This window comes from Cnephaeus nilssonii (assembly GCF_951640355.1).
Source record: "Cnephaeus nilssonii genome assembly, chromosome: 8".
Taxonomy (NCBI): domain Eukaryota; kingdom Metazoa; phylum Chordata; class Mammalia; order Chiroptera; family Vespertilionidae; genus Cnephaeus; species Cnephaeus nilssonii.
Genome location: NC_137079.1, coordinates 68,932,517 through 69,076,695, shown reverse-complemented (window position 1 = coordinate 69,076,695; position 144,179 = coordinate 68,932,517). Strand labels below are relative to the sequence as shown.

The window sequence follows — 144,179 nt, the reverse complement described above, 5'->3', positions numbered from 1 at the left end:
TGAGAACTTTAGCATCTACGTTCATCAAGGATATTGGCCTCTAGTTCTCTCTCTCTCTTTTTTTTTTTTTTTTTTTTTTTTTGTGGTGTCTTTATCTGGTTTTGGCATTAGGGTAATGCTGGCTTCATAGAAAGAGCTTGGAAGTGTGCCTTCCTCTTGAATTTTTTGGAATAGTCTGAGGAGGATAGGTTTTAGTTCTTCTTTGAATGCTTGGTAAAACTCCCCTGTAAAGCCGTCCGGACCAGGGCTTTTGTTTGCTGGAAGCAACATATGTTTCTTAAATGGTGAATACTTTGTATTATTATTTCTTTTTACATTTTCCCATAATTCTGTCTCACTCACTCTCACATTCACTCTCTCTCTCTAACTCTATAACTATCCTATAAGATATTAGGTATTAGAGATTTTTTAGATGTTTCATTATACTGACACTTGCTATCTTCAGGCGCCTCACATGTATTAGGTCTGTGTTAGCTATTTAAATTTAAATGAATGCATTCAATGAATAATAAAAGTCATTTCTTTATCTTAATGGATAGTAATATATGAAATTGTTTAAATACCACCAAGAATTCACACTGAATTCTTGAATACCTGGGCTGTATGTTTTTCTTATGACCTTATTTAAGATTACTCAGCTTAGTTTCTTTGGTCTTTTCTTTAGTAATAAATTACCCATATATTTCTGTCAGATATACTTGGTAAAAGAAGACAGCACTTATGAAGTGATATCCAGGGACCAAAGATACAGTGGTTAATGTGAAAGATAATTATAATTACATTCTATTATAGCATTGATTAGAGTGCTTCTGTGAATTAAAAGTTTCATCATTCATTGGGGCTTATCATTATGGAAATATATTAGATGAATCTCTAGCACGATGTCTTACTGAAGTGATTTTAAAGAAAAGGTCAAATATGCTTGTAGTTAAAATTACTTATATCTAAAGGAAACAATTAAGATTTTTATATACACATCCAGGTACACATTTATTCAATTATTTAAATATCATATTCAAACATTATATAAGGCCTAATTTATCATTTTTTAAAATTCTCAATTCTCTAGAGAGACTACTAATTAATTTCTTTAGGAACTTTTCTTTATAGACTTGGTATTATAATTCCAAATCAAAGTAAACTTGAGGTCATCTTATTTACAGGTAACATATTTACCAATATTTTATTTACAAATACTAGTATTATTTTTTTCTTCAAGCTATTGCTGACTTTTTTTTTTCATTAAAGACTACTTGCAACCAATAGGAAAAAGAGAATGACTTTTTATACATATGCTTGGAAAATTTCTAAGATACATTTAATTTTATAATCCTATAAAAAAGTTTCATTAATACAAAAACACTGAAGACAGTAGATGTAAAAATCTACTAAGTAGTAAATTGACATATTTGGTATGCATGTATATATGTTTTATTAATGAATGACATATTAAGCATTAGAGAAAACAATAACATCCTTAATTAAATGACTTTGTAGATGGCTGCTGAGAGCCTAAACCATTGAAACATGAAATGTTACTTCAAATCTTCTAAGCATTCCACAATCTGACAGGCATTGCTGAAGCAATGCTCATTTCATAAAATTTATCCTATTTCTTACAATTTTATCACACTGTTGTGAATAATGAAATCCATCTTTGTGAAGAGTATCAGTTTAACACTTGAAAAACCTATGTTTTTTCTCTGGAAGCAACTATGTCAGCATGTTTGGGGAATTATTTTCCCCATATAAATTAATTGCAAGTTTATTTATTTTAATAAAATAGGTTGTTTTCCTTTGGTAGGATTGACTGCACCTAATCACAATTATATCTGATTCTCAGTTTATGTGGTGAGATATGATTAAACAACAACAACAACATAAAACCTAGACTCTACACTTGATTATATTAATGTTTCCTCCTATGAATAGGAGCAACCATCAGAGCTGTTTATATTTTACTAGAGGCCCAGTATATGAAATTTATGCATTGAGCAAGCGGGTGTGTGTGTGGGGGGGGGTCCCTCAGCCCGGCCTGCACCCTCTCACAGTCTGGGAACCCTCAGGGGATGTCCATTGCAGGGAGCGGGCCTAAGCCAGCAGTCGGACATCCTTAGAACTGTGGTGGAGGTGGGAGAGTCTCCTGCCACCACTGCTGTGCTCACCAGCTGTGAGCCTGGCTTCTGGCTGAGCAGCGCTCCCCCTGTGGGAGCATACTGACCACCAGCGGGCAACTCCTGCATTAAGCATCTGCATCCTGGTAGTCAGTGTGTGTCATAGCAACCAGTCATTCTGCCATTTGGTCAATTTGCATATTAGCCTTTTATTACATAGGATGATTTCCATTGTTATAGATTCAGGACCAATATTTCAGTTATCTAATTTCCTTTCTTTGTAAAGTTGCTAAAATGATGCCATTACTAAATTCTAAGGATATAGGGGTTCATTTATAAATACAATAAAGAATAAATTAAGAGTATTATACTGGCACGTTGTCTTTTTTATTGCAACAGGTTTATCTACCAATCTTAATCAAATCTTATTATTAGATAAACAATACAGCTTTGCAACTTATGCATTGACTTAATTCAATAAAAATGAACTGAACTGATATGTATTAATAACCTATCTGTAATTATATTAAAAAGCATATGAAGATATAAAAAAATCACCCATGTCTTATATTTATTATTAAAATACTGTGTTGGTGTCATTTTTTTAATAATGAAAATTAATTGGGTATCTTGAATGTAACTATATACTGGACATAGTTATTCAATTTTAGTTAATCACTATGAACACAAGCTCCAGAATGCATTGTGAACAAAAGACAATGTATGAAATGATCCCAGTCTCAGTTACAAAATAAAGAAATAGGCATCTTGTATCAGGTAACTTTCTAGGGAGAGTAAAGACACCTAAAATAACCCATGCTTCTTTAAGTAGTGTTCATTCATTCACAGGTAAACATGGAAAAATCTTTCAATAGGCAAAGAAGAACCTGAAGATCTGGAACATGAATGAGAAAGATACTTCAAGATTAAATGATTTCAGGGTTTCTAATAAAGACTGACAAAAGTTTGACCAATAGATATTATTCCCTAATTTAAAGTATTGTGAACAAGGCAAATGTTTCTACATATTTCATATCAAAAACTAAGTTCAGGAGCAAAAATTCTCCAGATATGTTGAATGCACTAAAGTCAATGTCTCTCAAATGTTTAAAAAATAGGTAGCTTGTCTCAATTGGTTCTTGGTAACTGTCAAGATTCTGTTCAGAACCTAGTATTTACTATCATTTACTTTTGTTTGTTTGTTTTGCATCAAGAGATATCTAAGTTTTCTTAGGTTTAATATATAAAGGTAACAGCTGTTTAGGAAAAGTTGTTGCATTAACCAGGACTCTGGATTAATTCCAGAACCAAACCATAGAGACAAAAGAAAAGAAAGAAGTAGAGAGTATGCTTCATAAAACAACTATGACCACAACAATAAATTGATGATAAACTTCAATTAAGACAACAGTAACAGCAACAATAATAATAAATTGATGATGTCTTTAGGAGAATGGAATTGAATAATTCTGGATTGTACAAGGTGGGAAGTGGGAGCTTTAGCTAACAACAGGTGTGGCCAGGAAAATAAAAAATGTGGGGACATTTATGAAGAAGATAGATAATCTGAAGATAAGTTGTTAGAAGATTCATAATAAAGAAAAACAAAGAAACTGGCCAATGGCTATGACTAAAATCTCTGGAGCCAAAACAAATGAAACAAGGAATAGAGACTAGCTCTGTTAACCTGATAAAAGTTATTTATCAAAACATATCACAATGATATTTAATGTTTGGAACAAAATAAGGATGTTCATAATCACTACTATATTCATAAATGATGCTATGAAACCATTAAAATGCCCTAACTGGTTTGGCTCAGTGGATGGAGCATCAGTTTGTGGACTGAAGGGTTCCAAGTTCAATTCCAGTCAAGGGCATGTACCTTGGTTGCGGGCACATTCCCAGTATGGGGTGTGCAGAAAGCAGCTGATCGATGTTTCTCTCTTATTGATGTTTCTAGCTCTCTATCCCTCTCCCTTCCTCTCTGCAAAAAATCAATAAAATATATATTTTTAAATAAAATTAAAAAGACATAAATAAATTTACTGATCATGTCAATAAAATTAACGAAACAATGTAATTAGTATAACATTTGAAAGTGAGAGGTCAAAATTTTGTTGTTTGGAGTCATTATACTGCTTAACAGGAAAACTCTAGAGAATCAACACAACAGTAACAACATTAAAATATATATAAATATTATAATTAAATCTTTATAGAAAGCATTTAAAAATTCCACCATTATATGTAAAGAACATTTGAACACCAGAGGAGACATATATTGTTCTAGGATGATTAAATATTATAAATGTACAAATTTCCCTAAATCAATCAGCAAGTATAATTAAATTAATATCAGAAATCCAGAAAAAATTTTGAATAATCTAGACAAGCTTGTTCTAAAATTTATACCAAGTCAAAAAGGAGAATAAATAACTGATACAGTTTTGAACAAAAATAACAAATGACATAAGTCTCACCATGTCATAGATGACTCAGAATCAGTTGAACAAATAACATATATAGTCAAGAATTACAAGCATATTTGGGAACTTTAATGTAATCAACATGGTATTACAAAATCATAAGTGTTCACAGAACTGTGAATCAAAATAGCATCAAAGACATCACTTTATAACTTCTTTACATTAGCAAAAAAAATTAGCATAAGATTAAGATTTAGAGAGGATGTTTAGAAACTATCTCAAAAGTACAAATGGGTAATATAATATTAAAGAGTGATATAACCCCATTTTGTAAAATTATGGACTCAAATATTCCACATACCAGCAACTCCCTTCTCGGGTATTAGCCAGAGAGAAACTAGCAGAGATTTTAAAGATGACTCATCACAGCATTGTTTGTGAGTATAAAGAGTTGAACATAATGTACGTTTTCATTAGTAAGCGATAAGCATACTACATATCTATGTGTGATGGGTGTCTATTCAGCAGATAGAAGGACTGAGTTAGGGCTACATACAACAGCATTAACTGATCTCAAAAATAAAATGTTGGGAGCACAATTTATAACAGAGCACAACTTGTGCAAATTAAATAACACATATACAAACAAACCAAAAAAAAAAAAAAACACCCTAATTTTTAGAATACTCCACCAGGTGTCTTTGTATATTTTATTGCATATATACATGCATATATTGATCTCCGTGTGAATATATGCTTATAGATATTTGTATTCATACATATGTACTTTATAATATGTACATAGTATAAAAGCTTTATAAGAATACAATTACACATGTACTCTCTATGTGTTAAATGGAATCAATTACAATGTCTCTGACAGTGATATGTATCACTCCAACTCAAGATTGAACAACGCATCTCCAAGTTAAGCATTTCCCATGCTTTTCAAATATAGTGGTTTGCTATTTATTCATAAATATGCACATGTAAAAAGAACAATTTTTCCAAAGATGACTCTGCCTTCCATTTGAGTCAGAATAACTGAAATACTTATTAATTGCTTATCCAAAGTCCTGACCTCAAACCTATCCTATATAATAAAGAGGTAATATGCAAATTGACCCTCACGCCGCAACACCATCACAAGATGGCAGCGCGCACAGTGGGTCAGGGCTGGCTGCTTTGCGGGCCTGCTGCCGCAGTTCCCGCGGCCCTACGGGGGTGGGCAGGAGGCCTGGTGGCCACTCCGCACACCTGCCGCTGGAGTTCTTTCAGCCATGCCTTGGGACGGGTCTTGGCTGCTGCTCTGCATGGCTTCCACCAGGGTGACCAGGCTGGCAGGGGAGGGCAGTTCAAGGTGATCGGGTCAGCAGGGGAGGGCAATTGTGGGTGATCAGGCCAGCATAGGAGCAGTTAGGCATCAATCAGGCCAGCAGGGGAGTGGTTAGGGGGTGATCAGATGGGTAGGCAGAAGAGGTTAGGAGCTAGTAGTCCCAGATTGTGAGAGGGATGTCTGACTGCAGGGTTAGGACTGATCCCAGGAGGATCTGGGCCTAAACCTGCAGTCGAACATACTCCGAGAGGTCCCAGATTGGAGAAGGTGCAGGCTGGGCTGAGGGACAACCCCCTCCTCCAGTGCATGAATTTCATGCACCAGGCCTCTAGTCTATACTAATAAAAGGGTAATATGTTAATTAGACCAGGAGACCTTCTGGACATCCTTCCAGACAAAGCCATGGTGGCGGGGCCAACACAGAGGCGGTTAGGGGCGATCAGGCCAGGAGGGGAGGGCAGTTGGGTGTGATCAGGCCAGCAGGGAGGGCAGTTGGGAGCGAGCAGGCTGGCGGGGGGCAGATGAAGGTGATCAGGCTGCTAGGGGGTCATTGGAGGCATGCAGGCCAGCAGGGGGGACAGTTGGGGCAATCAGGCCAGCAAGGGGGGGAAATTGGGGATGAGAAGGCTGGCAGGGGGGGCAGTTGGAGGCAAGCAGGATGGCAGGCAGAGTGGTTAGGGGTGATCAGGCAGGCAGGCAGGTGAGTGGTTAGGAGCCAGCAGTCCCAGACTGTGAGAAAGATTGGGCCTAAACCGGCAGTTGGACATCCTCCAAAGGGTCCCAGATTAGAGAGGGTGCAGGCTGGGCTGAGGGATACACCCCCAGGCATGAATTTCATGCAGCAGGCCACTAGTTGAATTATAATTTCTAAAATCAGGCCCAAAAGCCACTAGAGTTTTGAAGCATCCTTGGTGACTGGTAAGCAGCCAAGTTTGGAGAACAGGTGTTTACAAATATTTACTTTAAAGATTTAAAACTATGACAAAATAGAAAAAAATATTCTTTACATTATGAAAGTATTACATGTCATTTGTTTTATTATTACTGTCATAATTTGTATTGAAGTTAAGTGTACCTTAATTAAATATTAAGAACATTTAGGCAGTGATATTCAAATATGTATTTAAATTCACTCATATCTAAAATATATATTTCTTTCTAATTTTACTTATATAGGTATTTTGTATTATCTAAGAATGAAACATTCTTTTTTGAGGAGGGTTATGTTTAAGGGAAAGAAATATTGGCAATTTTACTAAGTGAAGTTGAAGTAGCCTTGGGGAGAGAAAGATTTCTCCTGAAGTTAGGTAATTTTGCTTTTCGTGACAAATTTTCAAGAATGAATAATTGCCAATTATTTTTCCTCTAGTCTTCAGAACAACTTCTTGCTTAAGCACACACACACACACACACACACACACATCTTTCAGAGAAGAAGAGAGCTCAAGGTCAAGTGATAATTTGTCTGTAGAAAAAGCATACATGTGTTTTAAAAGCTGATCTAAAGTGGTTGTAAATGAGGAAAATTTTTGGCTAAAAATTTAAAATAATATAATAAAGAGGTGAAGTTTTAAGTCATTTTTTGAGTAAATGGTAGCTGAATAAGATAAATATACATTAAAATACATAATTTTGCAAATATTTTGAAATTTTAATAATACAGAAGTTGGATGAGAGGCACAAACTGAATTGAAAATACAAAGACAAATTTAAAAAGAGAATATTGAATAGGTTTTATAAGTAAATAAATACTGAGATATGATCAATTTAAAATAATGCATTTTTGCCTTGCCATTGTGGCTGAGTGTTTGGGTGTCAACCCATGAACCAATAGGTCATAGGTTCAATTCTAGGTCAGGGCACATGCCCAGCAGGGGGCATGCAGGAGGCAGCCAATTCATCCATGTTCTCTCTCATTTATGTTTCTATCTCTCCCTCTCCCTTCTTCTTTCTATAAAGTAATTTTTAAAAATATGTTTTAAAAATGCATTTTTGTTTACTAAATAATTAACAGAATTGATTATAATCTTAAAATCACTATACTAGTAAAAAAACATGATTTCAAGTAGGCCCTTAAAAATGTTTCCTTGCAAGAGTAGAAAAACTACAGTGTGATTTGATAAATAACTTGTTTTACTAATATATGTTGTGGATATATTAGGCTCTAATCACTGTATGATATTTAGAAACTACAAAGAAGAAAATATAGGAATCCTGCCATTAAGCTCCTCACAGACTAATGTAGAAGATTTACTAAAGAACAAGCCATATGTAATAATAATTGCATTAATTAATACTTGTAATGAAAACAAGTAATTACATCTGGTACAATTACACCTGGTGCAATATCTATATATATATAAAAGCCTAAGCAACCATTACAACCGGTCGACCAAACGACCGGGAGACCGGTCACTATGACAACGCACTGACCACCAGGGGGCAGACGTTCAATGCACCCCTGGTGGTTAGTGCGCTCCCACAGTCAAGCTCCCACAGCCAACCTCCTATGGTTGACCAATCTCCCTCCCCCAGGCCAGCAGGCGCCAATTGGGACTGGGCAAGACAGCCCCCATAGGTCCTGATTCCCAGCCAGGCCGAGGGACCCCACCTGTGCATGAATTCGTGCACCAGGCCTCTAGTATAAGAATAAACCTCAAAGGACACTTTACTCTGGGTGTGAAGGTTGCCAGTGATATAAGGGAAGGATTTATAAAAGAGGTAATATTTGATTCATGTCATGAAAACTAAGTAGAGTTTTGTTACAAAACCAAAGAAATAAGCATATTTCAAATAATAAAGAGCATGTATTTACAAAAAGAAGTAAGAAACACCTTGAAAATTTTGAGGAACTGCATGGAACCAATTACAGATATAAGCAATGTATTCATGTCCAAAAAACCTGACTTGTTCTTCTATCTCCAACACTTAGTAGTGTTGCCAAATATATCATTAGTAATGGGAAAATAAGTTAAGCAACTCAGAAGAATATAGTGTTCAAGTGCATTGAAACCATGAAGAAGCAAAAGATTAAAGTCTGCAAAACTATAGAGGAGTCCTTCAAAGGGAATAGAAAATTAATGTTTCCCCCTCAAAAGAAAGTCAATAAGCTCCGTTTATTGATAGCATGAAGTGAATGAGATATAATCACTGACATAGAGTTTTCTTTCACCCTGATTAAGCCATGGCCACAATTTCCCTAGCACCCTACATATGCTGCTCTTCTTTGCAGGCATTTATTGGTGTTTATGTACATTATTGCTAACTCTTGTTTTTGAGATTACCTGAGTAAATCTGTTTCTTACTGCCATAAAACATAACTAAGCAAGCAGATATGGTATCTATAATAATAAAAGCTTAATAAGCTAATTAGATTGAACAGCCAAACAACCTTCCGGGGGTCATTCCAGACATTCTTCTGACAAAGCCGCGGTGGTGGGGGCCGAGGCAGAGGTGGTTAGGGGTGATCAGGCAGGCAGGTGAGTGGTTAGGGGTGATCAGGCAGACAGGTGAGCAGTTAGGGGTGATCAGGCAGGCAGGCAGAGTGGTTAGGGGTGATCAGGCAGGCAGGCAGAGTGGTTAGGGGTGATCAGGCAGGCAGGCAAGCCGTTAGGGGTATCAGGCAGGCAGGCAGAGGGTTAGCAACGATCAGGAAGGCAGGTAGAGTGGTTAGGGGCGGTCAGGCAAAAGTGGTTATGAGCCAATGGTCCCATATTATGAGAGGGATGTCCGACCAGCAGTTGGACATCCCCTGAGGGATCCTGGATTGTGAGAGGGTGCAGGCTTGGCTGAGGGATCCCCACACACACAAATTTCATGCACCAGGCCTCTAGTAGAAAATAAGAGTGAAGGTTTTCCAACCAGACCAACATGAATTCACATCTCAGCTCTTGCAAATACTAGGTATTTGGCTTTGGCAATATAATCTTTTGGACCCTTAGTTTTCTACTCAGTAAAAATGGTGATTCCCTAACCAGTTTGGCTCAGCGGATAGAGTGTTGGCCTGCGGACTGAAGGGTCCCGGGTTCAATTCCAGTCAAGGGCATGTACCTTGGTTGCAGGCACATCCCCAGTAAGGAGTGTGCAGGAGGCAGCTGATCTATGATTCTCTCTCATCAATGTTTCTAACTCTCTATCCTTCTCCCTTCCTCTCTGTAAAAAATCAATAAAATATATTTTAAAAAAGAATAGTGATAATAATATATTTTTCATATTAGTTATTATATTTTATGCTTGATATCTGATTTAAAACAAGCTAATAATAAATGTTATTCAGTGCCATTCAATTAACAATGTTTATTTATTGAAGAAATAAATAAGCTGATGTAGAAAGAATATTTATTTTCAAGCCCCAGAGTAAAGTCACTAATCCTATCTTTCTTATTCCAAGTATTTGTGAATGTTTTAATAGAGATTTAGATGGCATGCTTATCAAATTGGCCAATCACATAAAGTCAGTAACAACAGTTAATTCTGGGTATTGATTACATTTTCAGAATGATCTTGAAACAAACTAACAATAAAAAAACTAAAGTCATGTGTTTGGAATATTTTTAAGTGAAGGAAAAATTTCAGCGCTGATAAGATTTTAGATGTGACTACTCTTTAGACCAGTATTTGCTAGAAAACTATCTTACAAAAATAACACAGGTATGCAAGACTATCCTATATAATAAAAGGCTAATATGCAAATAGACTGAATGGTGGAACAACCGAACAACTGGTCACTATGATGTGCGCTGACCACCAGGGAGAGTGTGTAGAACATGGCAGTTGTTGGCTGCAGCAGGATGGTGGAGCAGGTGAGTGGAGGCACCAGACCAAGGCGAGGCACTGGTCACAGTCATCGGGACGAGCCTCTGGTGGTTACTGAAAATTCTTTGCTTCCACGTGCATTATCCCCCTGGTGCTCACACCTGCTGCTGGCGCTGGTGCCACTGCTCTCACCCACTGCCAGTGCTGGCCCAGCCTGCCCCTGCAGCTGGTGCCAGAGCCGCCACTCACACATGCTGCTTGTGCTCAGTGCCAGTCCTGATTAATCGGCGCCATCAGCAGGTGCAAGCGGCAGCTGCCAGCCCTGATCACCCCTGAGGGCTTCTCCACCTCCCCCTGCTCCTGTGGGGCAACTGGGGCAGCAGTTACCCCTCACACCCACTGACGGCACTGGCCCTGCTCGCACCCACTGCTGGTGCCGGCCCCAATCGCTTCATGCTATTAGCAGGTGCCAGCAGGGCCAGAGCCATCAGCATGTGGGAGTAACGGTGGTGGGAACAGGGCTGCCAACAGACAGGGGACCGGGGTCATGGTGGGAGGGGCCAGGTGGGGGCCTGGAGGATGGGCCAAGACCTGCCCCTGTGCCTACCACAGCCTCACAGCCCACAGTTTCTTTCAAAGTGCATGAATTCGTGCACTGGGCCCCTAGTATGTACATAAATGTGTCTGTTTTTTCCCCCCAGTATTATTTATAATGCTGAAAAACTGAAGACAACTAAAAATCCATCAATTAGGAAAGTTTTAAATTTATTATGATGCATCTATATTATGTAATGGCAGACAGTTATTAAAAGAATAAGGATGAGTTCTTTGTAGAAATGAAATATAAGGTAGTATCTAAAAGCAAGTTCTCTGGAGCCAGATGGTCTGCAACAGAATTTCAGCTAGGCTTCATGGACTACTTACTTAATCTCCCTCTGCTTGTTTCCTCCTCTATAAAATGGGAATGACAGACTACCCCATTTAGAACAATATTGGAATATAGCAGATTACATATGACCATTCTCCTTTCTTAATAGTGTTAGTATGGAAAATGTTCACAGCATATTTAAAAATAAAAGTGGTAAATAATATCTATATGTGATTGTGACTGTATATAGAAATAAGTAAATATAGAATTAGGTAAGGGTAGAGAAGAGAATGAGAATAAAATGTAAATAAAATTTAGGTATAGACATCAAGTTACAATTAGAGGGAGAAATTAATGGTCAGAAGCCTTTTGTATTAGAGTCCCATGGAAAGCTCTCAACCTAGGGAGACACTGATTTGGGAGTGACTTTATTTACATGTTTAAAAAGAAGATAAAGGTGAAAAGATTTGGTGACAATTAAGCAAACAAGAAAGTGGCAAGGAAAAAAGAAGCATTACATGAGTGCTATAGTTTACACAGGGAAACTAATACATACAGGCAAAGAATGTCATATTCTATTTTTTACAAAAAGCTACTTATGGTAGCTGGGAATATGCAATGCTATTACTCATTAATTTACTTTTATTTACTTTAAAGAAATCTTTACAGGAAATCTAGTTTTTCTCCTTAGTTTTTCCTTTTTCTTTATTTCCTATTAGCAGCATTTTCTAGAATTAAAATAAACTTGGCAAAACATATCAATTTTCACACGAATAGCTAAGGTACTCTATTTCATTTTGTAATGAAGTGAAACATGGTTAATATGTTTTGGTTCTTTCTATTAACATGGAGGTGATCCTGAGACTTCATAGGAAAGGTGGCTATGTCAAAAGACTGAAGAAAAACAGGTAAATGATTATTACAGAGCACTTGGAAGATAATTAGCATTAATGCCACTCACAGACTAGAGACCTCTGGCAGTTACCTATGTTCAATCAAAACCTATTTTGTCTGTTTGACACAGGAGCAATAAGAAATCTTCTGAAAGTTTGGCCCTCAGAGAGGAAACCCATTTCTCCTTGGTCAATACACATTACTGGACTCAGTGGGACTTGAGAAATGGCACTGACACCCTCCATAATCAGCTATTTGTGTGCTTACCCAGATGCATATTGTGCAACTGATGACCTGCCTTTCGGCTTTTCTGCTAGAAGAATATTTATTCCACTGTGTAAATCAGATAAGTCAAATATGGTATGGCACAAGGGCAGATTATGGCTCATAGTTTACTTATTGAAAAGAAAAAGGCTTTCCTTTTATTTTTTTTTGTAAAAATAAATTTGAGTTTACCTTAACCTCAATGTAGTGGTGTGCATTAAATACAAGCTAGCTAATAGGGGCCAAGGCAAGGATGTTCATGTTGTGGAGGGGATTAAACACTAAAACTCACAGAGCAAAGCATTAAGTTTATAAACATAGTAAAAATAGTCATGATTCTTAATTATAATTATCTCATTGGCCAGGTGAAATATGCTAAATTAATAAAAATGCAAATTTCATATTTGATCTTCCATTAAAATAGAAGAAATTGACTATGTAAAATATTGCAAATTTAATAACCTAAAATGTTCTATGGGAAATAGCATACATTAAACCCTCTATTTTGTGGTCTTTGATTTAATGGACTTGGGATTTAATGAACAAAATTTCCAGTCCATACGTCATATGCGATAATTAACACCCTGTTAATTTTAAAATGCTTTTAACCAAGGTTTGTTTATATTTAAAATAAAAGGTTATTTTTTGTTATTAATTCACTTATTTTTAACAAATTTTAGTGGATAGGCCATATGTTAGAAAAAATACTATAGTAATTTAACTGACACAAATAAATATTACATATCTACAACCAGAGTATACATATTTAAATCCAAGAGTCACCACTCATAAACGATGCTGGGAAATGATTAGCACATGATCACACTGGATCTCTCCAGGAAATTGCTTCTGTTGTCCCATGGCTTCACTTTCTGTAGCAGTTTTAACGTGTGCCGATGGATGTTCTGATATGGGCTTAGTCACCCCCCAGCTGTGTGCTTTGGTTTACTCTTGGTGGCTGGTGAATGCACATGTTTACTAGACTTATTCAGTATAAATTTATTTATTTTTATTTTTGTAAAGTCTCACCTGGGGACATTTTTTCCACTGATTTTAGATCGAGTGGATGGGAGGAGAGGGACAAGGAGGAGAGGAGAATGAGAGAGAGAGAGAGAGAGAGAGAGAGAGAGAGAGAGAGAGAGAGAAACATTAATGTGAGAAGGACACATCAATTGGTTGCTTCCCTCCCTCATGCACCCCAACCTGGGCCAGGGATGAAACCTGAAACCCTTTGGTACACCTGCTGACACTCTAATCACTGAGAAACACCAGCCAGGGCACATATTCAGTATAAAAATAAAATTATAGTTATATATATAAAACTTTTTTGTGAAATTAAAATTTTCATAAATACAAAATTTTAATTACACAAACATGTTCATATAAGTAAAAGAGGTTAACTAATTTGTCAATTATTTAACATACACATTTGGAAAAACTTTTTTATTATATAATGAACTTTTGGCTTTAAAAGACACCCTCTCGCCCAGATTAACCCGTTATATCAAGATTTTACTGTATTCTATTTTAAAAATACTAATTTCAGGTCACTGGTTAAGTCATTTAATATTCTGACACTTTCAATGCTATTAATTGGTTAATGTGAAATATTGCCCACACTCAATGTTGAAAAACACTATTTAGAGTGCCAAGTAGAGAAATGACTGTATATTATATTTCACCCCTTTTGAGTATCATTGGGTAATATTTTTCACCTAGCTATTCAACCAGTCTTTACAATGGATTTTTTCATGTAAAGTTATCTTTAAAATTTCTAATATGCATGCTTAATAAAATCAAGTCTTTCAATTCTTCAGCTTAAATAATTCCACTATATTATTATGGGTAATGTAAATCTTTCTCCTAATTTTATTAATATAGGTTAAACAACTGATAACTTACAAGGAATAGTTACTTTTACAGGCTTAAAAATCATTAACACAACCAGGAACATTTGCTGATTTTTTTTCTGACTAAAAGACACAATTTAAGTAATCAATGCCTCATTACTAGAATTTCAGAAGAGGAAACGGTATATTGACTTTTGGACTTGGAAACTTTGATAAACATTATGTTTGTATTTTTCACTTATAAGTTTCACAGAATCCACTTAGACACAGCAAAGGAAAATGCAACATTCTCAGAATGCTACCATGAAATAGACTCCAACTCCTAGAGAACTCTCAATTTATTTAGTTATTATATTTATTCTTTCTAAAAATTATTTATTTTTTCATTTAGTGAACACTTAGAAATCCTTACTTACTACAACCCAAACAATAGACCTGGCTCTGGACACACAAATATTACCAGCAAGGACTCTCACATCAATTTGCAATTTATACCCACAGTTCCTAAGCATGGGAAATGAACATTTTCATTCATTCATTTGTTTGTTCAACTATATGTTATTCTTTTTATTTTTTGGAAAATAAAAAAAAATTATTTCTATTAATTTATGTGCTAAGCATTTAATAAGTATAAAATTTTTTAAGTTTGAAACTATATAAGGTCCTAACTATATATGAAAAAATTAGCTTTGAAATTTTTAGATTTATTTAACATAGTTAATGGATAACAAGGAAACCGTATACATCTCTGACTTAAGAAATCCTATAAAATGAACACTACAAATCTGGTCACAAGATAACAAGACCGTGGTTCATAGATATGTTCCATAGGGGAAAAATGTGTTCATGGTCAAATAATTTATGAAAATACATACTTTCCCTCTTCATACACAATTTAAAGTCATACCTGTAGAAATATTGCACTGAAAATGCCTGCTCAACTCCTTTAAATCCACCATGAACCCATTTTTACTTCAAGCACATATTAATATTCTCTGCCACTTGTAATACACAGAAAACACTTAGATAAACATTGATCTAGATCAAGAGTTATGATTATGAAGTCTCATTGTGGAAAAATGAGAACTGAAGAACAGAGAAAACCAATAAGAAACCCATAAATTCATTGGGCAAACAATGAATATTTATCCTGATCCTTCCAGTTTAAAATGTCTTGGGGAATTTTGTGACAGGTTAGAAAAACTACTTTGATCATCATTATTTGCTGTGTTCCATTTAACTGTACTGTAGCATAATCTTACACTCTCCTCTGATACCAGGATGTCTTGAAAAGGTGAGTTTTTAATTACTAGAAGCAATAGAGGAAAGTAAACCCTTGCCTTATTAAGAATCTATCACCACTACCAAAAGCAAAGTTAAATTACTTGTACTTCTAATAGAGACCAGTGGATTTATCATCTTTGTGTAAAAGATACTGAACCTTTTTGTACTATTATACTTTTATTATTGTAAGCAAGATTATTGATCTGGTAGATAGTGCTCAGTAAATTCTATATAGCCACATGTTACTTTAACATTGTACTAAGTAGTAAGTAAGGATCAAGCATAGGATTCTTTCTTATAGGAGTCTTTTAGGACTGAAGAGTCTTGTGAAATAATGGCAATGAATGTGAACTATTATTCCCATATCAAAAGGTAAGATTTATCAAGTCCAAAATGATGATAATGCCTCACTAAGAAATCTATCCTAAGTAACTCAATATCTTTTTGCTCAATCACTCCCAGAATTTGGTGGGATTAGAACCATTCTTTATTCCTTGAAGGGTCAGTTTTCTAAGTTTATATCCCATTACTTTCTTTTTTTCTGAAGAGTCCTAATAGCAGCACTTTTCTTTCTAAATTTGTGTAGCTTGTCCTCTCTCTCTCTCTCTCTCTCTCTCTCTCTCTCTCTCTCTGTCTCCTCCTCCTCCTCCTCCTCCTCCTCCTCCTCCTCCTCCTCCTCCTCCTCCTCCTCCTCTTCCTCCTCCTCCTCCTCCTCCTCCTCCTCCTCCTCCTCCTCCTCTCTGGCTAAAATGTATGGTTATGCAATTTCCTGCTCCTGTGCAATCATGTGCTTCTCCTTAATCTGCACTAAAACAAATGGGAGACAATGCCTATGAAATTATTCTGCAGTGTCTTAAACATCCTTGCTTTAAAACTGAAGAGAGGGCTATAATGAGGTTCCCACTGTCATGCAAGACAGGTGAATCTGTAATTTCATGACACATTCAGGAATTATTTTCCATTTCAGTGGACTAAGAGAAGTGTTTCTCATTTCTGTGAACCAAGGGACTATTTGCTGGCTTCTTACAAAATGTGTTATGAGTAAATTTAGCTCAATGAGCTGAAGGGGGGAAAAAATGTGGAAGTCACACTGATAGACAAAATGGAACTGAGTCCTTTTTTGTAGTGCATTAGGAAGTACTCTTTTTACTCATTACCCATATTTTCTTTCACTATATTCAGAAAAACCTAAATAATGAATGTGTTAGAAGCTTTTAGCAAAGAACTGATTTTTATAAGGTAAAAGAAATTCAGAAGGAAAAGTGGTATAGTTTTTATTAGTTTGGGGAGTGGGAGAAGTTAATCAGCGAATTAACCAGATTCATTAATCCTTTCCACATTAGTTGCAATTTTTAAACATATTTTATGAAAACTCTAATGTAAGTCTGTCTTAGTCTATTCAGGTTGCTATAACAAACCCTCATGGACTGAGTGGCTTATAAACCACAACAACATTTTTTCTAACAGTTCCGGAGGCTGGGAGCCTGAGACCAGGTGCCCGTGTGGTAAGGCTCTGATGAGGGTCCTCTTCTGGGTTAAAGACTGAAAACTTCTCACCGTGGGTTCCAATGAAGGAAGGGGCAAGGGAGCTCTCTGGGGTCTCTTTTATCGGGGCACTAATTCCACTCATGAGAGCTTTGTCTTATTACCTCCCAATGGCCGCACCTTTAAATACAATTACGTTGTGGATTAGGTTTAAACATATACAATTTGGGGGGCGGGGAGGGGTGGGCACAAAGATTCAGTTCACAGTAATGTGTTTCTAGAGATAACTCCTCAAGAAAAGAAATACAAATATATCAACATGTTGCTTTCCTACTTGGCGATTAGCATTGTTCTTTATTTATATCGTGGAAAACTCTTAAATATCTAATGTCATTCATCAATTATCTCAGCATATTATCAAAGTATTATATACTAAGTGACAAAAACTTCCAACTGGGTTTTCTGTAAGCCATTAACATAAATATTTTAAAAAGTTGAATATTTATCAATTACCAATATATGAAATGGAGAGTTGGAAGAAAGAGGTAAAATACAGCCACTAAATAGAAGAATTTTGGTGTGTAGCTAATTCAGGTGGAAAAGTTATGATTATTTTAGATTTTACTTTATTAAAATTTCTACAACAGGTCTGAAACAAAAGCAAGGGATTTTCATAAAATATAAAGAATAAGATATAAAAGTGTATTTTCTATATTTCAAAGCAGATTTTTTTCCCTTTGGATGTGGCATTTAATATTTATGTAAAGCATCAAAATGTGTTCACCTTTACCAAATTTCACAACGTATATGTTTCTTTGCCCAGTTATTTATAGTTAAGATTTCCTCTAAATACTAAGTGAGGATTTGGATAGAAGATATGCTGTGTATCACAAAGCAACCAAATGTGATTTTTTATAACATTCAGTGCCATATTTATTCTATTCATTATTCTATCATTGTATTCTACAATTGTCTTTTCATGTCCCTTTTCTGTCTGAGTTCCTAAAAATCAAAGCAAGATTTTATGTATCCACAAAATGTTTCTGGACCTGAAAATGATGCCTTATTTATCTAGCATTAGAAAGAATTAAAATCAGGTAAAATCCCCAAGGACTTAAAGCTAACATATATTTTGATCTAAAACATTTTTATCTTTTGTTTCCTAGGGAGAAATGTCTAAGAGATTAATGTCTTACTAGTGTAAAATGGCATTTTTCTCTACTTTCATTGCCAACAAAGACTGAATAGTAAAATAATGGTATTGTTTTTAAGACTGAAAATTCCTATGGGAAACTCCTTCAAAAATTATTTTGGACATTAAAGAAATAATATTTGTACAAATGGTTTAGAAAAGCTTCTGAACTAACATCCTAATTACAGAGGGTAAGTTATTTTGATGTTGAAGTTAGTTTAATGGTTTTTCTCTACAAAGTATCCAATTATGCCTCAACCCCATAGTTTATTTTATTGAGTTCTATTCTAAATTTTATAATCCAGACTAGTGTACTATATACTAACTACTCATTTCTTGTATGACCTAAGAAAAGCAAATGGCTCATTCTCGTCTTTGAGTTTCTTCATTTGTAAAATTGGTGGTTTTATTTAATAATTAATAATTTCCTCCATTTTGTCTACATGATGATTCTAAGGAGTTATATGAATTTTGGTTTATTTTAATTAATGTGAGGGTGGCTAGTGAATTCAATAGATAATGTTGAGATGGTGTAATTTTTTAAATATTTACAGTTCCCCAAATCTTCAAGTTAAAGTAATATATATATATATAATACTAGGGGCCCGGTTTACGAAATTCATGCACTGGGGAGGGGTCCCTCAACCCAGCCTGCCCCCTCTCACATACTGGGAGCCCTCAGGGGATGTCCTACTGATGGCTTAGGCCTGCTCCCCGTTGGGAGTGGACCTAAGCCACAGTCTGGCCTCCCTTTGCAGTGATCAGGGGAAGGCGCCAGCCCCATCACCCTGCTGCTGCAGCCACTGCCAGTCACCGCAGCCGCCAAATTATTTTCATCAACACGGACCCCAGTCCCTTCACCATGAAAAAATGACAACTTTCTTTAAGCATTTTCAAGATGTGTCTTTCATAGGATATGACATTTCTTTCTTTATTTTTCTTTTTATCCTCACCTGAGGATATGTTTCCATTGATTTTTTCCCCTTCCCTCTGATTGCAGGCTTGGCCCCTTCCCAAGCCTAAAGCCTCTGCCCCAGGTTTAGGCTTGGGAAGGGGTTCCCCCACCCGCACCTCCGATCGCAGGCTCAGCCCCTTCCCAAGCCTAAAGCCTCCACCCCAGGCTTTAGGCTTGGGAAGGGTACTCCCCCCTTCAGCACCTCTGATCACAGTCTCGGCCCCTTCCCAAGCCTAAAGCCTCTGCCCAATTGCCGGCTGGGAGTGACCTGGGTGCCGAGGAGCTTACTGGGACTCAGGTATGTATGCAAATTAACTGCCATATTTGTTGGGTTAATTTGCATACTCACTCTGATTGGCTGTGGGTGTAGCGGAGGTACATCAATTTACATGTTTCTCTATTATTAGGTAAGATACATTTTTCTTCTGTCAGATGGCATTACTCTAGTTATGAAAACTCTCAGGATTTAGAAACCCATAATTCAGGTATTCAAAGAAAACACATTTTTTATGTGTTCACTTTTATAACATCTTTTATATCTATTTTTGAAGGTTGTAAGTGAATATATTTTTTAAAATGGTCAACACCCTAAAGACTCAAAGGTGAGTGTGAGTCTAATAAAAGAAAAGTTATCAGTTGCTAAAATTTGGACTTCTGCAGTTTGAATTATTCAAAGAACATTTCCTACTCATCTTTAAAGTCACTGGAATGGGACTACTTTTTTCTCACCTTCTCTTCCTAATTTATATTCTTTGACTTCCTTCTTAGAACTATCCATGAACAACTATGAAACATAGGGACTCAATAACAAAGTTACTTCACAAAGGACTTGTGGAGAAAAATGTTTAGTATTCAGATTGTGTTAAACAGAGTACAAGCAAAAGAAATACTTAAGAGTAACTGCAAATATTAGTAGACACATTGTGTGTTTCTGTGTAATCTTAATATGATAAAAGAAAAAACAGGGATACCCTAGTACAGGAATAGAAATATTTCTGCTTCTGTTCAGATGATCCTTAAGTGGTAAGCCATTTAATGATTTATTGGAAGGTAGGAGAGTGAAGTAATGAGAAAAAACTAATGGATGTGGATAACAGTGTAGTGATTTTGGAGGGAGGTGGGTGGAATGAGGTGGAGGAGGATATATGGGGGATAAGTGGTGATGGACGGAGACATGACTTGGGGTGATGAACACACAATACAATGTACAGATGATGTGCTGTGGAATTGTGCACCTGAAACCTGTATAATGTTGTTAACCACTGTCACTCAATAAAATCAATAAAAAGATAAATAAAAATTAAAATAAATACAGAAATCTGGACTGCATATGTGGTGAAAATATAAGCTATAATCTGTACATAAAACAATTACATAAAAAAATATAGACAGTTAAAGATGCTTGAATTTACAAAGGCAGAGCAAGAATACAAAGACTCCAAAGAAAAAGTTTCATTTATAGCTCTTATTTAATAGTTTATCTTTCTCTTGACATATTACTCTTTATCTCTTTTGTTTGGGCTTTTTTGTATTACCAGAAAGCAGTTCCAATTTTTGAGGTTGTTTACTTTTCAATTTCTGTTGAAAACAAAAAGAAATGAAGGACAAAAGAATGAAGCAGGAAAAAATCCCTTCAGGCAAATCTTGAACTCACCTTGTTATGTTATTAATGCATTAACCTCAAAGGAATCAATAGTCCTTTGAGGTTAACACATTAGCAAATCTAATTTCTTTTTTTTATGTGAAGCTGTTATAGAAATACTAGTTATGTGAACTATGGTGTTGGAATTTTAATTCTCCTGTATTTGTATAGTAACTTAAAGTTTATAAAATACTTTAATAAGGACCATTTAATTTTTATTTTTATCTATACAAGCACCGTGATAGGAAGGCAGGAATGGCATTATATCAGATTTTATAGAAAGAAGGGTAAAAATGATAGATTGGGAATTTCTTGCTCAAATTGGTGGAACAAGTAAGTGAACCCAGGTTCCATGGATCTAAGCCCAACCACCATACAACATGTCTTCCTCTAATAGGGACTTTTAAAATACACTATGGCCTCAAAGTCCATTTCCCACATATGCATTTATTTTTTTCCATGAAAACATTTTGTAAAAAGAAAGCGAGTATGTTTCATAGTTTGAAAGGTAAGAAACAAATATATTGGATGTCTTGCTAGAAAGTATTTTTCCGAATACTTGTTAATAGCAATTTCAAATTTTCCCATAGGTATTTTTATAGGTTATCTCTGTCACTATCACATTAGCACCTTGTTGAAACCCACAAATGTCTGTTGCAGTTTAATGAAAAACACTATGTGTAAACAAGGAAAGGTAAACCATTTTCAGTAATTGTGCCCTGTTAATTTTCCTTGGCTTAATTATATATTAACTCCTAGTTTAATACAAAGAGTAGGCCTGAAGTAATTAAAACTCAGAACAGTAATGTGCATATTTTAAATATTAAAAATGATTAAGTATCAATCCATATACTGATGCCTTTCTTTAATATCTCAGAAGTAAAAAAAAAATGAGAGGAGGAGCTATGCATTATTCAATAGCATTCTTAGTGGGTGAAGTTTCATGGGTGTTGATAAACTGACCTTGTGTAATTTGTGTTTCAATAGGTTAATAAATTTAGCCCCCTTCTCCCAAATTGAACTACATCAAAACATGTCCTATAATTGACATAATTAATTTATATTTAAACTATAAATGACTTACATTAAACAAGTATATCACAGTTTGAAAAAAAAAGTATAAAATGTATAAAATTAGTGTTATGTCTGGAAGCATAAGCATTTAATTTTATATAAGTTTCTTATTTTATTATTTAAATTTAGTTATAGTAGTTTTCAGTTACAACACATAGATATAATAAAAGTTTATTTTTTAAATATTTTTTTATTTTGATAGTATTACAGCTATCTCCAATATTTACTATTTTTCTCCCCCTCCTCCCAGCCCCTACCCACCCTCCCAGGTCTTCACCTCCTTATTTCCCATGAACATGGGCTATGACTATCTATATATATAAAAGCCTAAGTGACCCGCTGACCAGCCAACCATCCTACCGTCCTACTGGTAGCTATGATGCACACTGACCACTATGGGGAAGACGCTCAATGAAGGAGCAGAAACCACAGGCATGGAAACATGAAACAGACTGATGAATCTCAGAGGGAAGGGGCAGGGGAGAAGGTGGGAAGAGATTAACCAAAAATCTTATATGCATACTAGAGGCCTAGTGGATGGATTCATGCACTGGTGGGGTTCCTCGGCCTGGCCTGCACCCTCTAGCAATCCGGGACCACTTGGGGGATGTTGGAGAGTCAGTTTCAGCCCACTCCCTGCAGGTCAGGCTGAGGGACACCCAGTGCACGAATCCGTGCACTGGGCCTCTAGTAGGTATATAAGTTCTTTGGTTTCTCTTCTTGTTCCCCCAATCCCACATTGAGAAAACTTGAGGAAGAGATTGAATTTGTCAGTAGTATTGTAATGATGCACACTGAGGATTTATGTGACAAAGAAGAATCCAAAACACATATATTCATAATTTATAGGCATTCTACACAGAAAGTCTCCAGCTCTAGAAGATATGAAGCCATAAGCTGACATTTGGCTAAATAATCATCCAATTGACGACAGGTAGCACACAGCAGTGGTCCCACAATGGCTCTCTATAGTATATCTGAAACCCTATATTCTGGATGGATATGTATGTATGTATGTATGTATGTGTGCCTATAAATAAATTTCTCAAAATTGAGACTGGCAAATGTCAGCAAAATTAACCCAAATTTAATTTTGACTCAATGAAAAACATTCTCCTTGATCTGGATTAAATAGCATCTCATAATTTATTACTGCATAATTTGTTAAAATGAAATACTTAATTAAAAAATCCACATTAATACATATATACATATTTATTTCCATATTAATACATGCACTCATATGTACATTTCAATAGGTATAAAATTTAATTGTAATATTTAACTAAATATTAAGGTTAAAACTAAATTATTGGAAAAAATACTAAAAGTAAAAGCTTGGCATATCATCTATAAATTTGAACATTTAATTCACTAGGGTCTTTATGTTATTAAATTTTGATAGAATTAATAGATAGCATTTAATAATAAGGTCTCTCATTATCTCTTAATTCTGATTTCTATACAAATAAAATAGCATAATTTTATCATTGAAATGATTAGTGTCTTAAGGCTAACTGTACACTTCGTAAATAACTTTTTGAAGTTTATAAAATATTTTGACAAAACAGATCATAAAACCAAAATGTAAATGTTTCTCATTTATTTTTTTCTTAGCAATGGAAACTTACCCAAAGCAAGCAAGCTGGAACATAGATTAATTGAGTAATAGATAAGGTTTAATAGCTAAAACAGAAAATTAATTATTTTTAAAAATCCTTATTTATATATGGTTTTAATTCACATTGTTTAATAGGCAAGTCAACTACATTGCCATTAGCATAATCAACCTAGCAATAGTTATTCAACATCTATTACATGTCAGAGAATATATTCTAGAAGTTTGCTGCTGAGAATAAATAGAATACACAATAATTTCTGCTATCCCAGAATTTATATTCTAGTAGGGGAAGACAGACAATACACAAAATATATATATTTTTTAAATGGTCATGAGTTCTCTGGAGAAAATTAAGTGAAGGGCCTAGGATATGACAAGTGTTTGTGTGTTTGTGGATGGAGGAGGGGGTTTGAGATTCTATACAGCTATACAGAATGATGACTGAAGCCAAAGAGAAAATGTCATGTGAGCAGAAATGTGAAGATGATGGCAAGACAAAGAAAAAATAAGAACAGAGCATTCCATACACAGGAAATAGGAAACAGGAGTTGCTAAACTTTGAGCCTGAGGTTTTCCTGCTATATTCAAGAACGAATAAAGAGGTGTAGTTAGGAGGTGAGTATCAGAAATCAGATTGCACAGAGCATACTAGGACATTGTAAGTCCGTGGCATTTTCTCTGAGCAGCCTTGAAGAGCTTGAGCAGAGAGGTGTCTTGACCTAGCTTAACTTTGGTTAAGGGGTTCCCTATAACAGGCCAGAGTGGAACTGTCATAAAACAGCAGGATTCTGAATACATTTTTGATATTAAATTTGAATTCATTTGATTAAGCATAATATAAACAATGCATTTTTAACCCACGCTACTGCTACCAAAGCCATCCTTGTGGTTTGAAAACATGCAGAACTGTGTTACATTAAGTTTATTTCATTGCTAGGTATGCAAGTGACTACTTACTTTTTTAAGTTTGAATTGATTTGTATCATATAATATCATCAAACTATTTATGTACAACTAAATTGTCAAGATGAGTTAATGAAGGTTTTTTATATTTAAACTTTGTGTTTGTTTTTTTACTTGTTTTGGTACCAGTCGTTGATAAAAGTTACCTGGGACGAGTGAAGGCACAGGCACTGGTCCTATTCACCATAAACACACAACACTTACAAACAGGCTTACACATACCAACACGGAAATGTTCAAGAAGTCACTTATATAAATGCCATATATGTTTCTAAAGTTGTTAAAGATATATAATAAAACATGGGGAAAATTGATTAAAAATCCCTTTCATATTGCCACAGTTCTATACTGAATTATCTGTACGCATTCCAAAATCTACTTTGTACCAAACAGCAGGCCTCAGGAGAGTGCTTCTGAGCTTTGATTAGGAGCCAGGATATATGGTTGTTTCCATCTAATGCACCCCTATAGCTAAAAACCTAAAATGAGTGCACACTGTTATCTGCTCTGAAAACAACATACCATAATAACCAGAGGTCATCTTCCAGACAAGTCTATCAGCAGGAATGTTTGGGTCCAATGAGAATCCAACCGAGAGGCAGTTATGGCACGCAAGCTGCAAGCTGAGAACTTGTTCAGTTAAGGGGACTACAGTAGATTTGACCTTGCCTCTAGGTACCAAAAAATTCATACTTTTCATTAGCTATTTTATGTTAACCACAGACTCTGATTCTCACTGTTGGGTTTGTTGGTCTTAATGCTTTTTTTGGAGCATATTTTCTTTAAAAGACATGATTATACAGTAGTAGAAATCACTTAGAATATACACAAGAATGTACGAACTGAAACGTGGTTTCTTTTCACTGTGATAGTTCCCCTTACCTTTCCAATTTCATGTGAAGTTAAGCTCCCGTCTTTTCTACTACCGTGCAATTGTAAAGAAATGATGAATTTTTCATCAGTTGCTTTCTTATCATAGCATAGGTAATGGGTCACTGGAGTAGAAGTCAAAATAATAATTACTATATTTTGGTTTTGTGAATTGTTACCCACATAGCCTTGGAAAATCTCTTTGACCTACAATTTCTTAGTTTATAAAAAGGGGACAATAACATTTCTCATTTATCTCCCAGAAATATGGTGAAATATTTTTAATTGTAAAAATGCTAACATGTGCAAGGTGTTTTAAGTACAGGTTTTCCACCCCACTATGTATAGATTGGGATGTGCATAAATATAGATAACCCTTGAATAATAAAATGTGAAATTTTTCAAACATAAAATGTGTTTCACTTGTTTCAGATATTATCCAGTGTGTGTAGCCTAGGTAAATGTCTTCCACAGATGTTTGGCTTTGGATTGCTGTCTCAACTCTAACATTAGAGATCTGATTATGATTCGTTACTACATTACTAAGTCTTTTCAAAATGATTTGCTTGAATACATTAATAAATGAATCATAAATTAAGAAATTAGTGATTTATTTCTGCAGTATCTGTATTATTACCTATGTTTACACAAATTGTGTATAAACACTATTGAATTCATACATTGATAAAACAATTTTAAAATACTTATTTCCACAGAAAGTTTTTTTTTGGGGGGTTATGCATTGTTTATGTTTTAGACTAGGACCGTTTTGATCTATTTTCTGGGTTGCTTATGTAATGGTGCATACCCATGAAACTATCTATCAATTGATGACTAATTGAAATTTGTTGATCAAATTACACAATTGTGAATAAATAAATCTCAACAAGAAGTATGGAAAAAGTATACTAATATGTTATCCTGCAGGATTTATGCAAATGTGTCTTAAAATAGAGCATGGACAATATTTGTCAGGGTGACATTTGTTTGACAAAAGGCAGAATTTTAGCCTAGGACCGCCTGTCTTGATTGAATACATAATTCCATTTTAAATATACATAAAATATAACATTTAAGTATAATAAGAATATCATCTCAGATTTTATAATGCTTTATAGTTTCCAACTTTTCGCCCTTAAATGAATAAATTAATCTCATTTTAATTAAAATACATATTTTTATTGATTTCAAAGAGGAAGGGAGAGGGAGAGAGAGATAGAAACATCAATGATGAGAGAATCATTGATTGGCTGCCTGCATGCCCCCTACGGAGAATTGAGCCCACAACTGGGCATGTGCCCTTGACTGGAATCAAACCTGGGACCCTTCAGTTGGCAGGCCAATACTCTATCCACTGAGCCAAACCAATTAGGACTCTAGTTTTAATTAAATACAAATAGTAACCACTAACAAAATCCTGAGGAAATATAATTTAATACCTAATTGAGATGGTTAGATTTCTAGCAAACTGCAGTTTCCTTATAGACCATCCAGAAACTTTCACAAACAATATTGTTGTGTCTGAACATGCATGTGTGTACATATTGGCATATATAAATATGTACATATACATATATACTCTGTATACATACATACAAACATACACACATGATTTTTCTAGTAACATCTGCTTTCTCCTGTAAGTGTAATTGTAACATGTGCCGCATGTCACCTTCAGAGATTGTGTCCCAACAGTATTGAAAATTGAGAGAGCTGGAAGATGTCCATATGTTAACTGAAAGAGTGGAAGAGAGATTTGAGCTGTAATAAATAATTTGTCTAACCTTATTCAGCTATGAGGACAGCTGGTTCAGAAACTAAGCATATCTCTGAATTCGTTTTGGTGTACTCAAATAAATTAGCTTGAAAATAGCAGATAGAGCTGCCAAATTGATACCATTTAAGTCTCTTAATCATATGCTTGATCCTCTTTACTATTCGCTCTTCTCTACAGATTGATACCAATTCTTAAAAAAAAATCTTTGTGATTTTGTGTCTTTTGCCATTGATCTAACACTCTATATGTACATTGCTTCAAGTTATAACTACTTATTTTTGTTTGTACTTTACAAATTTATGCACTTGGATGCTGAAAAAGACAGAACTAAATTGTTTATTTTTGTTGTTGTTAATTCTCACCTGAAAATATTTTTCCATTGATTTTTAGGGAGAGTGGAAGAGAGAGGGAAAGACAGAGAGAAACATCAATGTGAGAAAAACACATCGATTGGTTGCCTCCTGCATGAGCCCTGACCAGGGCCTGGGCCAGGGAGGAGCCTGTATCAAGGTACATGCCCTTGACCAGAATCGAACCCGGGACTCTTCAGTCCGCAGGCTGACACTCTATCCACTGAGCCAAACCAGCCAGGGCAATTGTTTATTTATTTTTTTTTTAAAAAAGAACAACCTAGTTACTTGTATAATAAACATGCATATATATCCACATTCTTATGAAATTTTTATTATCCTATATAATAAAAGGTTAATATGCAAATTGACCAAACAGCGGAACGACCGGTCACTATGACACACCCTGACCACCAGGGGGCAGATGCTTAATGCAAGAGCTGCCCTTTGGTGGTCAGTGCGCTCTCACAGGGGGAGCGCCGCTCAGCCAGAAGCCGGGTTCATGGCTGGCAAGTGCAGCGGCGGTGGCAGGAGCCTCTCCTGCTTCCAAGGCAGTGCCACTCAGCCAGAAGCCGGGCTCATGGTGACGAGTGCAGTGGCAGTAGTGGGAGCCTCTCCCGCCTCTGTGGCAGCGCTAAGGACCTCTCGGGGGATGTCCGACTGCCAGCTTAGGCCTGCTCCCCAGCAGTCGGACATCCCCCGAGGGGTCCCGGAGTGCGAGAGGGCGCAGGCCGGGCTGAGGTACCCCCCTCCAGTGCACGGATGTCGTGCACCAGGCCTCTAGTGAAAATATAATCACTCCAGTTACTGTGTGTTTGTGTGTGGGGGGAGAGGGGGCATGTGTGTGTTTCTACTGAAGGTCCTGAAGATCCACATGTATCTAGACCAACAGTACTTTGTTGATCTGTATCTGAAAGGGCTGACCTGCCATTTAAATTCAAAGGGCAATAAGAAATGAAACACTCTTGGACTTGGCAATGAGCCCCAGTGCTATGAGTATAATTTAGAGAGAAGGAAAAATGGCAGCTCCTAATGCATTTGAAATCCTAGCTACCATTCCTTCCCCGTGATGGTTGATGTGATGTGTTAACATGACTGGGCCACTGGCTGCTCAGATATCTGGTTAAACATTATTACTGATTGTGTCTGTGAGGGTGTTTCTAGAAGAGATTGGTATTTGAATTATTGAACTGAGTAAAGCAGAGGGCCCTCCACAATTTAGGAAATAGGACACAAAGGTGGAGAAAGGTTGAATTCACTATTGGCCTGACTGCGTGAGCTGGAAGATAAATGTTTTTTTTTGTGGTTTTTTTTTTTTGTGTGTGTGTGTGTGTGTGTGTGTGTGTGTGTGTGTTTTTACCTATGCACTCCTGGTTCTCAGGCCTTCATATTGGATTCGAATCTACACCAACAGCTCTCTGTGTTGTCAGGCCTTCAAAGTACACCACCAGCTTTCCTGGGCATCCAGTTTGCACTTGGCAGATTGCGGGGTCTTCTCAGCCTCCATTATCTCAGCCAATGCCTTATAATACAGAGAGAGGGAGAGAGAGAGAGAGAGAGAGAGAGAGAGAGAGAGAGAGAGAGAGAGAGAGAAAGAAACTTATAGGCTCCATTTCTCTCTATTACCCTCCTAATACATTCCCTAAAATATCAAATCCTATGTATTGCTATTACAAGGAGTTCTGATTACTTTTCAATTATATAGAACCCTTCTACAGATTTCTCATATTATCATACTTATCACATAAATATAAGAAACATGTTGGTTAAAACAAGAAAAATGAATGCATATATAACGTTCATATGTTTGTGGGGCTGTGTAGATAATATATAAACACAGGAGTTAAGGCATTATAATAAGTTTACTTTCATTACTAAATGTAAAATATTTAGTCCTTTATATTCAATATCTCTATGTTACACTTATAACTACTCTTATGATCTCTGTTTAATATTTAAGAATGCTTACTCCTCCAGTTTTCAGTTAACATCCCCCAAGTTAAGCAGCTAGTAGAAGGGAGGTTCTAAAGTCTGAATTGTTTAACCAATGCTGCTTCAATAAACAATCATTATTAGTTCCTTAGCAATGTAACAAACAATCCAATATGTGGATCATTTTATATTTTTAAAGAAATTCATACAATATAAACATTTCATAAAATTAATGGGAGTGCAAAGTTATTTGTTAAGTAAAACTATTTTTTGAAACTTCAAAAGAATTTATGTCAGACTTTTAAAGAATTTTATCTGAATATAATTATTGACCTCTGCCTATTGGAACATATAAATTCCAACAGCATCTCCCTAGCTATGTTGACAAAAATATTTGTTGAGGAGCCAGGCAATTTTTTTTTTTTACATGATATAGCTTCAAACGCTTCTAATATGTTAAAAAGCATAACTACTTTCTCTTTATAAACTATTAGAGGCCCGATGCACAGATTCGTGTACCAATGGGGTCCCTTAGCCTGGCCTACGGGGATCAGTACAAAACTGGCTCTCTGACATCCCCTGAGGGGTCCCAGATTGCAAGAGGGCAGTACTTGGGTGATGCACCCCAGAATTGGGCTCCCTCCTTTCTGAGTCTGGGGTGTGGGTGAAGCAGATTCTGGACCGACAGTGTAACTAACCCACGGTCTATTCCATGAGGAATCAGGCTCCCTCCTCTACTGGTCATAGCGTCTGCCCCCGGTGGTCATTGCGCATCATAGCTACCAGGCGAATGGTGGAACAGTCAGATAGTTCATTAGGCTTTTATATGTGTAGATCTTTTGTTGATAAGCCTTTAACATAATGTTTGGAACATAAAGTTTTCAACATTAGTTTTTATGTGATCAGAGGAGTTATAAATTGTTTATTTTGATAAGATGATAATATTAACTTGAAAATAATTTTGGACTATTATGTTAAGAGTGAGTAAAAATTATTATGTGAAAAATTTGTTTTGTCTGTTTGATGAACAGAAATAATACCTCACTAACACTATATGCAAGTTTTTAATTAAATTAATTAAACATAACCTTCAACTAACTCATTTATTTTAGCATAAACACACACACACACACACACACACACACACACACACACACACAGGCATGCACCTTTCTTCTAACTTACTTTTCAATAGTTAAAAATTATTTCCAACAGTACATGAATCTTTAAAAATGTCCCATAAACCTAAATAAAAGTATTGCATTTAAAATATAACATTTAAAAAATATGCTTTGAGGAAAAATTTAACTATCCAATTTGTATTTTTTTTGCATATTTTTTCTTAAAACACCTTTATAATGATTGTTATTCTGCATTCTGTCATTCACATTTGTAGTGTAAAGTCTGGAACTTACTTTCCTTTATAGAGCCTCTCTAGAAATGTGCTTAGTTGTTAGTAATTTAAATAGATTATTAAAGTCATAGGGCCCAATTTTTTGCATAAGATTCATTCAAGAATGAATATCTTTTAAACAAACATCAAACCTTGTTAAAATGGCTGAGTGTTATCATAGTAAAACAACTGTGATACACTTCAATACATTTTATATATATATATATATATATATATATATATATATATATATATACACACACACACACAAGAGAGAGAGAGAGAGAGAGAGAGAGAGAGAGAGAGAGAGAGAGAGAGAGATTTCAGAGAGGAAAGATGGAGAGATGAAAACATCAATGATGAGAGACAATCATCCATCAGCCGCCTCCTGCATGACCCCTACGGAGATTAGGGATCTAGCCCAAAACCCAGACATATACCCTGACTAGGAATCAAACCTTGACCCCCTGGTTCATAGGTCAACTGACACTCAACCACCTAACAACAATGGTGGTTGAAAACCCCACTTAATCCATAATGTTGTATTTTCTTTGGCAAGATTGCAGTAAAACCTCTCTTGAAGTAAAAAATATATATACATACATGAGAATTGGCACATATCGCTGGAATGTCATCTTCTTTTGACTACTACATGTGGGCAATATATCTTTGTAGACATTTCTGAGGATGTCATTATTGATGGTATGCTATATAAAATAATCGCCAGAAATTTTGACTGAAAACATGGGCACATAGAGAAAATGGTTTCAAATACTACCACATCAAACTCTAATTATAAGGATTTAATTTTTAAGAATGTGTCTTAAATGTAAAATGAAAATCATTCTTACCTCACACAGATACTGTTTCTAAAGCACCAGAGAGATAATTCCATGTAGTTTTTCTTTTACTTTCCTTCTCAAGTACAACAAAATTTTCTTCTTATTTATTTCTTAAATACAGATTCTTCTTTAAATGCATAAATAAAATTCATTAAACTATATAATAAGATAAATACCACACTTACCCTTAGAGAGCCATGTAGAATGTGTTTTTGGTCTGTAAAATTCAGGAGACATCAACCTTATCCTATCATAGAGAAAATGAAAAATAGAATACTTCTGAGTAATATGGTTTAGTTAATTAAACTAGTATGTATCTCAACAATTAAGGCTTAAAAAACAAAATCAGATATAAAACAAATGTTTTTGAGGTGTGAAAATTGCGGTAAGAGAAAGATGTGGCAAAGAGGTAAACCTGTACACTACTAACTGAAAAGCCTTAAGAAATAATCCTTACTTTGTGAAATGTTAATTTTTTAATGGTGGAGCTGAATGCTTAGGTATTATACTGGCTACTGAGAAAATGTTCATGATGGATGGGAAGCTAAAACAAGTATGTGTACAGTGAGGAAAGAACCTTTTTAAAGAAACTAAAAATTTTTAAAATAAATTCAAATTTACCTAAAATTGTGAACATATCACTGAATTTCCATATATTACATTCCCAATTTCTTCTATTATTAACATCTACAGTATGGATCATTTGTCACTATTAATAAACCAATGGTGTCTTGTTATTAACTAACTAGAAGCCCGGTGCACAAAATTCGTGCATGGGGGTGGGGGCGGTGTCCCTCAGCCCAGCCTGTACCCTCTCCAATCTGGGACCCCTCAAGGGATGTCCGACTGCCTGTTTAGGCCCAATCCCACTGGAATTGGGCCTAAACAGGCATTCGGACATCCCTCTCACAATCCAGGAATGCTGGCTCCCAACTGCTCATCTGCCTGCCTTCCTGATTGCCCCTAACCGCTTCTGCCTGCCAGCCTGATCACCCCCTAACCACTCCCCTGCCAGCCTGTTTGCCCCTAACTGCCCTCCCCTTCAGGCCTGGTCCCCCCCAAGTGCCTTCCCCTGCAGGAATGGGTCCTGCCCAAGTGCCCTTCCCTGCAGGCCAGGTCACCCCCAACTTCCTTCCTCTGCCAGCCTGTTCACTGCTAACTGCCCTTCCCTGCAGACTTGATTGCCCCCAACTGCCCTCCCTTGCAGGCCTGGTGCCTCCCAACTGCCCTCTCCTACATGGAGGCAGGATCTTTGACCACATGGGGGCAGCCATCTTGTGTGTTGGAGTGATGATCAATCTGCATATTACTCTTTTATTAGATAGGATAGAGGCCTGGTGCATGGGTGAGGGCCAGCCGGTTTGTCCTGAAGGGTGTCCCGGATCAGGGTGGGGGTTCCCTTGGGGCGTGGGGCGGCCTGGGTGAAGGGGCCTGTGGTGGTTTGCAGGCCAGCCACATCCCCTGGCAACCCAAGCAGAGGCCCTGGTATCTGTGATTTATGTATCTTCTACAATTGAAACTTTGTAGCCTGGAGTGGAGCCAAGCCTCCTGCTTGTTTTGTGGTGGCAGCCATTTCTATTGGCATTTATTTATCTTCTATAATTGAAACTTTGTAGCCTGGAGCGGAGGCCTAGTCCAGCCAGGGCTGCAGAAACTTTGTAGCCTGGAGTGGAGGCCTAGGCCAGCCAGGGCTGTACATATTATCAGTATGACTTCTCACTGTTAACATTAAATTTAATCACTTGGCCTGTGGTAGTATTTATAGAATTTCTACACCATATAGTTAGACCTTCCTCCCCCCACCTTTAGCTCAGAGGCATATTGCTAGTACAGCCCACACTTAAAAAGTGGGGTGTTACATTTAACCTTCTCAAGGGTGAAGTATCAACATAAATTACTTGGAATATTTAGCACTGAAGATTTATTCCTCTCAATATTGACTCACGGATATTTATTTAAAATTCAATATTATTGATCTCATCACATGATTTTTCTTCTATAGCCTATGGATATAGTGGATTAAACTAATTGATTTTTAAATGTTCAACCAGCCTTGCATGAGTGAGATAAATCCCACTTGGTCATGGTGCATAATTTTAATACAATGTTAGATTAAATTTTCTAATAATTTATTGAGCATTTTGGCATTTGTGTTCATAATGTATATTTGTAGGGTTTTTAAAAATATATGTCAATTTTGATAATAGGGTAATACTGGATTAATAGAATGAGTTGGGAAGTATTTTCTCTTCTTCTATCTTCTGGAATAAAATTGGTATAAATCTTGCTTAAAATATTGATATAATTCACCAGTGGACCCAGCTCTGCCTAGCTCCTTATATTGAAAGGTTATTCATTATTGATTTAATTTATTGAATAGTATAGACCTATTCAGATTATTTCTTCTTGTGTGAATTTTGGCAAATTGTGTCTTTCAAGGTATTGGTCCATTTATCTCAGTAATCAAATCTGTGGGCATAAAGTAGTTCATAACATTATTTTATTATATTTTTAATTCAATGGGAGTTGTAATGTCCCCTTTTCATTTCTGGTATTATTAATTTGTATTCTCTCTCTCTCTCTCTCTCTCTCTCTCTCTCTCTCTCTCTCTTTTTATTATTTAGCCAGGCCAGAGGCTTAACAATTTTAGTCATAATTTTAAAGAATCAGCTTTTGGTTTTGATTTTTCTCTATTGATTTCTGATAAAATTCAATATCACTAATTTATGTTCTAATTTTTATTACTCCTTTCTTCTATTTACTTGGGATTTAATTTGCATTTTCCCCCTAGTTTCTAAAGGTGAAACCTTATACTATTAACTTTAGGCCCTTTTTTATTTCTAATATATGCATTCAATGCTATAGATTTTTCTCTAAGCACTGCTTTCATTGAATCCTACACTTTTTGATAAGTTGTATTTATTTTCATTTGCATTTTGTTCAAAAATTTTTAAACGTTTTTATATTTCTTATTTGACCTACATATTATTTAGAAGTGTGTTTTCCATTGTAAGTATTTGGGATTTCTTCTTTTTCTTCTTCTTCTTCTTCCTCCTCCTCCTCCTCCTCCTCCTCCTCCTCCTCCTCCTCCTCCTCCTCCTCCTCCTCCTCCTTCTTCTCTCTCTCTCTTCTAGGAGAGAATTAAGAAGCTTTAACTTGACGAGCTCCAGGTTGCCAGCACCTGCCAGCAGCACAGCACAGGTGCTGAGTGACAGGCTATCAACCATCCAGACATCCCCAACCAGGATGCTGGACATAGGGAGCCCCTCTCCTCTCTGCCACCGAAAGGCAGACAGGACACGGCAGCCACACCTGCAATGCCTCTAGGCGCAGTAGTATTTGGGATTTCTAATCTATTTTTCTGTTATTGATTTCTAGTTTAATTCCATTGTATATTTTAATTTTTTTAATTAGTTAAGGTTTCTTTTATAACCCAGAATGGGGTCTACTTAGTGAATGTTTCAGGGGAGTCTGAGAAAAATGTGTAATTTTTTCTTTTGTTGAATGAAGTAATCCATAGAAGTCAATTATGTTCAATTACCTGATAGTGTTGTTGAATTCAACTATGTTCTTACTGATTTTCTGGCTACTTGGATCTGTCCATTTTTGCTAGAGGAATACAAATCTACATCACTCATATTTCTTGGATTTTGCACAAATCATTTGAAAATTTATGTCCACAAAAACCTGTTCACTGGCCCTGGCTGGGTGGCTCATTTGATTGGAGCACCATCCCATACACCAAAAAATGGCGTCAGGTTAGATTCCCGGTCAGGGCACATGTCTAGGTTGTAGGTTTAATCCACTGTCAGGGCACGTACAGGAGGCAACCAATCAATGTTTTTCTCTCACTTTCTCTCTCTCTCTCTCTCTCTCTCTCTCTCTCTCTCTCTCTCTCTCTCTTTCTCTCTCTCTCTCTCTCCCTCCTCTCACTCGAAAATCAATAAAAACATATCCTTGGGTGAGGATTAAAAACAAACAAAAAACCTGCCTACTGATATATACAGTATCTTTATTCAAAATTGCCAAAACTTGAAAGCAACCAAGATGTCCATCAGCAGGTGAATGGATAAACTGTGGTACATTCAGGCAATGAAATGCTATTCAGTGCTACAAAGAAATAAGCTACCAAACCATGAAATGACATGGAGGAACCTCAGATGCATATTACTAAGTGAAGAAACCAATCTGAACAATACTGTTTGATTCCAACTATACGATATTCTAAAAATGGCAAAGTTATAGAAACTAAATGATTAGTGGTTGCCAGGATTTTTTTTTTTTGGGGGGGGGGGGGGGGGGGGGCGGTGGGCTGGTGGTAAGACCACAAAGAAATTTTAGGAAAGTGAAACAACTGTATGCGACTATAATGGCAGATACATGTCACTATGCATTTATCCAAATACAAAAAGTGTTCAATGCCAAGAGTGAACTCTATTGTAAATTATGGACTTTGGGCATGTATTTTAACAAATGCACCTCTCTGGTGGGAGATGACAATAAGGGGTGAGGTTGTACATGTGTGGGAACAGGGTTTATACATAATATCTTTCTACTTTCTGCTCACTTTTACTGAGAAACTAAAACTGTCCTTAAAAATAAAGTTTATGAATAAAATTGAATATTAATTTCTCTATTTTTTTGTTCAAATAGTTCAATTGACTGAATCACCCTTTATTTAAGATGTTATATATTAAGAAGGAGAGTTGATATAGGTGTCTGTCCTTTAACAGTGTTATCATTGCATTACACGATGGGCTCTCAAAAGTGTGGGACCCAAGGAGTACCATGCAAGTCAGCTGGCAGCTTGTTAGAAATGCACATATTGGACCCTTTCCCAGACATACTGACTCAGAATTTCTGGAAGTGAAATTTCTGGAAGTGAAACCCAGCAATCTGTTTATTAGAAAATACTTCCAGGGCTTTTATGTAGGCTGAAGTTTGAGAACTGATTCACTAAACCATACTAGACAATGACTTCTACTACTATATCTTCTTAGAAGTTCAACATAGCACATGCAGGGAAAGACACCTCCCCTAGCAACCACAGTGGAAGCAAGCTTGACTCTGTCCCAGGCCAGAGGTATATGGTCAAAGAATATGACAGGAATAGTTTATTAGAAAGGCACCTGATTAGAGATTGACCAATGAAAAATAAGCCCCTTATTTGGAAATGTGGCTTTAGGATTCCCTTGAATAAAGTACTAAAGTTAGCATTCCTGGATGGTGTCATTTTCAAATAGAGTCTGGGAAGTATAAAATTTAGTCTGTCAATGAAGAAAAAAAATAAAGCTGAAATGGATAAGTGTTTCCTTTTAAAAAATGTGTATTTATTGTTGAAAGTATTACAGATGTCCCTCTCCCCCCACTTAACCCCCTAACCCCACAACGCCCCCCCCCAGGCCTTCACCACACTATTGTCTGTGTCCATGAGTTATACATATATGCATATAAGTTCTTTGGTTAACCTTTTTCCCTTCAACCTCCCACCCCCACCTTCCCTCTGAGATTTGAATGAGCAATTGAGGCAGATGCTTTTCTGTGTGTGTGTGTGTGTTTTGTTTTTTTCTGTGTCAGTGACTCTGGTCTATTCCTGAGGTAAAGCTAAACTCCCAACTTTATGTTCTTTATTAAAGTTATGCATCTTTAAATCAGATAGCATTTTTCTCAAATTATCTTGATTGGTTTTCTTATTTGAAAACTGATAGCCATGAGAGCAGGTAGAAGATTGTCTCCTCATTATTAGGAAATAGCTCCTTCCTATATAATACTGTCTGATATTTATTTAACAGAAGACAAAATAGTTTATATCTACTATAATGAAGAGCTCAAATAAAACTAATAGAAAAAGACAATACAATACAATGTATGTGTTCCAGTGAAAGAGCAAATTGAAGAAAAGGTAGCATCATTGTAGATAATTTACTGGGAGATATTGACAGACCCTAGGATGGGTTGGTATAGCATTATGAACACAGTTATGTGTAAACCTGTAAACCTCTCTGGACTGCAATAGCATCTGGACACACACACACACACACACACACACACACACACACACTAATTTTCTACAGTCCTAAGCACCTGGAGACTTTACGTAGTAGACTTTTATCTGCTGAGAGATTTCCATTTCTCTGGGATGTCTCCCTGTCTTTCAATCCAGACATAAATGAAGACTAATGCAAAATATATATTTTACATGTGTATATAAAGGATGGGGCAAAAGTTGGTTTACAGTTGTGAGTATGCGAAACACAGAGTTTATTCTTGTATTATTTATTAATCATTGTATTATTTTTCATATAGGTTACAAAATGTTACCTCCAATAATTTATGTGTCCATCTGACACCACAGATAATTATTATAGTACTAGTGGCCCGGTGCACAAAATTAGTGCACAGGGGGTGGGGGTGTTCCTCAGCCCAGCCTGCACCCTCTCCAATCTGGGACCCCTTGGGGGATGTCCGACTGCCAGTTTAGGCCCTATCTTGGGGATCGGGCCTAAACTGGCAGTCAGACATCCCTCTCGCAATCCGGGACCGCTGGCTCCTAACTGCTCACCTTCCTGTCTACCTGATCACCCCTAACCATTCTGCCTACCGGCCTGCTCATCCCCAACTGCCGCCCCCCTGCCAGACTGCTCACCCCCAAATGCCACCCCTGCCAACCTGATCTCACCCAACTGCCTCCCCTGCCAGCCTGCTGTCCCCCAACTGTCCCCCCACAGGCCTGCTCACCCTCAACTTCCCCCCCACCAGCCTGATTACCCCCAACTGCCCCCCACCTTGCCGGCCTGCTCACCCCCGAACTGCCCCCCCCCCCCGCCTGGCTGCCCACCCTGGCAAGGCTTTGTGATCAATGCTGTGCAGAGGGAGGCCCTCCCCACCCTGCTGGGGCTCTGCGATCAATGGCAGAGCAGAGGCAGGCGTTTCCCACCCAGCCTGGGCTCCGCCATTAATCCCTGCCCACACAGAGGCCCTGTCCACCCTGTGATCAATCGCTGCCCACAGGGAGGCCCTACCTGCCCTGCCCACCTTGCCAGGGCTCTGTGATCAATGCTGTGCAGAGGGAGGCCCTGCCCATGTGCCCGGGGCTCTGCAATGGGCTCTCACAGCCTTGGAGGCTTTCCTCGGCCCTCCCAGCCACGACTTTGTCCAGAAGGAGGTCCGGAAATTCGTCAGTAAGGTCTCCTGGTCTAATTAGCATATTATCCTTTTATTAGTATAGATTGTTATCTATGTTCCCTATGATTTGCCTTATATTCCCTTGACTATTTTTTAACTCCCCACTAGTACTTCTTAACCACATTATGTTTTTTTACCCTGTCCCCCAACACTCCTTCCCTCTGGCCTTCATCGGTTTGTTCTCTGTATCTGTCTTTTTCTATTTTGGTTGTTTCTTTATTATGTTCTTTAGATATGACATATGTGATATCATATGGTATTTATCTTTCTCTATCTGGATTATATAACTTAGCATACTATCTTCTAGATCCATCCATGCTGTTACAAATGGTAAGATTTCATTCTTTTTTATGGCCAAGTAATATTCCATTGTATATATGTACTACAACTATTTTATTCACACATTTATTGACGCTTCTAGATGGCAAATAGACATATATGATGTTGCTCAACATCAGTAATCATCAGAGTAATGAAAATTAAAACCATAATGAGGTACTACCTCACACCTGTCAGAAAAGTTGTCATTAGTGAATCAACAAACAAGTGTTGGTGAGGATGTGGAGAAAGGGACCCGGGTGCACTGTTTGTTGGAATGCAGATTGGTACAGCCACTATGGAAAAGGGTATGGGGCTTCCTCAAAAAAATAAAAATAGAACTGCCTTTTGACCAAGGGATTCCACTTCTGGGCATGTATCCAAAGTAACCCAAAAGGCAAATTTGAAAAAAATATATGCACCCTTCATGTTTGCTGCAACATTATATACAGCGAGAGGCCCTGTGCAGGAAATTCATGCACTCAGAGGAGGGTGTCCCTCGGCCCGGCCTATGCCATCTCCCAGTCCGGGGGATGTCCGACTGCCACAGAGGTGGGAGAGGCTCCCACCACCGCCGCTGTGCTCGCCAGCTGTGACCTGGCTCAGGTATTCTGGTTGAGCGGTGCTCCCCATATGGGAGTGCACTGACCACCAGGGGGCAGCTCCTGCATTTAGCATCTGCCCCCTGGTGGTCAGTGAGTGTCATAATGACCTGTCGTTCCACTGTCCGGTCGATTTGCATATTAGCCTTTTATTATATAGGATACTCAAGACATAGAAACATTATTATTTTTAAGTGTACAGTTCAGTAGTGTTGAGTGTTTTCACATTTTTGTACAACAAATCTCTGGAATATTTTCATCTTACAAAACTGAAAGTTAATACCCACTAAACACTAATTCTTCCTCCTTTATTTCCCCAGTCTTTGGCAATCATATTTCTACTGTGTTTTTATGATTTTGACCACTTAAGACCCTATATGACTGGAACCCTACAGTATTTGTCTTCTGCTAGCTTATTTCACTTAGCATAGTGTCCTTGAGGTTAATCCATGTTGTAGCATGTGAAATATTTTTTTTAAGGCTGCATAATATACCATTATACTTATATATCACATTTTCTTTATTCATTAATTTACCCATGGACATTTGGGTTACTTCCTCTGGAATTTTAGTGCCATTTAGAGTTTATAGCACAAATTTGTTGTACACTGACCACATCATTCATGACATCAGCTTTATTGAAGAAAATTGGGGGATCCAGATTATTAGCAAATATGTTTCATGTTTTCTATGTCCAAAATATGACTTGACTCCAGTCATCCTAACAACTTTTTTACTTATTCTTAAATTATATTTAACTATTCAGTCTGGGATGGGACCTGCATATTCTTTTTATGAAAATAAAAATTTGAGAAATTAATTTTGATGAACAGCTTTGAGCACATGAATGTAGAAACTAAATGTATAAACCAATTATTGGTCTCATTCAGAGTTCCCCACACTGACATTGATCTCACATAAATGTAGTTTCTTTGGGACACCAAATAATAAGTAGGAAGAGTGCCAAAATATGTTAGGGAGAAAATATAATGAGTCTTTTTGTTTAGTGTTTTGTTTTTTTTTTTTAATTAGTGCTGCTTATATTTTAATGTGCCTAGGAATCACCTGGGAATCTTGTAAAAATGTAGATTCTGATTCACAAGATCTGGATTAATAAAATGTAATGCTGCATTTCTACCCAAGCTCAGAAAAGCTACTAACAGACACCAGGCAACATATTGGACTTTTTAAGGAGAAATAATCTAAACTTAAGTTAATTTTATAATGTCATTTTAAAAGTATTAATGAAAAATAAAAAGAAGCTCAAAAATCTTTTTTTAAAATAATACAAAAGTTATTCTTACACAAAATAAACAATTAATTCAGACAAATGAATATTCTTTAATATAGTGGCTTATTTAAGATATCAAAATTTATCCTTACTGGAGATATGGGTGCAATATACTAGGCAGGCATATTGTATACTGAGTGGCCAGATTATTATGACCACCTGACGTTTGTAGGCAAATTAGCCATACACTGCATTATATGGGATATGGAAGATGAAGGCCTATTCAAACACCTTTGCTGTCTGCAGTTACCAAGATAAAACATCTCCAATTCGCACAGGAACACAAGGATTGGACAGTCGAGCATTGGAAAAAAGTCACGTGGTCTGATGAATCACGTTTCCAGTTGCATCATGCAGATGGCAGTGTGAGAATTTTGTGGAAACAGCATGAAAGTATGCACCCCACATGCATGAGTACAACCCTTCAAGCTGGTGGAGGCAGTGTTATGGTTTGAGGCATGTTTTCCTGGCATGATTTGGGCCCTTTAATTCATGTGGAACAACGTCTGAATAGCACAACATACCTAAGTATCATTGCTGATCAAGTTCATCCTATCATGTTGTTGGCATATCCCAATGGAGATGGCTTCTTCCTACAAGACAATGAGCCATGCCATGGTGCTCATATTGTGCAGGAGTGGTTTCAAGTACATTAGGGAGACTTTACCTTGCTTAGGTGGCCCCCACAATCCCCAGATCTCAATCCAATTGAGCATTTGTGGGACGAAGTTAAAAGAGCCATCAGGCAGCTGTTCCACAATCATCAAATCTCACAGAATTGGACAGTGCTATTCATCAGGCATGGTGTCAGATTCCTCGCATCACCTTTCAACATCTCGTGGAGTCAATGCCAAGAAGAATCGCTGCAGTATTGAAGGCAAAAGGTGGCCCAACAAAATACTGATCGGGTGGTCATCATAATCTGGCCACTCAGTGTATATACAATTTTATTTTATTTTATTTTATTTTATTTTATTTTATTTTATTTTGTTTTGTTTTGTTTTGTTTTGTTTTGTTTTGTTTTGTTTTGTTTTATTTTATTTTATTTTATTTTTAGTTTAGGTGCCTTTGTGTGACATATCATGTCATAGTACACTTTGCATTATGCTGGAATGGTAACAATGGTGAGTTAATCATTTGCCAGGAATATTTCCAAATATTTTTAGTGAGTGTATCATCAAAATAGATCTTCATTAGGAAGGTCATATTATTTTACATTATAAAATTTGTTTAAAACTATTTAAAGCCAATATGATCACCATATTATATAATGGAACACTCTTACTAATATTTTATTATTTATATAAATATTAAATTTATTTAGATAAAACTTTAGAGATACTAAAGTGGTTATTTATGCAATATTAAGTTGTGACACATACTTGAAATTAATTTTATTTTAAAAGTTAAGTCTTGATACAAGATGGAAGCAGAGTATGTAGAAGGTATACTTACCTCCTTCCAGGACCAAACTTGAATTACAACTTAATTATAGAACAACTAGAGGCCCAGTGCATGAAAACTCATGCACTGGAGGGGGCTCCCTCAGCCCAGCCTTCCCCCTCTCACAGTCTGGGAGCCCTCAGGGGCAGGAGGCGACCCGGCGATCCGGGGAAGGTGACGCCCTATCACACTTCTGCTGCTGCCACTGCCAGCAGTGCAAGCCTCAGCTAGCCCTGGTTACCTGAGCCTCGGGTGGCCCTGGGTGTCTGGGCAGCCACCATCCAAGGCTTGCCTATGCCTTGGGCCGGCCCTGGGCGGCTGGGAGGCTGAGGGGACTGGTCGACACCTGAGGCAGGCGCATGGAGCAGCCGGGCCTGCCTGGGGGTGGGCCCGGCTTTGCCACGCACCTGCCACCCTAGCAGGGCTGAGGGGACTGGGCACCACCATCTTGTGAATGTGGGCATCGCCATCTTTGAGGGCATGGCAGTCAATTATCATATTCCCTCCTTATTGGCTGTGGGCACTGCCATCTTTGTGATGGCATGAGGGTCAATTAGCATATTCCCTCTTTATTATATAGGATCATCCTAAATAACCAACTGCACACTAGCTGAAGAGAAATCTTATAACCAAATATTTACAGAAGAAACCACATCAAGATTGGTACAAAGGGTAGAGACATGAAAAGGATTCCTGGATCCCAGGGGTGCAGCTGAGGTTCCAAAGGAATATCTAAGCTGCAGGGGCTTCCCCCTGAGAAACATGGGACCTCAACCCCATGCTGGACTCCCCAGCCCAGATGACAAAAGCCAGAAACAGGTGCCCACATAGCATCTGACTGTGAAAATCAGTGAAGATTCTGTAGGGAGAGACAAAAATCCACTAGAGCCACAAGCACACTCTTAATGGCCAACAAAATTTTGTTCAAAACCACACACCAAGGGCTTCAGTGGAGGGAGGGCAGGCTGGACTAAAGTTGTATCAGGAGAGATGGGGTTTCTGGCACTGAGGAGAGTGCTGAAGGGACAGCTGCCAGGATCCCTATGCTGAGTCATTCTCCAGTACCACAGATACCCTCTTTCTTGGTTGGAGCTTTTCCTTCCATATGGCATCAGCCTGGGGGAAAGTAGTAGCCTCATCCTCTGGACTCTCTCTAACATCACCCTGCGAATCACACATCCTGCTGAAAAGTCAGCTGCCATGGCCAGGGCATAGAGGCCTGGGAAAAGTTAAGGAGTTTCAGTGACTGAGTTGTGTGGCTTTGGGCTGGGGGTCATTCTGCCCACTTTTCTGTGAACCTGATTAGCGCTTTCCCTTTAAAGGAGACCCATTAGCCCCACTCTCGAGGCTCAGGGTGGACCCACCCTCCAGGCTCCCAGTGGCCCCACATACCCAGCTCCTGGTGGCTCCTCCTGGCTGAGAGATGGGTAAAATCAGATACAGACTGAGTTGTGTGATTTTTGGCCTGGGGACCACACCTCTTAAGTTTCCCAAAGCCTGACTGACACCTCCCCCTCGCAAAGATTCACTAGCCCCATCATCCTGTCTCTCCAAGGCTCCACCCTGCTGAGTTCAGTTTCCTCTCAGAAGAACTGGGGCAGACCGAGCTGTATGGCTCTAGGACAGGGGCCATTTTCCCCTTGCAAGCCTGAACAGTGCGGAGCCCTCCCTTCACATAGTCAAATCTTGGTCTGTTTGGGCCTGATAAACTCAGCTGGCCTTGCCCTGATGACTACCTGAGACCCTACTCCACTACTTATGTGTGCAAACACCAAACAGATGACAAGCTAAACTTGGTATACCTTGGGACTTCAGCTGAGTAGCCTCAGACCCAGCACTGACCACGATATTGAATCTGTATCAATGTGGTGAACAACACACACCCCTACCTGGTGATTCTCTGAGAACCTACCTCGTGCAATTTGAGTACAACCAGAGGCTATTTAAGTGACTGAGCCTAAGAAAGCTGCCAGGCAAAGGCAGGTGGAGGCAGATCTGCAGGTCTCTTGGCACTTTTGCTGTCCTGCCCCCTGGACCTGTACTGGTAATAGCCAGCCTTGGTACATAGCTTGGTCATTCTTGCACACATCCAGGCCCAGAAAAGGCAGCCACAAACTGTGCATCACTTTATAGCTTCAAACAGATAGCCCAGGGTTAGTAATAGGCAGAGTCTGACATTGGCCCGCACTAGACTCCCTCTCAAGATGTTCCAAACCAACACATGCAGTGGCCAGCTTCAGACAACACCAGAGAATTTTCCAATAAGCTTTCAAGGGGCATACCTAAAGGGATATTTTGGTATGCACCACACCATGCTGAGGTGAATTCTGGGTCATGTGGTCAGCATGTGTATATAACTCACACACCATGGTTGAGGTTGAGCTCACAGTAAACCAGCTTGAAGGTTGATCCCATATACCATGGGCCAATATCAATCAAGATTCAATTATAACAGAAGGGCCTAAATAATCTACACAAGAGACATTCCTGGAGTACCAGTAACAGGTGATCAAGGAGACTGCACCACTGGACCCCTCAGAACATCTACTACATAAGGCCACCTCACAAAGACTGAGAGTCATAGAAAATCTATTTAACGCATAGAAACAAACAGAAGTTAACAGCCAAAATGGAGAGACAAGAACTCAGGCCCCAAATGAAAGAACAAGAGAAAACTCCATAAAAGATAACTAAATTAAATGGAGGCAAGCAACTTATCAGATATAGAGTTAAGAAGAATAGTTATAATGATGCTGAAAAATCTTATAAGAATTACAAGGAACTTAGTGAGAACTACAACAGCATGATAAAGAACATAGAAACCACAAAAACGTCAGAAATGAAGAATGCAATATCTGAAATGAAAAATACACTGGAAAGAATAAACAGTAGATTGGATGAGGCAGAAGATCAAATCACTTATTTGGAAGACAAGGTAGCAAAAACACCCAATCATAGCAGCAAAAAGGAAAAATAATAAATTTTAAAAAATGGGAATAGTTTGATGGAGGTTTAGAACAACATGAAGCATAACAACATCTGAATCATAAGGTAACCAGAAGTATAAGAGTGAGAGTAAAGAATCAAGACTGTTTAAAGAAATAATGAACAAACATTTCCCTAACCTGGTGAAGAAAAAACACACACAAGTTAGGAAATGCATAGAGTTCTAAACAAGATGAATGCAAAAAGGACCATACCAAGACATATCATAATTAAAATAGCAAAGGTGGAAGACAAAGAGAAATCTTAAAAGCAACAAGAGAAAGACAGTAGTCTACTAAGCAGCTCCTATAAGACTGTGAGCTGATTTTTCAACAGAAACATTTCAAGCCAAAAGAGATTAACATGAAATATTCAAAGTGATGAAAAGCAAGAACCTACAACCAAGACTACTGTAATCAGCAAGGCTATCATTTAAAATTGAACATAAATAAAGCGCTTCCCATATTAGAAAAATCTAAAGGACTTTGGTTGCAATAAATCAGTATTACAAGAAATTGTAAAGGGCCCTCTTTGAGAAGAAGATGAGAAAGGAAAAAAAACACTAACAACAGAGGCACATAGTTAAATGAATAAGATAGCAATAAATATATACCTACCAATAGTCACTTTAAATATAAATGGATCGAATGCTCCAATCAAAAGACATAAAATAGTTGAATGAATAAGAAAACTTGACATGCATACGCTTTCACAAGAGACCCACCTTAGAACAAAAGATACAGAGATGAAAATTTAAGGATGGAAATAGATATTTAATGCAAATGGAAAGGAAAAGGAAAGCTGAGGTAGTAATACTTATATCTGACACAATAGACTTTAAAACAAAGGTTATTGTAACAGACAAAGAAGGACACTACATAATGATAAAGGAAGCAATTCAACAAGACAATATAACCCCATAAACGTTTATGAACCAAATATAGGAGCAAATAAATATTTAATGCAAATCTTTATGGATATAAAGGAAGATATTGATAGTAATACAGTCATAGTAGGGGATTCTAACACCTCATTGACATCACTGAATAGATTTTTCAGACAGAAAATCTAGAATGGCAACCTTAAATGACACATTGGATCAGTTGGATTTAATTGATATCTTCAGAGCATTTCACCCCAAAGCAGCCAGATATACATTCTATTCAAGTGGACATAAAATATTTCCTAGGACAAACCACATATTAGAACAGAAAACAAGTCTCAATAAATTTAAGAAAATTGAAATTATATCAAGCATCTTCTATAACCATAATGATATGAGATTATAAATCAATCACAAGAAAAATACACAAAGACGTGGAGACTAAATAACATGTTTCTAAATAGTGAATGGGTTAACATTGATATTAAAGAAGAAATTAAATAAAAAGATACCCTGAAACATATGAAAATGAGAACACAACAAACCAAAGTCTATGGGACACAGTGTAACAATAGTCCTAAGATAAAAATTTATAGCATTACAGGCCTTTATTAAAAAAAAAAAAAAAAAAAAAAAAAACAAGCAAAAAAACCAACAAGAAAAATCTCAAATAAACAATCCAACTTCACAGTTAAAGGGGCTTGAAAAATATCAACAAACAAAGCCCAAAGCAATTAGAAGAAAGAACATAATAAAGATCAAAACAGAAATAAATAAACTATAGTCTAAAAAAATAAAAATAATCCAAAAGATCAATGAAACCAAGAGCTGGCTCTTTGAAAAGACAAACAAGATTGACAAATCTTTAACCAGACACATCAATATAAAACATAAGAGAATCCAAATAAATAAAATAAGAAATGAAAAAGGAGAAGTGGCACCAAAGAAATAGGAAGGATTGTAAGAAAATATTATGAACAACTATATACCAACCATGTGAACAATCTGCAGAAAATAGATACATTTCTAGAAATAACTTCCAAAAGTGAATCAGGGAGAATAAGAGAATCTGGAACGACAGATTACAACTAGTGAAATTAAAGCAGTAATCAAAACATTCCTAAAAAACAGAAGTCCTGGATCAATGACTTCATAGGTGAATTTAACCAAACATTCAAAGAACAAATATATTTCTTAACTATTCCAAAATAATTCAAGAGGAAGGAAAACTGCCAAGTTCTTTTACAAGACCAACATTACTCTAATTCCACAACTAGATAAAGACACTACAAAGGCCAATATACCTGATGAACTAGATGCTAAAATCCTCAACAAAATATTAACAAACTGAATCCAGAAATACTTTAAAAAGATCATAAACCATTATTATTTTTCTGGGAATGCAAGGTTAGTACATTATCTTCAAATCAATAAATGTTGTACACCACATAAACAAAATGAAGAAGAAAAAACAAACACATGCTCAACCTGGCCAGTGTGGCTCAGTGGATAGTGCATAGCCTTGCACACCTAAGGGTTGTGGGTTCAATTCCCAGTCAAGGGCACATACCTAAGTTGCAGGTTTGATTCTTGCCACTGGTTGGGGCATGTGTGTGTGGCAACCAATTGATGTGTCTCTCTGAAATGATGTTTCTCTCTCTTTCTCCTGCCTCCCTCCCTTCCACTCTCTCTAAAAAATCAATGGAAAAAATATCATTGGACGAGGATTAACAAAAACAACAAACAAATAAAAAATCACTTGATCATATCAACAGATGTAGAAAATAATTTAATAAAATCCAGCACCCATATATTATAGAAACTCTCAAAAAAGTGGGAATAGATGAAACATACCTCAATATAATTAAAGCTATATGTGTAAAACCCAAAGCTAACTTCATACTCAATGGAACTGACTATAAGTATTTTCCATAAGATAGGGAACAAGACAGGGATATCATCTTTCAACACTCGTATTCAATACTAGAGACCTGGTGCACGGATTCGTGCACCTGTGGGGTCCCTTGGCTTAGCTTGTGGGGATTGGGACAAAACTGACTCTTCGACATCCCCCAAGGGGTCCTGGATTGCGAGAGAGCAGTTTTGGGTGATGCACCCCAGAATTGAGATCCCTCCTCTCTGGGTTCAGGGTGCAGGTGAAGCAGATTCGGAGCCGACAGTGCCCCAGCAGCAACCTAACCCACGGCCTATTCCATGAGGAATCAGGCTCCCTCCTCTACTGGTCAGAGCATTAGTCCCCTGGTGGTCATTGCACATCATAGCTACCAGGCAAATGGTCGAACAGTCAAACAGTTGCTTAGGTTTTTAGATAGATGATAGATAGATGATAGATAGATAGATAGATAGATAGATGATAGATAGATAGATAGATAGATAGATAGATAGATAGATAGATAACAGATAGATAGATAGGTAGATAGATAGATAGATAGATAACAGATAGATAGATAGGTAGGTAGATAGATAGATAGATAGATAGATAGATAGATAGATAGATAGATAGTACTGTAAATTCTAGCCAGGACAATTAGACAAGAAAAATATATAAAAAGCATCAGATTTGGGAAAGAAGAAGTAAAACTGTCATTATTTGCAGAAGACATGATACTGTATATAAAGAACACTACAGATTCCAACAAAAAACTACTAAAGCTGATAAATGAATTCAGTAAAGTAGCAAGATACAAAATTAATATCCAGAAATCAGTTGCATTTTTATACACCAATAATGAGCTATCAGAAAGGGAAACAGAAAACAAACCCAAGATTTTAAATACATATACTTGGAGAAATATAAAACATTAAAGAAAGACAAAAATAAATGGAAGCATATATCATATTTATGGATAGAAAGAATCAATATAATTAAAATGTCTATACTAGCCAAAGCACTTTATAGATTCAATATAATTCATATCAAGATACCAAAGCTGTATTTCACAGAACTACAACAAATATTCCTAAAATTTATATGGAACCACAAAAACCCCAAATAGCCACATAAATCTTGAGAAAGAAGACTGAAGGTTTAGGAATCATGGTATCTGGTATCAAATTATACTATAAGACCAGTAATCAAAGCAGCATTATATTGGCATAAAAACAGCCATATCAATGGAACAGAATAGAGAACCCTGAAATAAACCCATGCCTTTATGATCAATTAATATTTGACAAAAGAGGTAAAAAAACATACAATGGGTTAAAGATAGTCTACTTAATAAATGGAGTTGGGAAAATTGGACAAATATGTGCAAAAAATGAAACTAGACCACCTTACACCATACACAAGAATAAACTCAAAATGGGTTAAAGACTTAAATGTTAAATTTGAAACCATAAAAACCCTAGAAGACAACATAGGCAGTAAAATCTTGGACATTTCTTGTAGCAATATTTTTTTTTTCTGACATATTGCATTGGGCAAGGGAAACAAAAAAAGAAAATAAACAAATGGGATTACATCAAACTAAAAAGCTTTTGTACAACAAAGGAACCATCAGCAAAATGAAAAGTCAAAATGGGAGAACATATTCACAAAACATACATCTGATAAGGGTTAATACCCAAAATTTATGAAGAACTTATAAATCTCAACACCAAATAAGCAGACAATCTAATTTAAAAATATTTGTCAAAGTACCTAAATAGAGGTACTTTTTCCAAAGAGGGCATACAGATGGCCAAAAATATATGAAAAGGCTCTCAATGCCACTAATCATCAGAGAATTACAAATTAAGACCACAATTAGATATCACATCACCTTTGTTAGAATGGCTATCATGAATAAGTTGACAAACAAGTATCTGTGAGGATGTGGAGAAAAGGGAACCTTCATGCACTTTTGGGAATGTGGATTGGTGCAGCCACTGTGGAAAGCAGTATAGAGTTACCTCAAAAAATTAAAAATGGAATAGCGTTATGACCCAGTGATTCCACTTCTGGGAATATATCTAAAGAAACTTGAAAAACTAGTAGGAATGAATATATGTACCCGTATTTTCATTGTGCTGTTATTTATAACAGCCAAGATTTGGAAGCACCCCAAGTGTCCATTATAGATGAATGGATAAAAATATGTGGTACATTTACACAATGGAATTCTACTCAACAGTAAAAAAAGAAGGAAATTTTACCCTTAGTGACTGCATGGAGAAACATAGAGCACCATGCTAAGTGAAGTAAGTCAGTCAGAGAAAGACAAGTACCACATGATTTCACTCATATGTGGAATCAAATGAACAAAGAAAACTAACAAAATTAAAATGTACTCATAGCTAGAGAACAGGCTGACAGTTGTCAGAGGGGATGTAGTTTGCTGGGTGGGTGAAAAAGGTAAAGGGATTAAGTGAAAAACAAAGCAAAAACAACAACAAACACCTCATAAACAGACACCAGCCTGGTGATTACCAGAGGAAAAGAAGTGTAGGAGAAGGTAAAAGAGAGTATACTGGGAATAAATTGTGATGGAAGGATACTTGATTTGGTGTGGTAAACACACAATACAATATCCAGATAATATATTATAGAATGATATACCTGAAATTTATTAACCAGTGCCACTCCAATGAATTCATAAAAATCTTTCTGCAAATAATAATTAAAAGTCATTTATTTATTTAAAAGATTTATTAGAAAAAGATTAACATCTTAAGTATGTACAAGAGAAACTTTTAGCCTAATATTTTTATTCTTTTCTATTATCTATATTTTAAACCATTGACAAGCACAGTGAGATGATCTTTTAAATCACTCATTATACATGATATTCTATTATCTTACATCCATTATAACTTGTTAGAAACTTTTAATAATGCATGACTCCAGAAGGCAATTCCCCTTAATAGATACAGATACTTAAATATTACTCCATCTATATTTTATTATTTTATGAAGCATACTGGCAACCGAGCCAGTAATTTTGTCAGAAATGAAGGGTTACTAAGCAGTTGTAAATGATCCTGAATATTAACTATGACAGCATAAAATAGCAAATCTATTTCATTTTCTTTTCTTTTTTTTTTTACATTTTATTTTCCCAACAAAGATAGATATTTGAAGCTCTCTTATAAACTTCAAAACTTAATAAAAGGTAATATAATAATTTAGACTTGTGAATTATCCAATATATATCATAATATCTCAATTAGAATGCTACAATTTAATGATTATTGTATCCAAATGATCATTGTGACAGAATCTATTATATTATCTTCTCATAATAGAATGAAAATCATCAGCATAAAGAATAAAAACTAATCTGATCTTTGTTAAATTATAGCATCTACACTAATAAAAGAGAAACATGCAAATTGACTGTACCTCTGCTATGCCCACAAGCCACGCCCACCAGCCAATTAGGAGCAAGTATGCAAAATAACCCAACAAATATGGCGGTAGCCATGGAGCTGGAGCAAACAGGAGGCTTGGGTTTCCCCGGAAATGGAGGAAGCCAAGCTTCCCACCCGCTCTGGCCGGCCCTGGCCTCCACTCAAGGCTGCAAAGTTTCAATTATAGAAGATAAATAAATCTCAGATACCAGGGCCTCTGCTTGGGTCACCGGGGGGCGTGGCAGGCCTGAAAACCACCACAGGCCCCTCGCCCAGGCCGCTCCATGGCCCAAGGGAACCCCTACCCTGATCCGGGACACCCTTCAGGGCAAACCAGCTGACTCCCACCCGTGCACCAGGCCTCTATCCTATCTAATAAAAGAGTAATATGCAAATTGATCATCACTCCAACACACAAGATGGCTGCCCCCATGTGGTCAAAGATGACTGCCCCCATGTGGACACAAGATGGCCACCACAAGATGGCTGGCAGGGGAGGGAAGTTGGAGGGGACCAGGCCTGCAGGGGAGGGCAGTTGGGGGCAATCAGGCTGGCAGGGGAGCAGTTAGGGGGCAATCAGGCAGGCAGGCAGGCAAGCAAGCAGTTTGGAGCCAGCAGTCCCGGATTGTGTGAGGGATGTCCGACTAGGGATCAGGCCTAAAACGGTAGTCGGACATCCCCCAAGGGGTCCCAGGTTGGAGAGATGCAGGCTGGGCTGAGAGACATCCCCCCCCCCCCAGTGCATGAATTTCATGCACCGGGCCTCTAGTATATTATATAAATGAAACCTAAAATATTTTAAAAATTTTCAGTTGGAAGAGAGGAAGAACTTTAACATTATTTTTGTCTTTTGGTATAAAATTATTCTATTTTGGAGCTATTTGTGGGACCATCTTCTAAAAAGAAATAATATGAAATGTATAGGAGGAAAAAAAAGTTCCAAGATATGATAGAATAATTTTTGCAAGAAATATTAAAATCAACATTGCTAGTTCTGAATAATGTAGTAAATTTATTTTTAGTCAAAGCTAATTCAAGAGTTTACTTGCTATCTATAAAATGTTAATTTTACATTATACTTTCAATAAAGAAGGGTTACCTCGACTGTATGAATTTGACTCTGCCAATTTTCAATGCTTTTGATATTAACTAAAGAATAAGTACATAAATCAATGTGACTGAGGTATTAATACCTTTTCCAAAAATGAAAACAAATGAATCATCTCTAGATTAAGAAATTCCATGATATGGTAGAAGATGCTACTTCTTTCTTGATAATCCATTCTTACATTTAATTTTCTAGTCAATAAATTTACTATACATTTTAAGTATGCTTTGGTACTGTTATAGAATTTATCAGGCGACCAAAAAATACACAGGGAGTATTGGAGATCCAGGATAAACACATTTATTTTCAGACTAGAGGCCCAGTGCATGAAATTTGTGCACAGGGGTAGGGTATGTGTCCCTCAGCCCAGCCTACACCATCTCACAATCCAGGACTGCTGGCTTCCAATCACTCGCCTGCCTGCCTGCCTGATTACCCCTAACCACTTCTGCCTGCCAGCCTAATCACCTCCTAACCATTCCCCTGCCAGCCTGATCGATGTCTAACTGCTCCCTTGCCGGCCACATTGTCCCCAACTCTCATCCCCTGCTGGCCTGGTCACCCCTAACTACTCTCCTCTGCAAGCCTGGTCACTCCTAACTGCCCTACCCTGCTGGCCTTGTCCCCCCCAACTACCCTCCCCTTCAGTTCTGGTCCCCCCAACTGCCCTCCCCTGCATGCCTGGTCACTCCCAACTGCCCTCCGTTGCCAGCTTGGTCCCCCCCAACTGCCCTATCCTGCAGGTCTGGTTGCCCCTAACTGCTCTCCCCTGCAGGCCATCTTGTGGTGGCCATCTTGTGTCCACATGGGGGAGGCCATATTTGACAACATGGAGGCGGCCATTTCATGTGTTGGAGTGATGGTCAATTTGCATATTACCATCTTATTAGATAAGATGTTTCAGATGTACTAGTACAGTGACTCAGGAGGTCAGTTCTCCAAATCCCTGAGTCCATGAATATGGAGGAAGCTTTTCCTTTATGCCTTTTGGTTTTTTTGTCCCCCAAATATGAATCAGGCTTCCGAACCTTTCGTGGGCTTGGCACAAAGCCCCATGTGTTGGGATTGGGAACGTGAAACCACACCCACTGTCCTGGCCTGGCCCCAGTGCTGATAACCCCCTCTGGGGGTTGTGTATGGTTCATGTTTTATAGCCTCTGTAAAATGGGAGTATTTAGGTAAACAGGTCTTGCAAGATCAGATAATTAAGGAAGGGGCAGTGACTTGATTGTAGGCTAACAAGAATGTGCATTAGGGATACTGACTAACTAGGTAGAGTCAGGCTGCTAGCCTCCTACATTCTTTCACAAATGGAGTTAATTATCAGCTAGTAAGAGTGTGCATTAAAAGGCAGGTTACTGGCACAGATTTGGATTGCTAAACCCCCAAAAAATGTCTTATATTCCCCATCAGTACCTTTTAATTACTGGTAATCCTATATAATAAGAAGGTAATATGCAAATTGACCATCACTCCAACATACAAGATGGCTGCCCCCATGTGGACACAAGATGGCCACCACAAGATGGCCAGCAGGGGAGGGCAGTTAGGAGCAACCAGACCTGCAGGGGAGGGCAGTTAGGAGCAACCAGACCTGCAGGGGAGGGCAATTGGGAGCGAGTAGACCTGCAGGGGAGGACAGTTGGGAGGGACCAGGCCTGCAGGGGAGGGCAGTTGTGAATGATCAAGACAGCAGGAAAGGGCAGTTGGGAGGGACCAGGCCTGCAGGGGAGAGCAGTTAAGAGTGACCGGGCCAGCAGGGGAAGGCAATTATGGGCAACCAGGCCTGCAGGGGAGGACAGTTAGGGGCGACTGGGCCAGCAAGGGAAGGTAGTTGGGGAGACCAGGCCAGCAGGGGAAGGCAGTTGGGGGCAACCTGGCCTGCAGGGGAGGGCAGTTGTAGGTGATCAAGACAGCAGGGGAGGGCGGTTGTAGGTGATCAAGACAGCAGGGGAGGGCGGTTGGGAGGGGCCAGGCCTGCAGGGGAGATCAGTAGGAGTGACCAGGCCTGCAGGGGCGGGCAGTTGGGGCGACTGGGCCAACAGGGAAGGGTAGTTGGTGGCAACCTCACCTCAAGAGGAGGCAGTTAGGGATGACCAGGCCTGCAGGGGAGGGCATAGAGGTGACCAGGCCAGCAGGGGATTGCAGTTAGGGGAGCAGTTAGACTTCGATCAGGCTGGCAGGGGAGTGTTTAGGGGGTGATCAGGCTGACAGGCAGGCAAACAGTTGGGAGCCAGCAGTCCTGGATTGTGGGAGGGTGCAGGCTGGGCTGAGGGACACACCACCCTGTGCACAAATTTTGTGCACCGGGCCTCTAATAAATAACAAATAATAATATAATTTGACTGTGTATGTAATTGCCATTAACATCTTCAGATGAGATAAGCACCAAGGCAGTTTCTAACAATCAGATATCATGCATCTGGAATTTAGCAAAATAAGTATTTTTACATGTCCCACTCAAACTTGAAATTATTTATATCAGGTTATAATGTTTGTCTTAATGGCAAGTTAACAGCTTGCTGCATGCCTCCCTCCTAAATGTACATTTAGTACACATAAAAGTACAAAGTAGCTCTAGATGGTTTGGATCAGTGGGTAGAGCATCAGCCTGCAGACTGAAGGGCCCCAGGTTTGATTCTGGTCAAGGGTACATGCCTGGGTTGTGGACTTGATCCCCAATAGGGGACATAGAGGAGGCAGCCAATAAATGACTCTCTTATCACTGATGTTTCTGTCACTCTTTCCCTCTCCCATCCTCTCTGAAATCAATATATATATATATATATATATATATATATATATATATATATATATAAATATATATATATATAATTTTTTTAAGTAAAAAATACCTTTGAGTTCAGTAGGTGACAACAACATTCTCTAATGCTTATTATAAACCAGATTTAAAATAACTGCCGGATAGGGGTTTTTAATACTATATGGTGTTATTCTAACAAATGAACCATTTTTAAAAACAAATTTGCTAATTAGGCCATTGTTATAACTCTTCTCTGCACTTTCTACAAATTATTTTAATCTATTATAAAGCATTTTTTATCCTTCTAGCATATGATTTGGCTTGACCTTTCCAAATATTTTCTCCTTCATGAATTTTAAACTTTTAATGGGTTATGTTATATAGACTTTTCTCCATTACTTTTCATATGGCATTCCACATGGAAAAATTGAAGTTTTCATTAATTTGAATGTAGAGAAGTCTCATACTGAGAAAAATACATTCTTAACTGAAAGTATAGATAGTAAAATCCATCACATACCATTCTCTGGTTATAATAATATTTGTATTATACTTTTTGTACATTTAGTGTAAAACAGATGCATCATTTTGATACAGGATTTGCAATTTAATATGTAATATAACTGAATATGAGACCTGGTGAGGCACTTTATCATAAGGTTTTACTCTATGTTTACATAAAATTCAAATTATTATAATGTAATGTTTGTTTTGATACAGATGCAATCATTGAATCTAGGTAGGGATTAGTTTAGTGCACATATTGAATTTGATGCTATACATGCAACTGAATAGTCCTGTCATGTTTTCTTACCAAGAATTGGATTGAAATACTTTATCCATTTCTCCTGTGAAAAATATATTACACAGCTTCATAGAACAATAAAGCTGTCAATATAGCATTCTTCATACTTCTATAAGACTATTTTGTTTTTTAATTTAAGTAAGTAGAAAATTGTAAAGAAAAATATTAAGAGGAAAAACATGCAATTCATTTAAATATTTACCCATCTCTACCCAGTTACAAAGGTTGCCTAGTTTTAGGAACACATACCTTGAAAGACTTGCTTCAATGTAGGTTTTCAAAGCCATTTATTTTATTTCTTTTAATTAGATAAAGAGATATAATTCATCTTATAAATATTAGTAAAGTCATACATTAAAAGTGGAGCTTAAAACAGTCAGTCAGTGTTTTTCTGTGATTCTTTAAAACACATTGTCTAGAAATATGAGAATAGAATTCTTGGAAATTTTTTTTTGCCTTAACCTGAGATTAAAAGTGCAGATTTCCAATCTAAGCACTGCTAGAAAAATGTGTGTAATGTTCAATAAAATTGTACTACATTAGTGACTGTGAACAGCATTCAATAAATGGTTTTAATAAGCATGTTTAGCAAATATGCATAAAATTATATTAAAACTGAATTACTCACAGAGGACTCATTTTTAACATTTGAATAAGATACTTTAAGGCACCAATTTTGGCACATACTTTCATTTTCTCTTTCCCTTGCCCTGCAATTGGTTAATTCAGCAGCAAGTATGGATTGCAAGCATTACTTTGTTAATTCGGGGAAGGTGAGCAATAAAAAAATCTATTAAAAATATAAATTGAAAAACATTACAAATATATGTGCATATATATTAGAAATATCACTGTATATATTAGTGATAGTTTGTATAGCGTCATGATATGAATATACTCTTAATTAGCAATGGGATGTTAACTACTAAATAATATTTGAAAAATAATATTTTAGCATTATTACAATTTTTACTCTATATATTATTGAAATAATAATTAATAGTAACTGAAAGTGCTTGCTATATATCCAGCATGATGTTAAGTCATGTTTAGAACCTATGGTTTTTTACTAGTATATTTAAATTTATCTACCAAACAGAATTAAACTAGAGGCCTGATGCATGAAGATTCATGCAAGAATGGGTCTTTCTTCCCCTGGCTGCTGGCACCGCCTTCGCGCCAGCTGGAGCCACCTTTCTGCCTTGGCTCCAGCCAAGAGCCGCCTTTCCCCCTTCCCACGCTGCCCAGAGGCCCAGAGCTGCTGGGATGGTGCAGGATGCCTGTGTTGTTGCCTGGCCACTTGGCGCCTGTGTATGCTAATTAACCTGCCATCTTTGTTGGGTTAATTTGCATACTCACTCCTGATTGGCTGGTGGGGGTCATGAAGGTAAAGTCAATTTGCATCTTTCTCTTTTATTAGTGTAGATTGTTTGCAAGATTATGCAAAAAGTCTGATTGTGAAGCAGAATTTTTGGACTGGAACCTGGATTCTTTGTCCACCAGAGTCCACGGATAGAAGGTGGTATAGCAAAGGTGGAAATTTATTAAAGAACAAGTACAGACTCCCACATGGGGAGGGGGAAAGGGTCCCACTGACTTCCCTTTCCCTACAGCTTAGAAAGGCTATAGATTTTTGTGCCTTGATATCCCCTCTGATGGGTCACTATTCCCTTAGACTGAAGCTCAAAGGTAAAAGCTCACATGGGATATGTGAGGTTCTCCCTCATCCTTCCTTATTGTTTTTCTATTTCCTTTGGGCTTTCTTCTTCTCCTTCTGGATGAAGGGCTTCCTTCTCTTTATTTTGTAAATATAGACCTTTTGCTGTTCCCCCCTCCCTCATTCTATGGAAATGTACCTGTTGCAGCTTTTCAGCTTCCCTATTCTATGGAAATATATCTTCTGCTGCTCTGCAGTCCTGTGCTTCTACCATGGTTCCCTTGATTTCTAAAATTTCTAAAATTGCCTAAAACCTGTGCTTTTCACCCCCCAAAATTCCTGTTTCAGTTGCATAATATTCTTAGGGTAGAAGTTAAATAATGTAAGTAAAGTGTTGTATTGTAGTCTGGACAGATATATGTTGGACTTCAAAGGAATTATTAACTAAATGTGTTTTTGTTCTCCATAACCATATTGCTCCTACTGCAAAAAGTTGATTTTTATTGGATTAATCCTACTTGATATTCTATAAACCAATCTTTAGAAAAGTAGCTTAAAATTCTTCTTAAAGTTATACTACTTTGAGGAGGACTTTATTACATTACACATTTTTATTACTAAGAGGTGCCCAGTAGAATTTTTCTTTTTCTTAGAAATAGTTACATGTCTGAAAAGTACATTTGCTTTTGTCTGAAGGTCATCACAAACTCAAAACCAATCATGTTTAGGCTTTTCTATTGACTTCTAGAAAACTGTTACATCTTAATCAAAATTGTTCTCTGATTTCATCAGGTGATTTACTAATTTAATTAGTTTATTTTATTTTTATCATAAGTTATTAAGATGTCATATCAGGATTCAAAAATAAAACAAGGTAGTATGAATAACAACAGGAAGGAAAAGCAAGGAAACCACAAAAATAGTTTGTGTAACAGGGTATAGGGTATATAAATGCTCATATTTAATTAACTAACCAAGAATTAAAAATAAGAATATACTAACAAAACTTATAGTCTAAAATATTAATAGTATGTTGCAGAAGACTGGAGAAGAATCAGGCAATCTTAGAGAGATGGAGTTACACTTTATTATTATTATTATTACGCGTGGGCTGAGAGAAAACTGTATTTCAAATGCTGGGCCCAAACATGGAGGAAGTTTCTCTGTTTATATCTTCTTACCCTCTTTGTCTCCCAAATATGGGTTTTTTCAGTCCCCTTTGCAAGTTCTTAAAGAGCCCTATGTGCTGGGGCTTTGAGACCTCAATCAAAGGCTTGGCCTGGCGTCAGTACTGATAACTTCATTGGGGGAAGATTTATTGCCTCTCTGGAATGGGAGTAGTCTTATTTTCCTTATTATTTAAGCAATCAAGTGTTTACAGAAGCCAAAAGAGCAGGGTTAAAATTTCAAACAGAAGGTGGATGCTTCAGTATCATTTAAGCATGGCATGGGTAGCAGCATTTCCAGTTCCCTTTTTGCTGGCCTTGACCACAGAAGTGTAGCCTATGCTGCTGGTTGGCTAGGCCTGTAACATCCTCTCCCAAGAAATCAGCAATACAATACCAGGGAGAAAAAAATGCCAGAGACTGACACACCCAAAAGGGAACACCTAAACCACCTGATAGCTGGAAGATGAAACTGCATGCTGATAAACCTCTTTCATTCCATCAGCATCTGTGCCATGTGTTTGGCTTCACCGAGGCAGGCAAAAGAACCTGAGGATGGTTTGGGCCGGTTTTAGTTAGGCTACTAAACAAAGTTGAATATGTAGCTACAATGGCAAGTGATTTTATAAAGATAGTATTAGCTGTCTTAGGCAGCCAAACCAAAAATATTACAAAACTCACTGTAGGCACAAATTTAAAACCAAATAATTTCATAGTCACTATTGCTATTCTTGGTCCATAAACAGTTAAAACATATCTTAAAATGTTAAAAAAAGAAAACGGTCTCTATTGTAAACTGTTACAGAATTTACCAGGTGACCAAAAAATATACAGAAGTACCTGGAGATACAGGAAAAACCCATTTATTTTCGGATGTACTAGTACTGTGACTCAGGGGGGCCTGTTTCCAAATCCTGAGCAAACCAATATGGAGGAAGCTTTCTCTTTATACCCTTTGGTTTCTTTGTCCCCAAAATAAAGATCAGACTTCCGGACCTTTTGCAGGCTTTGCAAACAGCCCTATGTGTTGGGATGGGGGCCGTGAGACCACACCTAAAGGCCTGGCCTGGTGCCAGCACTGATGATCCCCTCCAAGGGTTGTGTATGGTTCATGGTTTATGGCCTCTGTAAAATGTGAGTACTTAGGTAAACAGGTCTTCCAAGACCATATAATTAAGGAAGGGGCAGAGACTTGATTATAGGCTAACAAGAATGTGCATTAGGGATACTGATTAACTAGGTACAGAGTCAGATTGCTGACCCCCTCCCAAAATGTATTTTTATGTTCCCCATCAAAACAACATTACCTTTATTTAAAACACTAGAGGCTCAGTGCACGAAATTTGTGCATGGGGGCGGGTGTCCCTCAGTCCAGCCTGCACCCTCTCACAATCAGGGACCTTTCAGGGGATATCTGACTGCCAGTTTAGGCCCAATCACACAGATCAGGCCTAAACCGGCAGTCGGACATCCCTCTCACAATCTAGGACCACTGGCTTCTAACTGCTCACCTTGCTGCCTGATCACCCCTAACCACTCTGCCTGCCTGCCTGATTGCCCCTAACGGCTCGCCTGGCTGCCTTATTTCGCCCCTAAAACTCAAGCTTCTTCTGTTTTTATTTTTAATATTTATATTTCTTCTTTATTTTTTATATTAAAAGTCAAGCTTCTTGAGAACATGAGGCATTTAACACTCCATATTCCTTACAGAGAGCTAAGCATGGTAAACACAGCAAATACTTAATACTTATTAGCTTCTGTACAAACACTTTCCAACCAGGAATGTTATAATAGGCAGTCTCCAAAAACTAGAACTGGAAAACCTAAAAGTAGAGTGCTCAGATTTCAGGCATCAGGTGCTATTAGCGGGATTTCTATCCCAATTAAATGCTAATTCTTAGCTCTCAACAGTCTGGACAATCTGCCCTGCACTGTCTCCAAAGTTTCTTATTCGTCCACTATCCCATTTTCCTTTTTTTTTTTTTTTAGTTCAATGTTATATCCACATCAGTATCAATGTACCATACAAAACCCACCTGCCAGCCTAGCTGGGCAGGCAGGAGGAGGGTTCATGGCAGCATAGAAAACTGGGGTTCTTGTCCCAAAAGAGGAGAAAATGGGTTTACAGTCAAGGAAACAAAATCAGAACCCAACATGATCAAGGAGAAGCCTTGAAACTGCATCGAGCGGAGGTGCTGTGGGCAGCGGTGCATCTCGGCTGGCCCAGCAGGACCTGCAGCAGCCTCGGTTCCTGGGAAGCCTGGGGTCAGATAGGGCCCAGCTCTTGAGGTTATTTTTAATAATTTTGCTTTTGGGGGAGGAGGGCTTCTGGGCAGCAGCTCCATATGGGGGTAACCGGTGCGGGTTTCACTTCAGGGTTTGGAAGGGAAGTTGGATCTGTGGGGCAGACCCGCCCAGCCCCAAATGTCATAGCTGAGATTCTTGGAAGTGGCCCAGCGAAGTTCCATCCTGCCCTGATCCCAGGTCTATGGCTTAAAAATCAGGGCACCAGGCTGGGGCTGAGCACCCCAGGGGTCTTTGTAAACATGGCAGGTACAGGCAGGGGGAGATTGGGGAAACTGTAGGAACTGGTGAGGGCAGCCAGAGCCAGGGGAGGGCAGTGCCCTTGGGGAAAGGAGGCATGGGGTGAAGGAGGTATGCTCCTGTAACAGAGACTTAGATGGTTCAGAGACTAAGAGAGACAGAGAGGACAGAAATGGGGATAGAAAGAGTGACAGGAAGAGAAAGACTCAGAGAAAGCAAGAGAGAGATTGAGACAGAGAAAGATTCCCAAAGAAGAGAGACAGACAGACAAAAAGATGAAGTCCTGCTCTGTATGAGTTAGCGGGCTGGCGGGGTCCCAGGATCCAGGGCTCACACGGGATGTGCCAGTGTGATGGTAAGTGCATCGCTGTGTTGCACGAGGGAGGTGTGCTGGTAAAGCAGCACCAGCTCCTTCAGAGACCTGTACGGGTTGTAGGGCTCTGCAAAACCCAAGCCAGTGGTCATGTGGTAGAGGACACAGTGCTTGGTGTCCTCTATCATCACAGAGCAGGTGCCACTGTCTACCACTACAGAGCAGGCATAGCAGCCCCACTGGCTGCTCACACGGATGAGGAAGGTACCATCCCGCTTGCTGTCCAGCATTTCCTCAGCCTGTATGCGGTCAATCTTACCCACATACCAGGTTCATTCCTCAGGGTGAGGGAGGTCATCCTCATCCTCCATCAGTGCCTACTGGTCTTCAGTCTCATTTTTTATTCCCAACCACTTGTTGATTTTCTTCTGCCGGGTGCCTTTCTGGGTGAGCCATACCAGGTACTGGTCTCGGCTCCTGCGCAGCTGCATGAGGTCTGGCTTCAGGCTGTTCATGTGCTTATCGATCTCCCGATTGTCCAAGGCCTGTGTCCATAGCTCCTGTTCCAGCTTCCTGCGGCTCTCGTGGATCTCAGCGATGGGAGACTTGAGCCGCTCTGAGTTCAGGATCCTCTGCATCTCTTTTTCATTGCCCTCAGGCCGGAAGCGCTCCAGATACTCCTTGCTGCACTTCTCTTGAGTCTGTCCCTGCTCTTGGAAGATCTTGATGGTTTCATTGAAGGCTTCGATTGCGGTGCGCTTCATTTGCAGTTCCTGGGAGGTGTGTGTGTACTCCTGGTAGAGCTGGTCGTACTCGTGGCTCTTGTCCTCCCCTTCAAACCAAGGTAACAAACAAAACCTTTAATTCAGATCTTCCTCACCGCAAGGGAATAGAAAACCTCAATAGAATTAATTTCCCTCCAGAAGTCACATCCAAATACTGCGAGACTGAGGACTATAGGACTGACTATGTACATGTGCAATAACAGGCTCACGTTCTAGCTGTAGGTGGCCAGGTGTCCTCCACAGTCCCACAATCCTCTGGTCGCATACTTCTGGTTTTTCTAGCTCCTCCTTACATGGTGTTTCCTTCAGTCGTGTTGCAAGTCCAGGGCCTCTAGTTGGAGAGTGTTTTTCTGTTCTTTGACGTTGATAGCTGTTTCCTATTTGGAATCAGTAAAATTTCAGGAGTACTGCCACTGCCACGAACATGTCGGTCCCAAGCACACTCATGAAACAGCCGCCCATTCAGTCCACGGCTGGCGCCGTCCCAGTTTGCAATGAGAAAGGTACTGTGCTGAGCCGTTTTCCAATCGGATCTTCCTCCTCCTTCCCCAGCACACTCCCAACCTACTCTGGGCCGACCACCCCAACCCTGCAGACCCTTAAGACCTTCCCCTCTATTTCTTTGACTTTCCCCCATCAAACTTGCACCCGTCGCTTTGCCTAGGGGTGCCCCTAACCTAAGGTGACCAGACGTCCTGCTTTTGGCGGGACAGTCCCGATTTTTAACAATTTGTCCCGCATCCCGCGGCGTTTTAAAAAAGTCCCCATTTTTGGAAAGAATGCACGACAAGCTAGGGAACGGCGGGAGAACGGGAAGGGAATATACGGTTTTCGGCGGCCATGTGGCTATGTAGCCAGGATATGAGTTTTAAATTATTTTTGTTAATTTTATAATGTTAAACTTTAATAATAACAAATAATTGTTGAGAACTGATCATCGAGAACTGCTTATCAAAGTTCGCATTGTTGATCAGTTGTTAGAATTCAACCACCATTGTTTGGACTTAATGAACAATGGCATTTTTTGGGATTGGCAACGACGAAAACATTTTGTAACTGTCTCTCAAACGATACACATCTTACTGCTTGCTAGTAAGCTAGTTAAACAAGTGATGCCATTACAAATCAGCTATTCAGATAATTTAGGTAAGTAATTTATTTATTTATTTCATAAATACATTAATTTTCTTGAATTTAGCAGACAGTACTCGTATTATTTGTATTTTATAGTGGCGACAAAAAGTCTAGCGCCGGCCTTGAAAGTGACACTTACGACTTACGTTACAGTAAATTCAGAGGAAAAATAATACAAGTTAGTATTGTTATTATTTAGAAAGAAATATAAGATTAAAATAATTTTTAAAATATAGTTACTTTATAACAATCAAATTAATTTAATTTATAAACTAACAATAAAATATGTTCATGTAATTATGTACCTACTTACTGTGTTTTTAAGCAATATGTATATAATAATTTATAATATAATTTTAAATTATTTTTTTTAGATTTTTAACATAATGAGTAAGAAAAGAGGATGCAAATTCAATGATGATCTAAGAAGTGAATTTCCTTTTATTAAAAAAACCAAAAGCGATTACAATATAGACCAAATTTTTAATAAAGAACCCCCCCACCCCCCCGGGCCGAAACCGGTTTGGCTCAGTGGATAGAGCATCGGCCTGTGGACTCAAGGGTCCCAGGTTCGATTCCGGTCAAGGGCATGTACCTTGGTTGTGGGCACATCCCCAGTAGGGGGTGTGCAAGAGGCAGCTGATCGATGTTTCTCTCTCATCAATGTTTCTAACTCTCTATCCCTCTCTCTTCCTCTCTGTAAAAACTCAATAAAATATATTTAAAAAAAAAAAGAACTCCCCCCTCCCCGCCGCCCGGTCAATGGTGTCCCGCTTTACCAATGTTAAAATCTGGTCACCTTACCCTAACCGCTCCCTGGGGGCAGGGCCAGCCTGGGCGAGGGGCCGTTGTGTTCTGGTCTCTGTCATTCTGGTCGTTATGGTAGCTGACTTTTTATACATATAGATGGGGACAGATTGCTTAAGACTCATTTCTTGGAGGGTTTCTCAACATGGGTTGATGACATCTAATGTAGCATGATGCAATCTAAGGATATTACTACAACAATAATGTAATATACCACTCTGAAGATCTGTGGAAACCTAGAGCTATATTTTATAGAAACAAGAAAAAGACATGATTTTTTATAACCTTCAGGCAATCCTTTCCACAAATATTGTTTCTCTGAACTAAGCTTTTGATGAACAATGAATGGTTGTAAGTTTGAAATTATCCCCCTTGGCTAATGCCTATAGTGCAGGTCTACTTTACTGTTCATGGGTTGAAATCTGTCTCATGTTCCTGACCAGATATCCTGGGTCTATTAAGTTAAACACCCTTTTATAAAAGCTGTTCTAACCATCAAGGACATAGGACAAAATAGCATTTACATTATCTCTACATAATCTCCATTCCTAATTGAGTAAAGAAATATAGGAATATAAACATAGAATTTCTTTACAAAATTAAACCTTACATGTGGACACAGTAATGAAGCTATATTCTATATTGTTTACCTAAATGTAACACAAACACAATTATTGATATAATTTTGTTTCAGGAAGTAATAATAAAATGTCCCAATTCTCTAGCAAAGTCGAATCTCAATAAAATATTAACATAACTAGTTTATAAGTAAAATATGAGTATTGATAAGTGTAGAAATAGCTGTCATGAAAAGCAGAAGCAGGAGAGTATTATAATGAAAAATAAATATTATATCTCAGTGGTAAAAAGTGCAGCTTTTTGCATTCACACTTCCTATGTTCTAATCCAAATTTATATAGTTACTAGAGGCCCAGTGCATGATTGAATCATGCACGTGTAGGGTCCCCTACACACTTTCGCTTTCGATCGCGGGGGAGCTGGGTGCCTGTCCACTGGTGCACCAGGCCTTTCAGAAGCCTCTGGCTCGGCGGAGGCTTCCGAAAGGCCTGGTGCCGGAGCGGACAGGCACCCAGCTTCCCCACTTTTGATGGTCCGCGGCGGGACGTGAGCTCGCTGCCCCAGAGGCCCCTTCTGTTCCGCAGCACAGCCATGGCACAGATGCTGAGCTCGCACCGCTGCTGGCGACGCCAGCTCAGCGTCCCGCTGGCCCAGTCGGCTACCCAGGCCACCCCGAGTTCCGCCCCCTGCACCTCCTGCTGGCCCAATCGTGAGCGTAGCGGAGTGATGGTAATTTACATATTACCATTTTATTAGGTAGGATGAGAATTTTACTTAATCTTATTAAGCCTTGGTTTCTTTGTCTAAATATCAGAGTGATAATTAATTTGAGGCTTAAATAGGATAGTATTCAACATGATCTCTGGAAGGAATTAATTTTTTTAAATTATATTTTTATTGACTTCAAAGAAGAAGGGAGAGGAAGAGAGAGATAGAAACATCAATGATGAGAGAGAATCATTGGTCAGCTGCCTCCTGCATGCCCCCTACTGGGGATCGAGCCCACAACACGAGCATGTGCCCTGACTAGGAATTGAACACTGACCTCCTGGTTCATAAGTTGATGCTTGACCACTGAGCAACACTGGCTGGGCTAAACTTTTGAGTTTGAAATTAGAAGTTACTAACTTTAGAACAGGATTATAAAAACACACATTTACTCCAAATCAAGTTAAAATAATGATCACTAAAATAAATTGAATGAAATGTTTTAGGGGGAAGGGAAACAAATATTAGTAGAAAGTTGGCCCTTAATGAAAAATCTTCCTGACTCTAAAATTTGGAAGGCTTCTCAGCTTACCTTATAGGAGAAGCCTGTTTTTTTTGTTGTTGTTGTTTTTTATTTTGTACTCTAAATTAGAAGACTTTCAGGTAATCAGCATGTTCCAGATATATACAGGCTTCAATCATCTTTTTCATTCGGTTAAAATAATGATTGGCAAAATTATTAATTTATTCAACAGAGAGACCAAACCTAACCTTCATCAAATATGAGAATGGACCACCTAAAATTAATATGCTTATGAAAAAAATGAGATAAATTTTTTTAAAATATTGAAGTAAATAATAAAATGAATCCTAGAGCACAAAACTATGGGGGGAAATTCAGAAAATCAAGAGCAAATATCTATTAAATTGATAGAAACCAACAGAATAAGAAAGTGCACTAATTCAGGTTGTATAACAGGCAATTACTATGAATGTAATAAACAGAGAACATGGAGGGGGAAATTATTAAGGCAAGAACAACAACAACAAATGTTTCCCAAAATGAAGAAGTTCCTGCATCTAAAGAATGAAAAGATTTATTGAAAATAAAACAGGATAAACATAAAGAGTGCTCAAATTATTCTTGAATATTTTGGATGGGAGTGAATCGTTAGCAATACAAAATAAGTGAGAAATTTATGGAAAAAAAATGTCATGAGGGAAAATGCTCTCATATCTTTACCAACCAAATTATCAACGAAATGTTGGAAAATACATTCCTAGACACTTATTAAAGCCCAAGGTAACACATATGTTAATCCTTTTGTATTACAAAATTAAACCATACATTTTTACATATTTATATATCTTTTCTGAAGAAATTACTTGAGAATATTTTCCAGTAAAGAGGGAGTGAAAGCCTAGATGAAACTTAAGCTTTGAGAAATAATCTAGTTCAAGGGTAAGTTAAAAGAAATTCAACCTCTAAGTAAGGAGTGATTGATCATAACAGGTCACAATTTTCATTACCAGCAACTAGAAATATAGACACATTTAAAAATATTATAACTTTAAACACATCATACTTTTGTAAGAGAAACAAGGAAAATATGGAATAATGTTTCAGAAAAAGAAGACCTATTTATAAGTGAGGTAATAACAGGTACCTTCCTACCTCCTGTGAAAACATTTGTTCAAATCGGAGGTAATGTCCTAGTTGGTTTGGCTTAGTGGACAGAGCATTGGCCTTCGGACTGAAGGGTACCAGGTTTGATTCCAGTCAAGGACACATGCCTGGGTTTCTGGCTTGATCCCCGGCGGGGGGGAGGGTGGGGAAGGGGGTGTGTGTGTAGGAGGAAGCCAATCAATGATTCTCTTTCATCATTGATGTTTCTATCTCTCTCTCCCTCTCCCTCTCCCTTCCTCTCTGAAATCAATAAAAAAATATTTTTAAAAAAATCAAAGGTTAATGATCAAGGCTTAGGCTAGGAAGATGTTAGCAGGTGGGAGAGAAATCAGGAAAGGTCTCATGATGTTGCTTCAAATCCCTAGATATTAATGTCAGTTTGGAAAATGAGTCCACAATCCCAAAAAGGTTTGTATAGTCCCTTTTCCCCAGTGCAATTTTCTGATGGTAGTTTCTTTGTAGAGCACTGTTCAGTACCATATACACTCACCATAGTTTTGCAATGTCCTTAATACTGAGGATCCAACCTCTTTTAGTCATTCTGTTCTTTGAACGAAAACTGGATTCAGGTCCATAAGTTGGCTTGAGCAACTGCTCCTTCACCTATCATTTATTCATTTATTTGTTTATTTATTTACCATGCCATTGATGCAAAGCCATCCATATTGCCCAGGATGTGCAATAATCATTTCCTTAACACTCTGCAGGTCATGCCTTTCTGGCTGCAATTTAAATGTCATCCATCATTGTAATGTCTCCCACCTTGCTTCAGACAGTTAAACTTTAATGCTTAGGCCTCTGTTACTTCAAGATTCTCTATCTATTTTGAGAGCAGCAAGCCTAACACTGTAAGAGCATCCTCTGCCATCCCTGGAATTGTCTATGTAGAGAGCAGTCACCACTGCATGTCTCAATTACGCTTTGTCCCTCTCACCAGTCCATTTATCTTCACTCAAGTGAATGGATTGACTTCAAGGACCTGCAGCAAAATTCTGGTGAGTTTCCCAGCTTTACTAATCTACTATGTTCATTTCCCTGCACATTTTAATCCCTTCTAAGCACCACCTTCCAATGGTAAATCTGGCATTTCTACTTCACTTAACATAGAGAGAGCATTGCTTTCCAAGCTTCCAAGAGCTATTCTCATAGTGTGTTAGCATTGATTCCAGTTTTGCCAAGGAATTCATCCTGTATTATGGGGAAATTTTCTCATACTGGTAAGATTTCACTTATCTGCACTTATGTTTGACCTAGTTGATCCAGACCTTTCAAACCCAATGCCATTTAAATTACTTAGGCTCCAGCTGTTACATGTTGATTAGTTTCTAAAGCTCCTCCAGGATGCAGTTACATTTTTCTTTCACTAGATGTAGAGTGTGGGCCAGGTTATGTTTTATGACCTTATAATCATTATTAGTTTTGTGGCTAGGAAAAGAGATGCCTCTTACATTGAAGAAAACACGTGCTGTCTTGCAAGCAGAGACCTTGGCATCCTCTTTAAGCTGGGGGTGGGGGTGCAATTCTTTAGAGCAGGGAGTTAAGTCTTTTTCATAGGTACCACATGTACAAGAGTTCTGAGGATTCAATATTTTCAGGTACACAAACCCAATTACCCACATATCCAAATTTAAAGTCTAAGTTCTTCCTAATTAGACCTCAGTGTTTGGTACAGAGTGCTGGCCAAGATTGAGAACGCAGACTTTTTTAGATCTCTGTTGTATAAATCATCAGCTTTGTTCCCCCATCAAGCTATAGGAAATAATAATCTCTTTATGCTGCCAAGAAAGCTTTCTCATTGTTACATTTGGTGTTTAATTAGTGATTAATCATCCTAGGCCTTTTATTGTGAATCAATATTTTTTTGTGTGTGTGGCAAATACCACCACCTAATTCCATAATATTTACAATGAAAATTTTCAGTGTAGTCCTTATATGCCAGATTCCTATGTCCATCACTGTATTCCTGCCAGCTGGTATCCCTTTCCAGGCTACCACAGATGAACACTTTACAAATGGGGTGGCTACCACAAGCCAAGGGTTATGCTTTCTCTACCTACTTTCTTATTACCAGTGGCTTGCCAGTAGATGATCTAGTGCTGTTTCCCATTATATAGTTCACTTTTGTTTTATAATCTATTAAATTTTGATCTCTATAAATCAAACACAAGGGCAGATTCTTATACAAGACGTTTAAGGGAGGTGCTTTCAGAGTCAACATATATGAGTGAATGAATGCAGCAGGACTGAGGAAAAAGTAGAATTGTGACAAGATTAAAACAAAGGCCACAGCGAATCCTATAGGTGTATTAGGAAGGCTCTTTGGAGATATTCCAAATGGAGGAAAGAAGAGTAAACCTTTATATCTTTATATCAACTAGACATTAGATGTGTCTGCACCCAGGCAGGGTACACAGCTTTGGGCGAGGTGATTACTGGAGAGAGAATCAGCTGAGAGCTGCTAAGCAAATGGGATCATAAGGGCTTTAATCGTGAAAGGAGAATCTGGATGGCCCACAGTTACATGAACTACATATTCAACTCTTAATAATGAAAAGCCAGTAGAAATAACTATTCTTATCATCACTTAATATTTTCATAATATATTAAAAACATTGCACTTTCATTTCAGATTAAAAAATAATTTCTTTTGAGAAAGGATCTTTGTATGTAGTTGAAAGCCTGCATTCAAACTGACATTTTATGTATTAAAAAAGGCCAATAATTATTATTCCTGATTAAACTACCACAGTTCTCTAAAACTCAATTCTTGGTTAAAGAAAGGAAATAATTAAATGTTAGTATGCCTGTTCATTACTTTTTATTAGGACTTTTGCTAGCGTCGAAGCCATCCTGGGTGGTAGAGTGAGGGGGGGCTATAGACAAAGATCTATTAGTAAGACATTAAGAGAAATAATATAATTTCAATAAGGAACTTAAGATAGCATTTGTTCTGAAAATATTTTGATCATAAATTTATTAATTTTTAATTTTACATTTTCCTTTATATGGAAACACATCCAGGAGTCTTTATTTTTTTTATCTCTTAAGCCAGTTCTTTTACTAGAGTTTCCATACAAAGAGTTGGATAATTAAGACACTAATCCACTAAAGTAAGTAACCAATGTAATTCCTCCTCCTTGCTCAGAATTCTTATCAAGCCAGGATTGTTTCTTTAGTATTGTTTTGCTCCTCACAGAAATTGACCTATCCAAAGAAAGGCTGCTAGAACATTTCAGATTGGATTTCTCTAAATCCGAATCACCTTTACTAATTGTGCATTAATGATAGTTTTCCATTTTGTGAATAACTGTGTTTAAATATTCAGAGAACACATTATTATTATTATTATTATTATTATTATTATTATTATTTTTGCTGAATGATTCATACAAGAACACTAATTAGAGAAGAAAAAAAAAAAACACAAAAAAAGACAGAGTGCAATTTTCCAAAATGGAAACTGTGCCAGGTGAGTTGAAAAAAATGTTTCTGCTAACTGGAACTTTTATATAGAAGCTGGCAAATAACACATACCATAGTGATTAATGTCTTTTTCTGGACATTTAAAGATGAATTGTGTACTACAGGTCAGAACTGCTGCTTCTTATTCTAAGTTCTGTCATTCACAATTTCACTGATTGGCCTTTAGTAAGTATTTGGACTTATTTTTGTCTTAATTCTCTTCTCAAAGTATATTTTGGGATTATAATTAAAAGTAAACAAATAAATATGCTTGGTAAAGTGACAAAATGAGAAATATCCTCCAGTTAAGAGGTTTTGATGTAAATTTTGTGTTTCTACATTTAATATTAATTAAATCCAATAGCACCCATCACTGTGAAAAGAATGTCATGTTATCATGGCATTTACCCTAAAAAGAAAATATCCTCAAGGTCATTCTATTTGGAGACATTTTCTCTCCGAAGAGAATAACTAATTAAAATACGTGATGAGTTCTGAAGTTTCACATTAAAGTCTGAATTTTTAATAACAAGCACAGAGGCCTGTACATATGAAAGCATTTAGTGGGGAAAATATACTTCTTTTTTTTTCTGTTCATGCCGGAAATCTAGGAGCCCTCTGTGGTACCCCTGTTTCCTTTCTTTCTTTCTTTGTTTTTATTGATTAAGGTATTACACTCCATTGCTCCCCCCCTCACTCCCTCACTCATGCCCCCACCCCCCTGGTGTCTGTGTCCATTGGTTAGGCTTATATGCATGCATATCAGTCCTTTGGTTGATCTCTTCCCCTTACCCCCACCCTCCCCTACCTTCCCTCTGAGGTTTGATGATCTGATCAATGCTTCTCAGGCTCTGGATCTGTTTTTTGTTCATCAGTTTATGTTGTTCATTGTATTCCACAAATGAGTGAGATCATGTGATATATATATTTTTTTAATTCTGAAACAGAAAGACAGTAATAACTTTCATGATTGTTTCAAATTAAATTCTTTAAAATTAATATCCTAAAGTATTAGAGCCTCTATATAAAGGGCTTATCTTAGTTTTCTCTTTTGCAACCGAAATGCCATTTTTCTTCAGTTATGATACCTGATGTTATAACAGATATCATTCATTTCATATTACCTCATACCCCTCACTTGAGCCCTTCAGCTCTCTGATAACAATTATGCAGGCCCGCTGCCACCTATTTGCCCAGTTTGCTCAATTGCATGTCTGTGCCTTTTCCTATGTGCAGTACCACCATGTCTGATAATTGTCTGTGCTCATGACATTTCCAAGCAAAGACTTTAAAAGATCATTTCTCTCAACACAAACATCTTTAGAGAGATAGGAAATTTACTTAAGATCACACTGTCCCTTGTTCAATCTTTGCTCATGCTGCAGCATTTTGAAGTCTTCCTGAGAATAAATTGTGTGGTGTTTTTCTACAGTATGCAGAAAGTATTATACCGGAAAGATTATACTAGTCAACTCAGCACATAAAATTCCTTTTCTAGCACCAAACTAAGCTTCAAGGAAATAAAATCATTTGCCCTCTTTACAGTGTCTTGCACATAGAGATGCTCATTAACTATTTGGAGCCGGAGAAACTTTTATCCCTACCCTTATTGCTGTGGTAATGCCCCTGCCATTGACTATTTGGTTCATCTAATGTTTCACTGTAACTCTCAGGGCCATTAAAAATACCACCTGCCAAGTCACAAGGTACCTGTAGGTTTATAATAAATTCAGCATCTCTACTTCATTTGTTAGCAGATGTTGAACCATTCTGGAATGAAATGATTCTTTGTGGTATCTTGTAGCAATTAAATGTGTGGTGTTTTTATGAAGTGTTGAAAGATCTAATTTTTCATTTACTCATTTACATAATTATTTGTTCTAGTTAGAGAGTTGTTCAAAATCAAATATTACACAAATACATGTAAGGAAATAAAAGAACATTAAGCAAATCCGCAACTTTGTAGTTGAAGGCAACCTAGTTACAACTATTCATTGGCAATCCTTAATTTAAATTAAACTTGTAGAAATTCAAATGACAAGAATTTTATGAGTTTCATTTAAGCTTACTAAAGTTTAGATCTTCACATATTATTTATTTTAAGTGAAAGAAAAGAAGAGCCAGTGTAATGAAAGCTGCATGTCTGAATCACAGAAATAATAATAAAAAAAAAAGACAGCTTCTTTATGTCAAAACAAATTGTACTCTTTTAGCTTCTGATTTCATTTTGTTGTTTGTTGTTTTTTTTTGTTGTTGTTGTTAATAGCTCCCCTGCCTTCTTCTTTTTCATTTAAGATTACACTGCAACACTACAATTCTGGATTTTGCATCCTCATAGGCAGGAACAATGCAGCTTACCCAAACCAGTAGCCTAATGATTTCCTTATCCTCACAAGAGAGTAAGAGTATCAAAAGCTTACATGAACCTTTACTAAATATACTTCTTTAGCATGGACATGACTACTCAAAACCTTAATATGGACATATATAATCGATGCTGTAGAATGGGCATACACACTCAATCCCTTAGTACAAATGCATAAGCTCCATTGTTCAGCATGGCTATCCCCGCTCATTGCCTTAGCATGGGAATATTGATGTGTTAGGACAGACATGCACACTCTATTCCAAAGACCAAATGTGAACTTCTGGGAATGCCATTTAAAACATCATAGTTGTGGCAAATGGCCCAAGAGAACGACAGCCAGCACCCAGAGGAATCAGGAAAGTAAAACCTTTATTACGCAGCTCTGCCAGTTCAGGGGACTTTGATCCAAAGCCTGAACTGACAATGTGGGGAGGTTATATCTACCTTCTTGTGGCGGCCCCTTGGGGTGGGCTTTGCAGCTCCACCCAAGTCAGTTAGAATGGGGAAGTAGGATTACTGTTTAACTAGATACTGAACTAGGCTGTAAGCCCCCAAAGTTGCCCCCCATATTTTCCTCCTCAATAGAAGGTCTTCAGTCTCACCAAATATCTTCTGTTCTATTCTACTAATATTAATGTTGCCTGAAATTTCTAAAATTAATTTATTTATAGCTATTATATCACAATCTTCTCAGTCAAGATTGCCATAGTCAACTGACAATAATTCAGAATACTTTCAAAGCCTGTCAGTTAACCAAAATCAGATTAATTTAACAATGGAAATCTTGAGATTTTGGTCTGTAGGGCTGTTATACTTTTTACATAAGTTGTGCCTAGTAAGAAAGAAAAACAGACAAAACAATTAATAGTTATGGTAGTTAGACAGTTGGGAAGTAGGTGAGAGAAGAGAAAAATATAGTATAAACAAATCTCAACTTTTATTTTTTCAAGTCAACCTTATGATACTTCTACACAATTCTACTCAAAAAGTGTTTTTTGATATATCCATATAACTAAGTTAGTGGCATTCCCCATTCAATGTTTCTTTGTGTATATTTAGATTTTATTATAGAAAAATTTAAATACATACAAAGTAAAGTAGTATAATTAACTCCTATGTGCCCATCATCAAGCTTCAACAATTGTCAACTCTTGGCCTATCTCATTTCATCTGTACCCAGACCTGCTTTACACACTCATTTCCCTTATACCAGATTATTTTGAATGAAATCACACACACCAGAATATTTTATCTAAAAATATTTTAATCTCTACCACCAAAATGCAAGAAATCATATGTATGTTTATTTTAACTAAATAATATGAAAACATTTAAAAATTAATTACAAACTTTTTCCTGTTTTTCCTTGTAATGTTTTTATAGATTTTTAAAATATAAATGTATATCCAAATAAAGTCCCCATAGATGAGTTGGTATGTCTCATAACTGTCTTTTAATATTAATATGTAGGTTATCCTTCCATCTTAACTTTTCTTTTTCTTATAATAGCCATGGACACAGACAATAGTGTGGTGAAGGTCTGGGGTGGGTAGGGCCTGGGCAGAGGGAGGTAAAGGGGTGAGGGGGAGGTTCTGTAATACTGTCAACATTAAAATATATATATTTAAAATAAAATTTTTAAAAATTCTGTTGTTTGCCCTGTGGCATTTCCTGGAGTCAGGATTTTGCAGATTTTCTTTTCATAGCACTTTTTAGCATGTTTTTCTGTCCCTTGCATTTCTTGAAGTTGTTAGCTAGATGTGGAGTAGGGAATGGCAAATTATAGCCTGTGGCCAAATCTAGCCTTGAGCTCATTTTTATAAATAAAGATTTGTAAGAGCACAGTTACACCACTTATTTACTTATTGTCTGTGGTTGTGTTCACTTAAAAAGGCAGAGTTGGTAGTCATAGCAGAAACTTCACGGCTGAAAAAAATCTAAAATATTTGCTCTCTGGCTCCTTGAGAAAACATTTGCTGTTTCCTAATTTTGAGGATTGAAGTTTTTGTTTATGTTTTGTATTCTTCATACGTAGAGTTATGGACTTCCTAGGAAGTACACATATTTTAGGCATTATTTTAGGAGTGGTTTAAATTTCTAAGTAAGATAGTATTGCTAAGTATAATTCAATATTTTAAAAATATATACATTTTCCTCCCTTAAAGAAGAATGAAGATTTAACTTTGCTTTTTCCCCCTATAACTACAACATACACTGATCACTTTCCACTCACCAACCCATCCTCTCATTATGGTTCATTATAATTTTAGTTAGATGAATATTGGTATTTATTTAATGACTAGAGGCCTGGTGCACGACATTCATTCACTGGTAGGGTAGTCCCTCTGCCCAGCCTGTGCCCTTTCGCAGTCTGGGACCCTTCAGGGGATTTCCACTGAGGGGTCCTTAGCACTGCCATGGAGGCAGGAGAAGCTCTCGCCACCACCATTGCGCTAGCCAGCCATGAGTCCGGCTTCTGGCTGAGTGGCGCTCTCCCTGTGGGAGCGCACTGACCACAAGGGGACAGCTCCTGTGTTGAGCATCTGCTCCCTGGTGGTCAGTGCACATCATAGTGACTAGTTGTTCCACCATTCAGTCAATTTGCATATTAGCCTTTTATTATATAGGATTATTATATGCACACTATTCAGATCTAACTAATAAATGCTAATTTTTGAGTCCTTACATATATACAAAAATGTCTATATTATATTGATAATTGCGTGATTGTTTGGCTAATTATGGCTCTAAGTTAGATTTAATTTTTCTTCAAAATTTTAATGTATTTTCAATTTCTTTTAGTTTCTACAGTATTTCAATTAAAGCCTGAAGCCATTTAATGACTGAGTCTAATTATGTAGACTGTTTCTTTTTTGTTTGTTTTTCATCTAGAATATTGTAGGATCCTTTTGTTGAACCCAATATCCTGAAGTTTCACACAGATGTGCTTTGGCATTGGTCAAATTTTCTCCACTCTTATGGAAAGTTAATGATTATTTGAAATATAATAACGCATGCCTTTAATATCTTTAAAACATCTCAAATTGTTTATTTAATGTTTTCCTTTTTTAAATATATATATATTTTTTATTTTTTTTAGAGAGGGGCCAGAAATGAGAGGGAGAGAGAGTGAGAAACATCCATAGAAGAGTGGAATATCAGTAGGCTGCCTCCTGCAGGCCCCCTAATGGGGATCCAGCCTGCAATCTGAGCATGTGCCTTGCCTGACTGGGAACTGAACTGGAAACCTTTCAGTGAACAGGATGATGCCCAACCCACTGAGCTACACTGGCCAAGTGGCAATGTTTGCCTTTTTAATTCCCGTGTACTTTCTCAAAATCCAATTAGTTGTATATTTGAATTAATGGATTATCTCTCATTTTGTATATTTTTTCTATCCTCTCCTCCATTTCTTTTTCTTTGTTGTTTTCGCTTCTTCCTGTGAGATGTTCTCAGATCTATCTTTCAAAACATACTAATGCGTTTTTTTCTTTCTTTCATTCTTTTTGTTTGTTTGTTTGTTAATCCTCACCCAAGGATAATTTTCCATTGATTTTTAGAGAGAATGGAAGAGAGAAGGAAAGACAGAGAAACGTAGATGTGAGAGAAACACATCGAGTGGTTGCCTCCAGCAGGAACCCACCCTGATCAGGGCCCGGGCAGCCAGGGAGGAGCCTGCAACCAAAGTACAGGCCTTTGACTAGAATTGAGCCCAGGACCCTTTGATCTGCAGGCCCATGTTCTAGCCACTAAGCCAAACAGTCTAGGGAGAATCTTTATTATTATTATTATTATTATTATTATTATTATTATTATTTTCAGATTGCAAAAGAAATCCACAAGAGTTATACTACTAATGTCTTGTTAAAAACTTGGAACTATCCCTTTCTAAATGGACATACTTAAGCAGCTTTCTTATATTGTTGTTTTTGTTTCTTCATTTATACAATAAAGCTTAAACAATTTCCATACAAGATTTTTTTTTTTGAGGATGTAATGGAAAAACAAATGCATAACACTTAGGAGAGTACAGAGTAAGCCTCCAAATGTTAACAATTATATTTCCTGCATTTACACTTGAGAGTATTCTTAAAATGTCAAAATATTCAGATTAATAAACCTCCATTTTTTAAGGGGGAAGAAATGTGTATTAATATGCCTACACATAGCAAGTTAACAAAAAGAAAATTTAGTTAACTATCTGAAGAATTCCAGACTCATTAGTTAACAGATAATGTAAAATTTTAATGAGCAAAAAACTACCCCAATCCCAAATTTATCTCAATAATCTTATAAACCTTCTGTCAATTTCATAAGTGTAAATACTTTTTTTTTTAACTACATGAAGAGTATGGAGCAGATAATAGGTAAAAGTACACATAAAACAGATCCACAAGCCAATTAATTGATAGCATATTTTGAGAAATATCTAGGAAATGTTATTTTATTTTTATTTTTAGAGAGAGAGTAAGGAAGAGGAAGAAAGAGTAGAAACATCTATGAGAGAGACACATCAACATCAATCAACTGCCTTCTGCATGCTCCCTGCTGGGGATCCAGTCTGAAACCTGGGGATATGCCCTGATCAGGAATCAAACAGGCTACCTCCTGGCTCACGGTTCAATTGCTCAACCACTTAGCCACACCAGCTGGACTACCTAGAAAATTTTAATTAGACCTTTATATTTTGAAAAATACCTATTAATGATGATTACACCTTCAAGCCAGCAGAAGTTTGAAAAAATAAATATTGGTAGGCTCTTTTCATGCAGACTTGTGTAGTTCCTAGCAAGCTGCCCCATCTGAACAAATGACAGATGCTATTTTTGATAACTGAGCAACTTAACAACTGCTGTGTCACAGATGCACAAATCCGAATACATTCAGAATATAATCCTGCCAAACACAGGGAATCACTGTTAATTACATTTTCCTTTTGTAAGTTATATTTCCAATTTTTTGCAGGTTTTAAATGGCTGAAGGTTTACCCACAAGATATGTCAACTTATTTTGTAACTATGTGATACCAACTCCAAGTTTTTATAAAGCATATTATTTCAGTTTATTTTTAATTAATATTTTTCATGAAAAATTAGCACTTGCTGAGTAATGTATAATATAGGGAGTGTTGTTTTTGCAGTTTCTACGAATGACAACAGTTCTGTATGACTATGGCTATAATATTAGTTGTAATTTTGATGTATGGCTGATGAAGATATTTTTAAAAATCTGGGTTTTAGTAGTTTAGTCATCAGACTTCCAAATTAGAATAACACTCATTACCAGTAGCACAGAAATGGCATCCTATGAGACTTACTCAAGAACATGTTTAAGGTCACTATTAAGTAAACATAATCAGTTCTGCAAAACAAAACAAAGCACGAAAAACATGCCATTTTAAGTAATTAAAACATTCACCTTAATTCCATAGAATGGTTTAAGAAAAGACGTAGTTATGGTTTAATCTGGAAAATGCATCTAAGATAATATAAATATTTAAAACCATTCCATTTACCTTATTTATAACAGAATTGGGTTATTTTAATAATTTATTATTTGAGTACTTCAATAATACAGTAAGCTAATTTTTGTTTGTGTATCTGAATAAGTTTTGTAATTTTTGCCAAAATTTAATAACATGTTACATTGTGATTGTTTGAGACCAATCACAAAGAAGGCCATTTCTGCTAATATATTTAGGGCTTCATCAATTTCCTAAGGACCTCTCTCAATTCTTTGATATTTAAATCATTTTCTGTTGAAGCACATATTCAATCATCATACTTACCAAAATCTTTCTTCAATTTTTAACCAGTCTAACTCTGCTATACTATTCATTTGTCAAAGGCTTTCTTTCTCTGTGACTCAAATAATTCTAACTTTACTTCATTGACTTCATGAGATCACGTAGTTTATACAAGATTGCATTTTCACTTTGTATTATACTGTGTGGCTTTGTCAGATGAACACATCCTAAAACCAAAAGAAAAATGACTGAAAAAAAGATGTTTCCAAATGTATTGGAATAAATATGAAGAAGCAGAAAAAAATTGAAATGGGAAACCGTTAAATCAGTTATATTAGTAAATAATGCCATATTATGATGACTTTTGTAACAAAAGTGTATATAATAGGTACACGGGTACTGAAGAATTCTTATACATCTGGAAATTTGAGTAGAATTGTTGCCTTCAATTTGATTTATCATATTTTTCTTTTGTTTTTCTAAAAAGGACAAAGTCAATTCTATTTTTAAAATATTAGTTACATCTGAAAAAGCTAGTGAGTGAGGCATATTTGCCTATAGTCCACAATTTGAGGACACTCTGAAGTCTAATAGTTAAAACACTATTTAAAAACATGCATTTATTCATTTATGTGTAATTTTTCTGAAAAGTGGTCAACCATCTTTTATTTGGATAACAAACTCTCAAGAGCTGTTAATTACCCACCAGGTTAGTCCATTTTATATTAAACCTTTCTCTCTTGTCAGAAAATATATACTCACAGTTGTTTTATATTTGAAAGCCTTTGCTGATTTTACTTTAGAATTTTGCACCCATGTAAACTAAGCCAAATTTCCCTTTCATAAAGCAATATTTTGTATATGAAAAACATCCAATTGATATGCTTTAAGTGTTGTTTCTTCCAGGCTAAAGTTCTCCTATTTCTTGCATCATTCTTCATGACACCTTTATGCTCACTGTTACAATGTCTGGATTCAATTTGGTTGTCCATCTTAAAATGAGGTATCCAGAACTAATCAAGTCCAGTAAGAAACATCCCTCAAGGGTATAAAAGGCTTGGGCTATTTTTGTGATGGTGCCCTCAAAGAATAAAACATTTTTATTTTCTCAAGTTCCTGCTTGTGCTGAAACCGACAAGGGGTGATCTATTACAACCCTCTCTTAAGGTGACTTTTGCCTCATGTCATTTCTCTTACCTCAAATTTTACTTGGGAAGAAGAGAGTGGCTTTTCTCAAATGACTACATTTTATCTCTACTGCCACACTGTCTATTTTTAATCGGTGTGTGGCCATAAAATACTGAGGTACATTACACATTTATTATGCATACACTCTTATAAAAATATTCCCAAACAACATCTAGTCATAAAATAATGCTTATGTTCCCTCTAAATTTAATATATGAAATGAAAATTTCAGAACTTTATGTTTTATATACCCTAAAACATTCTCTTTCATTCCTAAAAGTGGATCACAATTTTCTCATATATCCAATAGGCTAATTAAAAATCTGATTTAAATATATTTTTGAAAAAGAACAAGAATAGAATACACACACATTTTTTTAAATTTAAAAAATATTTGATTTAACTTTTGATTGCAAAATTTTCGTGGATTGCATGCTCCCCCTAAATAAGAAGAATATAGAAGTAAAAAAAAATTGTATATATTTTAAAAATTGATTACTACTGTAAGACTAGGAATCCCAATAAGTAAACAGAGTACCTGAACTCATAGAATTAACATTCCAGAGGGAGAAATGTAAAATAGATATAATTTGTTTTAATTTGCTATACATACTATAAATACATAAAATTTAAACTGAATTAAAAATAATTAACTGAGGAACATATTTTTCATAGGACGGTCAAACATTTTGACTAGGAAGCAAATCAGATAAGATCTAAACAATGAGAAGCAGCTAGCCCAAGAAAGAGTCAGGATGCATATTCTAGAAATAAGAAATCACATTTGGAAAAAAATAATAAAAAGTGGAAAAAAATTTTAAAAAATCACATTTGTAAAAAATCACTATTATTTGCTTAAGAGAAGTCAGCCATTAGAAGTCACTGAGATACCTTCAAATTTCTGTGGAGAAAAAAAAATCCAACAAAATGAAATTCTAGACTCAGAAAACTTGCTATTCAAAAGTAAGGACAAACTAAACATATATTTAAAGTTACTAAGTAAAAAGGTTGACCACTCAAAGGTTTTGGATAATTAGTTACACTGTTGCTAGGAACAAGGACAGAGGCTGAATGCTCAAATGGACAATGGCCAGACCATGTGTGAGAATGGAACTCTGACCCACAAACTCTATGGCAATTATTTCAGGAAACCACTGAAAATGGTCAAGGCCTGGTCACCAGTGTAAAACAGACAAAGCCAAATGTGCTTCTAAACCTTTCACATAAGATGCCCACTTCTACTTATTATTTCCAGCTTCCCAGGCCAACAGTCCAACAGTCTCAGAGCACACCTGAGGTCGTTTTTTTTTTTTTTTTTCCTTTCATTATAAAGTTTGCCCACTTTCCTGACTTTGAGTTTCTGCCAAAGCAAATGGTGGTGATTTAGTTACTTGCTATAGTGATGTATGAATTAACAGTCTCTGCTTATTCTCACTTGTAAGAATCTAGTTTATTTTCAAAAATGAAGTAGAAAATTTAACACAGACTGATTTTGCATGAAAGAAGGCATGATGAACAAAAACTAGTAAAAATACAGGCAAATCAAAATAGGTATTATTAGTAAAATAATTAAAATAGTTTTATTAACTAATTAAGTCTAGAATTAAAAAAAACACACCTAAAAAAACAAGATGGTAAGAATATAGATAGCATGATGAGATAAAACAACCAAATAACATAGATCATCATATTATTCTGGTAGAGGAGTTATAGTTATACTTTGTTAAGTGAAGTGTGCTTAAACAATTTAAGAAGTAATATGCAAAACTTATAAAACACTTGAGAACAAAAGAGAAGAGATGAAAAAAAGGCAAACCAACAGGCAGCACAATAGGATGTAGACATAGATTTAGTATAATCCTAGAAAATGCTAGAGAAAGCAAAAAGCTAAGGTTATTAAAATATTATTTTTTCTGTTTTTAATCTTTAAAGAATTTGATATACCTATCAAAATTTCTATCATAATTGCTATGAAAGTTAGTACTCTACCTTTTCACCATCAATGGCCACATAATTTTCTTTGTGCCATGCATGCTTCATTCAAAAGTGGATTTCATTTGAGCTTGACATAGACACATGAGAGAGAAAATTATCACTATACCTATTACATGCCTAGGAGTATTAAACTATATATAATTTAAATCAATCCTGTAAATAATTTAACACAAATGGTAGTCTAGCTACTAGTCTTTGGGTGGAGCTTAAAACGCTATCTAACATTCTGTGCGGCAGATTGACCAAACTATATGCATTATTCTCCAAACAAGTGAGGCTGAGAGCAAGAAATTTTCAGCATATTAGAAAAACAATAGCAGTCTTAATGTTGGACAAAAAGGTGGAATTTTTACATTATTATTCAATTAGAAAAACCTCCTATTAGCATTATGAAAGTCTTTTAAGACAGTGTTTGCAGTGGCATGCACCAGCATGTTAATCAGATGTGATCTGATTGTCTCAAGCACTTTTTGCCCCTATTGAACTTGACCCTTTAGCTGGGTGAAATTTAAAGAAAAAGATGCTGGAATAAGCACTACAAACCTTGCAAACTGCAAAGTGGATAATTCAATCTTGAGACAACATCTCAAAATAATATTTCTTCCGTAACAGACAAGTGACAAGAATATTTCCATAGTTGAAGCATGGTTTAAAATATTCTTTTTGCAATTTTATTTTCTGAACTTTTAAATGCTCTTCTTACTACAAAAATGTTTTTGCTTTGTTTTTAAGAACATAAACATTATACACATTTTATTGTGTCTCATCTATTTCTACCTATATGTATTTTATTGAAAGACTTATGATTTTTAAAATACTGTATTTGATATATTTATTCCAAGTAACTTTTAAAAAGTATTTACTTTTTGACTTCAAAATTATTTTAAAATTTCAACTTCTAAAATTAGTACTCTGGGTTACCATTTTATAATTATTTCTTAGCTTCTAGACAAAATTTAATATCAAAGCTCAAATTATGAAGATTATTTAGCACTATGAAATTAAGTTATAACTAGACTATATCTTTCAGCTTAAATTTCCTTGTATATAAACACAAAATAACATTATATTACTACTATAATATTTAATGTATTGCCCAAAGATTACATTTAAATGTGTGGCTATTAAATATAAAAGAAAATATTTATAATGTTAAGCAGTTTAGACTAAAACACAATCTCTAACTCACATATTTGATAAGGAAATCAACCTAAATAATCCAAACATATAAATTCTTTCATTGTCTATCTTTGAATGAAATTCAAACATTTTTATGATCAAGTTTATTTTAGATAATATACAGCATTTCAACTAAAAGTAAACAGATAAAATATTTTATTTCAGATACTTTGTTGTGAAAAATAATTATGCTATGATGGTAAGTTTGAAACTGCTAATATATGCTAAAGAGTAAAGCATATTTTTCTACTTTATTGATCAATTATTGATCAGTTTTTGAATTCTAGTTTTGTTCGCTTGTTTTGAAATCTCAAGACTTTTTTATTTATTTATACATTCACCCTATGTAATATGTTTATTGATTAGCCATTATATGCTAGGGTCATATTAAACAGTAATGAAGAAGATAAATTTAGGCTATGCCTTTATGGACCAATGTTATGATTTCAAAAATATCTAAATCATCATTTTCTCAAAACTTTAAATAGATTTAACTATAAAATCAATTTTAGCTATCTCACTCAGTGAACTTTAGAGATAAATATGCATTTACCTTTGAACACTTAATTATTGCATATCACAAAAGAATATATTATTTTTCTGCATGAATATAAAGTACATATTTGCTTCCCATTTCTGAAAATCAGATACATGCACAACTATCCAGATACATAATTGATTCATTTCTATAAATTTCTAGTGTTATTTTATTTTTAAAAAATTATTAGCATAGGGGGAATATGTATAATTTTATTAAATACACAGTATTCTTTAATACTTTTATAGCAAAATAATTCCATTCCCAAATTTCTAAAGTTTATCAGTCCACAATTATATAATCATATGAGTAGCTGCTTTATTTTTATATGAGTAGCTGCTTTATTTTTTTACTGATGATATGTTATATACTACTAAATGCTATTAACAACAAATAATGTATATATGTATATAGAAATGTTGTACAGATTACTTTTACATCGGTTATTAATCCTTCACAATCCCCTAGTTTTATTATATGTTTTACAAAAAATATTTTTAAAGCTCAGAACTTATAATTTAAAATTTTTATAAAAATTAAAAATTATTTTTGTTCTAAACCTTCCACCCAATTGGAATTGGTTAAAAAAAGGCAGCAGGTAAGCAAATAACTCCTACTGTGATGTAATTGTGGTAAATATGTAGCTTAAAAGTTATTTATGATTATATTTGCACCACATCCTATATAATAAAAGCCTAATATGTTGTGTCCGCACAGTCGCCATGATGCACACTGACCACCAGGGGGCAGACACTCCAAGTAGGTTAGGTTGTTGATGGGGTCCGATTGATCAGGACTGGGCAAGAGAGACTGGACATGTCCTGGAGCCCGCCCACAGTCCCTCCTTGACCTCTAAAATATTTCTTCTATTTAATTTCCTTTCAATGTGCACTGGGCCTCTAGTATATTTATAAGCCTCAAATTAAATGCTAGGTTCTACTGAGATATGTATGTGGTTTTGGATGTAATGAGGGTGATGGTTATGGCCCATATTGCAAACAAATGAGGCAAAAAAATCTTTCATTATAAATCTTATCTTTATATTGTAAAAATTAATAAAATAACTGTAGTCACAAGGATCAGTGAATTTGACTTCACAATATTTTGGAATATGCCATGAGCTGATAGGCTATAACTTATTCTTTATATGACCTGGCATTTAGGATATTAAATATACTGACGAGGGTGATGTAAATGACTGTGTCTTCCAGAAATTTTATGTAGTCACTTGTTTTTTGTTAAAATGACAGTTTAACAGGATGTGACAATTTCTAAATTAAAATGAATTTAGAAGCCAGAGTGCTCATTGTTTGTCAATAAAGCTTTCCCATTTATTTTTGAAGTTTTTAATTTGTTATAACAGCACCTTTTAAATGTATTTGCCTATGTCTTTTTAAAAATAACATATTTTCCCTTTCCTACTATTTTTCTAATTGTCTACTTTAAATTTCTTCTATAATTAAGAAAAATATAATTTATCCTATAAACAGGGGGAGAAAAGCTATTCCTAACTAAACATAACTAAGAAACCATGATTCTTTTTATTTAGTACCTACTGCTCTCATATAGATAAACCCACAAAGCAGTTGGTACTGAGAAGCAAAAATTGATATTTCTGCAAAATCTGAGTTCATCTGATATTTATGAGATATGAACATATGTGACATTATTTTCTTGCTATGGTCCTTAACTCCTACTGATTATTGGTTGTTTGCCTGCAATCTTCGGCATCCCTTGGCTTGAATGTGCATAACCCCACTCTCTGACTTTCTTGTTCCATAGATCATGGTCATCTTGCTAAAAGGACAGTGGTCATATTGAATTAAGGGTCCATCCTACTCAATAATCTCATCTTAAGTAATTTCACCTGCCCTTTTCCAAAATAGGTCACAGTCTGAGGTGCTGGGGGTTAGGACTTCAACTTGTATTTTTTAAGGAGACAAAGTTCAACCTATAAAGGACAGACAGAGCTCACATAATGAAAGTGAAGAATGGATTATGTTAAGTGGACAAAAATATTAATATTAAGTTAAAAAAAATAAGCTTAGTAATCAGTATAGGTCACAAAAAGGCTGAGCCAGGAAGCAACATTTTCTTAATGTGGAGCATTAATAGTGGATTGCTCCTGAAGAGAAACAGAATCTGTGCAAAAATTTGAAAGACTTTCAACTCTGGTGCTTGAAGGGTTCAAAGACTGGAGTCAGCAAAATACACAGAAAGAGGGGTAAAGCACAGATCGTGTCTCACATGACTTTGGGGGAAGGGTGACAATGGCACAGGAAAGGCGTACAGCTATCTGATAATAATATTAGCAAAACATGATGTGTCACCAGGAATGACTATAAAGATGAAAAAGGCAGGATGGATAGCATGTTCTGTTACTTTGTCTCATTACTCAAGGAATCGGGCATGCTCTCTGGAGCCTGGCTATTCCAAATGATTTCAAGCTACAGCAGCATTTCTGGAAGCCTGCTAGAACCCTGCTCAGCTTTGCAACAAGATCTCCTTGGGATCCATATACACTTTCAATTCTGAGAAGCACTGCCTCCCTGATTTAAGATATAGATATACAAGAATTCTCATTTCTACAGTGCTGCATATTTGTTATTTTGCCTGAAATGTATGTTTCTGCATTGATGGAAGTGGTATTTGAACTGGTGGAGATATTCAAACTTTGTGGTTTGTTTTTATTATTATTAATAACTAGAGGCCCAGTGCACAAAATTTGTGCACTCGGAGGGGGGATCCCTCAGCCCGGACTGCACCCTCTCACAGTCTGGGAGCTCTCAGGGGATGTCCGACTGATTACTTAGGCCCACTCCCTACCGGGAGCGGGACTGAGTCATCAGTCAAACATCCTTAGCACTGCAATGGATGCAGGAGAGGCTCCCACCACCACTGCTGTGCTAGTCAGCCATGAGCCCGGCTACTGGCTAAGCGGCGCTCCCCCTGTGGGAGCATACTGACTACCAGGGGACAGCTCCTGCATTGAGCATCTGCCCCCTGGTGGTCAGTGTGTGTCATAGTGATGGGTCGTTCTGTTGTTCAATTTGCATATTAACCTTTTATTATATAGGATTATCTGACCATCTATTGTTTCTTAGAACAATAGGGTTTCCCAATATACTAGTTCAAGTTTGATCAGGAATCAGTTACGTGAGTAAGAATAAGCTGATGATTTTATTTAAAGCAGTGTTTTACACTTTCTAGAGGTCTGTAAGAAAAGCAAATTTCAGACTTGCATTCAAACCAAACTTACAGCCAGTTATCAAAAAAAAAAAAAAAAAAAAAGTGCATAAACTAGACCAGAATCCAAAAGTCCAAAGGTTGACATGTTGTAACAGACAAGAACACATACAGCATAGTTTCTATATCATCTATCTATCTATCTATCTATCTATCATCTATCTCAGTCTGATTTTATTGGTCTAATTGCAAATAAAACAGGTCTTCCCTATGATCATCAAAAATACTTCATGTGCCTTGATATTGATTTTTTAAGAAAATATTCACCATAGTCAATTATGTCAACAGACATAATTTTTTTCTGTAAGTTTGCTTATTTGTTTGTTTTTTGTTATTGTTGTTCTTTTAGAGAGAGAGAGTAGAGAGACATTGATTTGTTATTCCACTTATTTTTGCATTCATTGATTGATTCTTGTTTGTGTCCTAATTGGAGATCAAACCCGTAACTTTGACAAATAGGGGCAATGCTCTAATCAATTGAGCTATCTGGCCAGGGCCAACAGACATAATATGTTTTATGTCCACAGTCTAGTCACATATTTTGTTCTCTGTCTTCACAAGAGGCCTTCTTAGTTATAATTTTGTAAGGCTTACCAATAATTGAACCTACATAATCTGGATAGAGAGACTGGGAGTTAGGGTAATAAAGTTCCTACTATTTATTTTCAGTAGTAATGGAAAATTATTGGGGGAGGGGTGTTTATAAACACAACAAAAAGACTACCTGGTAAAGATTACACATCAATTATAAAACAAATTCCAGTTAGTTTAAAAAGTTAAGAAATGTTGACATACCTACACCTAGAATTGATTTTTATTTGTAGAGTCAGAAAACAGATTGTGAAGAAAAAAAAAAAGCTTAGTTTCATTATGTATTTTCTTAGGTTATAATCTTAAAACTTCTGCAGCAGTCTGACTTACACTACACAGATTTCTTAGCAGAATTTCTATTGTTCAAATTTTCATCTCCTAGTCGATTTCTCAAAATTAAGAAACTTATTTAGACACAAGGTTTACCTCATTATTCATGAATTCATGCCTACAGCAAAAATACTGCTAAATAAAAATACTGCTAAATAAATTTATATATATATATATATATATATATATATACACACACATATATATATATGTATATATATATATGTGTGTGTGTGTGTGTGTGTGTGTGTGTGTTGTGTGTATGTGTGTGTATGTGTTTTCTTTCACTTGAATGGTACTTAAAAGAAGATTTTTTTTTTATCTTACTCAAAGTTTTTTTTTTGGTTTTTTTTGTATGGATGATTTTTGTTTCTGTTGAAAACAGCATTTTTCCAACTTTAAGATACTTATGTATCACCTAGGACTTTGCTGAAATAGATAATTGAATTCAGTAGATCTGGGGTGAGCTCTGCATTCTGCAGTTCTAACACACTCCCAGGTGATGCTAATATTGCTGGTCCACAAACCACACTTTGAGTAGTAACACTCTAAGAAAGCCTCTCTCTAAAACTTGCAGTTAAAACAACTTAGAATAAAATTTTCTCCTAGGCATCTTACTGGGGAATAGAGTAGACAATTTGTTACATTGTCATTCCATGAGGGATAAACATACAGATACACAGGATCAAGTTTGATATAGTAAGAAAAGAACTATTTCTTTAATCAGAAATATTAGTTCCAACATTAAATTTATGTGACATTAGAAAATAACATTTTTGGTTGCTTTTTATGTAAAACTAGAGGCCCAGTACATGAATTCATGCACCAGTGGGGTCCCTCAGCCTGGCCTGTGGAATCAGGACTAAACTAGCTTTCTGACATCCCTGAGGGGTCCCGGATTGCGAGAGGGTGCAGGCCAGGCCAAGAGACCTAACTGGTGCCCAATTGGGGCCCAGGAGGAATGCGAGAAGTTGGCCAGCTGGGAAGGGACCACGGGAGGGCCCCAGGGCATATTCAGCCCATCTCGCTCAGTCCGGATCGGCCGGACCCCAGCAGCAAGCTAACCTACCAGTCAAAGCATCTGGCTCCTGGTGGTCAGTGCACATCATAGTGAGCAGTTGAGCAGCCTTAGCATATCATTAGCGTATTATGCTTTGATTGGTTGAACGGACTACCGGATGACCAGACACTTAACACATTAGGCTTTTATTATATATGACTGAAATTATCATTCCATCTAGGAGTTCCTAAAAATAAAGTAAAACTACCATATGAAGTAACAATCCAACTTCTGAGTATATATCCAAAAGGGATGAAAACAGAACATGGACGGGACATCTGCATGTAAATGTTTATTGCAGCACCATTCAAAATAGGCAATATATGGCTACAGCTGGGTGGCTCAGTTGGTTGGAGTATCGCCCTGCACACCTAAAGGTGCCAGGTTCAATCCCTGGTCAGGGCATGTATAAGAGGCAATCGGTTGATATTTTTCTCACACATAGATGTTTCTCTCTCTCCCTTTCTCTCTCTATAGAATCAATGGAAACATATTCTCAGGTGAGGATTTAAGAAAAATAGCCAAGATATGAAAACAACCTTATCTGTCAATGAATGAATGAATAAGAAGATGTGGTATATAAATAATCCTACATAATAAGAGCCCAACGATTGAATGGCTGAATGACGAGAACAACCATTGGACCAGAGGCTCAATGCAGGAGCTGCCCCCTGGTGGTCAGAGCACGGTGCTCCCACAGCGGGAGAAGAGGGCAGGTCCACAGCCGCTTGCCTGACCCGCTGACCTGAGCAGGCTGACCCGGGCAGGCCACCCCCCACCAGTGCACGAATCACAGCATTAAAAGCTGGCGGTTACTAAGCACCTAATTGTGGCCGGGGAGGCCGTGTACTCTCCACAGAATCTAATAATCCCAGAACCCGCCTCACAGGGTTGGTCTAAGGGTTTCTATGCACAGCTTTCAGAATGGAATGAGATCCTCAGCTTTTAGTAGTTGAGGGAAAACACCCACTGCTCCTTTTTCATTCTCTTCCTCCCGCCTTCTTGCAAGAAAAGGAACAACTGGTTCCCAAGGCCCCGCCCTGAGCTCTGTGTGGAGAGCTCACGGGTCCTCAGCTCCCAGTGAGTCTGCCTTCCAATGGCCTTTACACCTAAAGCCACTGCCTGGGCATCTTACTCAGCCCGTATTGCTGACTGAGCACCTGCCCAGGCGATGCCCCAGTGCTGGCAGAGCAGCAGGGAGCCAGCCGCCCTGTCCTACAGAGCGTGCATTCCACCAGGACAGGATAGGGTGCGGGGAGGAAACAGCCTCGGACAGACGTGAGGTGCAGCTGTTAGAGAGCACGGGCACCATGAAAACATGGGAATGAAGCCACGTAGGGGCTCCGCGAGGGAGGGGCAAAGGGAGGCTCACTGAGGGAAAGTGGATGCATGGAGGAGAGCCAGGCGGACGCCTGCAGAAGGGCATCGGGCAGAGGGCACAGCCCACAGAGGGGCAGCAGGACGAGCAAGAGGCCGAATGGAAGGGGGTCAAGGCTGGGTCGGGGGGAACATCCTGCAGGATCGAGGGCCCGTGAGAACCTGGCGTCCCCTGATCCCCTGAGTGCAGGGGGAGGCACTGGGGCTCTAGGTGAGGACCTGCTGGCTTCTGTGTCAGGAGCAGACTGAGGGGGAGAGGAAGCAGGGAGACATCAGGAGGCGACAGCACCCTCCCCAAGGGCGATGCGGAGACAGTGGAAACTGTGGCAGCCGAGGTGGCGGCTTTGGGGTGTGCTGGAGGGAAGCTAGGGCTTGAGGAATGATGTGGGGGGGGGGAGGGGAGGAGGCCCCATGTTCAGCTCGGCCCCTGGGAAGGCGGGGTCTCTGTCAGCTGCTGGCAGGGGGCTGTCAGCCTCCCACCCTGAGGTCCAGGAGGCGGGTCATACCTGTCTGGCTGCCCTAATCCCTCCACAGCCCCCTCCCCGCCTCAAGCTCTCTTCAGTGATGACAAGTACTTGTTGGAAACAAGCAAATGGTTTTATTTTTGGCACCAAACAAACAACAAAACAGAATGTACAGTATTATGGAAAGCTAACGTTGAAAACTAGGAAAAGGAAGCTCCCTTGTGGACACACAGATCAGCTGTGCCCGGAACCCAGTCACGCGTGGCACAAAAGGGCTCAGGGGCCAATGCAAAGGGCTTGCCCAGGTGGTCTGACTCCAATCCCCGACTCCAGTTTCCAGGACAGAGAGGATCCTGTACCACAGAACAGAACAGCGGAGACCAGCCCCAAGTCCCCTGGCCTAAGGCAGTGCTTGCAGTGCTTCTGGAGAAAGAAACTCTCCTGAGGCACTGGGACAGGGCGATCAGCATCCAGATCACTGCCTCTAACTCCCACCCGGGGTCTGTGGTGCTCCCAGCTCTGCCCCTCCCTCCCCCTCCCACGCTCCTCCCAGGTGAACCACAGATGGCCCTTCCCATCCTCAGCCCTCCTCAGCTCCGATGGCAGGTAGGGAGGGTGGGGGGTCATGCGGGGAATCTGAGGGCTTCGAGGAAGTGCCATTTGAAGAGCCAGAGACTGTCTGTCCACCCACCCCCTGGATAAACCCATTAACACAGAGGCCTCATGAGTTCGTGTTTAGAACCAGTCCCCCTCCCTCCCTCTGACTCTGCCACTGTGTAACTTGGCTGTTTTGGGCAAGTCAACCTATGGAGTTTAATTCTCTCTCCTTTAAAATAAGAACAAGAGCCTGGCAGGCGTGGCTCAGTGGTTGAACGTAGACCTATGATTCAGGAGGTCAAGGTTTGACTCCCTGTCAGGGCACATGCCCAGGTTGTAATCTTGATCCCCAGTGTGGGGCGTGCAGGAGGCAGCCAATCCATGATTCTCTCTCTTATCATTGATGTTTCTATCTCTCTCCCCCTCTCCCTTCCTCTCTGAAATCAATGGAAAATATCCTATATAATAAAACCCTAATATGCAAATTGTCCCCTTGACAACGAGGTCAACCTGGAGTTTGACCATTCGCTATGACATGTGCTGACCACCAGGGGGCGGCACGGAACATGGTGGGTGTTGGCGATAAGGCACTGGGAGCCGGTGGCAGTGGAGGCGCAGCCAGCCCCAATGGACTTCTGGGTGAGCAGGGCCGCCGCTGCTTGGACCACAGGGGCTGGTCAGGCTCACTGTGGGTTCACGCAGGAGCTGGTCTGCTGAGGTTGGTTGGGAGAGAGCGTGCTGCCTGCCTAGCTTCTGTGTGGTGCCGCTGGGAGGACCAGAGTCCCACCCTGTGCCCCAGCCAGCGGCATCCAGCTGTGCTTACCGCATCTCCGCATGTGGATTCAGGTGCCATAACTCAGGTAGAGGGAGGATCGTGGGGGCCCGGGGACCCAGGTGCTGCCCAGGGCCCAGAGGTCAGATGGTACCTGCCCTTCCACACCAGATGCTCACCCTTTGATTGCTGTCCAGGCCTAGGGACCACACCCATGCCCGAATTTTGTGCACCAGGCCTCTAGTATATATATAACAATTTAGCCATGAGAAAGAAGGAAACTCTGCTACGTATGACATGAATGGACCTTGTGGCAATTATGGTAAGTGAGATAAGTCAAAGATAAATACTGTATGATATTATTTATATGTAAAATCTAGAAAAACAAATTCATAGAAACAGAGAGTAGAAGGCTGCTTACCAGGGACTGAGAATAGGGGAATTGGAGAGACATTGGCCAAGGGGTATAAACTTGCAGTTAGGAAATGAATACATTCTGGGGATCTGGCGCACAGCATAGTGATTATAGTTAACGGTACCATATTATACACCTGAAAGTTGTTAAGAGATTAGATCTTACATATTCTCACCACAAAAAAAGATAAGATATTTGAGAGACGTGGTGGGGATGTTAGCTAATGCTGTGCTATGGTGATAATCATATTGCCATATATATGTGTATCAAATCAACAGGTTGTGCACCTTAAACTCACACAATGTTATATGACAATTATTTCTCAATAAAAATGTGGGTCTAAGATTTGAAAAGAATGATATACATTAACAGTGCTTCTTATATAATAAAAAGCTATAGAGGCATATTATGTTGTTATTGTGTGCATTTAGGTGCTTCCAACCCTCCCTCACCCATCAGTGTCACAGCCATGCCCTTCTTTTTCTTAGCTGTGCAAACTGCTTCAGAAACTGTCACTCGGCAGCTACAAAGACTGCCAGAACCAAACCAATTTGATAGAAAGATCCAAGAGGGAAGAGGACAGAGGATTTTCTTTCCTCTGCAGTTCTAGTTAGAAAGCTCATATGTAAAAGGAGAAAATTATTGTGGTATGGCATATGAATTTTAAGATGCTTTCATGAGGTTCATTCATACTCTAGTGTGATGTCCTTGAGATTTTCTTTACCATCTTAGAAAGTAAAATATGTTTATATATATATATATATATATATATATATATATATATATATGTATATATATGCATGTGTATGTATGTGTGCATATGTTTTATATATAGTCTTTCTTTTTAAAAATATTAAAAGGAATATGTCATTTTTACAAAAATGGGTTATTATAGTGATTGATCATGTAGCTACATAGATAAGATTCTGGCCTTATTCATAGCTAGCTAGCTGCAAACCAACCAGCAACTTCATATTTGATATATAGATGAAGTGAAATTGCTTTAAATCTAATGCAGAATTTATTTGTAGTGTACAATTTATTAGTATGTGTGAAGATGAATTAGAACCTGCAAGCTATATTAAATTTAATGCATGAGAAAGGGAAGTAATGAATTACTTGAAAATCATTCTAAAGCATCATTGCTAGCACAGCTGCTAACCCATAATAGTACTAACTGCAGAGACAAATAATATTAAACCTTCCAGAGTCCCCAAACTGTGTTTTACACAATTCCTTAGAAAATAAGCAAAGGCATTCGACTCCCAGCTTCATGTATAAATACAACATGAAAGCATATGTACCAAATCTGCAGAAAAATACTCTCAGTTAATTTAAGGTTTCCATAAAAAAATTCTTATGCGAATGGTTAAAACAGAAGTTGGTTTTAACTTGCAAAGGGATGACACATGGAATTTATTAACTTCATATTTCTGATGGATGAAAGAAAATGTAATAAATGAAGAGATGAGCCTGAAATTGCATTCAATCAGCTTTCTTTAGTGTTGGTGCTCAGTTAGCTGGCTTCAGTCTGGAATTGTAATATTGTACTAAGCCTTTTAGTGTGCCCTAAATCCTAGCCACATAAAAGTGAAGCTAAGTAGTATTTACAGGTCTTTTTCATACAAAGTGCAAACCAGCATTCCGTTTATAATCTTATAATAACACTTTGCAATCTGCATAGCAATGCAGTGCAAATAACACATTTACTTTAGAAATGAGCATAATTAGATTATATAGATCACAATTGAATTAGACTGAGTGACCTTTTGCTAGCATTCTCTGATAACTCAAGAAAATTTTACTTGGCTGCCTTTTCTCTTTTAATCTAAATAATCAGTTTTTGGCTTAAGCCTCTAAACTCTTCAGAAGCTTTCATGATTTGATTTATATGAATATTTTTTTCCCCAGCAAAGAGAGTTGTAGTGTTGAGCACTGAGAGCTAGAGTGAATGTTATTTATACACACTTGAGATAAGGAGAAACACATAAAACACAACATGAAGAATGATATAAATATTTTTTATAATTGGGTTTAGTATGGTTTTTGTAATTAAATTTTTAATTAAATTTTTGAAGATGTGCATAACTTTTCATGCCTAATTTAAATTAAATTGATACTGTATTATATATTACATAATTCAAGCCTAGTTTTTCCACTTAACAATATATCAGAAATTTTGTATCAGATGATTATGTGTCTTCTAGTCCTTTATTCACGAAAATAAGTTTGTGAACTTACTGTGGGTCTCAAACATTAGAATAAGTGGTAACAATTGCATGCATGTTTCAAAGAATTTTCCTCCTGGATGCAAGTGGTAATCAAAGATAAGGGATATGTGGTGATCACAACAATATACTAGTAAGCCAATTATTCACCAAGTAAATCCAAGCTCTTTCTGATTAAGAAAATGAATATGTACTAAGAGCCATTTATAACCTTAATGCCTTTCTAATTTCAGTTCTAGGTCCTCCCAATAAGCAGAAATTCATAAAAAGTAAGCCTATATTTCTGCATGTATGTCCCTGACATGGACTCTTGTCCCTTCAGGGTAATGAAGAGTTAAATTCAGAGCATCTATCCATCCATCTCTGCATTCTTTCAACAAGAAAATTTTAAAATGTAGGTAAAACATCACAGAGACAGATTGGGACACTGGTTTACAGTTGTGAGTACATGACACAGTTTATTCTTGTACTATTACCTATTAATTATTGAATTATTTTTCCATACAAACAACTGTAAACCTACCTTTGCCCCACCCTATATATCACCCCCCCCCCAACTCATCTGTAAACTCCACAAGGGAAAACTTGTTTCAAGGTGACCTCTGCTCAGAAAATAATCTCCAAGTAAATATATCTCATTTGGTTGGGTTAAGCCAACTGTATTTACAGGATGGTAAAAAATATCTCAAGTTGGTAATAAATATGAATTTTCACTCAATAAAAGCAGCAACAATGGCAATATAGGCTACTTTAGAGTCCTAAAACACAAAATATTTAACAGATGTGCATGAATGGGTCTATATATAAATATGAATAGGTATGTGTATAATGTTATACAATTGCAAACTCATTCTTCTATATTTTACATTAAGTCTAATAAACAAAACACACTATTCTCAGTTTTCTGTCTTTTTTTCTCATGCCTCTTATGCTCCCTTATATTCATGCAATCTTAAAGATATATTTTGAACTTCCATTGGCATCATTTTAGTGACCCTAATTTTCCCTAAGGGGTCCTACACACTGCTTCTAACTAATCTCCTGTTTCCAATTTTGTAATGTTCAAATAATTCTCTATACTTCAGCCAGAGTAAATTTTTTTTTAAATTGGCCTCTTTTTATTTCAGCTGTGCAGTGTATTCTCATTCCTATTGCCCTCATATAAAAATGCAATGTTTAATTACAGCTATACAGTCATGTGACCATTTCTCACCTCTGCAGACTCCATCTCAACTATTTGTCTTCAATACACTACTCTCATCTAGACACATGGTCTCCTCTGAGTTCTCTAAACACAGACTTTTCTCTTCCTCTCAGCCTTTGCATCATTTACACCTGCTAACTGAAATGTTGCTTCTTCAAAGGCTGACTTTTGGAATTCTTCAGATCTCAGCAAAAATGTCACTGCATAGAGGATGTTCTGTATTTCCTTATTTAAAGTGCCTTTCCGCAGTTCAGGTTTTTATCTCATCATTTGAATTGTTTTACTTCTTCATAACATTTGCCACAGCCTCTAATAATAATATTTATTGTTTTATTTGCTTACTGTCTGTTTCTTGCAATAGTATAATCAGAGGAGTAGGGTTCTTGACTTCCTACTTCACTTATTAAATGTTTGTACCTGCATAGTGCCTGATATCTGATAGCCAGTTCAATGCTGAGTAAATGTGTTGTACATACTGGTGGCAATGGGAGGGGAGCATGCTTCAATAGTGGGATGGTTATGGATCTATATAGCTTCTGCTTAACATTATATTTAGATTTGCATAGCTGTCTACAGAGTATGTTATTCTATATCTCCTGGTTTAATAAAGTTGCAGAAAATATTTGTGTAGCTCAAGATTGCTTTAATATTTAAAAATAGTTTTAATTTCATGAATTATTATGACCCTAGCATCTGCATTCCTTCAGCATTCTGATTCTTTGCATCTTTTCTGGAACTTTCCTTTTATTTCAGTTGGATCTACTGGTTGTAACTTTTGTCTTATTTCTACACCTTGATTCTTATCTTTCTACATTGCTAACCTATGTGAATTCACTCATTTGTATTAAAAATCACTTGTCCAATTTTGATTGTTTATATACACAACTGTAACCTAACACCTTGAAATGCAGCATGATTTAGATAATAAACGTTTATCTCAGTTTTGCCAGATTTTTAAAAAATTAACTTTCTTAAATTGTTTTCTCCTTACATATTTTCTCTTTTGTTTGTTTGCATATTTGTGAGGTTTTTTTAGTATATATGTCTGAGACTAGAAATCTTGGAGCTATTTTTAAATTAATAGTCTTTATTTTATCTCTTTTTGCTTTGTTTGCTACTTTATAATTGCTCTTGGACTTATAATTTATATTTATTTTCCCATGGACCTCACTCTAATCTCTAAACTCACTCTTAAATAACTGTAAATACTTTCAATAAAGCTCACTGCCCCCAGATTTTTTTCTACTACCCACCACTACTATATTATATTTTTAAAATCCATTTTTACTTCCACATAAGAACCCAGAATGGTTTAGGGCAGTGGTCGGCAAACTCATTAGTCAACAGAGCCAAATATCAACAGTACGATTGAAATTTCTTTTGAGAACCAAATTTTTTAAACTTAAACTTCTTCTAACGCCACTTCTTCAAAATAGAGTCGCCCAGGCCATGGTATTTTGTGGAAGAGCCACATTCAAGGGGCCAAAGAGCCGCATGTGGCTCTCGAGCTACAGTTTGCCGAACACGGGTTTAGGGTAATCTAGTTAAAACTGACACACACCCCCACACACATACTTCCCAAACCAAATTTCTAAAAACTATTGATAAATGTGGCCCTTTAAAAAATGAACTTACAATTTTATTTTCTTAGAAGCAATGAAACCAATTTATTTTCTCCTCTATATCATTATGTTAGTACCCCAACTTCAAATTCTTAAAATTCCTTCCCTTCTGTACACCCATATGTTTGTTACATCATTTAGAGCTAAACTCCAATACCTCTAGTAATTCTCCTTCTGTGTTGAGCTTATTCTTTAGATTTCATACTTTCCTATATCTTCTATCATAAATGTGACTGCTTGAATATGCATGTCTTGTTTTTGTACTCACTTTTTGTATTCTTAATTATGATCATCAAGGAAATAAAATTTTAAATGTCTTTAAAGATTAAGGTTGGAAGATAGTCTATACTTTTAAATGTAGGTAGTAAAATAAAATAATTTTAATAGAATACTAATATATAAATAAAAAGGTGTACATACTACATTTGTAACAATTCCTTCATGCCTGCACTAATGTAAGCATTACTCTATAGAGATATTTTTAAAAGCACCTTGAGACAGTATAGAGTCATCCTTTTACATGACTAAATGTTTAAAAGTTTCCTGGTGGGTTTCAAACAGTATATAATGAATACATTTAAAAATGTCTTTATATATTAGAATCCATCATCTTTACATATTTTAAAGCACCAGATGTTTTATAATTTTGCTTAAGAGTATCATATAATAATTTTAATAAATTATGTTAATGGGAAAATAAAAATTATTAATCTTTCAATTCTACCCTGAATTCATTTTGTATCTAAAACTGTTCAAAAGTCTTTGAGTCTACAATACAATTTCAAAATACTTTATTTTTGTAAAGCTGCTCAAGACAGGAGAGACAAATAGTTTACCAAATGTTCATAGTTAGGAATGCAGCTTTGTCCTCATTTTGACACATCTGGGGCATGCAATTATTCACAAAGGTCACATTCTAAAGAAGAAAAAGAACAATGACCAAAGGCAGCATTTAGGTTTCAAATCGACTATGACAATTTAATCAATGACAAACTCCCAATGTCAAGAACCATCTTCTTTCTAAGTAGACGGAGAATGACATTTCATCAGAACTAAGTACAATTGTTCACATTAAGAAATAGCCCCCACCCCAAATTACTATAAATTCTCAAAGTAAGAATTAAAGAAAAAAATACAGTTATTTTAAGTTTAAATGTCAATACCACTTTTTTTCCCCAACTAACATTTTTTAATTGTTCTCATGAATTAAGTAATGTTTAAAATATTTTCAGGGTTTTTTGTTTGTTTGGTAATACTCTAAGGATAAGGATATCTTTTCCATTGATTTTTAGAGAGAGTGGAAGGGAGGAAAGGGGACTAGAGAGAGAGAGATCAATGTGAGAGAGACACATCAATTGATTGCTTCTTGTATGCACTCCAACCAGGGACCAGGGATTCTGGGACAAAACTGCAACCCTTGACTGGAATTCAAACCAATGACTCTTTGGTGAACAAGTCAACACTCTAACCACTGAGCATTCTGGCCAGTGCCATGCTTATAATCTCAAAGGGACTTGAAATTCAAAGTTTGATTGAGAGATTTACCACCTCGTCCCCCTTACTAGTACTTTTACTTTTCAAATCTGTACTACAATGAGCTGTCTGAGATATTTAGCATAGTATGCTAGCCCTTTTGCCTGTTTTATTGTTTTGTTTTGTTTTATTTTCCCCAAATCAAAGAAATGTCTTAAACCATGCATGGAATACATTTTAAATTGTTCTGAGGCATAGCCTAAGAATACCTTTGTAGAAATTATTCTAGGATGTCAACTTTTATGTTTGTTTTTAAAATAACATTGCTCAGCATTATTACCCAACAACCATAACCGCTTCAATCTATGTATATCTAGTCTCTAATTGGTATTAATATTTACCTAGGAGACCACCATTTTAAATGATATTTCAACTCTCTAAAGCTCATTTTCTCCAAATATAATATAATGCTTTAATAAACATGAGGCTTTGAGATGACACAGTAACAAAATATATGTAAGCCCTAATGATGTTTTAGACATATATTTTGCAATACATATTTTTAATGAGTAACTCATTATTATGTGCTTAATTTCTATTCTGCAAAATGTATAACTTCATTTCTACAAGATACTCTTGGGTCTTTCAGTGAAATATACTAAGATGAGGCATGATAAGATATTTGCATAATTTTGTTCACACACTTGCAAAGCAAAATTTTAGAAGAGTAAGAAATGAAGACAATGAACCTGATTTTTAATGGAAATAGCTAATCCAACCATCATGTGATAACATGCATATTAGTGAAGAAGATGATGAGATTTCTGAAACAAACAGAAAGTACTAAAAAGTAAAATTTGTAGAACATAAACAGATTTTACTATGTTTTTGCATATTGAAATGCCTGATTCAATTTTACTAAATCATATCATTTTCATTTCATATTTTTAAAAAATTATAGATAATCCTGGTTGGTAAAATAGCATGCTCTTTCCCCAAGCTACCACTAGTAGATTTGTTTGTGTGTGGGCAAAATAGGTGAGGGTGATTAAGATGTAGAAATTTCCAGTTGTAAATAAATAAGTCTGGAGGATGTAATGTACAGCACAGAGAATACATTCAATAATCCTATCTAATAAAAGAGTAATATGCAAATTAACCATCACTCTGTGACAAAAATGGCGGCACCCATGGCCACAAGATGGCAGCACCCAGTCCTCTTAGCCCCGCCGGAGTCCCCAAGTCTGCCCAACAGCAGCAGTCCAGGGTGTCTAGCTGGGAGGCGCCTGCCCCCCACGCAGCGATCCCTGCCCAGTGGTGGCAGCCCAGGGTGTCCAGCTGGGAGGCTCCAGGCGTGATCCCTGGCCAGCGGCAGCAACTTTGGCTGGGGTCTCAGACCAGTAGGGCCTTGCACCCAAGCTGCAGGATCCCCTGGCTGAGGCGGCAGCTTGGGCTGGGGTCTCAGGCCGGCAGGGCCTCGCACCTAAGCCGCAGGATCCTCTGGTGGCGGGGGCTGCCTGGACTGATATCTCATTCCTGCAGGGCCGGGCACCCCCACCGAGCTATCCATCGCCAGGCTGAGATGGCATCCTGGGCTGGGGTCTCAGCCTGGCTGGGCTGAGGTTGCAGCCTGGGCTGGGGTCTCAGCCTGGCCAGGGTGCGATCCCCTTCCAGAGGTGGCAGCCCGGGGTCTCAACCATTGAGTCACACACACCAGGCAGATATGGAGGAATCTTAAGTGTTTCTTTTTTATAATATATATTTTATTGATTTTTTTACAGAGAGGAAGGGTAAGGGATAGAGAGCTAGAAACATCTATGAGAGAAAAACATCGATCAGCTGCCTCCTGCACACTCCCCACTGGGTATGTGCCCCCAACCAAGGTACATGCCCTTGACCAGAATCGAACCTGGGACCCTTGAGTCTGCAGGCCAATGCTCCATCCACAGAGCCAAACCAGTTAGGACTGTCCAAAATGATAAAGAAAAAACCCTATCTAATAAAGAGGGAATATGCAAGGGAGGGCATTTGGGGGTGACCGGGGTGTCAGGGGAGGGCAGTTGGGGACGATCGGGCTGGCACGGGAGCAGTTAGGCATTGATCAGGCTGGCAGGGGAGTAGTTAGGAGGTGATCAGGCTGGCAGGCAGAGCGGTTAGGGGCAATCAGGAAGGCAGGCAGGCGAGTAGTTGGGAGCCAGCAGTCCCAGATTGTGAAAGGGATGTCTGACTGCCTGTTTAGGCCCGATCCCAGGGGGTCCCAGATTGGAGGGTATGCACTTTGGGCTGAGGGACACCCCCCCCCGCCCCCCATGCACGAATTTCGTGCACTGGGCCTCTAGTATTAGAATAACTATGGTGACAGATGGACACTACTAGACTTATTGTGTGGTGATCATTTTGTAATGTGTATATATATATTGAATCACTATGAGGTACATCTGTAACTAATAGAATATGAATGGATGTATATCTCATAAAATATCCAATCTACTTAAATTTATTGTATTTTATAAAATGTAACCAACATCAATAACATATTTTTTCATCTTCCTAATTCATTATGTATACACTAGAGGCCCAGTGCACGATATCTCATGAGACCCAGACCTGCCAGGCGGGAGGCGGGACCCAGACTAACTCTTGCTACGTTGCAGGGGATGTGGAACCCAGAGTCAAGTCCCTGCCCACCCGCACATGCCTTGTCATGCACGCAGCCTCCCTGTGACCAGTCTTTGGTCATTCTGCCATTACAGCATCACGACCACAGGCCTTTTATGATATAGATAATATCAGACTACATTTAGATAACATAAAAAGGATTGAAAATCTATTTGCACAGTTCATATTATGAAATCCCCACAAAAACTTGGGGTTTTTCAATGATGCATATATAGGGTGGGGGAAAAGTAAGCTTATAGCTCTGAGTATGAAAAACACACAGTTTATTTTTGTATTATTTTTTATTCATTATTGTATTATTTTCTATATAAACAACTGTTAACCTACTTTTGCCACACCTTCTAAAGGAGCAAACATTTTTACTACTTTATACAATTAAAAAAATAGATTACTGTAGTGTGTGTTTTATTTAATAGCAAACTACCAACTAAGAATATAAAGTTCAATATCCTAAGTCAGCTTTGTGGACAGGCAGAACACATCAATACTTTCTGTTAATTCAAAAAGTCCAAACTGGGTTTAATTTTGAGATTAGTCTTTTTATGTCTAGGCTTTGATCCTTATTAAAATTTAAATATGATCTCACTAATATGTGGAATCTAATGAACAAAATAAATTGATGAACAAAATACAACCAGAGGCATGAATTCATGAAATAGACTGATGTCAGAAGTTAGGGGTTTGGGGAGGACTAGATAAAGGAAGGTGAAGGGATTAGCTAAAGAACAGATATGCATAGGCCATGGACACAGACAATCATGTGGTTTGGGCAAAGGGAGGGTGCATAGAGGCTGTATGGAGGTGAGCAAATGAGGGGGGGTGATGAAGGACATCTGCAATAGTGTCAACAATAAAAATTATAAATAAAAATTCAAAGACACCTTGGAGAAGGAATGCTTTATCAACCATAAGTAATTAAGTGTGAACAAAAAGTCTGAATCTATAAGGCAATGGAGGTAGCCCTAACCAGTTTGGCTCAGTGGATAGAGCGTCAACCTGCAGACTGAAGGGTCCTGGGTTCAATTCTGGTCAAGAGCACATGCTGGGGTTGTGGATTTGATCCCCAGTAGGGGACATGCAGGAGGCAGCCCATGAATGATTATCTCTCATTGATGTTTCTATCTCTCTCTCCCTCACCCTTCCTCTCTGAAATCAATAAAGATATATATATATATAAATAAAAATAAAAGGAAATTGAGGTATGGGAAGAAGATATTGGAAGAAAGAATTTTAAAAATTAGGATGCATAAGAATAAAAGGAAGTCACATTCACTTTTTCCCTTAGGTCTTTAGAAGTAAAGCAATGAGCATACAGACCTTTGCAACAGAGATAAATACTCATAACTTTAGAATTTTTACCATTGTGCTGAACTATGTAGAATTGACCTACTTCAATATTTCCCCATGTATGGGTGGTGGATGCTGTAAATCTCTTAGCATTTCCTCTTGTTTTCCCAAGGTTCCTCTTTTCACCATTGCCAGTTTTAGACAAGAAGATGGAAGATGGTGATAATGAATAAGCAAAGAATGAGATTTATACTTATGCATTTGTAAAATACATAACATGGCTGAGAAGAGCTACTCAAAAACATTAATTTGAGCACTGACTGGACAAGTTCACTTCTAGTCCCTGGAGACACAAAATGGATTAATCCTTGGTGACTGAATTCCAATTACAGTTCTGATGATTCTAATATAAACACCAAAAGCTCTAGCTATTTATTTTAGCTTAAAAGTTCTTAATTCATCTTTTTATCATGTTATTTTCATTAATATTCAGAAATATGTATTATTATTTCCATTTTTTGGTGTCTATTTCAAGGTATATGCATTGACTTCCAGTTCCTAAAAAAATATTGAGTGTCATCCAAGTTATATAATTTATGAATGGTAAAGATAAATTCAATAATTGTATAATGTCTAATAAATCACATCCTCTAGGGGCAACACATTTTTTTCCTAATTCCTGAATTTTAAAGTTCAATTACATTGCCAAATCGAGTTCTTATATTTGATTTAAAAAGATCTGAGAGACTTGAGTGCAATATTTTGAAAAGGATTACATACCTATAAACCAAATTTGCAATAAATGAAATCAATAAAATATCTGATATTTTTATTGTCACTTATAGGTAGTAATGGGAATTAACATATTGCAGTAGCTTTATTGTTAACAAAAACTACATAAGCCACCCTGGCTGGGTGACTCAATTGGTGGGAGTGCCATCCTATACACCTAAAGGTTGTGGGTTTGATCATGATCAGGGCACATACCAGGGTTGCAGGTTTGATCTCTGGTTGGATCATGTATGGGAGGCAACCCAATGGATGTTTCTCTCTTACATTTCTCTTTCTCTCTAAAAATCACTTTAAAAAAATTTCTTAAAAGACTCCACTAAAAAACAACTGGGTCTAATAAATGAATTTGGAAAGTAGCAGTATATAAAATTAATATTCACAAAGCAGTGACATTTTTACATGCCAATAATGAAATATCAGAAAAATAAGTTAAGAAAACAACCCCATGTACTATTGCAACAACAAAAAATAAGGTACCTAAAAATAAATTTAACCAAGGAGCTGGAAGTACTGTACTTGAAAAACTATAAGAGTCTGAAGAAAGAAATTGAGGAAAATACAAATAAGTGGTAGCATATAAGGTGTTCATGGATTTAAAAAAAAAAACATAATTAAAATGTCTATCCTACCTAAAGCAATCTACAGATTCAATGCAATTCTTATTAAACTACCAATGGCATATCCTGCAGATCTAAAAAAAAAAAAATTAAAAATTCATATGAAACCAAAAAAGGCCTTCAATAGCCTCAGCAATCTTGAGAAAGAAGAATAAAGTTGAAGAAATCACAATATCTGATATTAAACTATGCTACAAGGCCATTGTAATCAAAACATCCTGGTACTGGCACAAGAACAGACATATAGCTCAATGGCACAGAGCAGAGAGCCAGAAATAAATACATGTCTTCATGGTCAATTAATGTTTAACAAAGGATGAAAAAAAAATATATATATATATACAAGGGAGTAAAGATAAGCCCCTATATAAAGATACAGGCAAAAAAAACATGAAACTAGACCATCAACTGACACCATACACTGACAAAGCACAAAATGGATTAAAGACTTAGATGTAAGCTGCAAAAAACATAAAAATCCTAGAAGAAAACATAGGCAGTAAAATTTCAGATATTTCTCATGGCAATATTTTTGCTGATATATCTCCTTGGGCAAGAGAAATAAAGAAAAATAAACAAATGGGACTCTTTGAAAATAAAAAGCTTCTACATAGCAAAAGGAACCATCAACAAAATGAAAAGGAAACCTACTGCATGGGTGAACATATTGGCCAATAATACATCTGATATGGGGTTAATTTTCAAAATATATAAACAACTTATGCAACTCAACACCAAGATGACAAAAAAACAAACCAAAACAAAAACAATTTAAAAATGGGCAAAGGGCCTGGCTGGTGTAGCTCTGTGGTTGAGCATTGACCTATGAACTAGGAGGTTATGGTTCGATTTCCTGTCAGGTCACATGCTCTGGTTGTGGGCTGAAGCCCCAGTAGGGGACATGCAGGAGGCAGCGGATCAATGAGTCAATGATTCTTTCTCATCATTGATGTTTCTATCTCTCTCTCCCTTTCCCTTCCTCTCTGAAACTATATATTTACTAGAGGCCCAGTGCACAAAATTCATGCAGGGGAAGGGTCCCTAGGCCTGGCTGGCAATCAGGGCCAATCGGGGCCTACTGGCTGCCAGCCAGCACCTTCCTTCGTTCCGTGCTGCCCCCTGGTGGTCAGCACATATCATAGCGAGCTTTCGAACTCCCTGTCTCCTGGTCGAACTCCTGAGGGAACACTTTGCATATTAGCCATATATATATATATATACACACACACATGTATGTATGTATATTAGCCATATGTGTGTGTGTGTGTGTGTGTGTGTGTGTATTTTTTTTAATGGGAAAAGGATCTTAATAGACACTCCTCCAAAGTGGACATACAGATGGCCAATAGACATATGAAAAAATGTTCAACATCACTAATCATCAGAGATGAAAATTAAAACCACAATGAAATATCACCTCACACTTTTCAGAATGGATATCATCAATAAATCAACAAACAAGTGTTGACATGGGTTGGAGAAAAGGCAACTATTGTGCACTGTTGGTGGGAATGCAGACTGGTGCAGTCACTAGGGAAAACAGTATGGAGTTTCCTCAAAAAATCAAAAATAGAACTGCCTTTTGACTCAGCGATCTCATTTTGGGAATATATCAGAGACACTAATTTGAAAGAATATATGCACCCCTATGTTCATAGTAGTGTTTTTTATAATAGCCAAGATCTGGAAACATCCCAAATGCCCATCAATAAATGAGTGGATAGCCAGGACCGGTTTGGCTCAGTGGATGGAGCGTCGGCCTGTGGACTGAAAGGTCCCGGGTTCGATTCCGGTCAGGGGCATGTACCTTGGTTGCGGGCACATCCCCAGTAGGGGGTGTGCAGGAGGCAGCTGATCGATGTTTCTCTCTCATCGATGTTTCTAACTCTCTATCCCTCTCTCTTCCTCTCTGTAAAAAATCAATAAAATATATATTTAAAAAAAAAAATAAAAATAAAAATAAATGAGTGGATAAAAAAATTGAGGTACATTTATCCAATGGAATATTTCTAGAAAAAAAAAAAAAAGGGATTCTTACCTTTTGCAACAGTATGTATGGACCTGGAGATTATTATGCTAAATAAAATAAGCCAGTAAGAGAGAAAAAAATCCTATATAATAAAAGGCTAATATGCAAATTGTCCCCTCGGGAGTTTGACCAGGAGACTGGGAGTTCGATCGCTCGCTATGACGTGCTCTGACCACCAGGGGGCTGTGCGTAATATGGTGGGCAACCAGCGGCAGTGGCGGAGCGCTGAGGGCGTGAGGGAAGGAAGAGGCAGGGAGGGGGGAACCTGATAGGCCCTGATTACCAGCCAGGCCTAGGGACCCTACCCGTGCATGAATTTCGTGCACCTGGCCTCTAGTATTATAAAGTGTCATTTACAGGTGGAATGTAATGAACAAAAAAACAAAATAGAGAGAGGCATGGATACATGGAACAGACTGACAGCTATGAGAGGGAGGTGGTTTGAGTAGATAGATGAAAGGTGAATGGATTAAGCAAAACACACCCCCCGCCCCCCCCCCCCCCACACACACACACACACATATCTGTGGTGATAGCCAGAAGGAAAGGTAGGTGGAGGTGGGCGGTGAGGAAACGGGGGATAAGTGGGGACAGAAAGAGACTTTGCTTTAGGTGATGGGTGCACAATGTGATGTGCAGATGATGTTTTGATGAGTTGTACACTGAAACTTGTATGGTTTTATGAACTAACATCACCCCAATAAATTCAATTAAAAATGCAAACATGTGCATATGTGGTAAAAGCTTGAAAGAGCATATAGAGCTCAGGATAGCTTTTGCTTACTTGGAATGTTAACAGATTTTGTCTCTAGGTGTTCAAAATTCTCAAGGCTGTATGAATTTAATCACCATAGCACACTGTTTGGTCTCAATAAAATGAATTGGTTTCTTAGAAAATCAGTACTTTTGTCTGAAATTTAAAATATCATGTACATAGAGTTGTCTAGTTCCTTGCCATTTAAAAATTTAGTTTGTAAAATGTGTCACTTAGAAAATAGTTTTGTTCTTCAGGTTTTTAAAATATATATAAAAGTCATAAAGTATTCAAGGGTGGGTAAAAGTAGTGAGTATGTGGAAGAGTTTACACTTGTATCATTCTTTATTAATTAGTATATTATTTATTTATGTTACAACTATAAACCTACTTTTGCCCATTCCTTATATGTGTAAACATTATATATTCATTAATATATAATGTATTTATATTATTTGAATAATATTTATGTAATACTTATATGTACTCTCAGATTGTCCAAAATATAATTTTCAAAGATTCTATCATGTTTGTAAACAAACCTACTTCTGCTTGGGTAGAATCATTGTGAAAAACCTGCAAAAATCATATCTTAAGAGTATATTATAGGATAAAGCCCAATTTTCAGATATACATATATAAAAGCTTACCTTAAAAATAAAATTACCGTATGACTCAGGAATGCCACTTCTGAGTATTTAGCCAAAATAATTAAGTTAGCATGCCTAAGAGATATATGTACTCACATGTTAATTGCAACACTGTTCAGAATAGCCAAGATGTGGAAAAAACCTAAATGCCTATTGACCAATGAATGGAGACAGAAAATGTGGTATACACATACAATGGAATATTATTCAGCCATAAAAAGAAAGAGATCCTGAAACATACATAGATTAACTTTGAGGACAATATGCTAAGTGAAAAAAAGTCAGACAGGGAGGGAAAATACTTCATGATTCTACTTATATGAAATAGCTAAAATAGTCAAACTCATAGAAATAGAAAGTGGGAGGGTGTAGAAAGGGGGAAATAAGAAGTTGTGTTTAAGGGGTATGAAGTTTCAGATGTGCAAAATGAATGAGATCTAGACATCTACTGTGCAAAATTGTGCCTATAATTAACAATACCATACTGTACACTTAAAATTTATTAAAAGGTTTGATCTCACATTATTTTTATCAGAATTTTAAAAAGCACAGAAACAATAGCTTTACCTTCTAAAATGTGTTCCTTGCTCAGGAAGATGGAGTATAAGACTTGCACACCTTATTTCTTCAAAAGATAATGGGTGTCTCAATTAGATTTTCTCATATTTTAAAAGTAATTTACCTGTCACCTGCTGCAGGTCATATGCAAGAAAATAATTACAGCTATGGCAATGTTCTTTGGACAATGTGAAAGATCTTTTGCTATTCATCGGCATTGTCCCATAACAGTAGCAGAATGAATTTAAATAAAGTTCGAGCTATAATTATTTATTGTTATCTTTTGGATTGTTTTTTACCTGGGTAACACAGAATAATAAACATAATCAGTTCCAGCTGGAAACACTTTTACAGTATGTCAAGGACAATAAGTTCACCAATTAACTTCACCTGCTATTCATGTACTATGTGAAAAGAATCACACAAAGGAGATTTTAATTAGTGTATCTCATAGTAGAAATGAATAGAAGATAGACTACTGATTGCATTGAGAATGAGTAGCCTCCTTAGATGTAAACAGTTGAGCAGAAATGGTTTGTTAGTATTTCTTTGGTCAGTGAAATTTTGATTTTATTAGATTATCTTATGTGGAGTTTAACTTGCTTATGATTTTAAGTATAAATGCTAAAATGCAACTTTATTATCTACATATAAAAATGCCTAAGAAACCTTTACAACCTCTCGACCTGTCGACCGTCACTATGACGATGAACTGACCACCGGGGGGGTGGGGGGCAAATGCTCAATGCAAGAGCTGTCCCCTGGTGGTCAGTGTGCTCCCACAGCCAACCTCCCCTGGCTGGCCAACCTCCTGTGATCCCTCCCCCGCTGGCTGGCCTTGATCAACTGTGATCACCAGCCAGGCTGAGGAACCCCACCTGTGCATGAATTTGTGCCTCTAGTATTTATATAAAGACAATATCAAAAATGATAATGACAAGTATTTATACTGGAAAACTAAAGGGTTATAATATTTTCTGAAGGCTTTTATAGTAACAATAGAGGCCTGGTGCACAAAATTTGTGCACCAGATGGGGGGGGTGTGTCCCTCAGCCCAGCTTGCACCTTCTCACAGTCTGGGACCCCTCAGGGGAGGTCCAACTTCCAGCTTAGGTCCACTCCCCCCAGCCGGCAGTTGGGCGTCCCTCTCGCAGTCCAGGACCCCTTGCTCCTTACCACCTGCCTGTTTGTTGCTCCTTACCACTTGGCTCCCTGCTCCTTAGCGCTGCTGTGGAGGCGGGAGAGGTTCCTGCCACCACCACTGCACTTGCCAGCTGTGAGCCCGTCTTCTGGCTGAGTGGTGCTCCCTTTGTGGGAGTGCACTGACCACAAGGGGGCAGCTCCTGCATTGAGTGTCTGCCCCCTGGTGGTCAGTGAGCATCATAGCGACCGGTCATTCCACTGTAAAGGTCGCTTAGGCTTTTATTATTTTTATAGATTTTTCCCTTTTTTTCTCTCTTTTTATTTTTTATTTTTATTTTTTTTCTTTATTAAGGTATTACATATGTGTCCTTATCTCCCCATTGCCTCCCACCCCCCACTCATGCCCTCACCCCCCTAGTGTCTGTGTCCATTGGTTAGGCTTATATGCATGCATACAAGTCCTTTGGTTGATCTCTCCCCCTTACCCCCACCCTCCCCTATCTTCCCTCTGAGGTTTGACAGTCTGATGGATGCTTCTCTGTCTCTGGATCTGTCCCTGTTCATCAATTTATGTTATTCATTATATTCCACAAATGAATGAGATCATGTGATATTTATCTTTCTCTGACTGGCTTATTTCACTTAGCATAATGCTCTCCAATTCCATCCATGCTGTTGTAAATGGTAAGAATTCCTTCTTTTTTACCGCAGTGTACCATAGTATTCCATTGTTTTTTAACCCACTCATCTGCTGATGGGCACTTAGGCTGTTTCCAAATCTTAGCTATGGTGAATTGTGCTGCTATGAACATAGGGGTGCATATATACTTTCTGATTGGTATTTCTAGTTTCTTGGGATATATTCCTAGAAGTGGGATCACTGGGTCAAATGGGAGTTCCATTTTTAGTTTTTTGAAGAAACTCCAAACTATTCTCCACAGTGGCTGCACCAGTCTGCATTCCCACCAGCAGTACATGAGGGCTCCTTTTTCTCAGCATCCTCGCCAGCACTTGTCATTTGTTGATTTGTTGATGATAGCCATTCTGACAAGTGTGAGATGGTACCACATTGTCATTTTGATCTGCATCTCTCAGATGATTAGTGACTTTGAGCATGTTTTCATATGTCTCCTGGCCTTCCTTCTGTCCTCTTTTGAAAAGTATCTATTTAGGTCCGTTGCCATTTTTTATTGGGTTGTTTATCTTCATTTTGTTAAGTTGTTGGAGTTCGCTGTAAATGTTGGAAATTAAACCCTTTATAGGTTTTCATTATATAGATACACAAGCAAAGAAAGAAATAATACCAAAGAAAATTTACTTTTATATCTAGACTCTCCCTCTTAAAAACTAGAATAACAAAGCAATATATACCTCAGATTCAATGGAGCACATTCTCAAAGATATTTTATCAGGTTTTTCTAATTAACATTTACTGTCTTATTTAAAAAGGGAAAGAATTAAAAAATGTGAAAATAAGAACATATTTTAAGTTATTTTTGTGCTAATAACTACTATAGGTAAACTATGTAAATGATACATATTATAATATTTTTATCATGGTAAAATAAACAGTTGCATTGCTTTAGCATTCATATAAAGAAGAGTAAACACATTTACAATTTTTCCAAAAAAATGATTGAAATAATTTGTATCATTTGACATTATGCGATATTCCTGATACTTAAGAGCTAATCTAACCTCAATTTTTACTTGTCCCTTATCTATTGCCTTAAAATTAGCATAGCCTAGTTCATGAGTCTTGCAAAAGTAGTTTTTAGTTTTCAGTTTGCTTTGTGCTATGCGAGGAATCCAAATAAAATGTATGCAAAACTTATTTATTTTACAAAACTTATTGAATGCCCAGTATATGCATTCAAAAATGTATAAGATAGTATCTTTACCTAAAAGAAATTAAAACTATAGAGAACATTGCCAAAATGGCAACATAGGATGCTCCCAAATTTCCCTTTTCTCATGGATGCACGTAATATACAATCACACTTAGATCTGTTTCCTCTAGCTCAGTGGTCGGCAAACTCATTAGTCAACAGAGCCAAATATCAACAGTACAACGATTGAAATTTCTTTTGAGAGCCACATTTTTTTAAACTTAAACTTCTTCTAACGCCACTTCTTCAAAATAGACTTGCCCAGGCCGTGGTATTTTGTGGAAGAGCCACACTCACGGGGCCAAAGAGCCGCATGTGGCTCGCGAGCCGCAGTTTGCCGACCACGGCTCTAGAGAATTCCAGGTACTAGCTGAGTGACTCTTACACATCAAGCAGTTGAGAAGATGCCCACATTGAAATAGTTAGGAAAGGCTGAGACGCCATTTCATCACAAATTCCAGCTTCAGCACAGCACTGCTGTACAATCAGGAGAGATCTTCCAACTCCCAGCTTTTCCATAAGGAATGAAGGGTTTGGACCACACTGTTTAACACCCCAAATCTGTAAGCCTGCCCAAGGAGAAGTGGGTTCCCTAGATTATCTGGCTCTGAGGCCCAACAGAGCTTGTGTTTATGAGTCCCACAGGACCATCGTAACAGGACGCAGTTGTTACATGAGTGTAGGCACTCTGCTGCTCTCCTTCTGAGGCTCCGTACTGAGGGAGCTGAAAAGACACCCATCTGCCAGATTTTCCCTGAAAAGGTTTCAGTGCACATTTTCTCAGATGCTGCCTGAAGGGCTGGCTCCTCATGAGCCCACCCCTAGGTGCTGACTGGAATCCTCTCTGAAGCCTGAAAGAACTGGTGGGCACTTCCCCTACATCAGCCCTTTGGCTCACTCCAACAAACAAAGCAGGTCTCCAGCTTCTCCCTGGAAGCAACTGGTCCACATATTTAGAGCCCCAACCTTTCCAGCTGCCACCCAACAAATGAACCCTTAAATCACCTGGCTGTGACAGCCAATGGAGCTTTGCACTCATATCAAACAATCAAAAATGTAGTTCAAATGGGCACACAAGTACTACCTACCGCCATCCTCCTTGGGTTTAATGCAGACAGAGCAAGTGAAAATGTCCTAGTCCTAGTTTCTCCCAGGAAGGAAGTTGAGTGCATGATTTCCCAGCTGCTGCCTAAGGTTCCAGCTTCTAATCAGCCTGCATGCAGAGCTGCCTGGGATCCTCCAGAGAACCTGATAGAGCTGGTTGGCACATTCCCCACTGTCTTCCCCCAGCTGCCTCCAACTGTGAAACCAAGTTTCCAGCTTCTCCATGGAAGGAGCTTATTTACACATTTAGCATCCCAACTGTTATACTGTCACCCAAGGGACTGACTCCCAAATCTACTAGCTCTGAGACTAATAGGGACTGGCTTTCACAAGTCCCCTCTGCACCACACAAAGCAAAGAGGTGGTTCTATTTGGGCATGCAGACACTCTCACTGATATTTCCTCTGGCTCAGCAGAGAGTAAGTAATTCCAAAGGCCCAGCTCTCGGTTTCCCCCTGATAGGGACCAGACTGCCTATCTAACATCTTGATTTTCCCAACTAAAAGTGAGGCATCCAATTAGCCTGCTCCGGGGCCTGAAGGGGCAGGCAATTAGAATTTCCTTTGAGAACCTGAGCTGGCATACCTGGCCATTTCAAAAGTCTTTGGAACACTGACCAGTCTTGGCACTGCATCAATTATCAGAAGACATTAAGAACAAAGACCGACAGGTTGGGCAATTACAAAGGTTTGAGAGGCAACCAGGAGCTTGGGTTGGGTGGATTGACAATCTTCATTGTCTGCATGAGGCCAGTCTCTAAAGACAGGAAGAGGTGGCTGCTTTATCTATTTGTGCAGAAACCAACACAGACAGTCAAGGGAAATGAAGAAAACAGAGAATATGTTCCAAATAAAAGAACAGGATACTAGTAAATCTCCAGTGATCAACTTAATGAAACAGTGTGTGGGAGCCCTAATCAAAGTATGCCAGATATTCAAGGCCAATTTGAGTGTGGGGGCCCTGTCCAGGGTATACAGGATGCTCAAGGCCAATTTGTCATATGCAGGTGCAAAAGCAAGGACACAGTGATTGTACTGTATGCAATGCCCCGGCATGCCTTTCTGTAGCCCAAGTATTGTTGTCACTATTTGGCAAGAAGCCTCTTTTGTCTGAATTGGTATAAAGATATGTTACTGAACAGCTGGTATGAGGATGCTTTTATGTAGGGCACAGCTGCTTGGTGTAGCTCCTATGTTTGCTACTGTATGTATGGCTACTTTGTAAGGCTACTTTGAAGAACTGTTTTGTCTAATGGCTTCTTGTTAGCAATGGCTACTTGGTCTGCAATAAAGACTCTCTTATATTCCTATGACTGCTCATGTCTTCTTTGTCTAATACCTGGCATTCATGAAGGTCCAGTTGCTGACAGAGAAGGACCTGTGCACCCCACACAGTGATAAAGAGTCCTGATAGAGAGTCCAAAATAATAGCCATAAAGTTGTTCACTGAGGTTGGAAGAGCAAAACATGAACACTGTTAGAATTGCAACAAAAAGGTAAAAAAAATATATGTAAAAAATACCAAAAACAAATCACATCGGTAAAAATTGAATATAGGGATTTAACCCCAGACTAGAACAAGCAGAAGGAAAGAAGCAAATTCAAAGACAGTCGAGTAAAAATCAACCAGAGCAGAATAAAGAGCAGAGTGAAGTTAGTCTCTGGACTTATGGAATAATATCAAGCTGACCATTATATTCATTGTAGGGGTTCCAGAAGGAAAATAAAAATAAGAAAACCAGGAAGCTTATTTAAAGAAATAATAACTGAAAACTTACCCCATCATTAATGCTACCTATGATCTGTGTCTAAGCCATCATTATTTTGTGTTGGAATGGCTCAGTTGATTGGATGCCATCCGTGCACTGAGCGGTTGCTGGGTTTGATTCCCGGTACGGGGCGTGCCGGATGATCTGTTCTCACATAGATGCTTCTCTTTCTCTCTCCCTCTTCCTTCCTCTCTTGCTAAAAATCAATAAAAATATCAAACAAACAAAAAACTTCTAATGGTCCTATTTTCTCTAACAGTAAAAACTAGATCTTTATAAAAGCCTTTGATGACTTACAGGACTTGATCTTCTATTATTTGTCTCCTCTTGTACTAATTCCCCATATTTTATGAGTCAAAGAACCTCTTTGCGATTCTTTAATTATGCCAGGAATACTCCTGAGTCACCTTCTTTGCATTAGCTATTTCCTGTGCCTGGAATGTTCACATAAATGCTTGTGGTGCTTCCCCATCTGTTTTAATTTTTATTCAAAATGTCAAATTCTCAGTAAGGCTTAATATAATGTCCTCACAATCCCCGCCCCATTATTGCTTGATTTTCTTTTTTAAAAATATGTTTCATTGATTTTTAGAGAGGAAGGAAGAGGAATAAAGATGTAGAAACATTAATTAGCTGCCTCCTGTACACCCCATACCTGGGATCCAGCCCCCAACCCAGGCATGTGCCCTGACTAGGAATACAACCGGTGACCTCTTGGTTCCTTGGTCGATGCTCAACTGCTGAGCCACACTGGCTGGGTTTGATTTTCTTTTCTAACAGTAATTCTCACTTTGTAATATACAATATAAATTATCGTATCTACTAATTGTATTTATTTCAGTTCCCCTTGTTGGAATATTATTTCCACAACCTCTGATTATTTTCTATTGAATTACCAGTTATCCTCATTGCCTAAAACACTACCTGTTGCATCCTACATTTTAAATGTTTGTTAAATCAATGGTAAACAAGGCATTCAGGTGAAGTTCTCTAGTAGACCATTGAAAACTAAAGAACAGTACTCAGAAAATCCATTAGGGTTGATGAATATTTAAAAGTAGCTGTAGCCAGTTTGGATTAGTGCATAGAGCACTGGCTTGCGGACTGAAAGGTCCCAGGTTCAATTCTGGTCAAGGACAGGTACTTCCATTGCAGGCTCCTCCCCATCCTGGGCCCTGGTCAGGGCATGTGCAGGAGGCAACACATGTGTTTTACTCACAATAGATATTTCTCTCTGTCCTTCCCTCTCTCTTCTACTCTCTATAAAAATCAATGGAAAAGTATCCTCCAGTGAAGATTAAGAAAAATTAAAAATAAAGTAATTGGTGAGCAATTTGGATGTTAACAGGGAACTAAAAACAAGCAGAACCTCCAAAAAAACTAGAATTAAGAGGCTGGAGGAAGTTTGAGTGTAAGCTGAGAATAAGCATTTAGCGACTAAGACCTCTATCCTTAAAATTATTTTTAAAAATTTAACAATTATTATTTCTCATTTTAAAAAGAATGATTAGAAATTTACGGAAAGCCATTTTGGGAAGATTATATATACAGCATATCTATTCCCTTACAACCCCTAGTTTGTCTTATTACTTGGTTAGGAAATGTTGAAAGGATTCAGAGCATAATGACTGGCTAATCGTAATAGTAAGAGAACAAAACTAATTTCTTAATATGGGTAAAGAACTAAAAATTTTGGATGTTTAAGTAGCTACTGTTATTAAATTTTAAAACTTTTATTCTGCTAAGGGGGAAAAATGTCATTTATTTACTTTGTTTAAAAATTCCAGGAATCTCTTGATATATATAAAATAAAATTAATTATGTATGTGTATCTTTGATAATAGTTTAATATAATTTGATTACCAAAAATGTACTTTTTAGCAGAATTTTTAAATGATGGTGAATATTTTTCTTAGTAACTTTGTTTAACCATCTTTGATGAGTCACTACCAAAGGTGCATTGGAAATTTGAAATGCTTAGAAGAGATATTAAGGATTTGTTTTCTAGGCATTTTAAATCCTAGATAAAATATTGTTAATGATATTAAAAGTATAATGCCTAAATATAATACAATATTTGAACAAGAGTCAGCCAACTATTCAGATAAATGCTACATTTCAATGGATAAGGTGAATTTTTAAGTTTAGATAGGTTGATAAATAAAGATATATCCCTAAGAGTTGTATAGTAGGGTGTTATCTTTTTAAGTAATATATAATACAAATTTTAAATATGCTCTCATATAGCATAGTGATTAATTTTGCTTCACAGGAAAGCAGTGAAAATCTATGAGGCGATTGCTGCAACAAGCCTTTAGCCCTTTGAAAGGCAAATCTGCAGTGAATTTTGAATTGTTAAAAAGTTGAATAAGAAAATAGAAACTAATTAAGAGGTGGCTATGAAAACCATAAAGTTTTAAAAATCAGGAAAAATAATTCAGAAATAAAATATGGTAGATAAGATTTCTGGTGATATTATAAGAATCTGGCAAAGATTAGGAAGAAATATTAACAACAGATGCTACTGTTAAAACTAGCCATAGTAGACTGAAATTGAAGAAAGTTATATTTATCTTAGATATTTTAAAAACTTTTGACAGTAAGGTCAATCAAACTGTAGAAAAGTTTTACTAATGAGGTAGATATGGCAAAGTCACTAAATGTCTTTAAATAAAGTTTAGCCATATTAACGGAAATGGTAGGAGAGTTCTTGTTTGGACTAGACATTTCTTCCAATCATTGCATTTGCTTCCAAGCTTTTCACCTAGAAATTTTGATGGGCTACTAGTCTCTAGGTAACTGGCATTTTCAATGTCAGACCTTAATCTTTCTGTCTACCTCAGGGCATCAGAAGCCCCTATTAAAAACAGTGGGAATCTTGAAATCAAAGATTCAAAATCTTTGTTTGCAATAAGCACAAAATTTAATACAGTAAATTAGACACACAAAGCAGACCAAAGTAACATTTAAAGTAAATTATTTAATTTTCATGATCAAATTTCTCATAATTTCCAAACATCTAGCAGAAAGTTTAATACAGCACATAAAAGCAACTCCAGATATATATTTTTTAAAACTTGCTTTCTAGCGAGAGATTACTTTCTGACATATATTAGGATCAAGTTATAAATTTCTACTGTATTTATGTTTTAAAAAATCTAGTGGCTATATCAATTTGGGAAATTATAAATTGTATATAATGTAATCTGTGAACCATACATATAGAAAAAAGTAATTAGGCATTTGAATGATGCAAATGAAAAGGTATAAAAAATAAGAATATAATCAGATCAAGGGTGGATGTCTGGCCCTGGCCAGATGGCTCAGTCAGTTGGAGCATTATCCTGTACACAAAAAGGATGCTGATGGATTTGATTCCTGGTCAAGGCACATACTTAGATCCAGGGTTGGATCCCTGGTTGGGATGACTGGGAGAGGCAAAGATTGATGTATCCCCCTCACAAGGTTGTTTCTATCTTTCTCTCTCCCCTTTTTTCTCTCTCTCTAAAGTCAATAAAAACGTATTCTTGGGTGAGGATAAAAAAAAATATATGGATCTTTCAAATACATGAAGAAATTCACTGAGAGAAATGATAAGAAAAATATCAAATATTGTGGTTTTGCCCCCCAAAGAAAAAAATATGAATTTTTCAATTATTTAAAATAGATTGTGCTTTAGACATATAATTCAGAAAGGAAAGCGCAAATTTATCAGGGACCAAACAATTTTTGTTGTTGTTTTGTTTGTTTTTAACAGCACATCTATTAAAAAAAGATATAATCTTCTGCCAAATATTTATTAATGTTAAACAATATTTATTAATAACTAAATCCAGGCCCTGGAGGTTGATTTATGTGCACACTACATTCATTCCATCTACAACCATTTACTCACTAAATCATTTTCTCAGGCACTATGCTCTGCACCAGATATATAAAGATAAAAAATGCAAGAACCTCATAGAATTCAGTCTCAAGTCAGTTTCAAACATAACTCATAAAGAAATTTTATTCAATTGCATATAAGTATGCCTTTAGAAACCATATTGACTGGATCACACAGCCCATTTTGTATGGGTGCTATACAAAATCCATCAAGCCCTGTGCATGAGACCTGTTGAATTCTCATAGGTTTTCCATAGACCATTCAGAAAATGATTATACATCTCCTGGTAATAACCATGTGGTCAGGCAGAGTACTGTACATTTTCTGTACATTGCACTCCCAATAGCCCTATGAGTGCCTCTTTATACAAATACTAGAGGCCCAGTGCACGAAATTCATGCACGGAGGGGGGTTGTCCCTCAGCCCAGCCTGTACCCTCTCCAATATGGGACCCCTCAAGGGATGTCCGACTGCCCATTTAGGCCCGATCCTGGTGGGATCGGGCCTAAATGGGCAGTCGGACATCCCTCTCACAATCCAGGACTGCTGGCTCCCAACTGCTTGCCTGCCTGCCTTCCTGATTGCCCCTAACCGCTTCTGCCTGCCAGCCTGATCACCCCCTAACCACTCTGCTGCCAGCCTGTTTGCCCCCAACTTCCCTTCTCTGCCAGCCTGGTCACCCCTAACTGCCCTCTCCTGCAGGGTTGATCAACTCCAACTGCCCTCCCTTGCAGGCCTGGTCCTTCTCCACTGCCCTCCCCTGCTGGCCATCTTGTGGTGTCCATCTTGTGTCCACATGGGGGCAGGATCTTTGACCACATGGGGGCAGCTATACTGTGTGTTGCAGTGATGATCAATCTGCATATTACTCTTTTATTAGATAGGATAGAGGCCTGGTACAGGAGTGGGGGCCAGCTGGTTTGCCCTGAAGGGCATCCCAGATCAGGTGGGAGTTCCCTTGGGGCATGGGGTGGCCTGAGCGAGGGGCCTGTGGTGGTTTGCAGGCCAGCCACGCCCCCTGGCAACCCAAGCAGAGGCCCTGGTATCTGGAATTTATTTTCCTTCTACAATTGAAACTTTGTAGCCTGGAGCGGAGCCAAGCCTGGGGCTCCCTCCGAGGCTAGCAGCCATTTCTGTTGGGGTTATAATTGAAACTTTGTTGCCTTAAGCGGGTGGGCCCGGCCAGGGTGTGTGGAAAGCTTTGCTTCCCCTGTTGCCGGCGGCAACCCTGGCCTGCTCTCTCAAGCTCCATTCTGCCGCCATTTGTTTGAATTTGTTTATCTTCTATAATTGAAACTTTGTAGCTTGAGTGGAGGCTTAGGCCTGGCAAGGGCAGGCGGAAAGCTTGGCTTCCTCTGTTACCTAGGAAACCTTGCTCTCTGTGGCTGTAGCCATCTTGGTTTGGGTTAATTTGCATGCTCGCTCTGATTGGATGGTGGGCGTGGCTTGTGGGTGTGTCAGAGGTGTGGTCAATTTGCATATTTGTCTATTATTAGGTAGGATGGTGACTGAAGCTAAGAGAAGTTTGCAACTTGTACAGGGCTACAATTATGTAAATTCCCAGGGACATGATTTCAACTGCCTGTCTCCCAAGACTGCTCTTAACTTCTTCCCCATTTCTGCCAGTCATGAATTCACTGACCTTCCAGGAAAGTTCCCATAGCAAACTGTCCCAATATGTGAACATTCCCTAGCATGATTATACAGAAATCATTGGATTAGTCATTAGGCAAGGACTTTTTGGAACTAGACACCATTGTGCATAATTGGGGAAAGTAGCATTAAAGGAACTTACATGAAAATATAGTAGGTTTTCCCCTTTTAATGAAATTACAATGTCTGGTGTAAATCAGCCTTGTTCACTCAGCGAGCACCGGTGGCCAGTCCTCTTGGGGAGAGCGACCGCTCCCTAAGGAAGCTGCTGCAGTCTGAAGGCTGCTCCCTCCCCTGCATGCGCAGCACCTTGGCTGCTCTGCCTGTTCCACACTGGGCTGCTCTCTCCCCTGACATCGCTTCCCCGCATTCTGCAGCCAGGCTTCATTGCCTGAAATTGTTCTTCAGGGTGTCTGCAGCATGTTATTCCAGTTTGCCCTCTTTAAGATCGCCCCACTTCAGCTCACCACACAACAGCTGGCCAGGTATCCTGCTGTCCTTCATTTTTTGCACTGGTGCAGTCCAGTGGAGCTGCATTGTAGCGAGTGTACTTCACACTGTTGGGCTGGCTGTGTTCCAGGACTTTGTGCTGGTGACTATGTCCTTAATTGTGATGCTAACTAAAAATCAATGTGAAACATAATCGCCAACAGTCAGCTTATTTTTTTTAAACTTTTGGTATATTAGTAAACATGTATATATCTTTACATTTTAATAATATTTCTCATTAATCAAATTATTCAAAAATTTAGTTTAATAACATATTTCTTTCAGCACAATTTAAGTATAACCTTATTAATGCATTAGAAATTTGAACAACTGATGTGATTACCTTCACCTAACAGGCTATGTAGAGGTTCCATATTAATAATCAATTTCTGGTCAATTATTCAGAAATTTTGTAACATGCTCTTGTGCAAAAAATAATCAACACAGACTATTTAAAGAAGGTATTAAAGTTGCACCAAACAAAATACACATAGAATAAAAATTATTCTCATATGCTTCCCTAGAGATATGGAAAAAATATTGAAAACATCAGCATATATTTTGAAAAGCTACCAATAGGAACCTGATATTAATAAAAATATGAACCTAGTCACTAATATGTTTAAGATATTGGTTTATGTATTATTTGAGCTCCAAACATAGAAAAATATCTTTAAATTATTACTCTTTAAGTTACTTTGAGGAATAAATGATACCTCAGCTGAATTGATATTCAATTTCTACCTAATTCTACATAAAATACTCATAAATTATAGATAACATAAAATAGCCAAATACATCAAAATGACATCATTAGCACTTTTCATTAACATTCAGTATATGATGAGGTTTATTAGTTTCTTATATGGGAAGGTATCATAATCAAAACAGAATATGATTGAAATTGTTGCATTCGAAACTTAAGTGTAGAGTATTCAAGTACTACGGGAGGCAGTACTTCCAGAGAGAAAAAATACAAGGAAATAAAGTATAGTTACAGACTAATTGATTATGAGAGTATCAGACAGACCATGTTGGTATGCAATAGACCCCTTAATTATAGTAAATTATATAGCTTCTTAACTAAAAGCTAATCCTCATATATCATTAGCACTACATAATTCCATGGTTTGTTATATTAACAATTCTTACCCAGAAGATGTGAAGAGCAAATAAAGGCTAAAGTTATAATTGATAGAGCAGCCACAGATATATGCATTAGCTAGCAGTTACATACATTAGGAGTGTTTGGTGGCATTTTTTGAGTGTCAGAAATGTTCTTGGCTAGCTTCAATATGGCAATGGAGTGGTGCTGTTTTTGTCTTGACCCTTCATGCTCACAGGGACCTTGTCTGTTTTGAATGTGCTGTAAAGTTGTTTATGTCAAATAGTAGAACACCATGGCCTGTCTGGGAGTTCCAAGCCAGCTCCTAACAATAGCAAGGCATAAATGAGAGTGTCAGACCATCTTCCAGCTTTTAGTGGGTACTTTTCACTGTGTCAAAGGTAATCACCTAAGGAAGCTAAGGCACGTTATAGAGAACATTTTCAAACATCCAGATAATGATAAAAGAAGGATTCCAGTCTGCTATTTTGAGCATTGTAACACAGTATCATTTTTTATTTTATTTTAAAAATAAGGGATATAGCCCTTTCCTTACTTCTATTCTACCCAATTCTGTCACATCATTATAGAATAATTAGAGTATGAAGCATACCAATATTTGTTGTATCACAATATTTGTAGTTATCACAAGTGATAAACATAATTGTGCATGTACATGTTCTTAAAATTAAGAGTTAACTATAGCATAGGTTATCCTATCTAATAAAGAGAAAATATACTAATTGACCATCATGCCCTCACAATATGGTGGCGTCCACAGCCACAGTCCCCTCAGCCCCACCTCATCCAGCCTCAGTCCCCCAGTCCCCTCAGCCCCACCTCATCCAACCGGAGTCCTCCAGTCCCTTCAGCCACACCTCACCTAGTCCTTGCAGCATCCAGCCTCATCCAGCCTCAGCGCCCCAGTCCCCTCAGCCCTGCCTTATCCAACCGGAGTACCCCAGTCCCCTCAGATCCACAGAGGAAGGCATTTGGGGGTGATTGGACTGACAGGGGCGGTCAGTTGGGGGCGATCATGCCAGCAGGGGAGCAGTTAGGCGTCAATCAGGCCAGCAGGGGAGCAGTTAGGGGATATCAGGCTGGCAGGCAAAGTGGTTAGGGGCAATCAGGCAGGCAGGCGAGTGGTTGTAAGCCAGCAGTCCCGGATTGTGAGAGGGATGTCGGACATTCCCTGAGGGGTCCCAGATTGGAGAGGGTGTAGGCTGGGCTGAAGAACACCCCCCAACCCCCCGTGCACAAATTTCATGCACTGGGCCTCTAATACATATATAACTAGTAAGCATCTTAATCTGTAAATTCCATTCCACAAGAAATATATTATCCTACAAAAATGCAAATTGCTTTGATTTAAAAACTTCTATTATGAAAACAACAGATATTTATTTTCAGTCAATTAGCTTCTTCTCATCCTTTCTGTCTCTGAGTTCTTTGGTTTCCTGTGGTTGAGTCAAAGTTGCAAGGGGCCAGACATTATAAGACTATTAGAGGCCCGGTGCATGAATTTCATGCACTGGGGGGGGGGGGGTGTCCCTCAGCCCAACCTGCACCCTCTCTAATCTGGGATCGGGCCTAAACAGGCAGTCGGACATCCCTTTCACCATCCAGGACTGCTGGATCCCAACTGCTCACCTGCCTGCCTGAACACCTCCTAACCACTCCCCTGCCAACCTGATCAACGCCTAACTGCTCCCCTGCCAGCCCAATCGTCCCCAACTGCCCTCCCCTGCATACTCCCTCTTTATTAGATAGGGTTTTTTCTTTAACATATTGGACAGCCCTAACTGGTTTGGCTCAGTGGATGGAGCAGTGGCCTGCAGACTCAAGGGTCCCAGGTTTGATTTTGGTCAAGGGCATGTACCTTGTTTGGGGGCACATACCCAGTGGGGAGTGTGCAGGAGGCAGCTGATTGATGTTTCTTTCTCATAGATGTTTCTCCTCTCTATCCCTTTCCCTTCCTTTCTGTAAAAAATCAATAAAATATATTTTAAAAAAAACATATTGGACAGTGTATCTGCTGTGGTCTTGACAAACCAGTAAAAATGTAAACCCAAACTAAAAGTATCATAAAATAAACTCCTTATACAGGAATTTCATGAGACCTTGGAAAGGTGATATCATGCGGTTGTTTCTTCCTTTTTTCCTTCTCTTTCTTTTTCTTGATGTTTCATCTTTTGTCCTTTCTTTCTTTTCTCCTTTTATTCCTTTTTTGTCCTCTTTTTCTCTTAACTTTTCTGTTGGTAGAATCGTCAGTACTTGAATGTGTCTTGCTTCCAGAAGACGAAGAAGAGGGAAACACACCGTCATCTGAAGAAAAAGATGATCTATGTTGGGATCGGTGGTGTTTCTGGTTTTGCTCTTTTCCCGGTTTGTTTGTCATTTCTGCCGGCCCCGGCATCTTCAGGACTTGTGCGTGGGCACTTCTTATTCATGTCTATAAAACCTCCTGCCGTGGTGAAAACTGTAGGGGAAAAGGCCTTCCTGGGTGGGCTCAAGCCCTGTCCAAGGTGCTGAGGAACCAGGGCGGGGAGCACCCACCACGGCCGTTGCAGAGCCAACCTCCGGACCTCGGGGTACTCTCCAGTAATGTAACTGCAATGTCCCCATTTGCCTTCAGAAATTAGTTGTAAGTTGCTTCCGATGTGAAACCCTACCTCAAACATGTCCTTTGCGGTTTGTAAAGATTTTAAACAAAACCCATTTGCCTCCCTAACCTGGTCAGAAGTTTCTACCCAATGGGAGAGGTTTGCTGTGCAGTGTCACCCAGATACCCCCAGCCCCCCATTTCTGATCACTTGGCTGGGGGCAAGGGAAATTCCAAGGCGGACTCCCCTAGGCTGCCAGTGGGGCAGGATCACTCGCCTGGTCGTAGACCTTCCGAGGCTGAGACCCTGAGGCTATAGGTGTCTGTGAGGGGATCACTCCATGGGGGCGTAGGCACTTTTGAGGCTGAGACTCCAGGCTGCTGCTGGGAGGGGATTGCTACGTGGGGGTGCGGGCACCTCCCAGGCCGACACCCCAGGCTACTGCTGGGAGGACATCACTCTGTGGGGGTGCGGGAGCCTCCCAGGCCAGTACCCAAGGCTGCAGGTGTGTGTGTGTGTGTGTGATCACTCCGTGGGGAGTGAATTTGTTTTTGTTTTTTTATAAAGGGTCAGGAGGGCCTCTGGGAAGCATTCCACCAGGCCGCTTAAGCTGGGCAGCATTCCACCAGGCCATTTACGCTGCCGGCTCTCAGCAGCAACCTTCCCTGGGACTGGGGGACTCCGGCAGGGCTGAGAGGACTGGGCTCCACCATCTTGTGGCTATGGGTGCAGCTATTTTGTCATGGGGTGATGGTTAATTTGCATATTACTCTTTTATTAGATAGGATGGTATTGTTTTGGTGAATTATCACCTAATCTCACTCATTTACAGAAGTACACCATTGCCGCTGGTCTTTAGAGAACCATCCATCTCACAGCTGTTTCCTCTTTATCCTTATTTCAAAACATGTTAAGTTCATTGGCTCTTGGCAACTTGTCATAAGTACTCTTAGGTACATGCAAAGTACACTGGAGCCAGAATAAACTGCAGGCTGCCTCAGACACATCTCTATAGACAATTCATAAAGAAATTTCTGCTCATTTCCCACCACCACACTGATGCAGGGACACTTGGATAGTTGAGGGTTAGAGGACTCAAGTGAGGACCCTATTCTTATTTGTCCAAATTTTCTGGGTATTCTAACACTACTAGAAGCCCAGTGTACAAAATCGCATGGCCCCGCCCCCCCACATGGCCTCGCCCACCCGTGCACCCAGCCCCTCCCACACATGCCGGTCTTTGGGCATTATGGCATTAGGGCCACAGGCCTTTTATAATATAGATTCTTTCTTGGAGTCAAGTAGAAAAAAAGTTCTTTCTTAGCATCTGATTACATCATTCTCTTTTTCTGAATCCAGAGCATTTTATCTAGTTCAGTTTAATCTTGACTCTTACTCCTCTAAATCTATTTTTTTATAGAATAAATATACCTTGAATCCAACTATCTAGCCTTAGCTTCGAAATAAACTATTTTGAAGAAGGTCAAAGGGTACATGGTAATATGTGGAAAATAACCTAACTTAATATCCTAAAGTATTATTCTACCAAACATACCTTTGCATGTAGCAAAATTACTAACCACTCAACATTGTTTTTAATAATTCTAATTCATACTTATATCTGGTTTATAAGAAATACACCATGTACAATCACTAAAATATAAATTGGGCTTTAATATAATAAAGTATTGCAGTTTTAAGTGTGATATTTTAGACCTGATACTATCCAATTGTTAAAATACTCATCTGTTTTGTTATTACCTGTAGAATATATATGTATTTGAAGGAACAGTAAAGAATTTGCTACATTACATTTTGCAGAAGTAATTATTCTACACAATTACAATATTTCCCATACATTGAAATAAGGAAACAGAAACATATATAAAGTTGTTATTTTCACTTACAAAATATAAATAATCAAGGTTTGTGCACAGAACCACATCTAAATAGTTGAAATTAGTTTTCCTCAGGTTATTGTCCTGTGTGCAAAATCCCGCAGTGATTTTTTAAAAAATTTTCCTATATTATAAATCCTCAGGAGAAAAAAAATGAATTTTTAATGAGATCTCTGTTGGAACATAAATTTCTTTAGAGTTCACCAGATGATGATAGTTTGAAACCCAAGTAGTTGTGCTGTAGTTATACAATGCAAAATGCAGCATTCAGAGAGGAAATTTTATCCAGACCTCTATCAGAAGTTTAAAGATGTGATGCAGCTCTAAGAAGGCCTTATGGCTACAAAATTAAGTTCTTTTTTTGTGTCACTGGGATATTATTAGAGAACTATTATTCTGGATGATAGATTATCTGTGTAATAAAGTAAATAATGTGCATCATGGAGCACCTCAAGATGACCTAACATGATTTCTTCTTCACAGGGGAGATTTTGAAGTTTAAGTGGGCAGTGAATCTTGGAAGATTTTTGTTTAATGAAAATATGTGGCTAATGTGGTAACTTTACAAATTTCTATTTAAGAATCTTAATATAATTTCAACTGGGCTGGACATTTTCCAAAGAAATAACTCACACATAATATTAGACAACACAAAAGAACTTTTAAGACCTAAGAAACCCAACTTTAGAAGGTTACTCTTAGCAGTCCCTAAAAGTAAGATTTATACTGTCTTTTACTAACTTTGAACATAAAAGGTAAAGATATATGAGATAATTTCTTTATTCCATTAGATTGCAAAAAGAGGTAAGGGACTGTTTTCATATAATTTATTCCAACTATTGTGAACTTTGTACTAATGGGTGTAGATTTTAGCTTGCTTTGGCAGCACATGGTCTGCATTTGGAAGAAGTAATACCCTGAGAAGGCCAAAGTGACTCTTTTTTGTCTGGTTAAAAGTCATACTTGTGCCTGGTTGGTGTGGCTCAGTGGTTGAATATCAACCCATGAACCAGGAGATGACAGTTCGATTGCTGGTTAGGGCACATGCCCTGGTTGCTGGCTCAGTCCCCAGTAGAGGGTGTGCAGGAGGCAGCAGATTGACGATTCTCTTTCATCACTGATGTTTCTATCTCTCTCTCACCCTTCCCTCCTCTCTCTGAAATCAATAAAAACATAAAGAAGAAAGTCACACTTGCCAAGCATTTACTTGCTATACAGAAGATGACTTTATAATCCAACGTTCAATTTAGAACTATTTGATTCATGTTTACCAAATATAAAGGAGATAACAGTTCCATTTATTAATCATAAATACCCCAAATATTTTTCCTCATTTTGATTTTTTTAAGGAAAAAAAATTTTAAAGCTTTGTAAAGGTGATTTTTCCACATCTACTTAATTTAAGTCAGTAGATATTTATTTAATGCGACTCACTCCCTCAGTCAGGGCATATGGAGGAGGGCAAAAGTAGGTTTACAGTTGTGAGTACCTGAAACAGTTCATAAAGTTTTTGTAATAATCATAACCGTCATGCCTTTCTTCATAGGAGCAACTGTAAGCCTACTTTTGCCTACTCCCGTATAATAAAAGAGATGACCAGAACAGAATGGCCGTCCTAAAGTAGCTTAGAGCAAAGGAAAAACAAGGACAAAGCCAGAGTTTATATTTTTACTCGTATGCACTGGCTCTTTTAAGCATCTAAAAAAAAAAAAAAGCCACAAAGCTCTTTTTATTTGGGCCTTAACATGCTCACTTTTAGCATATTCTTTTCTTTAACACATTTTTAAAATAACATATCCTTTTAAAAAAAACACTTTAACATATCCGTTTTTAACATATCCTTTTTAAGAGAAAGCACTATCACAAGTTTTTAAGAAAAGTCGCTGTATCTCCCATGAGACTAAAAACGATTTCTCCATATAGTGCAGACAACTCAAAGTAAAAATAATAAGAATTAAAAATTCTAAGTTCAATGTCAAAGTAACCAAGTTTAGAAGAAGTAACTAAGCTAAGAAACAAAGTTGGTGTATTTAAATGGATGGAATGAAATAATGTGAGTTATAATGTGATCCCTAAGTACAAGAAAATGTTCACACAGATCACTTATGTATATTTATCTTTGAGAACCTGAAGCAATTACAAAAAAAAAAAAAAAAGAGAGAGAGAAAGGATTCCCTTCAACTAACTGTTCTCTTTCTCTGTGGTTCCTATTATTACCATCCCTCTAACAGTCTTCACTACTGAAGGCTTGTTCCATTACAACATTTCACCACTTCATCTTGCCTCTGCTCAGGGTTGACTCCCCTGTGCAAAGCTATTTCCCTACTCTCTGCTATATGGTAGCCACCCATTCATTAAAAATAAATGATAACAATAATACCTTCTCCTAAAACAGCCAGTGTTTTTTACATATGTTATCTCAATTGATGTTTTCAATTGTCTCAGAGGCAGATAGTCAAGCTTGTTTTCATTTGAAACATTCATAAATTAACTCTGGTAACGCAGGTTGTAATTGAGAGTTCCCAATGAATTTTCAATCTCTCAGGTTTATCAGGCCTTTTTCAATAAATAAGCAGAGAATCTTTTCTTGCAAATAAGGAAGCTCAGATCTCTCCTAACTTCAATAAGGTTCTGAGTCAGCTGTAATTAATAACAGCAGCTACTCTCGTAAACTCAGCACTTTCTTACCTCTGTTTCAGAACATATATAGTAAACCTTTGCTTGGCTTTTTCTAATAAGTTCCTGACTATTCTGTCTTGTTTTCTCTATTTTACATATTTGAAAAACTGTGATTTAGCCTGTCTGGTGTAATATATGAATACCCTCACAGATCCTGTATTATTAAATAAACTAGAGGTGAAGTGCATGAATTCGTGCATGGGTGGGGTCCGGCCGGCCCTGCCCCAAACGGGGCAGATTGGGGCCGAGCCTGTCGGGAGGAGAAGACAGCGGGAGGTTGGCTGACCTGCCTGCCCCAATCAGGGCCTGATCAGGGCTGGGCTGTCCATGGGGAGGGGCTGTGGATGCTGGGCCGGCCAGCCCTGCCCTCAAATGGGGTGGGGGGGCTGATTGGGGCCAGCGACTTGGGGGAAGATCCATGGGTTGTTGGCCAGCCGGCCCTGCCCCTGATCGGAGTGGGGGGGGCAATAGGGGGATAGAGCTGGCTGGGGGGAGGGGCTGCAGGAGGTTGGCTGGCCAGCCCTGCCTCCAATTGGAGTGGGGGGGGGGGCAATCAGGGGTGGGGCTGGCCAGGGGTTGGGGCTGCAGGCCATTTGGGGTGGGGTGGGGTGGGCCATTTGGGGGCAGAGCCGGCTGGGGAGAAGGGCCATGGGGATTTGTCCAGCCGGCCCTACCCCTTAATCGGGCTGGTTCGCTGGCCTCAGTGGGCATCATAGCAACCATTAAGGCGTTCTGGTCGCTGGCTTTATATATATATATATATATATATATATATATATATATATATATATATATATATATATTAGTAGATACTCATTTGTTTCTCTCATAAACCTACAACTCCTCGCATTGTCTACTCCACCCACCACACCCCAATCCATCACCTTGTCCATGTGCTTGCCTACACAGGTATCACATTTAGGCATTGCCTTGTTTCCTGCATCTGTAGGACTGGCCACATATTTATTACCTCTGCCTCCCTTTCTTACATGTGGATTGTGTGTGTGTGTGTGTGTGTGTGTGTGTGTGTGTGTGTATGTGTGTGTGGTGGGTGGGAGGTTTACTTAAGATGCTCCCGCTGCCAAGGCCAATGATCCCTCTCTGAGACCTCGCCTTGCTTTCCTGCCCATTCTTTATCCTAGGATCTAGACTGGACCCTTTACTGGTTTTTATAGCGCCTAATGACATCATTTTTTTTTAATTTACTATAGCATAGAATAAATTTATAACCTAACTAATCAGTACAAAAATTCACACATGCACACACACACAACAAACACTTACTCACACTTAAATACAGTTTTTTTTATGAAATGATACTAACTCTTGGCAAGGTATTTGTCATGTGTGAGCATTCTGAATTTTTCATTTTCTTTTTTTTTTTTTGTATTCTACTTTATTCTGTTATGTTTTATTCTAGTCTTTTATGTCATCTAAAAAAAACAGGATGAAAAGAATATACATTACTAACTTGCTAAATGGATCATGGCCTACAATTTGATAAGGCAATTCCATACCTTGTTAGTAATATTCCATTTAGGAAAATATTTACACAATGGATAAGAGATGCTGCTTACCAGGCTGCCAAAATCTTTGGCTTTAAATTTGGAAACTGCTCTCCAAGTTTTAAATAAATTCCTTGTCTTTTTTTTTTCCCCCCAGCAGAGGTTAAGAACACATTAACTGTGATGGGCAGTTAGACACAAGCAAAGCAAGGAAAATGGGCAAAGCAAGGTACAGAAGGTCACCAAAGTGGAAAACCCAGCTGCCTAGAAATGGGCAAAACTGGAAAAATGAGGACCTCACCCCCAGGGTGATCTTTCTTCCCATAGTATGTTGCTGGTCATGTGATTTGGGGCCCTTGACTTTCCTCCCTAGAGATAACAGCTAGGCCTCGGTTGTATTTCAGCTCCAGGCCCAGAAAAGCAGCATAAGTGACAAGCAATGCCATGGCTGCCGGCTTATTTCAAGACTAGCTGAGATTGAATAATGACCCCTGGTCCTGGCACTGACCAATCAATCATTGGAGACCTAGTTCCTGGGTGGACAAAGCCATAAAGCTGCTGAGTGTTCTATTGAGATCTTCCTCTGGGATTTCCCTTAAAACCGTGGTCAGCAAACTGCAGCTTTTGAGCCACATGCGGCTCTTTGTCCCCTTGAGTGTGGCTCTTCCACAAAATACCACGGCCTGGGCGAGTCTATTTTGAAGAAATGGCATTAGAAGAAATTTAAGTTAAAAAAATTTGGCTCTCAAAAGAAATTTCAATTGTTGTCCTGTTGATATTTGGCTCTGTTGAGGAATGAGTTTGCTGACCACTGCCCTAAAAATCTCCACCCTTAAAACCCTTAGGAGGGAGGACCCAGCCTGCTCTCCCTCCTGGGAGCAGCTGGAACCTTTCCCCTTCCCTCTCCCATCCCCCGGGTGAATTGCCCTTACCTTCCTCACTCCCACGCTCCAAGGGCCTTTCCTTTACCTCTACAACTTGTTTCCTAAGCCCATTTTTAAAATGAATTACTTCTTCTACCTCTGTGATTTTTCCAAAGAAATGTTCTCTTATAGCTTGAGTCTTGCCTCTGAATACTTTCCTAGCCAGAACTCAAGTATCAAGGTTGCTGAACTCAGGTCCAGTCTGACCTGACCAGTCTAACGCTGGGTGCCATTCCTGTCACCTACAACAGAACCACTTCCATGTGGTCATCAATTCATAATATTATTAAGAAATGTTCTATTAATTGAGCATAATGGCTTAAGTTTATTTCTGGGTTCTCTGTTCTGTTCCATTAGTCTCTATGTATGCTCTTGTGACAGTACCAGGCCATTTTGAGAAAAGTGGCTTTGTAATATAGCTGGATATCTGGTATTGTGATCCCTCCAACTTTATTCTTCTTTCTCAGGATTGCTGTGGCTATTTGGGGTCTTTTTTTATTCCATACACATTTTTGGAGAGTTTGTCCTAGGTCTGTGAAATATGCCAATAGTATTTTAATAAAAAAATGAGCAAAGGACCTAAAGAGACACTTTTTGAACATGGATATGTAGAAGGCCAAGAGATATGAAAACATGTCCAAAGTCACTAATCATCTGAGAGATGCAAATCAAAACGACAATGAGGTACCATCTCACACCTGTCAGAATGGCTATCATCCACAAACGACAAGTGCTGGCGAAGATGTGGAGAAAAAGGAACCTTTGTGCACTGCTGGTGGGAATGCAGATTGGTGCAGCCACTGTGGAGAACTGTATGGAGTTGCCTCAAAAAATTAAAAATGGAACTTCCATTTGACCCAGTAATTCCACTTTTAAGAATATGTCCCAAGAAACCAAAAACACCAATCAGAAAGGGCATATGCACCCCTATGTTCATAGCAGCACAATTTACAATAGCTAAGATTTGGAAACAGCCTAAGTGCCCATCATCAGATGAGTGGATTAAAAACTGTGGTACATCTACACAATGGAATACTATGTTGCTATAAAAAAGAAAGAACTCTTACCATTCCCAATAGCCTGGATGGACCTGGAGAGCACTGTGCTAAGTGAAATAAGCCAGTCGGAGAAAGTTAAATATCACATAAATATAAATACCCATTACCAGTATATGTTAGTCACTCTGCTTGTTACATTATATAATTGATTCAAACCAAATCCTTATTTTTAAGAATCTCTTGAACTAGTGAAATATGTCTTTAGTACATTTCTGAAGGTTAAAGCATGTTAAATAACAGATTGATACCTATCCCTTATTATATATGGAATTCATATACCTATATCACATATATTAATTTTATCCTTATCAATTAGTCAACAAATTCTTAAACAGTACCTGGAATGTATCTACCATTGTTCTAGGTCTGGGAAACAAAATGATAAAAGAAAAATTCCCCACCTTCCAAGAATTCACACTTCAGTGGGGCAGGATAGAAATGCAGTATAAATAAATGAGCAATTATATAAAAATAGACACTATAAAGAAATAAAACATGGTGAAGTGATTGGAAATTATTTGGAAGAAAGGATTAGATTAGAAAAGAGAGAGTTCTACATTAGCATAGTTTCTACATTCTCCTAGAAGACAATAGGAAACTGTGGTATTGGGGAAACTATAGCAGAAAAAGGGGGAAAAAAAAAAGTACCCTCTCATTTCTCAGTTCAAAAGGACACATGCTTGCACCGTTCAAAATTTAAAGGAGAAAAAATACTTTAACTAGTGCTGGTCATTCATCTTCTATGAATATAAAAAATTCAAAGAAATATAAGACAGTAGAAAATGAAACAGAACTTTTTATTTTTAAGCAACCAAGTTTGATACAAACTATTTAGCGGGGAAGGAGGACAGAGTGTTAAATTGAACCCATGTTTAGAGGGAAATGATTGCTATGATGTGCATTTCTCATGTCAGAGCAATTTAGATAGGAAATAACCAGTAAGGAAACATTCTGTATTATAAATGAAAAAATCCTGAAGGATTATTGTTGTCTTTTCAGAGAACATATCAGCAGGAAAATTATTCAGCCCCAGGCAGAGGAAACAAATATCATCGAGTACAACAGTGTTGTTTGGATTCTCCTCCTCTCCTCAAGGACTGTCATGTTTTCAATACTCATTTCTTTGTATGTCGCCTTTCAGTACAAGTCTTTATGTCTTGTACACATTCAGTCTGTTCATTTTGTATTGCCTCCATTGTGAACTTCTAGAATCTTAAGCATACCAAAGACAATTGCTTTTCCTGAAAAAAAATATTATAACACAAAAGTTAAAAATAAATACAGTTTAAACAAACATGAAGTAAATTCATATAAGTAGACTGTTTTAATTGTTTACATTTAAAAGGCTAGATTTTATTTTCACAGAAATTTAAATAGACAATATTTAGCATAGGACAGTATTATAGTAATCTCCCAATAAACACAATATAAAAGGGGGAAAATGTGGTAAAAACATTCTATTACAAACGAAGTCTGAGAAGAAAAACAGAAATATAGAATAGGATTTTTCTGCTTATGGAATAGGATTCCTGGCACTAAGGGCTCATTTTCCAAGCTCTTAAGTCATCAAATTTTTGACCGTCGTCCATGGGAGCCCCGGTAGGAGACAGAGGAATAAGAGAGGGGAAGAAGCTAGAATATGTTTTCCTCTTTGTTAGCATTTTATCATCATGCCAGTGATATCTCCAGCAGCCTACATCTCTTCTGTGGCTCTTCCACTAGACAGTACTGCCTGAATCCAGCTGTTGCAGATAAAACTTTTCCTTTAACATAGGTGACATGCTTCTTTCTTTTTTGCCTCTAGTCAAAAGAATTAGTGGCTCTATATTGTTGTTGATAACTGCCTTATATTGCTGTCCCCATTTTGTGGCTCAGACTTTCTATTTTGCCAGTATAACCTATTCTCTTTCTTAAAATTTCTCTGCTTTAAACTTGTGTTCCAAGTAAACACACAATACAATATACAGATGATGCACTGTAGAATTGTATATCTGAAACCTATATAATTTTATTAACCAATGTCACCCCAATAAATTCAATAAAATATAGAAAATATCAGATAATAAAACAATTAAATTTAAAAATATTAATAAATTAGTTGTGTAGTTTTGTTTTCCTAGTTAAAACTGAAGAAGAGAGCAATGTTTGGTCTGCTCTATACATATATGCACTATTAAAATATGATGTCTGTATTCAAATGTAATCTACTCAGAAATCTGGTCATAAATACCTATCCTTATATTCTTTTACAGTCCCAAATTTTTAAGTTGGATATTTGTATAAATGCTCTATAAATTGCTCCAACAAAATTATTTAATAATACTCATCAGCTTCTGTGAGATAAAGGCTTTCCTATTCCTCTGTGGATAACATTTACTTGACAAATTTGAGTAAATTTCAAAATATTCCTCCATTTTGTGAAAGCAAACTGCCTTTCACAGTATTCTCTTCTTCCCGCCTCCACCTCTTTCATATTGTTCTTATTGGAATATCCCCCTTGTCCCCAATTCAATTTCCCATATTTGCTTGGTTGAAGCCAGGGGGAAGGAGAAGGAGTAACCACTTTTTTTGGATTGTGGATTGCTCTGTGTTTGGTTGCCTCTGGTTTCTGTATTATGAAGAACACTACTCTACAGTGAAGTGATGAACCAATATTCAAAAAGAAGCAAAACATGAGAAAAGTAGAATTTTAGATTCTCTTTGCAGTTCCTTTGAAGTCTTCATTTCTAACCTTTCCATTTATGTTTTATAAATATAAATATACATATACATATACATATACATATACATATACATATACATATACATGTACATATATATGTTAATTTAAAAAATTGTAGCTTATTTTATTATTTACTAGAGGCCAGGTTCACAAAATTCATGCACAGAGGAGGGGTTCCCTCACCCAGCCTGCACCCTCTCCAATTGGGGACCCCTTGGGGGATGTCCGACAGTCGGACATCTCTTTGCAATCTGGGATCATTGGTTCCTAACTGCTCACCTGCCTGCCTGCCTGGTGGCCCCTAACTGCCTCTGTCTACCTGCCAGATCGCCCCCAACTTCTCTCCCCTTCAGGTCTGATCTCGCCTCCAATTGCCCTCATCTGCTGGCCAATTTGGTTCTGATTGGTCAGTTTCTATGCCAGTCAGGGTCAAAAGCTCCACCTCCTAGGCAGCCACCTCCCCACAGCACCCAGATTTGGATCTGATTGGTCAGTTCCTATGCCAGTCAGCGTCTCTGGGCCTATCAACGGGGCCTGATCAGAAAGGCGGGGCTGATCAGCAGCTCTGGTGGAGGCTTGGAGAGAAATAAAGGTGCAGCTGCTGGCCAGACCTGGAGAGAAAGAGAGAGGCAAGTGCTGATCAAAAGCTGGCATAGAAGCAACGGATCAGTCCCTGCTTTTCTCTTCAGGCCTCTCTCTGGCCTTGATTCACAGCCCCCTTAGCAGTCAGTGCTGGGGCACCAGGCCTGCAGCAAGAAGCAATCAGCGTGGGTTGCCACTGCAACCCAGCACTGACTGCAGAACTGACTTCTGGTTGGTCGAGCCTCGGTCATTACTGGTGGTTATAACCCAGGGTTTTTATGTATTAGGATAATTCATTTTATGATTATTTTGAGTTTATTTATAAATAATTATGGAGTATACTCCAAACCAATATATTTCTATTAAGGTGAGTTAATGTCTGTCACTTAAAACCTGACATTTTTTAAGTAATACAAATATCATTTTATTATCTTATTAGAGGCCCAGTGCAACAAATTTGTGCCCAGTTGTGGTCTGGCCAGCCCGGCCCCGATTGGCAGATTGGGGCCGGGCCTGTCAGGAGGAGGAGACGTAATGAGATTGGCCAGTAGGCCCCACCCCTGATTGGGGTGGGGGGGTGATTGAGGCCAGGGCTGGCCATGGGGAGGGGCTTTGGATGGTGGGCCAGTCAACCCCACCCATGATTGGTGTGGCGGGGGGGCGATCAGGGTCAGAGCTGGTTGGGGGAAGGGCCATGGGTTGATCGGGGTGGTGGGGGCTGACTGGGGATGGGGTCAGCCATGGGGAGGGTCCATGGGTGGTGGGCTGGCAGGCCCTGCCCCTGATTGGAGTGTGGGGTCTGACCAGGGGTGGAGCTGGCTGGGGGGAGGGGCCATGGACAGATGGGGTGGTGGGAGCCCATCAGGGGCAGGACTGGGTGGGGGAGGGGCTGCAGGAGGTTGGCCAGCAGGCCCCGCCCCCTATTGGGATGGAGGGGTGATCAGGAGTGGGACCAGTTGGGGGAAGAGCAAGGGGGGTTTGGCTGGCCAGCTGCACCCCTAGATCTGGCTGTTTTGCTGGCCCCAGTAGGCATCATAGCGACTGGTTGTTCCGGTCATTCCAGCGTTCTGGTTGCAAGCCTTTTATATATATAGATATTTATACTAGAGGCCAGGTGCACAAAATTCATGCACGGGGGGGGGGGGGTCTTTAGCCCCGCCTGCACCCTCTCACAATCTGGGACCACTGGCTCCTAACCACTCGCCTGCCTGCCTGATCAACCCTAACCCCTCTGCCTACCTGCCTGATCACCCCTAACCACTCGCCTGCCTGCCTTATTGCCCCTAACCACTCGCCTGCCTGACTGATCACCCCTAACCACTTTGCCCGCCTGCCTGATTGCCCCTTACCACTCACCTGCCTGCCTGCTTAATCGTCCCTAACTGCTCACCTGCCTTGGCCCCCACTGCCACAGCTTCATGCAGAAGGATGTCCGAAATGATGTCTGGAAAGTTGTTTGGCTGTTTGGTGTAATTAGCATATTATGCTTTTATTATTATAGATATTATACTATTGAAGCTGTTTCTCAAGACAAGAAAATGCCTTGTGTTAAACAGTTAAGGTAATAAGGTCTCACATAGAAGTTAAATTTTTCTGGTTTTCTAGAATCTATTTTTAAAGGCTTGAATTCCAGATTTCAAACAAAATTGAGAACCAAAGCTACAGATGGGCTGCAGAGTGGAAACTCAGCTCTTCTCAACCTTGACCATGAAAAAGTCAGAATACCTACCCTTGTTTGGGGTGAATTTTAAAACAGTTTACAAACAGCCAGAAAGCTGGAAAAAGGAGAATCAGAAAATATATCAGGGAAGTTTAGCCAGCTAATTTCATATTTTAAGATCTAATACACATATGTTCAGAAATTGGTGCTATTGTCATACACTGATAATGAACTATCAGAAAGAGAAATTAAGCAACAAATAAAATAAGGTACATAGAAATAAATTTAACCAAGGTAGCAAAAGACCTGTGCTCAAAAAATTATAAGAAGTTGAAGAAAGAAATTGAAGAACATACAAATAAGTGGAAGCATATACCATGTTCATGGATTTTTTAAAAATAACATCATTAAAATGTCCTACTACCTAAAGCAATCTATAAATTAAATGCAATTATTATTAAAATACCAATGACATATTTCACAAATCTAGAACAAATATTCCAAAAATTTATATGAAACAAAAAGAACTCTGAATAGCTTTAGTAATCTTGAGAAACAAGAACAAAGTTGGTGGTATCAAAATACTTGGTGACAAACTATATTGTAAGATAATTGTAATAAAAACAGTCTAGTATTGTCATAAGAACTGGTATGTAGATCACTGGAACAGAACAGAGAGCCCAGAAATAAACCCACACCTTTATAGTCAATTAATATTTGACAAAGGAGGCAAGAACATACAATAGAATAGACAGTCTCTTCAACAAATGGTGTTTGGAAAATTGGGCAGGTACATGCAAAAGAAAAATGAAATTAGACTACCAACTTACACTATACACAAGAATAAACTCAAAATGGATAAAAGACTTAAATGTAAGTTATGGAACCATAAAAAAATCATAAAAGAAAACATAGGCATTAAAATCTCAAACAATTCTCATAGCAATACTGTTGAGGATATACTTCCTAGGACAGTGATGGGCAACCTTTTGAGCTTGGTGTGTCAAACTTCGCCAAAAAACTGAGCATAACTCGGGTAGTGTGTCACTTTGAGAAAAAAAAAACATTATTTCGCGATATTTATAATTTAAATAACATAAATGTATAATTGTTATATATAATTGTATTTAATAAACCAAAAACTAAATATTTAACTTACCTGCTTAGTGACTTCTTTGTTCATCCGTCAGTCGGTTTCTTTTGTTGGTCTTGATATTATTTAGCTTGTGTGGGGTGCCGTGAACTAAGATAAGTGAGGGGGAGGGGGAATTCTTTATTCTTTAACTAACCTGCCTATTAGTGACTTTTTTGTTGCTGAATTTCATTGGCTAAATCTTCAATTGAAGGTTGGTATTTTGTACACTTCAGGCCCAACCAAGCGCTACTAACTTCTTCTGTCAATCTGTTTCTTTTGTTGGTTTTGATATTATTTAACGCTGAGAATAAGGCCTCACAAAAGTATGTAGATGGAAAAATTGTGAGTAAAGCCATTGCTATATTTTTCAGGGTGCTAAAAGTGTCTGGTAGTCGGTTCCAGGCACTCCAAATTTCCTGTTTGTAGTGGCACTCCTCTTGATTCTCCAAGCGGCACCTTTCCAGATTCTCAAGCTTTGACCTCAAGTCGACAAACACCTGAGCTCAGATACTGTCTTGAAATTCTGCAAGTTGCATCTCCAAATCATCAATTTGCATCCATTGGAAACCATTTAATTCCAAACTACTGTAGACTACTACATCAGGATACTTAATTATTTTCATGGTCTGTTCTAGATTTTTAAATTGACTAAATCTATCACTAAACTGGTCAAGTTACGAGTCTAAAACATGCTGGTACTTCATATGCAAGAGTTCCATTTCATTTGGTACAGCTGCACTGGCCTTCTCAAAATACTTTGTTACTCGAGGAAAATACTTATAAGTTTTAGTTTCTACATCTCGCTTGAAAATTTTAACTTTATTTTCAAAAGCTTTTATGTATCCAAACATAACATCAATACTTTTGCCAAAACCTTGTAACTTTAAGTTCAGTTCATTAATATGAACAGAGAGATCTGTAAAAAACATCAGGGTGTTGACCCACTTATCATCATTAAGCTGAGGAAAGTTTCCCAGATCCTTATCGTCAAGAAATACCTTAATTTCTTCAAAGCACTCCACAAAGCGCTCAAGAACTTTGCCTCGGCTCAGCCATCTTACATTATTGTACATCAGCAGTCCACTGTAGGTGGAATCAACCTCCAGTAAAAGTGCCGAAAATTCTCGCTTGTGAAGGGGGCGAGCAGCTATTAAATTAACTATTTTTGTAACAACTGACATTAAGTCGTTTAAGTCGGTGAATCCTGCCTTGGCACATAAAGCCTCCTGATGGATAATACAATGAAAAAGCACAATCGGATGTCCAATAGCTTCTGTAACAATTTGACAAATCCGACTTTTTTCCCCACATATTTGGTGCCCCATCTGTCATCACTGACACAACTTTAGAGATATCAATGCTTAGGTCATGAAATGTTTGTATAACAACCTTACATATTTCGCTTCCTGATTTACTTGTTGGCACTGATACTAACTTAATCAACTCTTCTCTCATTGTGAGACCATCAGAATATCGACCAATAATGGCCAACTGAGCATGTGATGTGACATCAGTAGTTTCATCAAGAGAGATCGAAAAATATTTACACTTCCTTATGTCTCTCTTTAATTGATGTTGTACGTTTATATTCAGTCTCATTATTCGGTCTTTTATGATATTTTTACAGAGTGGTAACTCAGATATTCTCTTAATAATTGCATCTTTATTCTGCATATCGTGAAATAGAACTGGTGCACATCTTAGGGGAATTTTTTTTAATAAATTCTCCCTCACTGAGTGCTTTTCCATGCTGAGCTATAGAGTGAGCAATGCTCAAACTTGCAGATGTTAAATTTGTAGAGCCTTTCATAAATTTAAGGATGGAATTAGATTGGCTCTTATAAAGGTGTAGCTGCCTGGAAATGTATTCCTTCCTTTCATCCTCGCTTTTTTCCAAGAGCTGGGAATGATTAGTTTCAAAATGTCTATTTATATTCCACGTTCTGCTTACTACCGTTTCAGTACATAGAATGCAAAATGATCTGCCATTTTTTTCTATAAAGCCATACATCTCGGTCCATGTCTCTTGAAAGGGTCGGCCACTGCTACTACCACTTCCTTTACTTAACCTTAGTTTTTTATTTTTTGGGTTCTCCATCAGGGAGGCAGTGACAGAAGATAGAATTATAGATAGCTTGTTAGGCCTGCAGGCAATTAGGGGTTAACTAGCCTAACTAACCACAAAATGGTGTATATAACTGTTTTTTAGGAAAGGGCAGGGTTAATAAGCAGAAATAGGGGTTAATAAGGATGCACAACAGTAATAGTGGTGAAATGGAGTCTGCACTATGGAGCAAGATGGTGTTCCTTATGTGAATTAAAATGGCTGTTGCTATTTCTAATGGCAGGAAACGGCACCCATAGCACGCCACAAACCCTCGCCTCTCCCAGCCTCCCCCTCACTTATCTCAGTAATGATGGATTAGAAATCCATGACACCCCAGAACAGTAGATAATGGTTGCTGTGGTTAACTGTTATTTGGTTACTGGTAATGGCAGGGGCCCCAGAGATGCGTCCCCCGCTGCGTTCCGCTGCTCCCTGCTCTGCTGGTGGGAGTGAGGGCAAAGATCCCGGCTTAACCGGAAGTCCCAGAACTAGATGCTCTGTGCCGGACTTCTGTTGTTTTGGCCTACAGACCTCTGGCACAGAGTGTCTAATAGGGGAGGATGAAACATTTGCGACTAGAGTCCTGGAGTACTCCAAGACTCTAGTCGCAAATGTTTCATCCTCAGGAGCAGCAAATGTTTCATCCTCAGCATGCGGCCGCCTCAGCGGCCGCATGTCATCAGAAATGGCTACATGTGTCAGTGCTGACACGCGTGTCATAGGTTCGCCATCACTGTCCTAGGACAAGGGAAACAAAGGAGAAAATAAACAAATGGACTACATAAAAATAAAAAGCTTCTACACAGCAAAAGAAGTAATCAACTAAATGAAAAGAGAACCCATTGTATGGGAAAACATATTTTTCAATGATATATCTGATAAGAGGTTAATTTCTAAAATAAATAAAGAATTAATATAACTCAACACCAAGAAGATAAAAAATTCAATTAAACAAAATGAGCAAAGGACCTGAATAAAACCTTCTCTAAAGTGGTATCTGTAATACCTAATAGAAATATGAAAAAAATGTTCAATTTCATTAGTCATCAGAGAGATGCAAACTAAAACCACAATGAGATAGTACCTCACACACAACAGAATGGCTATCATCAATAAATCAACAAACTGCAAGTGTTGGTGAGGATGTGGAAAAAAGGAAACCCTCATACAATACTCCTGGAAATGCAGACTGGTGCAGCCATTGTGGAAAACAGTATGGAGTTTCCTCAAGAAAATTACAACTGGAAATGCCTTTGACCAAGCCATCCCATCCTGGGATTATCTCCTAAAAAACCTGAAACACTGATTTGAAAGGATATATATACCCTATGTTCGCTGCACTATTATTTACAATAGCTAAGATCTGGAAACAGAATGAGTGCCCATCAGTACATGAGCGGGTAAAAAAGCTATGGTACATCTACACATGGAATACAATTTAGCTGTAAAAAAAAAAAAAAAAAGAAAAAAGAAAAAAAAGGAAGGAAATGTTACCTTTGCTATAGCATGAATGGACCTGGAGATGATTATTCTAAGTAAAATAAAAGCCAGTCAGAGAAAGAAAATGCCATGTGATTTCACATATTTGTGGAATCTAATGAACCAAATAAACTGACCAACAAAGAGGCACAGACAACAGTGTGATGATAGCCAGAAGGAAAGGGGATGGGGTGAAGGTGGACAAAGCGAGGGAGGGATGGGGACAGAAACAAACTGCTTGGGGCTATGGGCACATGATGCAGTGTACAGATGATGTTTTATTGAGTTGTACACTTGAAACCTGCATGGTTTTGTAAACCAATGCCACCCCAATACATTCAACTTAAAATATGATTAGTCATGATAGCACATTAAATTCCTTGATAAGTTTCAATTAAAAAAAAATTAAATCATCTTGCTGAAACCGGTTTGGCTCAGTGGATAGAGCGTCGGTCTGCGGACTGAAAGGTCCCAGGTTTGATTCCGGTCAAGGGCATGTACATTGGTTGCGGGTGTGCAGGAGGCAGCTGGTCGATGTATCTCTCTCATCGATGTTTCTAGCTCTCTATCCCTCTCCCTTTCTCTCTGTGAAAAATCAATAAAATATATTAAAAAAAATTAAATCATCTTAATCAACTTTAAAACATTTCAGTGAATGAATATGTCTAGTAATGAAAAATACCAGATTGAACCTAGTAGTATAAAATATTGGTGGTGGAGTGGGCATCTAGCTGAGGTTAATTTCTCAAGCAACTTCATATTATTTCATATTACTAATAGTACTTTTGCATTCTAAAATTGCCCATTCAATAAAATTATGCAGGGCATAATTTTTCAGATAAATGCAAAGGAAACCACTACTGATGGTTATGTTTAATGAAAAGTTCCATGTATCTCTAGAATGTGACTCCTTATTCCATCACCTGATGGTAATTACTTACCCAGTAATTCAGTGTCTCAAACATTTCCTTTGCAGGTTCTCCATGTCCGCCTGCTGTAATTAAAATAACCATATAGCTGGGACCATACTAGTCATCTCAACTTTATGTAATTTTTAAAAATCACTTAACATCGTTCTTAAATTATTTGCAAGACAGTTCATATAAATGATTTCACAAGTCGAAAATAAGCCTTTGTTAGACCTTTGGTAATGACTTTTATTTTGCTAAACATGGTCCCAATAATTGCAATGTTTCTCAAAATACTTTTCAACCACTGCTACAGTTGGCCTTGTGGCTGCTGTCCATTTTACACTGCCTTCTCTTGGCTTCTGCACAATTATGTGTAGCCTTAACTTAAATGCTGTACCTCCTATTGCTGTACTATTACCATAACCATTAAGATCAAACGTTTTTTTTCTAGCTGTCATTTGTTCTAATGGAGATCCAGGTGGCCTTGTCACTGTGACATATCATTGCTGTCATTGTCTTTAACTCCCAGCACTGCCATCTTCAAGGTAAAGTCCTCCTATCTTTGACAATACAAGTTGTACTATTGTGGTCCAGGCTGGCCCCGCACTAACCAGTAAATCTTTCCATTCTAGCAGATCCTATAAATTGTTCTG

General features: G+C 37.8%; 1 pseudogene across 1 annotated transcript; it reads right to left on the bottom strand.

The window, feature by feature from the left end:
• Positions 1 to 62,323: 62,323 nt before the first annotated feature.
• Positions 62,324 to 109,445, bottom strand: LOC307104047 (phosphatidylinositol 3-kinase regulatory subunit beta-like; annotated as a pseudogene). Its single transcript has 3 exons — positions 109,352 to 109,445; positions 63,247 to 63,468; positions 62,324 to 63,138 (listed from the first exon to the last, which is right to left on the bottom strand). The product of its transcript is annotated as a phosphatidylinositol 3-kinase regulatory subunit beta-like (transcript).
• Between the last annotated feature and the right edge of the window lie 34,734 nt (positions 109,446 to 144,179).